A 142925-nucleotide genomic window follows, 5' to 3' on the forward strand; every position below is an offset into this window, starting at 1 on the left:
TCCTCATGTATGATTTAAGGCTTCTTCAGTATGAGTTAAGCATCTCCCCCCTCTCTCCTCCCTGGTTTCCAATCAGACTTGAAAAGCTTCTTTCAAATTCCCAAGCTGCAATTGCAGCCATTGAGCTGCAGTCTGTCCCAGAGCTGTATGTGCTTCAGACCACCCAGAATATTGTTCACACAATGTTCACAAACAGCTACTAAGACCTGGAAGAGTGGTAGCTAGTGAGAGTTAGATCTGCTGCTTTGTTGAAATCTACCAATGTTCACAGAATAGCCTGAATATGGGGAGGGGGGTGGAAATAATATAAATAAAGGCTCTGTCATCAAATCAGGAGGGAAACTGCTATTATAAGTATGTCAACTGGGCTAAGACAAGTGAAGGATAACAAGAAGGGCTCTCTTGAATTATTATTATTGTTATTATTTTAAAAAGAATTTAATAAATAAACTGCATTGGTTGCTTCCAAAGTTTCTACTTTTCTGTCGGTTTCTTAAGTTTGGTCTTCCTAAGCTTCTGGAGTGCTATGATTTTTCTAATATCCACAAAGGTCCTATTCTTGGTTTCTGGGAAATTCTTGAAGATATAAATAAACAGGCCTCCACAGAAAGGCAAGAACATAAGGAAGCTGTAGGTCCCGATTTTTGTCTAGAGATGAAAAGGACAGACTTGAGCATAATAGAGAATTGTATTCACCCATATTTTGCACATATATCATTCTGGGATCCTCCCCACCCCCACCATCCAGAGCTCAAAGTGCTTCTAGACTCATGGTTCCAAACGTGGAATTTTATTTTTAAGGGGGGCAATTCAAGAATGAGTTATTAACAGTGCATAGTTATTAACTATTTTAACTCGTGAATAGGATTCACTTTTTGAATAATAAGAATTATATATCACAGGGGCAGGGGAGCATCAGGATTTTAGAGATACTTGGGTGGGGCATGGTAAAAATAAAAAGGTTGGGAACCACATGTTCTAGACCATGTTCCTTCTGATTCTCTATCCTCAGTCTGAGTTTCTGGCATAGGATAAGCTGGAGGATATTGCAGTGAGAACCACGAGCCTCTGCCCATGCCACCGTCCAAAATGCTGCTCCTGTTTTGCTTGGAAGAGCTATCAGAGACACTGTTAAATGTGATCATCTCACCTATACCTGAGATTGAGCACCTCCTCGGGGATGTTCTTCTCCACTACTTTTAGCCATCCCCAAAGCGTGTTCTCCTTCATGGAGAGCACATGTTGCGGTGGGGTCTGCTGAGCCACCCCTCTGTTACCAGGCAGGGTCTCTAAAGATGGCCTGGGGCAGTGATTGGTTCACTGGGTTGCTGGGGTAAAAGTTATGTTGCAATTTTGGTGGGAGGGGTAAAATATTTAAATACTCTGCACGCAGCCTGGAGCTTTCTCTTTGCTGTGTGCAACGGATCACCCGCCAACCCACCCTTGAGTAAAGGGTTGTTGCATTGACCTTGCTATGCCTGGCATGGGGTCGTCTGCCGTTGGGGCAGGGGCTTGGTAGGAATTTTGTCCATCTGGCTGATTGGCTGGGCCATTTGGTTTTTGCCTACTGTGTAGCAAATCGTCACAACTTGTAAGCTTGCAGTTAGGCATTGGTTATAAATTGGTGGAGGAGGGGTTAGGATAGGCTGGGCCTGCCCCTCCATGGTTGCTGCGGAAAGGGAATTCCGTTAAAAGAATCCTGGGGCTTGCCATCTTTTCGTCCAATCCCTGGAATGGGACTAGGGCCGGCAAGCCTTCGGGGAGCATGCGGATGAGAATTGAGGGTCTGTGACTCAGCTCCATTTCTCCCCGACTTGCTTTCCCCCACACTGTCTTTCGGTGGTGCCCAGAAGTAAGTTCTGTCCCCAGGCAGGGGGACAGATAGTCTTAACCAATGCCTAAACAACCACTTATGGTTTTGTATTTAAATAAAGTTGTGGCCAAAATTATGCCAAAAACCTTAAACAAAAATTAAGTGTGTGTTGTGAGTTATTTGGGGGGTGGCTTGGGGACCTCAACACGCAAACCATTTAGCTTTGACCAGAGGAGTTTTCAGTGGTGAACTGCTGGCTACTTCTTCATGCTCGACAAAAAGAGCCCTTCTACAGGTAAGATGGGTCGCAGCAGCAGGGGTCAGCTTGCTTGTCTCACTACTGCTAGAGCTGGACTGCTCAGAGAGTGGGGAAGCCAAGTGATGTCTGTACACTGCTACTTCCTCCAACGGCAGCTGTTCTAACAGATTGAGGTTGAATCCTGACAAGACAGAAGTACTGTTTTGGGGGGACAAGAGGCGGGCAGGTGTGGATAACTCCTTGGTCCTGAATGGGTTAACTGTGCCCCTGAAGGACCAGATGAGCAGCTTGGGAGTCATTTTGGACTCGCAGCTGTCCATGGAGGCGCAGGTCAATTCTGTGTCCAGGGCAGCTGTTTACCAGCTCCATCTGGTACCCAGGCTGAGCCCCTATCTGCCCGCAGACTGTCTCACCAGAGTGGTGCATGCTCTGGTTATCTCCCACTTGGACTACTGCAATGCGCTTAGGTGGGGCTACCTTTGAAGGTGACCCGGAAACTACCTGTAATCCAGAATGCGGCAGCTATACTGGTGACTGGGTGTGGCCACCAAGACCACATAACACCGGTCTTGAAAGACCTACATTGGCTCCCAGTACGTTTCTGAGCACAATTCAAAGTTTGGTGCTGACATTTAAAGCCCTAAATGGTCTCAGTCCAGTATTCCTGAAGGAGTGTCTCCACCTCCATCATTCTGCCTGGACACTGAGGTCCGGCACTGAGGTCCTTCTGGCGGTTCCCTCACTGCGAGAGGTGAAGTTACAGGGAACCAGGCAGAGAGCCTTCTTGGTAGTGGCACCCGCCCTGTGGAACACCCTCCCACTAGATGTCAAAGGAAAAAACAACCACCAGACTTTTAGGAGACATCTAAAGGCAGCCCTGTTTAGGGAAGCTTTTAATATCTGAAGGATATTAAATATTTGTTGGAAGCCACCCAGAGTGGCTGTGGAAACCCAGCCAGATAGGTGGGGTATAAATTTACTACTACTACTACTACTACTATTGTTATTATTTTGAGCTTAGGGTACATGAGCACAAGGTTTGATGCTATAAGAAGTGAGTATCCTTAAACCCATTCATCCACTGGAAGTAGAAGATTGAGATGTGTGCAGTAACCTAGAAGCTTTCTTATGCAGAGTAATAAACTCAAAGGCTTCACACATTCTATCAATCACAGCAGCTGGTGGCATAGTGTGGGGGGCATGGGGTTATGGGCCTGGGCATAAATTTATGAGGGAGAGCAAGCAGGCACTGCCACAACAGGCTCCCTCATCGAGGCTGCAGCTGCGGGGGGGGGGGGCAAGCCGCACTCAGGCTGGGGTTTCTGGGGGGACAGCAGCAGCGCCTCCTTCTCCTCATGGCTGTTGAAGGGATGTCTCCACATGCCCCACCCCTAGGCTGACCAAGAAGGAGGAAGGAAGTGCGGTTTTGGTGCACCCACCAAGGAGTGAAGGATTAACACCTGAAACTGCTTTGTACAGAGTCAGACAAATCCACCCATCTGAGGTTATGGCTTCATATCTTGGGTTTTACCTGAGGGCTGGGTGGGTGGATAATGGTGAGGTACAGAGATGGATGAAACTCATTGATGCAAACTTTGCAGCTTGCATAAAGCTGACTATCAATATCACTCACCACAATCTGAAGGAACACCATCATCATAAGAAAGTGTGTGAACCACTGCACAAATCCCGCAATCACAAAGGCTGAGGCCCGTGACGACTGAAGGAACATTGACACCACAATTACATTTGGAAGTGGACCTTGGTGGAAAGAAAGGGTTCGTGACATGGATCACCGTTTCACCATAGAACTCAAATATTCCTCTATCCAATTAATTTCTTGCAGATCATTTAAGGAGATCAGAACATAATGTGAGCAATTACCTGGCCCAACGGAGTGTGCTATGACAAATACTTGGACTAAAAGTATGTTGACATATGCCATCTCGTTGATGGTGACCTGTTAGTGAAAGCAGGTTGCATTTCAGTTATGTACATGTGATATTGACAGGTGCCCCTTATCTAGTGCCGGGGTTGTCAATATTGCTAGACTACAGTTCACATCATCCCTCACCACTTTCCATGTTAGTTGGGCCTGATGGGAGTTGGACTCTAACATCAATGGGACGGCAACCATTCTGGCTAGAATTGCTGGCCAGTTGAAAACAGCAGGTGAGACAGAACACCAAGATCTCCATCTCTCTGAGTTCTCTTGCAACATCCATATGACTTTCACAGATGGAAGACTATGTCCATTCTCAGCCATTCCCTTCAAGCCTTTGCACAAAATCCAAATGAGTTGTATAAACTGAAGTAACTTTTCTCTCAAGTCTCCTTCTACAGATGTACCCATCAGCATATACAGCCAACTTCCACATTAACTTTGTTGCTATTACATAGCATGGAGTATAGGGGGAGGGAGAATGGGGCTAAATGACAGCCCATTTGGTGATTCTCAACTCTCAGTTACAAACCTGCATTTCCAGGGCCATGGTTAACAGAACACAGACGATACTGCACATCAAAAAGCCAGTCAGAAGCAGATACCTATGTCCCTTAGAATCTGCGAGATACATCTAGAGAATATCAAGAGGAGGAAAGGAGATCCAGGAAAATACAATGCAACATAAGTTAGCTTATATTGGTTCCTGTAAAACTGGTGGAAAGCATTATTAAACCTAATATAAGGAAGCAAGTCCTGACTTACCTTTTAAGAGTTCATTGATAGTGTCAGTGTAAGCAAGCTAACGCAGTATAACCAAATTATGCATTTGGGGGATATTTTTCAACATCACACCCTGTGAGAACAGGATTCTGGACTAGATGTGCCTTTGGCTCATCTAGAGTCTCCAACAAGACTCTTTCAATGTTCATATGAAGTGTGAGAGAGACCATTATGAGAGCAAATGAGGTGTGTAGTAAGTAGTGTTAGACGCAATTCTTTGGAGTATAAAATGAGAATGCCCCATGCTCCTTGGAAGAAGGGTGGGATAAAAGTGCTAATAAAATTTTAAAAGCCAGTGGTGTTATGTGGTGTGGGTTGGACCATGGTAGAAACTGACCACAAAACCAGGACCGAGGGGCAAAACTATAGTAGAGAAAAGGAACAGAGGAAAACCCCAAGTACATAAAAGGACCAATTGTAATTTATGCCTACATTTCTCAGGACAATCCTCCCTTGGGAAATGTTTTTATGAGCAATTCTCATAAAGTGCACAAGTGAAATCACTGTAGAATTGAACTGAATTGAATTTACATTATTTTCTATAACATATAAGCTTCTTAATCAAAAATAAAATGACTAAATGGTGTGCATTAAAAATACAGTGGACGCTCGGATTGCAAACGTGATCCGTGCGTGATGCACGTTCACAGCACGCAGTGTCCGCAACCCACAGAGGCACATCTGCGCATGCGCGGGTTGCAATTCGGCGCTTTTGCACGTGCACGGCTCCTGAAACCCGTTCCGATACTTCCGAGTTTTGGCGGCCCGCAACCCGGAAAAATGCAACGTGAAGTGTCTGTAACCCAAGGTATAAAATATTGATCAATAGAGCACAGATAAAGTCAGGAAAATTTTCAAAGCAAGTAGACTTTCTGAAATAATAATAAAAAGTTTTCTGTAGCCATCTAACACAGGATAGCTGTATTTTCTGCTAAAGTAATGCTGTATAATGTTGTTTATAGTTTGTAGTGGTAGTAAATGATTTCAAACTGTGCTACTGCCATGTGTGATGTTGACTGATGATACCAGCATTCTGCTAAAAATATGTGTCCCTAAAGGAATGATAGTTCTTGGTCATATCTGAATGAAGATACCCTTCACTATGGAGGAATCCACATATAAGCAACAGCTATTGAAGCATGGTGTGCCTTTGAGTTTGCACATTTAGCCAACATGGTACTCTCTAAATCTTCAGGACTCCCATCAGCTCCAGCCAGCAGGATGAGGAAAAGGTGTAGAGAAAGTTCAGTAAGTCAGTAATAAATAAATTAAGTAATAAGGTTCAGTTGTTCAAAAAGTCGCAGTATCTGAAGAACAACAGATTGGTTTCCCCTGTTGTATAGAATTGCAGCTTATAGGGTATTTCTTTACCACAGACAATTTAAATTTAATTGGGCTTTCTTAAGGGAATTTTGAGAACTTTGGTACTTCTGCAGTAGGGGCTTCTCCCTACAGTTAGTCTAGATTTGAAATTCAATTGTCTGGATACTTTTTATCTTATAATTATTTTTGATGCAAAAACAAACAAACAAACAAACAAATGTTCAATCTGATTTTTTTACCCCTTTAGATGCCTTCCAATACAAACTAGAATACAGGTACTGTGTGTAAATAACTATGGTTCTCTTACAAAGAATGGTCAGAGAACTCTCATAATGCTATCATTAAAAAAATGTTTATTTTTCATGGGGCTGTGTTGTGGGGGTGGGGAGACTGTGACACTTAAATTTCTTTCCTTTGAAGAACAGTGAGTTTCAAGATTCAGAAGGAAAGAGACAAAGAAGTGGAAAAGGCTTACCGCGATCAAGAGTGAAATTAAGCCAATAATAATTGTGACCATACGAAGCCACCGCAACATCTTCTCATCTGCCCCTGCAGCCATGCAGATTATATCTACATAATAGTGCACCTGAAATCAGAAAAGAATAATCAATATTCTAATCTTGGTCCAGCCCACACCTGGGCTGGATCCAGACACATCAAAGAAGCGTTTCAGGAAAACGCGTGGTGAACATTATATGAGAAATCACGTTGGCAAAAACGGAACTCCACAGTGCCATCTGGTCTCACCGTGTTATAATGCATATGCAATGCATACAAAATGATATTTCTTTACCAATCTAGCTGAGTTTCTGGAGTAATTTGTCTGGGAATCACAATTTACCGTATTTTTCACTCTATAAGACACACCAGACCACAAGACGCACCTAGTTTTTGGAGGAGGAAAACAAGAAAAAAAATATTCTGAATCTCAGAAGCCAGAACAGCAATAGGGATCGCTGCGCAGTGAAAGCAGAAATCCCTCTTGCTGTTCTGGCTTCTGGGATAGCTGTGCAGCCTGCATTCGCTCCATAAGACGCACACACACATTTCCCCTTACTTTTTAGGAGGGAAAAAGTGAGTCTTATAGAGCAAAAAATACGGTAATAAGGATATTACAAGCTGGAACATGTGCAGAGGAGGGCGACCAAGATGACCAAGGGTCTGGAAACCAAGCCTTATTGTGAATGGTTGAAGGGGTTGGATATGTTTAGCCAGAATAAGATTAGACTGAGAGAAGATATGATAGCTATCTTCAAATATCTCAAGGGCTGTCACGTGGAACAAGCTTCTTTTCTCCTTCTCTGGGGGGGTAGGACTCGAACCAATGGCTTCTAGTTACAAGAAAGGAGATTCCGACCACTGTAGATATCAGGAAGAACTTTCTGACAACAACAACAATAATTTATTATTTATATCCTGCTCATCCGGCTGGGTTTCCCCAGCCACTCTGGGCAGCTCCCTACAGATTAAAAACAGAATAAAACATCAAACGTCCTCCTAAACAGGAGTGCCATCAGATGTCTTCTAAAAGTCAGATAGTTGTTTATTTCCTTGACATCTAATGGGAGAGCGTTCTACAGGGCGGGCACCAGTAACTGAGTAAGAGCTGTTTGACAATGTAATGTAATGTAATAAATCCTTGGAGGTTTTTAAGCAGAGGTTGGATGGCCAGCCCTATAAAAGAGGCTCCTTATGAGACCGGAGGAACATCGCCTGACTGTGAGGTGTGGAGGCCGCTCCCTGCAAGGCCCTTTCCACCTGGCCTAGGGGGCAAGGCCCACACTCACCCAGCCCTATAAAAGAGGCTCCTCATGAGGCCTGAAGAACATCGCCCAGCTATTGTTTTATTGATTTAATATGCTGTACACCGCTTTGAGGTTTTTATTAAAAATATAAAGTGGTATAGAAATTTAATAAATAAGTAAATAGAATTTGCATGATGCCCAATTATAGAAAATTGTCATATACAGCTCTCGGTCTATTTAGCACACAGCTGGACCATAAAGAAGGCTGATCGCCAAAGAATAGATGCTTTTGAATTATGGTGCTAGAGGAGACTCTTGAGAGTCCCATGGACTGCAAGAAGATCAAGCACATCAATTCTTAAGGAAATCAGCCCTGATTGCTCACAGATCCTGAAGCTGAGGCTCCTTTGGCGACCTCATGAGAAGAAAAGACTCCCTGAAAAAGACCCTGATGTTCGGAAAGATTGAGGGCACAGGGAGAAGGGGACAACAGAGGATGAGATGGTTGGACAGTGTTCTCAAAGCTACCAACATGAGTTTGGGAGGCAGTGGAAGACAGGAGTGCCTGGCGTGCTCTGGTCCATGGGATCACGAAGAGTCGGACACGACTAAACGACTAAACAACAACAGCAACTGCTTACACTGAATGGTAGATACCTTTAAGGGTTTAACCGTTTCTCAGCCCCAATTGTAAATGGTACTGAGACCTTTGGGTAAACCTAGGTCTTTGCTGGAGGGGAAGTTGTAGCCTCTGCCTGCCCTTCGTTGGTTAAAGGCATCCTGTTAAAGGGATCCAAGGGGAGTGTTTACTGTTTGAAGCCCAGACAGGGAATAGGGTCATACCACTCCTCAAATGGGGAACCCTTGGGGGGGTACCCCCATTTGATGTAGGTCATAGGTGGTTTCTCCTTAGGTGCACTCCCAGCAGGCAGGCTGGCGTGATATAATCTGATACAGTTTGGCTTTACTCAATGCCTATGCCAAACCACTCACATATGTAACTGATAAAAGTTGTGGCCTATTTGATCCCATAAAACCATAAGCTTTTGTCTTGTCTGATTAAGGTCATGGGGTCTTGGCACACAAATAATGTAGTGCATTCAACATTTCAGAAGAAGGTAAAGGTAAAGGACCTCTAACAGTTAAGTCCAGTCGCAGACAACTCTGGGGTTCCGGCGCTCTTCTCACTTTACAGGGGAGCCAGTGTTTGTCCGCAAACAGTTTTTCTGGGTCATGTGGTCAGCATCACTAAGCCGCTACTGGCGCAGTGGAAACACCAACGTCAGAGCAGCGCACGGAAATGCCGTTCACCTTCCCGCCGGAGCGGTACCTATTAATCTACTTGCACTTTGGGGCATGCTCTGGAACTGCTAAGTTTACAGGAGCTGGGACCGAGCAATGGGAGCTCACCCCGTTGTGTGGATTCGAACCGCCAACCTTCTGATTGGCAAGTCCAAGCCCAGTATCAATCTTTTCCACTGCATGATTCAAATTAAGCCCAACTGATCTTAGTGTTCTGTAGCTGTCAGACAATGCCATATTTCCCGTAGTGTCTGACTATAACTTGTGCATGGATGGAGAACTTGTGGTTCTCCAGGTGCTATTGGACAGCAGCTCCTAGCTATGACTGATGGGCACTGAACTCCTAACAAAACCCATAGAGTAGTTCCCTGAGTAGAAATACTTTGGCTGTGTCTAAAGACAAGCAGTGATAATTGATGCCACAGCCTTTAAACCCAACAAGCCCTCAATTATCTGGCTCCACCTCCAAACTTTTTTTTAAGGGGGGCAATGCTTTGCTTACCGCACCAATGCCATCAAGCTGTGCACCACCTGTCAAGACAACTATGGTGATGACCTGCGTTCTCAGGTTTGGGAATGATAGCAGTTTAGCAGCAGTCATGTTCTTTTCTGCTTTCTCAAAGAGGTCCTCCTGACGGAGTTCGTCTATTTCATTCTCCACATCATCCTTGCCTCTCAGCACCTTCAGTTCTGCATGGGAAAAGAGGCAGAAAGTATTTGAATTCAGTAGAATAAGAGTCTCAGAAGAATGAGGATATTGTTAAGAAGGAAGCGAGAAAGGGGAAGTCCAGAGGGTCAATTCTCTTTAGAATGTGTGGAAGTTATTTAAAATGGTCAGCATAAATGTTCAGCTAGAATATGCAACTCTGATTGGTAATAATATCTAACAGGGCCAAGGGGATACCGCTGTGGTGAATGAACGGAGTTAAGGAAGCTATTCAAAGCAAAATAAAAGGGACCTTTTTCAGAAAATGGAAGCCACATACAAATGAAACTAAAACTTGGAGAGTGGGGGAACCCAATAGGCAGTAGTGGGTAGGAGTCAGCAATCATTGTGCATGTTCGGCTGCATTCAGACAGTACTTTATTCCACTTCCTGGCATTTATTTACCTGATAATTTCCACAATTTATGTTACCCTTCCCATAACTTAAAGGTCTCTTCTGGATATCTAGCAGAAGGTTAGCATTCATTTCCATGTCAATTGCTTCCTGGAAAAAAAATCTGCTTGCAACTCCATTAGCTTTAAAAAAATGCAGGAGGTTTGCACTATAATTCTTGCACCGTGAAAAAAATTGGGGTACTATTCTGTCATTGCAGGTGGTTGGACTAGATGATTCTCATGCTCACTTCCAATTTTACAATTCTATGAAACTGCATTACAGGAAAATTGCCTATAAAGTTATCTACCACTTCCACTGGAGGACAGTGTATGAGTTCCTCAGAAAATATCACATGAAACTGTTTTACGCTGGCATCTTTGCATGTTTTCAGGCTAATTGTTCAGTATATACCAAGCCTGCCCATCATGCAGACACCATTTCCTTGTCCAGACTTTTTTTGCAGTGGGGCTGGGGGGGGGCAGTGACATTGCTGATTGAAGCAGTATTTTACTCAGTTCCTACTTAAATATTTTTATTGGTGTTTTAGATACATTTTATGAATTAGTTGTCTCATTGCAGCTTTATTGTATATTTTCCAAACTTCAACCACCTACTGAACGGCAGGACTATAAAAACTAAAACAAAACAACAGCCTCTAGTAGAGGTAATGTATCACCATCATTACTAGGAGCCATTGGAAGCCCAGTGGCCATAAACATGTGTGGTGTAGTGGTTAAGAGCGGTAGTCTCATAATCTGGGGAACCGGGTTCGCGTCTCCGCTCCTCCACATGCAGCTGCTGGGTGACCTTGGGCCAGTCACACTTCTCTGAAGTCTCTCAGCCCCACTCACCTCACAGAGTGTTTGTTGTGGGGGAGGAAGGGAAAGGAGAATGTTAGCCGCTTTGAGACTCCTTAAAGGGAGTGAAAGGCGGGATATCAAATCCAAACTCTTCTTCTTCTTCTTCTATAACCATTTACACTAATATTTCATATGCGTGCACATTGTAATGAAATGGATGTGGTTGGTTCTATATTAATAACACAGGAATACAAGCAATTATTTCAAAATGCTAGAATGGGGAGATTTGATTATACTGGCGAATGGTGGGTGATGTCTCTTCAGCCAGATGGGTTCTCATGGCTATGTATGATGCTCACAACTAGAAATCTCAATAAAGTTCAGAGAATCGTACCTTCCCTTGCACTCTCTGCATTCTTCCTCTGAATGAGCAGATACCTCGGACTTTCAGGAAAGAAGGGTAGTAATATGATCTGAAAAATTGGCATGACCCCGGAAATGCCCATCACAATCACATAACCTGTGCAAGAAGATAGAATGACGACAATGTGGAGAAACTGTGGCCATGCGTCTGATCTCGTATAAGCAAAAGGATTAATTTATCTTAATTACCTCCTCGTATTTTAAAATTGTCTTTAGCAACAATTAGCTGACCCATAAAGAGGCCTAAAGAATAAAATAGCTGGGACATCATGACGATAGCTCCCCTCACGCTTCCAGGGGCGATCTCTCCAAGATACAGAGGAACAACAACGGAGATTAGTCCTATTTAGTTGATAAATAAACAGATAAATCACATTGAGCATGCGACATGTACAAAAATGTATGAACAGTCCTGAGGCTCCAGTAGGATGTGCAAGTAATGTCTCATGTCTCTAAGGTGTTCATTTGTAGAATTCTGCAAAACGTCACCGACCGCTGAGTGGAACTATATGGAGGCATGACATCACACACTATAGATATGGTAACACCACCCAGTTGTAGCTCTGAACCAAACCAGCCCACCACAAGGAAGTACGGACAGGTGTTCTCAGTAGCTGCCTTTCAACTTGGGAATGTTCTTTTGTTGGAACCTGCCCAGAGCCCGTATATCTCTGAGAAATGACATTAAATCATTTAATTCAAACTACAGTAATACTGTTGGTAATACTAGCCAAACTGATGGTTTGTTGTAGTTTAGTCGTTTAGTCGTGTCCGACTCTTCGTGACCCCATGGACCAGAGCACGCCAGGCACTCCTGTCTTCCACTGCCTCCTGCAGTTTGGTCAAACTCATGCTGGTAGCTTCAAGAACACTGTCCAACCATCTCATCCTCTGCCGTCCCCTTCTCCTTGTGCCCTCCATCTTTCCCAACATCAGGGTCCTTTCCAGGGAGTCTTCTCTGCTCATGAGGTGGCCAAAGTATTGGAGTCTCAGCTTCAGGATCTGATGGTAGTGGACTACAATTCATGTAATCTCTAACTATTAGTCATGAAATAGCTATTGGCTGGGACAGATGGAAACTATGGTCAAACAACACCAATGATGGTATGTACTTTGGTACAATAATTAGTATGCTAATTAACCCAAGGCCTTGGGATAAAACATACTTTATATTTAAATAATAATAATTCTGCACAGCGATTCCTCTTTTCGTATTTTACAAAAATCCATTTTCCAACTCACAGTCCTATAAAATTTCAATGCCACCTCTACCAGTTACTCCATCCTTGGTGACCTATCTGAGCCACAACACTGGTTTCCAAAGTGAATTAGGGAGATGTGTGTGGAAATGAGGCACACTGATACTGCTTTACTTGGTTCTTTGGCAGCCCACCCTCCCTCTGTTGTGAAAACAAACTATTGCTTAGTGTCTCTGCTCAGCACAGACTAACAAGATGAATTCTATGCCAAACTACTAAACCTGGGACCTTGACTCACCTGTGCATAACCCAGTGTAGAAACGTACAGCAATTGTGAATTCATAGACATTTACTTTATTACCAACAGCCAATAGGACAGGAGGGATCAGACTCAAAAAGGTAGTTATCTTCACAGCACCTCTCCTGAAAAGACAGTGAAAGGGGTCAGTGAGGTGGGAAGATGTCAATATATGATACCATCAAAGGAGCAAAGGGGGGAGAGGAGCTATAGAAATACAGGAATCTCCTAATCCCTTTATAGATAATTTGTTCTGGGTTTGCTAGTGTTGTTTAGTCGTGTCCCACTCTTTGTGACCCCATGGACCAAAGCATGCCAGGCACTCCTGTCTTCCACTGCCTCCCACAGTTTGGTCAAACTCATGTTGAAAGCTTCGAGAACACTGTCCAAACATCTCGCCCTCTGTCATCCCCTTCTCCTTGTGCCCTCCATCTTTCCCAACATCAGGGTCTTTTCCAAGGAGTCTTCTCTTCTCATGAGGTGGCCAAAGTATTGGAGCCTCAGCTTCAGGATCTATCCTTCTAGTGAGCACTCAGGGCTGATTTCCTTAAGAATGGATAGGTTTCATCTTCTTGCAGTCCATGGGACTCTCAAGAGTCTCCCTCAACATCATAATTCAATAGCATCAATTCTTCGGCGATCAGCCTTCTTTATGGTCCAGCTCTCACTTCCATACATCACTACTGAGAAAACCATAGCTTTAACTAAACGGACATTTGTCGGCAAGGTGATGTCTCTGCTTTTTAAGATGCTGTCTAGGTTTATCATTGCTTTTCTCCCCAAAAGCAGGTGTCTTTTAATTTCGTGACTGCTGTTACCATCTGCAGTGATCATGGACCCCATGAAAGTAAAATCTCTCACTGTCTCCATTTCTTCCCCTTCTATTTGCCAGAAGGTGATGGGACCAAATTATCTTAGTTTTTTTAATGTTGAGCTTCAGACCATATTTTGCGCTCTACTCTTTCAACCTCATTAGGAGGTTCTTTAATTCCTCCTCACTTTCTGCCATCAAAGTTGTGTCATCTGCATATTTGTGGTTGTTGATATTTCTCCCAACAATCTTAATTCCGGCTTGGGATTCATCCAGCCCAGCCTTCCACATGATGAATTCTGCATATAAGTTAAATAAACAGGGAGACAATATACAGCCGTGTCTTACTCCTTTCCCAATTTTAAACCAACCAGTTTTTTCATATCCAGTTCTAACTGTAGCTTCTTGTCCCACACAGAGATTTCTCAGGAGACAGATGAGGTGATCAGGCACTCCCATTTCTTTAAGAACTTGCCATAGTTTGCTGTGGTCGACACAGTCAAAGGCTTTTGCATAGTCAATGAAGTAGAAGTAGATGTTTTTCTGGAACTCTCTAGCTTTCTCCATAATCCAGCACATGTTTGCAGTTTGGTCTCTGGTTCCTCTACCCCTGTGAAATCCAGCTTGCACTTCTGGGAGTTCTCGGTCCACATACTGCTTAAGCCTGCCTTGTAGAATTTTAAGCATAACCTTGCTAGCATGTGAAATGAGCGCAATTGTGTGATTGTGCGGTAGTTGGAGCTTGGGTTTGCTAGAAATGTGCGGAAACAAAGACCTACAGAAGGCCTTGAAACCTCTACTTCCAAGCACTGTGAAATTACTCACACACTTTCTTTATCTTAATAAATTTCAGGAGGCATTGCTCACACATTTCCAACAGAGCTAGCAACCTGCTGCCATGCTATGTAAGATCTCTTAATCGAGGGGTGCTGATGACAGAAGATAGGATCTTCTGGATGTAAACATGTGTTCTACCACTAACTTCTGGCTTTTTCCACATCTGTATATTAGAAAATCTGTTGGTGTGTGTTAGATGATGTCTTAAGAACCAAATTGATCAAAACCGCATTGGTGGGATTATCTTGCAATTGGTAGGCATGTTCTGACTACCTTCAAACAAAGCTTTATCAGCTGACAAAGGTTTTCAGGTATGATTCCATGGACCTAAATGGATCTCACTGTGTCTCTCCCTCCCACACACCCCTTCTTGATGTGTCCTTTGTCCTTTCCTAACATCCCATCCAGCTAAAGTGATGATATTGCATATTTGATTAGCTGTTACTGGGGGCATGCAGATCAGCAGCACCTATCTGTTCCCCTTCCCCACCATCCTAGGGCATGTCATTCACCAGTTACAAATTTATCCCGATACCTGCCAAATCTATTGGCCAGATAACCAACAGGAATGGACCCAAAAATGGCTCCAAGTGGAAATAAAGCAAGGGTGATAGCCACAATGTACATCTGAGAACCTGGATCTTCCATCTCTTCATAGGTTGTTATGTTGAACAAGTCATGCAGGAGCTAAGGGAGAAGCACAATAAATGCTTGAGATTAAGACTGTTCATGTGGCATGAGATCATGTGGCAACAGAACGTGAAAGCCTGGGACCAACTGAGTGATGGCCAAGGATCTGTAGGTAATTCTGGGATGCCCAGAGAAAGCGTGTGCATGTCTCTCCCGCTCACATTGAGAGCTAGGAGGCATAGGGGTCAACTGCTTGGGGCTGAGGTCCCTTTCCCTCCTCCCATAGACTATTTGAGGGGGCCAGCACCCCCTCCCCAAGTTAATAGGCATTGCCATTCAAACAGTGTGTGTGCACTGCATCTTGTGATCAATTATGTGGGGGTGGGAATTACCTGCCACACCATATTGTATGTCATAAAAGTTTTGTCCACACTTTCACCAGTGAAAATAGGCAAATATTTGCCTTTTTAAGTATCTAGACTCAAAGAGCAAGGAGCACTCTACATTTGTTTACTCAGCAGTAACTTGTCATATACTGGCTTCTAAAGCAGGATGCATTAGGAAATTGACTATAACTATCCTCTCTCCTTTCTTCTTGATAAACTTAAGAAGGAAATTGCTATGAGTCTCTCTCTCTCTCTCTCTCTCTCTCTCTCTCTCTCTCTCTCTCTCTTTGTGTGTGTGTGTGTGTGAGAGAGAGAGAGAGAGAGAGAGAAAGGGAGAGAGAGAGAGATTTGCAGCAGTGTCCTACCTAGTTTGGGATCTGGCTACACCAGTGCCAGCCTATGATCCCCATCAATTTATCCCAGAAGTAATGTGATGCTCAACAGAGAAAAGGTCTCCCAGGCCAACAATAACCCCTCCTTTAAGAAGCCATGTGAAACACAGGGCTATCTTACCACAAAAGGGGTGTAGAGTAACCACATATTGTATCCATATTGTACAGTAATTAAGCAGGCAGCCATTGAAATCCAAATAAGCCTCATTGGGACATCCTGCAGGAGGAGGAGGGGGAGGAGGAGGCGGAGGAGGAAGAAGAAGAAGAAGAAGAAGAAGAAGAAGAGGAAGAAGAAGAAGAAGAAGAGGAAGAAGGAGAAGAAGAAGAAGAAGGAGGAGGAGGAGGAGAAGAAGAAGAAGAAGAAGAAGAAGAAGAAGAAGAAGAAGAAGAAGAAGAAGAAGAAGAAGAAGAAGAAGAAGAAGAAGAAGAAGAAGAAACATAATGAGAATGTACAGAGCAGAATACTTACGGTATATTAAATAACTCTTGATTAACTACAGTTATCACTAAAACGTTTTTAGACTGAAAGATAGAGTGAAACATTAAGACATTATTTTATAATGGCAACATTTGCATACTTTGGCTACTCCAGCTGAACATGATCATCATTGCCACACCATCTCCTGCTAGTCGTGATGGTTATTATGTACTATTTTATTTTATTTATTTATTTGTGTTAAGTACATTTATAGGCCACCTTTATCTCCCAAGGATCTTAAAGTGGTGCTGCATGGTTCTCCTCTTCATTAAATCCTCACGACAACCCTGTGAGGTAGGTTGGCCTAAGAGACGGTGGCTGGCCCCAGGTCAAGGCTGAGTGAGGATTTGAACCCTCCTCTCCTAGGGTGCTTCCCCAACACTCTAACCATTACGCCACAATGGCTCTACACTTTTAGAGTCAGAGAATACCAGTTTCTGGAAACCATAGGAGGGGAGAGTGTTGCACTCAGGTCTTGCTTGGGGGCCTCTCATCGGAATCTGGTTAGTTCGGTGAGAATGGGATGCTGGCCCTACTCCTGTCGCTTGATGGCATCTGGCCTGATCTATGCCCAAATGCCAGGTTATCTCCAGGCTGGGGTAACGTAGAGCAGGCTTTTTCCTTCCCCCAGCCTTCTGATTCAGCCAGCAATGATGGAGGAACTAGGCAGCTTCATCTTGCCCTACTGCTACTCTGCTTGGGTTTGGATTGCTCCGGAAGTCTGAATGCCACCTAAAGTACTGCGTGCTATATCGTATAATTGGTTTACCTCCCTGTCTGAACCTTGGGAAACAATTACATAACAACGTGGGTTTTCGGTTTTTATAAACTCAGTGGATTCCACAGATTCTTCAAGCTCACCTCATGACTGGTTGCTGCAATGGGTGCAATGGGTGTACTGAGTTCACTGGGTTCAGTGGGTTCAGTGGGTTCATTGGGTGCACTTGGTTTACTTGGTTTACTGGGTTTACTGGGTGCACTGGGTTTCCTGGGTGAACTGGGTGCAGTGGGTGCAGCGGGTGCTTTGGGTGTTCTGGGTGCTTTGGATGCCTCCTGCGTTTTCTTCATGGTTTCTTTTTGAGAGTCGGGGGAAATGGCTGACCTGTTAGAGAATAAGAGAGTGCTGTTGACAGAACATAAGTACAGAAGAGGATCAGACCAGCAGGTTACAATTAAGTCATGAAAGTGTGATTGGCTGTGTTTTTGTTTTATTTTGTGTCTTGCAACATGTCCCTGCTCTACAGCCTCTGAAGGGCTAGCGGTCACTGAAAGACCTGGCCTCCTCCATGAGCTCCTTAATCCCCACCTCCTCTCTCAAAAGGTCCTCTAATCTAAGGGTCACCACCAATCGTACAGGAAATGTAGGACAATGAAGAAGCCCACATTTTTGGACATGCCTCAAGGGTGGTTATCGGGGTCTCCTACACTGATTTGCCACTACCCCAGTGGCCATCACCACATCTTTTGTTAGTTGAAATATTGTGGGAAGAAATTGCTTTGGTCCTTGAACACTGCTTATTTGAACATTTCAACAAAGCCCGAAGCTGTAGAGAGTTCATGTGCTGCTTTTGCCAGTATTCTTGATTACGTCTGTGGATTGTTTAATTAGCCAAAGGCCTGGGTGAAGAAAGGCCTTTATGCATTCTCCCCTCTACATCATTTTCTTCTTAGCTTGGATGTGTATTCTCAAAGAAGTGAACATCTCACCATATGAGATGATACCCTCCTTAATAGCTGCTGAAGGATCAAGGTCAGATGAATTGTCTCCTACCTCAGTTGACGTGGCAGCCAGACCTGTGTCATTCCTCCAAACCTACTTATAAGTAGCCTCTAAAGGGAGTAATATTGTTTATTTCCCACTCATCACCTGGAAAATCCTTGTGGTGTTGCATAAGACCTATACTGACTGTTCCCCACTTCTGGGCAGGGTGATGGAGGTCAACCAGGCCACTGCTGTTTAGTTGTTTAGGTTGTGTACTCACCTGGACCAGAGTACACAGCCACAGTGAGGTCCTGTTGGGTCTCCAGTGCCGTATCCACCAGTATCACATCAGAAACAGGTGCATCTACGGCAACCTTCTTGGTTGAGGCATAAGCTGCAGCTGAATGAACTGAAACATCAAGTCAAGATTCAACCTGTAGCTGGTGCTCTGCACTCTTAATCCCAGACCTCTTAGCTTGAGGTTTTTCCACTAGCTGTCTTTTTCATTAGTGAGGCTATGCAAAGACTCCGAACATTCTGTGGTCCTTCTTCATCTCTCTCTGTGTGTCAGCTGCTTTTCATGTTTCCCTCATGGCTTCTGGGACTACACTAGTCTTTCCACACTTGTCCCACCAGCACATCCCATTTTTTTCATGCAAGAGCATGGCAGCCATTTTTGGCACTGGGATCTCACCCCCCCCCCAAAAAAAATGGGGCCATGATCTCGTGCAGTGCCCCAAAACACGAGTTTCTGGGTGTCATGTTGTGCTGCAAGAGAACAGCCCTGAAAAAAGCCTGTCTTTGGGGTTCCATGATCTCAAACTAGTCACGTGACTCATGTAGAAGCATGGTCAGGAAAATGCACACCCAAGTTTTGGGACCCAGCATGTTGGAGGGTATGCCATCCTAGAAATTTTAAATATCATAGAAAACCCCAAATTAACAAATGGCAAGTCCAAAATACCAAGCGGAAATGAAAGGGGCGAAAACATAGAAACCATGCTGAATCCATGGCAGACACACTCCTCTGCCTGCTGGGGGGAGGGGGACAAAAACAGGAAACACCAATAAATGCTCCAGAATGCAAAGTGTTAAGAAAGTGGGCAGGGTAGGTTTAAATAGCTTCCACCCAAAGTCCCCCATAAATAATGAAGCTACACTGTCAGGATGCTGCAGCTCCCGGCTGGTAGTCCAGGAAAGTATAAAGACAAGGAAACATTTCTTACCGTCCTTTTTTATTTCAATCTTCACAGAGAGAGGCTATAGAACCCAGCCTCTTGGATAATAGGGTTGTCCTGAATGGATCTCCACCACCCTACCACTTCCTCATTTGTCATTCTCATCATAAAGGTGCTGCTACGTGCCCTCTGTCCTTGAGCTCTTTGCTCCCCTACTTTTAAGACTCGCCAGGTTCTGGGAGATGGAGGGTCTGGGATGCTTTCTAAAGACAATGTGTCAGCTGGGTGGTGTTCCAGCTCTCCTATGATTTCACAGCTTTCCCCCTCATCTGCCTCTGAGCTGCGACCTCCCCCAAACCCCTGTTGTAAATCTATACTGTCTTCCTCTTCTTCCTCCCTGGAAGGGTCAGGATGAGGAGGTGGCCAGGGGAGTTTTGATAGAAATCTTTGAGGGTGAGCAGGCGAAAAGCACTCAAACTTACAGTCGTTTTCTATTACTGGCAAGTTGAAGGATAATTGAGCCACACCCTAAATTCTTTTGAAATAAGCCAAATGGAACTCTTAGCAGTGTTGCAGGAGCCAATTGGGGGAGGATGTTGGAAGGTTCTAGAAGAAACAGTTGACAGTTGAGAACCAAGACGATGCATAATCACTGTGTACAAAGGAGACTGGTTTAGAATCGTACTCTCATAATCATTTAATGTGGATTAATTACTGGTATGAGAAGGCAAGAATAGCATAGTGGCAAAATGACTGTTTCTGTTTCAATGCAAGAGTAAAGGGCAGGCTTTTCAGCAATGACAGCAGGCAGGACTGTCTCAAAATATTTTGCTGCCAAAGGTGAAACAACAATTGCTTCTAACTGCTCTTCAGGGGACGCAGGTGGCGCTGTGGGTTAAAGCCTCAGCGCCTAGGACTTGCCGATCGAAAGGTCGGCGGTTCGAATCCCTGCGGCGGGGTGCGCTCCCGCTGCTCGGTCCCAGCGCCTGCCAACCTAGCAGTTCGAAAGCACCTCCGGGTGCAAGTAGATAAATAGGGACCGCTTACCAGCGGGAAGGTAAACGGCGTTTCTGTGTGCGGCTCTGGCTCGCCAGAGCAGCGATGTCACGCTGGCCACATGACCCGGAAGTGTCTCCGGACAGCGCTGGCCCCTGGCCTCTTAAGTGAGATGGGCGCACAACCCCAGAGTCTGTCAAGACTGGCCCGTACGGGCAGGGGTACCTTTACCTTTACCTTTACCTTGCTCTTCAGAGCTCTGAAGCAGGATGAAAGCTTAGAAATCAGGCTGATTTGCTTCAGAATGCTTACGAAGAGAGCGGCTTCACTTTAGAAGCAGTCTGAATATGTCCAGCCTGAGTTAAGCCAAGATTGGTGAGCCTCTTGGACCTCAACTCCCATCATACATGACCACTGGCCTTACTGTCTTGGGATGATGGACCTTCAGTCTAATAACATCTAGAAGTTCCAGTTACAGATAGGTAGCCGTGTTGGTCTGCCATAGTCAAAACAAAAAATTCTGAAGAAGTGTGTATGCACACGAAAGCTCATACCTAGAACTAACTTAGTTGGTCTTTAAGGTGCTACTGGAAGGAACATCTAGAAGGTCACTTGTTTCCTCATCTCTGATTTAAGGCTTCTTCAGTATGAGTTAAGCATCTCCCTCTCTCTCCTCACAGGTTTCCAATCAGACTTGAAAAGCCTATTTCAAATTCCCAAGCTGCAATTGCAGCCATTGAGCTGCAGTCTGTCCCAGAGCTGTATGTGCTTCAGACCACCCAGAATATTGTTCACACAATGTTCACAAACAGCTACTAAGACCTGGAAGGGTGGTAGCTAGTGAGGTTTAGATCTTCTGCTTTGTTGAAATCTACCTACGTTCACAGAATAGCCTGGATATGGAGAGAGGGGGGAGATAAACATTAAAATAAAGGCAGTGCCTTCACACCAGGAGGGAAACTGCTATTATAAGTATGTCAACTGGGCTAAAACAAGTAAAGGATAACAAGAAGTGCTCTCTTGAATCATTATTAAACACAATTTAATAAATAAACTGCATGGGTTGCGTCCCAAGTTTCTACTTTTCTGTCAGTTTCATAAGGTTGGACTTCCTGAGCCTCTGGATTGCTATGATTCTTCTAATATCCACAAAGGTCCTATTCTTGGTTTCTGGGAAATGCTTGAAGAGGAAAAAAAATAGGCCTCCACAGAAAGGCAAGAACATAAGGAAGCTGTAGGTCCCGACTTTTACCTGGAGATGAAAAGGACAGACTTGAGCATAATAGAGAATTGTATTCATCCATATTTCGCACACATATCATTCTGGGACCCTCCCCCCACCCAGGAGCTCAAAGTGCTTCTAGACTCGTAGTTCCCATCATGGGGCACACACCCGACAGGGAGGCAATTTGAATGGGGGGGCAATTTTAGAATGAATTATTAACAGTGAATAGATATTAACTATTTTAACATGTGAATATGAGTTCACTTTTAGAATAATAAGAGTAATATGTCAAGGGGGGAGCATCAGGATTTTAGAGATGCTTAGGTGGGGCATGGCCAAAAAAAGGTTGGGAACCACGTGTTCTACATGATGCTCTGCTGACACTTCATTGAGGCTGCTTCTGATTCTCTATCCTCAGTCTGAGTTTCTGGCATAGGATAAACTGGAGGATATTGCAGTGAGAACCACGAGCCCCTGCCCATGCCACCGTCCAAAATGCTGCTCCAGTCTTGCTTGGAGGAGCTATCAGAGCCACTTTTAAATGTGATCATCTCACCTATACCTGAGATTGAGTACCTCCTCAAGGAGGGTCTTCTCCACTACATTCAACAAACAGCCATCCCCAAACCCTTTAGCTTTGACCAGAGGAGTTTTCTTTATGCTCTACAAAAAGAGCCCTTCTACAGGTAAGATGGATCATAGCAGCAGTGGTCAGCTTGCTTGCCTCACTACTGATAGAGAGTGGGGAAACCAAGTGATGACTGTATATTGCTACTTCCTCCAACAGCAGCTGTTCTTTTGAGCTTAGGGTACACAAGCACAAGGTTTGATGATATAAGAAGTGTGTATCCTGCAACCCACTCAACCACTCGAAGCAGAGGATTGAGATGTATGCAGTAGGCTGGAAGATTTCTTATGTAGAGCAGTAAACTCAGAGGCTTCACACATGGCATAGTGTGGAGGGCAGGGGGGCATGGTCCTGGGCACAAATTTCTGAAGGAGAGCAACCAGGTGCTGCCACAAAAGGCTCCCACCTCGAGGCTGGAGCTGCGGGGAGGCAAGCCACACCCAGGCTGGGGTTATGGGGCGCGGCGACAACAGCGTCTTCTTCTCCTCACGGCTGGTGAAGGGATACCCCCACATGCCCCACCCCTGGGCTAACCGAGAAGGAGAGGGGAAGGGTGGTTTTAGTGAGCCCACCAAGGAGGGAGGGAGGAAGAGGAAGGGGGGAAAGCAATTATGGAGCCACGTTTGTTGCCCAGAACACCTTTTTCCAAGGACAGGAGGGCAAGGCAACACAGCGGTGCTCTTGGCTTTGCATTTCTCTGCCTTATCTCTACTCCCAAGTTGGGACTACTTTGCAAGGAGAGATTGATTAGATCCCTTGATTAGATACTGGCCAGCAAAGAGACTGACCAATGCCCAGTTCAGGGAGTTGCAACACTTGCCCCGTCCTGGGCACCAGCAACCCACGCTATGCCACTGACAGAAGCTGAAGTGACATACTCCTTATTCCCTTCCATATCTGTAGTGGGCTTGAGCACATAGTCTACAGTAGCTCTGACCCTTTGGCTATAGCAGTTCCTGGTTAAGGCCCAGACCACCTGGCAGCAGACAAAGATGAACACATGAAACTGCTTTGTACAGAGTCAGACAACTTGTCCAACCAGTCCAGTACACTGCCTGGCAGCAGGTCCTTAGACAGAGGTCTTTTCCAGGAGATACTAGAGATCAGGTCTGGGACTTTCTGCATACAAAACTATGGCTCCTTTCCTGAAAGCAAGAGCAATTTGCTCAAGGCTAAGCAGTGGTTTTCATGGCCAACTGGGTATTTGAATATTGTTCAGATTGTTTGAACCTTATTAGAAAATATGCACATCTTCAAGATGCCTTAACGTTCACATTGAACAAAGCACAAGACAAGAATGCTGACAAATCCATCCATCTGAGGTTATGGCTTCATATCTTGGGTTTTATCCGAGGGCTGGCTGGGTGGATAATGGTGAGGAACAGAGATGGATGAAGCTCACTGACGCAAACCTTGCTCCCTGCATCAAGCTGACTATCAATATCACTCACCACAATCTGAAGGAACACCATCATCATAAGAAAGTGTGAGAACCACTGCACAAATCCCGCAATCACAAAGGCTGAGGCCCGTGACGACTGAAGGAACATTGACATCACAATTACATTTGGAATTGGACCTTGGTGGAAAGAAAGGGTTCATGACATGGATCAACGTTTCACCATAGAACTCAAATATTCCTCTATCCAATTAATATCTTGCATATCACTTAAGGAGATGAGTACACAATATGAGCAATTACCTGGCCCAATGGAGTGTGCTATGACAAATACTTGGACTAAAAATAGGCCGACATATGCCATCTCGTCGATGGTGTCCTGTTAGAGAAAGTAGGTTGCATTTCAGTTATGTACATGTGATATTAACAGGTGCCCCTTATCTAGTGCTGGGGTAGTCAATGTTGCTAGACTACAGTTCACATCATCCCTCACCACTTTCCATGTTAGTTAGGCCTGATGGGAGTTGGACTCTAACATCAATGGGACAGCAACCACTCTGGCTAGAATTGCTGGCCAACTGAAAACAGCAGGTGAGACAGAACACCAAGATCTCCGTCTCTCTGAGTTCTCTTGCAACATCCATAGGACTTTCACAGATGGGAGACTATGTCCATTCTCGGCCATTCCCTACAAGCCTTTGCACAAAATCCAAATGAATTGTATAAACCAAAGGAACTTTTCTCTCAAGTCTCCTTCTACAGATGTACCCATCAGCATATACAGCCAACTTCCACATTAACTTTATTGCTATTACATAGCGTGGCAGTTGAAGAAGAGACAAAAATTAAACACTGTTACTAACCTTGAAGTTGATGGAAAGAGCATTCAGAATCCACAGGAGATAAGAAATTGTTTTCAGAGATACTTTAAACAACTCTACACACAAGGGCCACAGAATGAGACTGAAATTGACCATTTTTTGAAAGTTAATGGACTGCAAAAAATCTCTCAAGAAAATAAACTGCTTCTGAATTACAAAATAACAGAACAAGAAATTGAAGGTGCCATTCAGAATATGCAAATGGGCAAGTCTCCAGGGCCTGATGGACTAACCTCCAAATATTACAGAACTTTGAAAGACTATTTAATCCAACCACTAAGGGAGGTCTGCAACGGAATTATGGAGGGGGGGAAAGCGCCAGAGTCGTGGCAAGAAGCATACATCACACTTATACCAAAAGATGAGACTGAGAAGACGCAACTTAAGAACTACCGTCCCATATCCCTTTTAAATGTGGATTACAAAATCTTTGCAGATATTTTGGCCAAGAGATTGAAAAAGGTTTTAGCTGAAACGATACATAAAGACCAGGCTGGCTTTCTCCCTGGTAGACATCTATCTGACAACATGAGGAATATAATTAACATTCTAGAAAAGCTACAAGTGAACATCAATACAGAAGCAGTTTTGATATTTGTAGATGCGGAGAAAGCCTTTGACAATATCTCTTGGAGTTTTATGAAGAAAAATCTTCAGGGGATGGGGGTAGGAGAAAACTCTGAAAATGGTATAGGTGTGATTTATTCTGAACAAAAGGCTAAACTGATAGTTAATAATGTGGTGACAGAATAGTTTAGAATTGAGAAAGGGACACGACAAGGCTGCCCAATTTCCCCATTACTTTTTATTTCAGTCCTGGAAGTCTTGCTTAACATGATAAGAAGGGACCGTTTGATACAGGACATTCAGGTCGGAGTCAAACATTACAAACTTAAAGCTTTTGCAGATGACCTTGTTTTGACATTACAAGAGCCAATAGCTAGCACTAAGAGGGCATTAGAACTAATCCAGGAACTTTGGTCAATTGGCAGGATTTAAGTTAAATAAGACAAAAACTAAGGTTTTGGAATTTTTTTTGACTCCGATTGAAAGAGAAAGGTTTCAGGAGACAGATTTAACATTGGTAAAGAAGGTAAAATACCTGGGGGTAAACATGACCTCTAAGAATGTGAACTTATTTAAAGACAATTATGAAAAATGTTGGTCAGAAGTGAAAAAAGATTTGGAAATTTGGACAAATTTGAAGCTTTCCTTGCTAGGCCGAATTTCTGTTATTAAGATGAATGTATTGCCGAGAATGTTGTTTTTGTTTCAATCGTTACAAATTATTGACAAGATGGATTGTTTCAAGAGGTGGCAAAGAGATATCTCTAGATTTGTCTGGCCAGGCAAAAAGCCCAGAATAAAATTTAAGATACTTACGGATTCTAAAGATAGAGGGGGATTTGCCCTGCCAGACTTGAAACTTTATTATGAATCAGCAGCTTTTTGCTGGTTGAAGGAATGGCTACTTCTTGAAAACACAGACATCTTAGATCTTGAAGGTTATGATAATGCATTTGGATGGCATGCATATTTGTGGTATGGCAAGGTTAAAGTACATAAGGCTTTTAAAAACCATATTGTCAGGAAAGCATTGTTTAATGTATGGTCGAGATATAAAGATCTTTTGGAAAGTAAAACCCCAAGGTGGCTCTCACCTATGGAAGCGAAAGCGTTGAAAAAACTTAATATGGAGACTAAATGGCCAAAGTATTGGGAAATTTTGGAAGAGGAAGGTGACAAATTGAAACTGCAGAGTTACGAGAAACTTAAAGATAAGGTGCGAGACTGGCTACATTATTTTCAAATAAGAGAGGTTTATAACCAAGATAAGAAAGTGGGCTTCCAGGTGGAAAAATCAAAGTTAGAGACAGAATTGTTAGAACCCAATGCTAAGATATTGTCAAGAATGTATAATTTGCTGTTGAAATGGAACACTGAGGAAGAAACGGTAAAATCTGCTATGATAAAATGGGCACAAGATATAGGATATAACATTATGTTTGCAGACTGGGAGAAGTTATGGACCACCGGGATTAAATTCACGGCATGTAATGCCTTAAGAGAGAATATCATGAAAATGATGTATAGGTGGTACATGACCCCAGTCAAGCTTGCAAAAATCTATCATTTGCCCGATAACAAATGTTGGAAATGTAAAGAAACTGAAGGCACATTCTTTCACCTTTGGTGGACGTGCCCAAGGATTAAGGCCTTCTGGGAGATGATATACAATGAACTAAAAAAGGTACTCAGGTACACTTTTCCTAAAAAACCAGAAGCTTTTCTCCTGGGCATAGTCGGCCAATTGGTGTTAAAGAAGGACAGAACTTTTTTTATGTATGCAACAGCAGCAGCAAGAATCCTTATTGCAAAGCATTGGAAGACACAGGATGTACGCACTCTGGAAGATTGGCAGATGCAAGTAATGGAGTACATGGAGATGGCGGAAATGACTGGCAGAATCCGAGACCAGGGAGAAGAGTCGGTGGAAGAAGATTGGAAGAAATTTAAAATGTATTTACAGAAACACTGCAAAAATTTTGAATGCGAATGATGTTGGAATGAAACGAAGTGGTTCTAGCAATATGATTAGAAGTTATAACACGTGAGGATAAATAATTAAGGGTAAAATAAGAGGGTATGAATTTGCTGAATGAATTTGTGAATGGAATACAAAAAAAGGGAGATGTGAGGAAGTCATGAAAATAAGTTAATGTATGGTATGATATTTGAAAAAGTGATTTTTAATTTTTCTTTTTAAATTTTGTTTTTTGTTTTCTTTGTCTGTTTGTGTGTGTGTGTGTGTGTGTGTGTGTTTTTTTGCTTTGTAAATCTCTTTTTGTAAAACTCAATAAATATTATTATATATATAAAAAAATACATAGCACGGAGTATAGGGGGACCAAGAATGGGGCTAAATGACAGCCCATTTGGTGATTCTCAACTCTCAATTACAAACCTCTATTTCCAGGGCCATGGTTAACAGAACACAGACGATGCTGCACATCGCAAAGCCAATCAGAAGCAGATACCTATGTCCCTTAGAATCAGCAATACACATCTAGAGAATATAAAGAGGAGGAAAGGTGATACAGAAAAGTACAATGCAACATAAGTTAGCTTATATTGGTTCCTGTAAAACTGGTACAAAACATTATTAAAGCTAATATTAGGAAGCATATGGATGAATATATCAGTGTAGCTTCTTAAAAGGCAAGTCCTGACTAACTAACCTTTTAAGAGTTCATTGATAGTGTCAGTGTAAGCAAGCTAATGCTGTACAGTGGTACCTCTGGTTAAGAACTTAATTCATTCTGGAGGTCCGTTCTTAACCTGAGGTACCGCTTTAGCTAATGGGGCCTCCCACTGCCGCCACACAATTTCTGTTCTCATCCTGAAGCAAAGTTCTTAACCAGAGGTACTATTTCTGTTGTACCGGAGTCTGTAACCTGACACGTCTGTAACCGGAGGGTACCACTGTGTAACCTAATTATACATTTGGGGGATATTTTTTCAACATAACTTCACACCCTCTGAGAACAGGATTCTGGACTAGATGCGCCTTTTTCTCATCTAGAGTCTCCAACAAGAATCTTTCAATGTTCCTATTATGAGAGCAGATAAGGTGTGTAGTAAGTAGTGATTGACTTGATTCTTTGGAGTATAAAAAGAGAATGCCCCATGCTCCTTGGTAGAAGGGTGGGATAAAAATGCTAATGAAATTTTAAAAGCCAGTGGTGTTATGTGGTGTGGGTTGGACCATGGTAGAAACTGACCACAAAACCAGGACCGAGGGGCAAAACTATAGTAGACAAAAGGAACAGAGGAAAACTCCAAGTATATAAAAGGACCAGTTGTATTTTATTCCTACACTTCTCAGGACAATCCTGCCTTGGAGAAAGTTTTTTATGAGCAATTCTCATCAAGTGCACAAGTGAAATCACTGTAGTATTTAATTTAATTTAATTTACATTATTATTCTTAATCAAAATTAACATATCTAAATGGTGTACATTTAAAATATAAAATAATGATCAACAGAGCACAGATAAAATCAGCAAAATTTTCAAATAAAGCAGACTTTCTGAAATAATAATAAAAAAGTTTTCTGTAGGCATCTAAGACAGGATAGTTGTGTTTTCGTGTTGAAGTAATGCTGTATAATGTTGTTTGTAGTTTGTAGTGGTAGTAAATGATTTCAAACTGTGTTCCTGCCATGTGTGAGGTTGACTGATGAGACCAGCAACTACTAAAAATATGTGTCCCTAAAGGAATTATAGTTCTCGGTCATATCTGAATGAAGATACCCTTCACTATGGAGGAATCCACATATAAACAACAGCTACTGAAGCATGGTGTGCCTTTGAGTTTGCACATTTAGCCAACATGGTACTCTCTAAATCTTAAGGACTCCCATCAGCTCAGCTGGATGAGGAAAAGGTGTAGAGCTGGATGAGGAAAAGGTGTAGAGAAAGTTCAGTAAGTCAGTAATAAATAAATTAAGTAATAAGGTTCAGTTTTTCAAAAAATTGCAGTATCTGAAGAACAACAGACTGGTTTCCCCTGTTGTATAGAATTGCAGCTTATAGGGTGTATCTTTACCACAGACAGTTTAAATTTAATTGGACTTTCTTAAGGGAATTTTGAGAACTTTGGTTCTTCTGCGGTAGGGGCTTCTCCTTACACTTAGTCTAGATTTGAAATTCAATTGTCTGGATACTTTTTATCTTATTACCCCTCCACATAAATTCACTAACGGAATGAAAACAAGTGTTTCACTTAGTGAATAGGAATGTATCCTCCAAAATGAAAGAAACAAATAAGCAAAATTATTTTTGATGCAAACACAGACAAACAAGCAAACAAAAAATGTTCAAGCTGATTTTTCACCCCTTTGGATGACTTCCAATGCATACTAGAATACAGGTACTGTGTGTAAATAACTATGGTTCTCTGACAAAGAATGCTTAGAGAACGCTCATAATAATATAATTTAAAAAATGATTATTTTTCATGAGGCTGTTGTGGACGGGGGGAGACTGTGAAACTTAAATTTATTTCCTTTGAAGAACAGTGAGTTTTAAGATTCAAAAGGAAAGAGACAAAGAAGTGGAAAAGGCTTACCGTGATCAAGATTGTGATTGAGCCAGCAGCAGTAAATACTATACGAAGGTACCGGACCATTTTTTCTTGCCCCCCTGCAGACATCCAGATTATATCTACATAATAGTGCACCTGAAATCAGAAAAAAATAATAATAGTCTAGTCTTGGTCAACCTTTCCCTACTCCTTTCCCTTCCTTTCCCTTCCTCCCCCACAACAAACACTCTGTGAGGTGAGTGGGGCTGAGAGACTTCAAGAAGTGTGACTGGCCCAAGGTCACCCAGCAGCTGCATGTGGAGGAGCGGAGACGCGAACCCGGTTCCCCAGATTACGAGTCTATCGCTCTTAACCACTACACCACACTGGCTCTCTGGTAGGCCACCAGCCTGATCCAGCATATTATTAAATTATCAGTACACCAACCATTAACTTGGGTCTTTGAACGGCTTACCACCATATTAAAATCCATAATACAACCAAGTTAAAACCAAAGAAATATACCAGTGGTATATATATGGTAAGGGACGCGGGTGGCGCTGTGGTCTAAACCACAGAGCCACAGGGCTTGCCAATCAGAAGGTTGGTGGCTCGAATCCCCGCAACGGGGTGAGCTTCCGTTGTTCAGTCCCAGCTCCTGCCAACCTAGCAGTTCGAAAGCATGTCAAAGTGCAAGTAGATAAATAGGTACCGCTTCGGTGGGCAGGTAAACAATGTTTTTGAGCGCTGCTCTGGTTTCACCATAAGTGGCTTAGTCATGCTGCTCACATGACCTGACAGCTTTATGAGGACAAACGCCGGCTCCCTTGGCCAGTAAAGTGAGATGAGCACCACAACCCTATAGTTGTTCACGACTGGACTTAACTGTCAACTGTCAGACATCCAAATTATATCTAAATAATAGTCTAATATGAAACGAAGGAGCAACTGGTGGTGACTCAAGATATTGAGGAACCGAAGAATCCTGTTTAGGGTTTCCTTAGGCATCTGGTTGGCCAATGTGGGGAACAAGATGCTGGACTTTGTTGTTGTTTAGTCATTTAGGCGTGTCTGACTCTTCGTGACCTCATGGACCAGAGCACGCCATGCACTCCTGTCTTCCACTGACTCCCGCAGTTTGGTCAAACTCATACTGGTAGCTTCGAGAACACTGTCCAACCATCTCGTCCTCTGTCGTCCCCTTCTCCTTGTGCCCTCCATCTTTCCCAATATCAGGGTCTTTTCCAGGGAGTCTTCTCTTCTCCTGAGGTGGGCAAAGTATTGTAGCCTCAGCTTCAGGATCTGTCCTTCCAGTGAGCACTCAGGACTGATTTCCTTCAGAATGGATAGATTTGATCTTCTTGCAGTCCATGGGACTCTCAAGAGTCTCCTCCAGCACCATAATTCAAAAGCATCCATTCTTCGGCGACCAGCCTTCTTTATGGTCCAGCTCTCACTTCCTTACACCACTACTGGGAAAACCATAGCTTTAACTATACGGACCTTTGTTGGCAAGGTGATGTCTCTGCTTTTTAAGCTGCTGTCTAGGTTTGCCATTGCTTATAATGCATATACAACGCATATAAAAAGCTTTCTCTGTACCAATCTATCTGAGTCTCTGGAGTAATTTGTCTGCGAATCACAATTTAATAAGGATATTACAAGCTGGAACGTGTGGAGAGGAGGACGACTAAGATGATCAAGCGTCTGTAAAGCAAGCCTTATGATGACTGGTTGAAGGAGTTGGATATGTTTAGGCAGGATAAGATGAGACTGAGAGAAGATATGGTAGCCATCTTCAATTATCTCAACGGCTGTCACATGGAAGGGGGAACAAGCTTCTTTTCTCCTGCTCTGGGGGGTAGGACTCAAACCAATGGCTTCAAGTTAGAAGAAAGAAGATTCCAACTAAATATCAGGAAGAACTTTCTGACGACAACAACAAATACTACTACAACAACAACAACTACTACTACAACAACTACTACAACTTATTATTTATACCCCACCCATCTGGCTGGGTTTCCCCGGTCACTCTGGGCTGCTCCCAACAGATTAGAAACAGAATAAAATATCAAACATTAAAAACTTCCCTAAAGGGGACTGCATCCAGATGTCTTCTAAAAGTTGTATAGTTGTTTATTTCCTTGACATCTGATGGGAGGGCATTCCACAGGGTGGGCACCACTACTGAGAAGGCCTTCTGCCTGGTTCCCTGTAACCTCACTTCTTGCAGGGAGGGAACCGCCAGAAGTTGCTTGGCTCTGCACCTCAGTGTTCAGGCTGAACGATGGGGGGTGGAGACGCTCCTTCAGGTATACTGGGCCAAGGCCGTTTAGGGCTTTAAAAGTCAGCACCAACACTTTGAATTGTGCTTGGAAACGTACTGGGAGCCAATGTAGGTCTTTAAGGACGGGTGTAATATGGTCTCGGGGGCCACTCCCAGTCACCAGTCTGGCTGCCACATTCATAGATCTCCTGATTGGCTTTCACAATGCTATTAGGGTTCCAAATAGGGCTTGTCTTAGTTCCCACTTCTTCACCAGCCAGAGAAAGCTACAGTACGTTTGTGCGATCTTTGCCCGTTCAACAATGGAATGGTCTCCCTTTGGGAGCTTGTGGGCTTTCCTTCCTTGGTTGTTTTTAAGCAGAGGTTGGATGCCCATCAACCATGGATGCTTTAGTTGAGATTCCTGCATTGCAGGGGGCTGGACCGGATGCCTTCGGGTTCATCCCGAACTCTACAATTATTTGATCTTATTATTCCATTATTCCACTGGTCTGCTTCTTGGGCTCTTATGACCTGCATCTAACCTTGTGTTTCAGCTGCCCTTAATCTAGATGTTCACTTCCTCAGTGAATGTGGAACACACACAGTGAATGTGTTTACTTTAGCATTGTCTCCCAGATTGCCAGGATTCCTTAACAACTCCTGTGACTCAGAGCCACCATTTTCTTTGCCTACACCAGATTTAATATTATTGAGTCACAAGGAAGGGGTATGTAAGATATGGAGCACACATCAGCTTGCCTTCCACCTCTACTTCCAGAATCTTTCTCAGAGTTTGAAGGACAATTCACAAGTCATGGGATGAATTTGTGTCTACTGCCAGTTTGTTTACATGTTAGAGGAGTGAAAAAAATAATTAAAAAAACCCTACAAAAATAGAAATTGTAATAGTTGGGAAATTAAACAGCACCTGCTAGCAGTAGAAACTCTTGGTTTTCTTCCTTTGCAAAAAGGGCTTAATGGGATGTTCTTGGAATGTTCCCCCTTCACCAAGGAATGTTAATTAAGAGAAATATGTTACATGACATCATCATGTTGAGTTTCCTTCAATCAAACAGACTGAACTGAATTTGCATGATTCCCATGTTGGAATATGAGTACTACGCAGCTGCAAACAAGCAGCTCGATGTTTACATCACATGATGTGCCTGACCGTGGGACAGGATGTACACGGCAGTTCACAGGATTCACAGGGATTTATTCTCAGTGTAATATGAGACCTTCCTGTTGCTTGTGTAAATGAAGTCTCAGTCTGTTGCTTGGTGGAGTCTGAGAGAACGGACATGTTTTTTGGTTCCTTTGTACAGTCAGAAATAAACGAGATGTAATAGACTTTCTGACTATCTTCTTTCTCCTGCTGGTATGGAAGGAAGAAGGGGGTGTGCATCTTCTACGCAGGGAGATGTCGCCTATCAAGATCTCCCTGGACTGCGGGGATGTCAGTCAGGGTAGATCACCAGCAAACAAACCCCAGGAGCCTGGGAGAGGGGCCAGCCTCTCCCGAGGGGGCAAGTTTTCCAACATCCCAATGATAGAAAGTTGGTATATACAGCTCTTGGTCTACTTAGAGCTCAGTTACTGCTTACAGTGAATGATTGATGCTTGTAAGGGTTGAAGCTTGTCTCAGCCCCAACTGTAAATACTAAGGAGAACTCTGGGTAAGCCGAGGTGGAGTGGCTTCTGTCTGAAGCCCAGATGAGCTCTAGGGCCATACCACTCCTACTCCTCCACACTTGGGGGGGGATACCAAACTCGGGGGGGATACCCCTGTTTGATGTAGGTCATAGGTCTTCCCCTAATGGTGGTTTCTCCTTAGATGCACTCCCAGCAGTTGGGCTGGCATGATATAATATGATATAGTTTGGTTTCACCCAATGCCTATGTCAAACCACATCTGTAACCAGTAAAAGTTGTGGCCTATTTGATCCCATAAAACCATATGCTGTTGTCTTGTCTGATTAATCACCCTTCAGGAACTGCAAGGTCATGGAGTCTTGGCACACAAATAATGTAGTACACTCAAAATTTCAGAAAGGCCAGTGATAATCTTTTCCACTGCATGATTCCAGTTTAAACCAAACTGATCTTAGTGCTCTGCAGCAGTCAAACCTTTACTCCCAGGCAATACCATATTTCCCCTAGAGCCTGACTATAACTTGCGCATGGACGGAGAACTTGTGGTTCTCCAGGTGCTATTGGACAGCAACTCCTAGCTATGACTGATGGACTTTGAAGTCCCAACAAAACCCACAGAGTAGTTCACTGAGTAGAAATAATCTGCTGTGCCTAGAGACAAGCAGTGATAATTGGTGCCACAGCCATTAAACATTATGAGCCCTCATTTATCTGGCTCCACCTCCAAACATTTTTTTTTGGGGGGGGGGGCATTGCCTTACTTACCGCACCAATGCCATTAAGCTGTGCACCACTCGTCAAGAGAACTGTGGCGATGACCTGAAATCTCAGGTTTGGGGATGATAGCAGTTTAATAGCAGTCATGTTCTTTTCTGCTTTCTCAAAGAGGTCCTCCTGACGGAGTTCGTCTATTTCATTCTCCACATCATCCTTGCCTCTCAGCACCTTCAGTTCTGCATGGGAAAAGAGGCAGAAAGTATTTGAATTCAGTAGAATAAGAGTTTCAGAAGAATGAGGATATTGTTAAGAAGGAAGCGGGAAAGGGGAAGTCCAGAGGGTCAATTCTCTTTAGAATGTCTGGAAGTTATTTAAAATGGTCAGCATAAATGTTCAGCTAGAATATACAACTCTGATTGGTAATAATATCTAACAGGGCCAAGGGGATACCGCTGTAGTGAATGAACAGAGTTAAGGAAGCTATTCAAAGCAAAATAAAAGGGACCTTTTTCAGAAAATGGAAGTCACATACAAATGAAACTAAAACTTGGAGAGTGGGGGAACCCAGTAGGCAGTAATGGGGAGGAGTCAGCAATCATTTTGCACATTCGGCTGCATTCAGACAGTACTTTGTTCCACTTCCAGGCATTTATTTAACTGATAATTTCCACAATTTATGTGACCCTTCCCACAACTTAAAGGTCTCTTCTGGATATCTAGCAGAAGGTTAGCATTCATTCCATGTCAACTATTTCCAGAAAGAAAATCTGTTTGCAACTCCATCAACTTGGAAAAATACAACTCTTCAGCCTGATGGGTTCTCATGGCTATGTATGATGCTCACACCCAGAAATCTCAATACAATTCAAGGTATTGTACCTTCCCTTGCACTCTCTGCATTCTTCCTCTGAATGAACAGATACCTCGGACTTTCAGGAAAGAAGGGTAGTAGTATGATCTGAAAAATTGGCATGACCCCAGAAATGCCCATCACAATCAGGTAACCTGTGCAAGAAGATAGAGTGACAACAATGTGAAGAAACTGTGGCCATGCATCTGATCTCGTATAAGCCAAAGGATTAATTTCTCTTAATTACCTTCTCGCATCTTAAATAATTCTTCAAAAACAATTAGCTGACCCGCAAGGACGCCCAAAGCATAAAATAGCTGGGGCATCATGACGAAAGCTCCCCTCACGCTTGCAGGGGCGATCTCTCCAAGATACAGAGGAACAACAACGGAGATTAGTCCTATTTAGTTGATAAATAAGCAGACAAATCACAATGAACATGTGATATGTGCAAAATGTATGAACAACCCTGAGGCTCCAGTAGGCCATGCAAGTCATATCTCATGTTGCCAAGCTGTTCTTTTGTAGAATTTTGCAAAATGTCACCAACATTTCACATCTCACACCATAGATATGGCAACACCATCCACTTGTAGCTCTGAACCAAACCGGCCCCCACAAGGGCATACAGACTGGTCTTCTCAGTAGCTGCCTCTCAACTTGGGAATGTTCTTTTGTTGGAACTTGCCCAGAGCCTGTATATCTCCGAGAAATGGCATTAAATCATTTAATTCAAACTAATAGTGTTGGCCACTATTAAGGTAGCAGGACAAGCCAAACTGATAGTAGTGGACTACAATTCATGTACAATTCTCTGTCTAGTTGCCATGGAATAGCTATTGGCTGCGATGGATGGAAACTATGGTCAAACAACCTCCATGGTGGTGTGTTTGTTGGTACAATAATTAGTATACCAATTAACCCAAGGCCTTGGGACATCACATACTTATATTTAAATAATAATAATTCTGCACAGCGATTCCTCTTTTCGTATTTTACAAAAATCCATTTTCCAACTCACAGTCCTATAGAATTTCAATTCCACCTCTACCAGTTACTCCATCCTTGGTGACCTATCTGAGCCACAACACTGGTTTCCAAAGTCAATTAGGGAGATGTGTGTGAAAATGAGACACACTGATACTGCTTTACTTGGTTCTTTGGCAGCCCACCCTCCCTCTGTTGTGGAAACAAACTATTGCTCAGTGTCTCTGCTCGGCTCAAACTAACAACATGAATTCTATGCCAAACTCCTAATCCTGGGACCTCGACTCACCTGTGCATATCCCAGTGTAGAAACGTACAGCAATTGTGAATTCATGGATATCTAGGGTATCACCAATAGCCAAGAGGACAGGAGGGATCAGACTCAAAAAGGTAGTTATCTTCACAGCACCTCTCCTGAAAAGACAGTGAAAGGGGTCAGTGAGGTGGGAAGATGTCAATATATGATACCATCAAAGCAGCAAAGGGGGGAGAGGAGCTATAGAAATACAGGAATCTCCTAATCCCTTTATAGATAATTTGTTCTGGGTTTGATAGTAATGGGAGGAAACAAGGACCCATGGAAGGCCCTGAAACTTCTGCACCCAAGCACTGTAAAATTACTCACACACTTTCTTTATCTTAATAAATATCAGGAGGGATTGCTCATACGTTTCCACCAGAGCTAGAAACCTTCTGCTGTGCTAGATAAAATCTCTTAATTGAGGGATGATGATGAGAGAAAATGGGATCTTCTGAATGTAAACATGTGTTCTACCACTAACTTCTGGGTTCTTTCTCAGCTGTATATTAGAAAATCTGCTGGTGTATGTTAGATGATGTCTTAAGAACCAAATTGATCAAAACCGCATTGGTGGGATTATCTTGCAATTGGTAGGCATGTTCTGACTACCTTCAAACAAAGCTTTATCAGCTGACAAAAGGTTTTCAGGTATGATTCCATGGACCTAAATGGATCTCACTGTGTCTCTCCCTGCCACTCCCTCTCCTTGTCGTTCAGCAGTCACATCTCGATACCTGCCAAATCTATTGGCCAGAAAACCAATAGGAATGCTCCCAAAAATGGCTCCAAGTGGAAATAAAGCAATGGTGATAGCCACAATATACATCTGAGAACCTGGATCTTCCATCTCTTCAAAGGTTGTTATGTTGAACAAGTCATGTAGGAGCTGAGGGAGAAGCACAATAAATGCTTGAGATTAGGACTGCTCATGTGGCATTATATCATGTGGCAGCAGAATGCGAGAGCCTGGGACCAACTGAATGATGGCCAATGATCTACAGGCAATTCTGGGATGCCCAGAGAAAATGTGTGCATGTCTCCCCCACTCACATTGAGAACTAGGAGGCATGGGGCCAACTCCTCGGGGCTGAGGTCACTTTCCCTCCTCCCATAGACTATTTAAGGGGGTCAGAACCCCCTCCCCAAGTTAATAGGTATTGCCATTCAAACAGTGTGTGTGCACTGTATCTTGTGATCAATTATGTGGGGTGGGACTTACCTGCCACACCATATTGTATTCAAGTTGACACCCCTGCTAGGAGATATCACAAAAGTTTTGTCCACACTTTCACAAGTGAAAATAGGAAAATATGTCCCTTTTTTAAATATCTAGACTCAAAGAGCAAGGAGCACTCTCCTTTTTGCCTTCTATATTCTACTTTTATTTACTGAGCAGTAGCTTGTCATATACTGGCTTTTAAAACAGGATGCATTGGGAAATTGACTATGACTATGACTATCCCCTCTCTTTTCTTTTTGGAAAACTTAAGAAGGAAGTTCTCTGTGTGTGAGACAGAGAGGGAGGGGGAGGGAGGGAGAGAGATTTGCCGCAGTGTCCTACCTACTTTGGGGTCTGGCTACACCAGTGCCAGCCTATGTTCCCTGTCAATGTATCCCAGAAGTAATGTGATGCTCAACAGAGAAAAGGTCTCCCAGGCCAACAATAACCCCTCCTTTAAGAAGCCATGTGAAACACAGGGCTATCTTACCACAAAAGGGGTGTAGAGTAACCACATATTGTATCCATATTGTACACTAATTAAGCAGGCAGCCATTGAAATCCAAATAAACCTCATTGGAACATCCTGCAGGAGGAGGAGGGGGAGGAGGAGGCGGAGGAAGAAGAAGAAGAAGAAGAAGAAGAAGAAGAAGAAGAAGAAGAAGAAGAAGAAGAAGAAGAAGAAGATACATAATGAGAATGCACAGAGCAGAATACTTACATTAAATAACTCTTGATTAACTACAGTTATCACTAAAACGTTTGTAGACTGAAAGATAGAGTGAAACATTAAGACATTATTTTATAATGGCAACATTTGCATACTTTGGCTACTCCAGCTGAACATAATCATCATTGCCACACCATCTCCTGCTAGTCGTGATGGTTATTATCTACTATTTTATTTTATTTATTTATTTGTGTTAAGTACATTTATAGGCCACCTTTATCTCCCAAAGATCTTAAAGTAGTGCTGCATGGTTCTCCTCTTCATTAAATCCTCACGACAACCCTGTGAGGTAGGTTGGCCTAAGAGATGGTGGCTGGCCCCAGGTCAAGGCTGAGTGAGGATTTGAACCCTCCTCTCCTAGGGTGCTTCCCCAACACTCTAACCATTACGCCACAATGGCTCTACACTTTTGGAATCAGAGAATACCAGTTTCTGGAAACCATAGGAGGGGATTGTGTTGCACTCAGGTCTTGGTTGGGGGCTTCTCATCAGAATCTGGTTGGTTCAGTGAGAATGGGATGCTGGCCCAGGTAGGCCACTGGCCTGATCCAGCAGGTTCTTATTATCAGCATACCAGCTATTAACTGGGGCCTTTGAACAGCTTACCACCATATTAAAATCCATAATGCAACCAAGTTAAAAACAAAGGAATATACCAGTGATATATATATATATGGTAAGGGAAATGGGTGGCGCTGTGGTCTAAACCACAGAGCCTAGGGCTTGCCAATCAGAAGGTCAGCGGTTCGAATCCCAGCAATGAGCTGAGCTCCCCTTGTTCGGTCCCAGCTCCTGCCAACCTAGCAGTTCAAAGGCATGTCAAAGTGCAAGTAGATAAATTGGCAGGAGGGTAAATGGCATTTCCATGCACTGCTCTGGTTTTGCCAGAAGCAGCTTAGTCATGCTGGCCACATGACCCGGAAAAACTGTCTGTGGACAAATGCCAGCTCCCTCAGCCAGTAAACCACACTGAGTGCCGCAGCCCCAGAGTCGTCTTTGACTGGACTTAATGGTCAGGGATACCTTTACCTTTAAGGTAAAAAGTGCTTACTTAATACCAGTGGTAAACAGAACAAATGGAAAGTAAAGGCATCCAAAAGTCAATGCAAACCAACAACATAAAGTCAACTTAACTGCATCCTAAAATGAGTACAGTGGAACCTTGGGTTGCAGACGCTTCAGGTTACAAACTCTGCTAACCAGGAAGTGGTTGCTCCAGGTTAAGAACTTTGCCTCAGGATAAGAACGAAAATCGTGTGCCAGTGGTGCAGCGGCAGCAGGAGGCCCCATTAGCCAAAGCATGTCTCAGGTTAAGAACCTTTTCAGGTTAAGAACGGATCTCTGGAACAAATTAAGTTCTTAACCTGAGGTACCACTGTATAGGGAAATGACTATAGTTCAAATAGACAGGCTTGTTTGATTTTAAATTTAAGTACCCGGAAGAATACAGTGATAGTCACTTGTTGCCTAAAAGGGGATACTCTGTGGGAAGGGCATTCCCCTGACAAGGTCCTTATTAAACAAAACAATCAAAGAAAGCCTTTTCGTGTATACGGTACTCCACCGGACCTTTATAGGAAAGAGCGGCTAATTAGGGGTGTTAATGATATAGCATCAATTATGTTTTATTGAGGCATATGATGTGGGTCTCTGCTGTCTATCCTTGATATCTGTAGATGGTCACAAACTTTTAAAATATAGTAAACTGAATCAAAGTTTGGTTATACTTGCATGAGTAAGGCTACAACCCAACCTTGCAAGGTCCTTCATGGTGGAGAAACAGATGGAGCTCACATCTCCCTCCACCCCCACACCCCAGATTGACTCTCTGCAAGTCTCGCCCTGCCTTTGCAGAACTTTCCGTTCCATTCACTGTGGCCAGGTGGAAGCAAAATTGGTGGGATCCTTGCTGAGTGTAGGTGAGAAGGGGGATGAGATGGTTCGGCATCCACTGAATCCCATGCTGGCCCTACTGTTGTCGCTTGATGGCATCTGGCCTCATCTATGCCCAAATGCCAAGTTATCTCCAGGGTGGGCAGTGCCAGATTTATGTATAAGCTAAACAAGCTATAGCTTAGGGCCCCACTCTCTTGCCCCCCCAAAAAAAAATGTAAAGGGAAAAACAACTGGATGTACATTTCCAAAATATAAGAAGAAAAAACAAATAAAACAAAACCTACATACAGCAACAGTGTTTTGTGTTGTATAGGCTCCTATGATGTAAGTAATGAGCCCTGCCTGCTAGCCTGCTCCCTAAAATATCACTAGTTTGCTCATGTCTATATATAGGGTGCCTACATTCTGCAGGGACTGGCCGCATGGCAACAGGTAGTATGCAACTGCAGACTGCAGTGCCCCACAGTTGAATGTAGGTCAAGCTGTTGTACCTGTTATCTAATACGGTGGTACCTCAGGTTAAGTACTTAATTCATTCTGGAGGGCCGTTCTTAACCTGAAACTGTTCTTAACCTGAAGCACCACTTTAGCTAATGGGGCCTCCTGCTGCTGCCACGCCGCCTGAGCACGATTTCTGTTTTCATCCTGAAGCAAAGTTCTTAACCCGAGGTTATATTTCTGGGTTAGTGGAGTCTGTAACCTGAAGTGTTTGTAACCTGAAGCGTATGTAACCTGAGGGACCACAGTATTAAAGAGTGCTTGTAGACTGATGATCAGGCAGCATAGACTAAGGATATGAGTCTTATGCCTACTGTTTGATTTCATGTAATACATAATTTATTTATTTTGATACCATTATACAATTAATTTAGAAAAATATTCATCTTTGTTATTTGGTAGACCTATATTATTATTTACTAGTACAGTTCCCTATTACCCTCACTTACTACTATAATACTATATATAAATATTATAATGATATTTCTGCTTAATTGTATTTCAGTTCAACAATTACTTGGATAAGATACATATTTTGTTATGTGCAAATGGCTTTAGATACCTATTAAAGGTAAAGGTAAAGGTACCCCTGCCCGTACGGGCCAGTCTTGACAGACTCTGGGGTTGGTGCGCCCATCTCACTCAAGAGGCCGGGAGCCAGCGCTGTCCGGAGACACTTCCGGGTCATGTGGCCAGCATGACAAAGCTGCATCTGGCGAGCCAGCGCAGCACACAGAAACACCGTTTACCTTCCCGCCAGTAAGCGGTCCCTATTTATCTACTTGCACCCAGGGGTGCTTTCGAACTGCTAGGTTGGCAGGCGCTGGGACCAAGCAGCGGGAGCGCACCCTGCCGCGGGGATTCGAACCGCCGACCTTTCGATCGGCAAGCCCTAGGCGCTGAGGCTTTTACCCACAGCGCCACCCGCGTCCCCTAGATACCTATTAGGGTCCATAAATTACCACATAGCATATATTCAACACAAAAAACAGCAGCAGTTTGTTGTTGACAAAGGACAGCTGGACATATAAAGGGCCCCATTACCTTCAGTAGCTTAGGGCCTCACTGAATCTAAATCCGGCCCTGAGGGTGGGGTAACGTAGAGCAGGCTTTTTCCTCCCCCCAGCCTTCTGATCCAGCCAGCATTGATGGAGGAACTAGGCAGCTTCATCTTGCCCTACTGCTACTCTGCTTGGGTTTGGATTGCTCCAGAAGTCTGAATGCCACCCAAAGTACTGTATGCTATATCATACAATTGGTTTACATCCCTGTCTGAACCTTGGGAAACAATTACATAACAACATGGGTTTTCAGTTTTTATAAACTCAGCGGATTCCACAGATTCTTCAAGCTCACCTCACGACTGGTTGGTGCAATGGGTGCAATGGGTGCGCTGAGTTCACTGAGTTCACTGGGTTCTTTGGATTCATTGGGTTCACTAGGTTCACTGGGTTCATTGGGTGCTTTGTGTGTTTTGTGTGCTTTGTGTGTTCTGGGTGTTTTGGGCTTTCTTGATGCTTTGGATGCCTCCTGCTTTTTCTTCATGGTTTCTTTTTTAGAGTCGGGGGAAATGGCTGACCTGTCAGAGAATAAGAGAGTGCTGTTGACAGAACATAATTAACTACTTCAACTTACTTAAGAAGTAGAAAAGAGGATCAGACCAGCATTGCAATTCCAGCAGTAGCCTGCCAGATATCTGCACGCAGGTTAGAATCAAGGCATAGAAGTGTAAGACCAGCTCTGTTTTTGTTTGTGTCTTTCAACATGTCCCTGCTCTACAGCTTCTGAAGTTGTTCCATTTATGTATTAAGGCTAGAAGTCACTGATAGACTTGGCCTCCTCCATAAGTTTCCTAATCCCCAGACCCCCTCTCTCAATGGTATAGTGGAAGGGAAGTGGAGAAGCCTACATTTATGGACATGCCTAGGAGGGTGGTTATTGAGGTCTCCCACACTGATTTGCCACTACTCCAGTGGCCACCACCACATCTTTTGTTAGTTGAAATATTGTGGGAATGAATTGCTTTGGTGCTTGAACACTGCTTATTTGAACATTTCAACAAAGCCCGAAGCTGTAGAGAGTTCATGTTCTGCTATTGGCAGTGTTCTTGATTACGTCCGTAGATTGTTTAATTAGCCAAAGGCCTGGTTGAAGAAAGGCCTTTATGCATTCTTCCCTCTACATCATTTTCTTCTTAGCTTGGATATGTATTCTCAAAGAAGTGAACATCTCACCAAATGGGATGGCACCCTCCTTAACAGCTGGAATCTATTTTGGGACCTAAGATGTTGGAGGGTACGCCATCCTAGAAATCTTAAATATCCTAGAAAACCCCAAATTAACAAATGGCAAATCCAAAATACCAAGCAGAAATGAAAAGGGGGGAAACATAGAAACCATGCCCAATTCATGGCAGACACATTCCTCTGCCTACTGGGGGTGGAGGGAGGGGAATAACAATAAATGCTCCAGAATGCAAAGTGTTCAGAAAGTGGGAAGGGTGGGTTTAAATAGCTTCCACCCAAAGCCTCTCCCCCATATATAATGAAGCTACACTGTCAGGATGCTGTCCGCAGCTCCCGGCTGGTGGCCCAGGAAAGCATAAAGACAAGAAAAAGTTTCTTACCATCCTTTTTTATTTCAATATTTACAGAGAGAGGCTGTAAAACCCAGCATCTTGGATAATGGCGTTGACCCCATCTATCCCACTTCCTCCTTCGTTACTTCTACAGGTGCTGCTACATGATCTCTGTCTTTGAGCTCTGTGCTCTCCTACTTTTAAGGCTCGCCAGGTTCTGGGAGATGGAGGGTCTGGAATGCTTCCTAATGACAATGTGCCAGTTGGGTGTTTTTCCAGCTCTCTTACAATTTCACAGCTTTCACCCTCATCTGCCTCTGAGCTGCGACCTACCCCAAATCCCTGTTGTAAATCTATACTGTCTTCATGTTCCTCCTCCCTGAAAGGGTCAGGACGAGGAGGCGGTCTCCACCATTCCTCCTCTGCCCAGTCCCTGACATACACACAGTCTGGTCATATCCTATATCCAGACCTCTTTGGGCAGGCTTCAAAATATAAAGACCCGCAGAAATGGGTAGAGTTGAAATCTGTCTAGTGGTAGTCACCCCAACCTCTGCAGGGGAGTTTTGATAGAAATCTTTGCAAGTGAGCAGGCAAAAAACACTCAAACTTACAGTCGTTTTCTATTACCAGCGAGTTGAAGAATAATTGAGCCACACCCTAAATTCTTTTGAAATAAGCCAAGTGGAACTCTTAGCAGTGCTGCGGGAGCCAATTGGGGGAGGATGTTGGAAGGTTCTAGAAGAAACTGTTGACAGTTGAGAACCAAGATGATGCATAATCACTGTGTACAAAGGAGACTGGTTTAGAATCGTACTCTCACAATTATGTAATGTGGATTAATTACTGGTGTGAGAAGGCAAGAATAGCATAGTGGCAAAATGAGTGAGTGATGCATAAGGAAGGCACCCATTCAGATCTCATCGAGCTATACCTGAATAACACTAGGTGGCCTTAATGTTCTCTCAGCCTGCCCACCCTGACCTCCTGCCTTAACTCCTTCATGGGGATAATAATGACTGATATTCCAGTGTCATCGTTAGAATCGCAGTGTAATCTCAGGAACACACCTGGAAGTGCTGTATTCAAATACTATATCTTATGGACCATTGAACATTTCACATTTAAAACCATGGAGCTCTTTTGAGAATAGTTCAGTTCTTATGCTGGGGTGGATTTCTTTGAAATACAGTGGTGCCTCGCAAGACGAAATTAATTTGTTCCGCAAGTCTTTTCGTCTTGCGAGTTTTTCGTCTTGCGAAGCACCGTTTCCCATAGGAATGCATTGAAAATCAATCAATGCGTTCCTATGGAAACCGCCTTCAGACCAGGTCCGGGGACAGTCTGTCCCCCGACCTCTTCTGAAGGCCGGCGGGGGGCGAAAGTCTTTGCTTCCCCCCCACCTGCCTTCCCGGGACAGCGGAGACTTCTCGTTGTCCCGGACGATCTTAAAATGCTGGCGGGCGGCAGTGAAGGCTTCGCTGCCGTCCCCCAGCATTTTAAAAGCCCCCGGGACAGCGGAGACTTATCTGCTGTCCCGGGGCGATTTTAAAATGCTGGCGGGCGGTAGCGCCCCCGGGACAGCGGAGACTTCTCCGCTGTCCCGGGGTGATTTAAAAGCCCTCTGGAAGGCAGGCAGGGAGGACAAAGACTTTTGCCCCCCGCCAGCCTTCAGAAGAGGTCCTGGACCTCTTCTGAAGGCCGGCAGGGGGCAAAAGTCTTTGCTCCCCCCTGCCTGCCTTCCCGGGAGAGCGGAGAAACGCAGCGCCTGCCTTCAAAAGCCGTCCGGGATAGCGGGAAGCGCTTCCCTGCTATCCCAGACTGCTTTTAAAATGCTGGCAGTGGGGAGCAAAGCCTTTCGGCCCCCGCCGGCCTTCCTGGACCTCTTCTGAAGGCCGGAGGGGGGGGGAAGGCTTTGCTCCCCACCGCCAGCATTTAAAAGAGGTCCCCGGAGATTTCCCTATGGGCTTTCTTCTTGCGAAGCAACCTCATAGGGAAATTCGTTTTGCAAAGCGCCTCCAAAACGGAAAACCCTTTCGTCTAGCGGGTTTTTCGTCTTGCGAGGCGTTCGTCTTGCGGGGCACCACTGTACTAATTGAAAATCTGTATTGATAGGATTGCATCTTCCAAAGCATTATTGCGTGGACAGGCGGAGTCCCCAGATCCCGCGCGGTCCCCCCATCATGTGGAATAATGACAACGTGCTATGGGATTAAATTGGCCACAACTTTATTAAATTTCAAATGTGGGTAGACCTTGGCTCAGGCATTGGGCGTTTTCCCTCCCCAGTCCTCAGCCGGGGACCTAGGGAGCATCAGGGTTATCTAGTGTTTGTGTGGGGGATGGGCCAGCTCTGGAGAACATATGTTCAAGCAGAGATAGCTGCCCCCGTTACGCCGCCACCGCAGGGGAGAGCAATGATGACCTTTCAGCGTACGGTCAAAGCCTCCCTTCAGAAACCCCTTTAACGGGGAACCCTGGTATCGCCGCCGCAAAGAGGAAGATGGACTAAAGGATTCCGCCCAAGGCCTGAAACCGCCAAATTTGTGACGTTTTGCTACGGAAAAGGTGAAACCTGCCAATGCAGGGAAATTCCTTTCTGGCCCTTTAACAGCGAACTTAACATAGCAGCGCCCGCATACCTGTGAAGAAAAGTTAACCTGCAAAACCTGTGAAGAAAAGTTAACCTGCAGAATAAGACATTAACTGAGGGTGGGAGAAGCTCTGGAGTCAAGTGAGGATTCCCAGGTAAGATCCTCCTCTATTGTGTGGGCAGGTAGTCCCTCCCCTTCCTGGCCTGGTCTCCTTGGCAACGCTTCCCCCAGGTGGGATTGGACAAGTGACTGAGGTAGGCAGAGACCTCCAGGTATCCCACCTGAGGGAAGGCAAAGCCAAGCCTATGCTGTTGGAGCCGCTCCAGATCTAGGGGCTGCACGCGTCCACGCAAAGGGCGCCCCTCGTTTTAAGCGGGGAGCGGTCATTCCTGCATTTTGATTGAGAAGAAGGGGATCTGGGCAGAGAAGTATCAGTATTTGCTTATTCAATAAATGGAAGCAATATTGGCACAAATACACCTGACTTTTCTAAGTCATCTTTTGTGTTTTGTTCTCTATGCTTGTGCCCAATTTACTCCACTAAAGAAAAGTTATTTGTCAAGCTCTTTCGATCCATCACTGGATCCCTCAATCTACCCTCTTTTGATTCATCCCCTTTTGTATCATCCCAGTATTTAGAAATACCCACTGTGATGGGATAGTGAGCTGCTTGTGCGTAAAAGCTTGATCCCTCTGGGGTTTGGCTGGTCATCCAAACCGAGGCACTAACAGAGCCCCCAAAGCATGACTCCGTCAGTCGCTGGTAGAATCTGACAGTGGGCGTCTACGGAATTTACGCCAACATAAAAGCTGTTTGACGGACATGCGCCTTCGTGACTCTCTGCGTGACAGTTTCCGGCGAAGGGTGGGAGTTCCTAATGGGGGTCTTGTTACCTCTTCGCTATTCTCACTAGAAGTATCCCAGAGCCTCCCCTCCGCTGTGACTCCTGCACTCCCCCTGCTGGTTCCTTCCTCTGCTGCAGATTCTCTCCTATTCTCCTGGAGCCTGTCCACCACCTGTCCCTCCGATGGCAGTTCCCTGACATCCACCTCCCCCCCAGGGCCCCCTTCACCCCCTCCCGCCTCCTCTCCCACTGGCGGTGAGGGCGGAAAGCCCCTGAAGGAACTCTCCTCGTCATCCGAGGATTCAAACACTTCTAGCCACGGCGTACCGTCTCTCTCCCCGTCTTCCTCTTCTTCGTCGGAGTCGGCTTCCTCACCCACCCCTGACTCTGGGAACCCTTCAAACTCTCCTTCCTCATCGGTGGTCCCAAAGTGTTCCCTTCTAAATCGTGCCACGGGTTGCGGTTTTCTTGGGAAACGCTGATGAAATGTTTCTATTAAGACCTCGTCATTGACTACCTCTGCTGGTACCCAAGTGTTTTCCGACTCTACTTCCCCCTCCCATTCTACCAGATATTCCACCTGATTCCCCTTCCACCTGGAATCAATGATTCCTGCCACGTTCATGTCGCGCTCTCTCTCTTCTATCACGGGCGTTTGGGTGGCCTCTCTCTCACGCTCCCCCCACTCACGTCCCTCTCGGTACGGCGACAGTAATGACCTGTGAAATACTGGGTGTAATTTCATGTGACTGGGCAGCCTGAGTTTGAATGCTACTGGGTTGACCTGCTGTATGACCTCAAAGGGTCCCAATCTTTTGGGTCTCAATTTCTTACTCCCGCCCTTGAACGGTAGTCCTTGGGTGGATAACCACACCCGGTCTCCCACCCTTATAGTTTCACCTTCCCTCCTATTTCTGTCTGCTTGCTTCTTATATTCTTCCTTGGCTTTCTCTAAGTTAAGTTGAAGCTGACGGTGGATCGCTTCCATCTCTTCAAAAAAATATTCCGCCGCCGGCACGCTCCACCTCTCCCCTCCCTCTCCTGGGAATGCCCGGGGGTGACACCCATAATTTGCCAGAAAGGGACTCATCCCTGTGGACACGTTCTCCGCGTTGTTGTAGGCAAATTCTGCTAGAGGTAACTTATCCACCCAATCATTTTCTCTGTCTTTTACATAACACCTCAGGTATTGTTGTAAAATCCCGTTTGCCCTTTCCGCTTGCCCATTTGTTTCTGGGTGCCGGGCAGTTGAGAAATTGAGTTCTACGTGCAGTAAGCTCATAAGTTTCCTCCAGAACCTGGAAGTAAATTGTTTCCCTCTGTCGCTCAAAACCCTCAAGAGGGCGCCATGCAACCTAAAAATATGTTCTACAAACAACTTGGCGGTTTCCTCCGCTGTGACCGCATGTGAACAAGCTATAAAATGACACATCTTGGTTAATAGATCTACCACCACCATGACAGCTGTTTTGCCTTTGGATTTTGGCAGGTCCGTCATAAAATCTATGGATACTGCCTCCCATGGCCTTTCTGGCGTGGGTAAGGGTTGTAATAGCCCCGCTGGCGCCACCCTCTCTCCTTTCGCTCGCTGGCACCTGTCGCAACCCCTGACATATTCCCGTACGTCCTCCCTCACCTTGGGCCACCAAAACTCCCTGGTAACCAACCACATGGTTTTGTGCTGTCCAAAATGTCCCGCTGTGGGGCTGTCATGCAACTGCTTGAGTACTCTGCCCCTCAGTTCCCCATCGGGTATGTACAGTGCCCCTTTGTAATACAATGCCCCGTTCTTTTCTTCATCGTTCTCAGTACCCTCTATCAGTTCCCTCTGCCCCACCAATGCCGCCCCACACACCCAGCGGTCTTCAGGGATTACATGCCTTGCCTCAGGCGCTCCCTCCCCCTCTAAGTACTCAGGTTTCCTGGAAAGAGCGTCCGCCCTCACGTTCTCGGAGCCGGGCACGTAACGAATCTCAAAGTGGAATTTGGAGAACTCCTGGGCCCATCGCACTTGCCTCTGGTTCAGCACTCGGGCTGTTCTCCAGTATTCCAGATTTTTGTGGTCAGTTCGGACTTGAACCTTGTGCTGCGCCCCAATCAGCAAGTGCCGCCATTTCCGGAATGCTTCATGAATGGCGAGCAGTTCTCGGTCGTATACTGTGTAGTTCCTCTCGGATTTGTTCAACTTCCGCGAGAAGAATGCACACGGTCTCCATTCAGACGTATCTTTTCCCGGCTGGAGAAGAACGGCCCCCACCGCTCGGTCTGACGCGTCAGTCTCCACTCTCATTGGTTGTTGTAGATCCACGTGCAAAAGTTGCTCTTCCGACGCAAACGCCTGCTTTAAACGTTCGAACGCCCGCTGCGCTTCTTCCGTCCAAACAAATTTCTTTTTGCTACTAAGACAATCCGTGATGGGCGCTGTTAAATGGGCAAAGTTTTTGATGAACTTCCTATAGAAGTTTCCGAAGCCCAGGAACCTTTGCACGTCCTTCTTGGTCTTTGGTGTTTTCCATTCCAGTACCGCTTGAACCTTGCTGGGATCCATGGCCAATCCCTTGTCAGACAACAGGTACCCCAGGAATTCCACCTCCCTGGTATGAAACTGACACTTCTCCAGTTTCACCCACAGCCGGTTTTCTCGCAGCTTGCTCAGTACCTCTCTTACATCTCGCACATGCTGCTCCTCATTCTCTGAGTACACCAGGACGTCATCTAAGAACGCTACGCAGTTCTTGTAGAGCAGTGGCCCCAGGACGTGATTCATGAATGATTGAAAGCAGGCGGAGCCCGCTTGTAATCCGAAAGGCATAACCCGGTACTCAAAAGCCCCCAAGGGGGTGAACATAGTGGTCTTCCACTCATCCCCCTTTCTCACACGTATCAAGTTATATGCCCCCCTAAGGTCCAGCTTGGTAAAAATTTTCCCTTTTCTCACCCGTGTTAGAATGTCATCAATTCTAGGCATAGGGAAAGTCACTGGTTCTGACACTGCATTTAGGGCCCTGAAATCACATACAAGCCTGGGCCTGCCCGTGTTTTTTTTGTCCACAAAGAACACTGGGCTGCCCCCCACCGCTCGTGACTCTCTGATGAAACCTCGCTTGAGGTTCTTGTCAATGAACTCCCTTAACTCCTGCATCTCACTGTCTGACATTGCATACAGCTTGCCCACTGGCAATTGTGCTCCTGGGAGTAAGTTAATTTGACAGTCAAAGGGTCTGTGCGGGGGCAGTTTATCTGCTTCTTTTTCGCTGAATACGTCAATCAAGTCAGCGTATTGTGGTGGCACCCTCCCCTTGTCTATCACTTCCATCCCTGCTAGAGTGGCCCTGGCCCCTGCCTGAGCCTCTCCCTCCTTGCAGTGTTCTAGGCAATGTGCTGATCCAAAGGAAACCACTCTCTGATGCCAGCCTACTAGCGGATCGTGTAGTGCCAGCCAGCTCATTCCCAAGATAATAGGAGCTCCTCCCAAGGTGGCTACGTTAAACGCTATCAGTTCTGTGTGTCTTGCCACCCTCATTATCATTGGTACAGTTTGTTGGTTCACTTCTCCTCCCAACAGTTCCCTCCCATCAATCGTGGTAACCTGCAAAGGCTTACTCAATGGGATAGTCTGTATCTGGTGTTCAGCTGCAAACTCCTTACTCATGAAATTACATGAGCTACCTGAATCCAATAGCGCTTTTATCTTCAGTGGGTGTCCGTTTGCCAGTTCCAGCAACACCTCTATCACAAGCGCTGGTCTTGGAGGTTCCGGCGTGGGCACATTCACTACTCCCTGGCCTGGCTGCTGTGCCCTGATGTTGGCAACCAGGCGTTGGCTTTTACTTGCTCCGTGATTTCTTCTTCCTCCTTCCCCCCAACAGTTCCCGCCATCCCTTGCCATTCCTTCCTTTGCGGACAGACTCTGGCAAAGTGACCTGGCTGTTGGCAGAGATAGCATCTCTTGCCGCTCTTTCCCTCCTTCTTCCGCCCTTCACTGGTGTTTGAAACTGCGCGCGCGCGCGCTGTTCCAAGTTCCATCGGCTCTGCTGGCGGGAAAGGCTGCTCCGGAATCTCTGGAATGCGGAAGTCCTTCCAACGTTCCCCCTTTCCTTCCCGCTTTTCCATAGCTCTAGCCTCCTGGCGTGCTCCTATGGACAGCGCTGATTTAGTCAGCTGATCCATAGACTCCGCCCTAGGCGCCCGGGAAAGTTCATCTTTCACTGCCGGAGAGAGACCTTCTTCAAACAGCATTTGAATAGGTTCACTAGCAAGGTCCCACCCTAGTCTATGAATCAGCATGGTGAACTCAGTCCAGTACTCACGTACAGATCGGCTCCCCTGTTTACACGCCATTAACTGTCTGCGCACCACCCCCTGCTCGATCTCGCTGGAAAACATCAAGTCCATGGCGCGAAAAAACTTCATAGTGTCCTTTAAGATTTCATTATTGGCTGCCATCAGGGGCCGAACCCAGTCCTTCGCCCCTCCCTCTAGATGGCCAATCACGTACGCCACTCTAGAGTTCTCATCGGGGAAGTCATCAAACAGTAGATTGAGAGCATATTGCATCTCTGTCCTAAAGGCTTGATAGTTCCTGGGATCCCCCCCAAATTTCTGCACCAATCCAGGCACCCGTCTGGCAAGTGGGGTGGTTTTCCCTTTATCCGCATCTTGAGCCCTCCTCTCCTCGAGCCTCGCCGTTTGCAGCGCCAGCTGGACCTCCAACGCCCTGTACCTTTCTTCCAGGCTTGGACCTGCTCCAGCTCCTCCGGTTCCGGCTGGTTCGCTCATGATGCCCTCTGCTTGCACAAGCTGCTTTCAAAGACTGTCAGATTGCTGTGATGGGATAGTGAGCTGCTTGTGCGTAAAAGCTTGATCCCTCTGGGGTTTGGCTGGTCATCCAAACCGAGGCACTAACGGAGCCCCCAAAGCATGACTCCGTCAGTCGCTGGTAGAATCTGACAGTGGGCGTCTACGGAATTTACGCCAACATAAAAGCTGTTTGACGGACATGCGCCTTCGTGACTCTCTGCGTGACAGTTTCCGGCGAAGGGTGGGAGTTCCTAATGGGGGTCTTGTTACCTCTTCGCTATTCTCACTAGAAGTATCCCAGAGCCTCCCCTCCGCTGTGACTCCTGCACTCCCCCTGCTGGTTCCTTCCTCTGCTGCAGATTCTCTCCTATTCTCCTGGAGCCTGTCCACCACCTGTCCCTCCGATGGCAGTTCCCTGACACCCACCTTAATTCTTCTTATAATATTTTGATCAAGTCCATATGCTTCAAATTCTCATTAAGAACAGAGGACAAAGAGAACAACACCAGTTCCTGTATGCATATTATGTCCTGAGCTGTGATTTGCCCCTCATTTTGCATTCCTTTCAGTATTTAGAGGGCAATATATGGTTTAGCTTGGGGGACGCAGGTTTAGTTAGGGGGACGCGGGTGGCGCTGTGGGTTAAACCACAGAGCCTAGGGCTTGCCATTCAGAAGGTCAGCGGTTTGAATCTCCGCAACGGGCTGAGCTCCCGTTGCTCAGTCCCTGCTCCTGCCACTCTAGCAGTTCGAAAGCACGTCAAAGTGCAAGTAGACAAATTACCGGCGGGAAGGTAAACGGCATTTCCGTGCACTGCTCTGGTTCGCCAAAAGCAGCTTAGTCATGCTGACCACATGACCCAGAAGCTGTACGCTGGCTCCTCGGCCAATAAAGTGAGATGAGCGCCGCCACCCCAGAGTCGGTCACGACTCGACCTAATGGTCAGGGGTCCCTTTACCTTTAGCTAGAGTCCATCAATGGTTTTAAAACCATTTCAGCAGTTGTGATATGTGGGAATGGCTGCATGTGCATGACACAATGTTTCAGTGTTCATGTGTATCTCTGTACAGCCATGCTCACGGGGGACTTCCATGTCTGACTTCTAGATGCCCTTTGGAAGCAGTTAAACCTGAAAGAATGATGACACCAACACACATTTAAGAAATAATTTCCAACAGGGAGAATGATGTACCAGGGATAAGTAACAAAATAATAGATCTGGTAGATTGGGAGAGCTGGGGATTTATGGGGCCAAAAACTAGACACTTATAAATTCAAAGAGGAAAGAACTTCCTGTTCATTCTATGTTCTGAACTTCCAGTTATTTATTGCACCAAGAATCTCAAGTAGTCAGCACTAATAAGCTTTGGGACTTAGGTAGCATGGAACAGATCCATACCCTCCATGTCCCAATTTTACAGGGACAGTCCCAGAATTACAGAAGTCATCCCAGTTTTTGGTTCGATCCTGGAATGTCCTAGTTTTCTTCTTTCTTTTCCTCCATGTCTCGTAGAACAATTAAAAGTGGTGTGTGTGTGTGTGTGTGTGTAGGTGCGAAAAGGAAGTCCTGTTTATACTGAAACTAAAATACCTGCACCAGATGAAGGAAATGGTGAAGCTCCCTATAATTTTGAAGGAAAAGGTCACCCGTCCACTTTAAATTCTTTAATTGCAATGCTTCAACAGCCAGCCATTTCTTAGGAACTGTTGGTGGGTGTTATGAGAGGAAAGGAAGGTGTTGCAGTGCAAATCTGCTGTCTCACTAGTACCATTAACTACTCATGCGTCAGGCTGAAGAAAGAATCCAGAAAGTTTATTTACTGCAGTAAAGTGTTTCAGTGGGATCACTCCACAAAGGCTGGAATGCCCACACAGAGGTCAGGGATTGGGGGTTATTTATAAGCTTTTGCCACAAAGCATCACAAATTCCTCCAATCATCTGCTTTCTCTCTTTTTTTATAAATATTTATTAAGATTTTTTTTTTTAAAAAAGAAATACATAGATAATAAACAACATTGCTTATGTCATAACAAAATTTCATAACTTATTTGGACTTCCTCACGTCTCCTGCTCCCACTTACATCGTTAAAGAGTTTTTTTCCAAGCAAATTATCATCTTGTTTACAATCTTATATCCACTCATTTAAATATGGTCTAGCAATTCTCCAAAAGGTTTATGTTTTCCTTAGTCTCACTTATCATCAAATTCCAGTCTAGTTTAGTGGTGGCCAATTATTTATGATCGAGCATCCTTCTTAACATTCAACCAAATTACAATATTTTTGTAAATAAATCTTAAATTTCTTCCAATCTTCTTCAATCCTTTCTTCTCCCAGGTCTCGGATTCTGCCAGTCATCTCCGCCAATTGCATATAGTCCATCAGCTGCATCTGCCACTCTTCCAGTGTGGGTAGATCTTGTGTTTTCCAATTCTTAGCGATGAGTATCCTTGCTGCCGTTGTTGCATACATAAAAAATGTTCGGTCCTTCTTTAACACCTTCTGGTCGACAATACCCAGGAGGAAAGCCTCTGGTTTCTTAGTGAAGGTATACTTAAATACCTTTTTCAACTCATTATATATCATTTCCCAGAAGGCCTTCACTTTAGGGCAAGTCCACCAGAGGTGAAAGAATGTTCCTTCATTTCCTTTACATTTCCAACATTTGTTATCAGACAAATGGTATATTTTGGCAAGTTTAACTGGGGTCATGTACCATCTGTATATCATTTTCATTACATTTTCCTTCAACGCATTACATGCAGTGAAGTTCAGCCCAGTGGTCCACAACCTTTCCCAGTCCTCAAACATAATGTTATGCCCAATATCCTGTGCCCACTTTATCATAGCAGATTTAACCATTTCGTCTTGTGTGTTCCATTTTAACAGCAAGTTATACATTCTTGATAGTACCTTAGTCTTTGGTTCTAACAATTCTGTTTCCAACTTTGATTTCTCCACCTGGAACCCTAACTTTTTGTCATTTTTGAAAACTTCTTTAATCTGAGCGTAATGTAACCAGTCTCGCACTTTATCCTTCATTTTCTCCAAACTCTGCAATTTCCAATTGTCTCCATCTTTTTCTAATATTTCCCAATATTTTGGCCATTTGACCTCCATATTGGGTCTTTTTCGGGCCTTAGCTTCCAGAGGGGAAAGCCACCTCGGAGTTTTATTTTCCAATAAGTCTTTGTATTTTGTCCAGACATTAAATACTGCTTTCCTGACAATATGGTTCTTAAAGGCCTTATTGATCTTAACTTTATCATACCATAAGTATGCATGCCAGCCAAAAGCATTGTTAAAACCTTCCAGATCCAGTACATCAGTGTCTTCGAGAAGTAGCCAGTCTTTTAGCCAGCAGAAAGCTGCGGCTTCATAGTACAGCTTTAAGTCTGGCAGGGCAAAGCCCCCTCTTTCTTTCGCATCAGTTAATATCTTAAACTTAATTCTGGGCTTTTTGCCCTGCCAGACAAATTTAGAAATATCTCTCTGCCACTTCCGGAAACACTCCGTCTTGTCCACAATTTGCAATGTTTGAAACAAAAACAACATCTTTGGCAATACATTCATCTTAATAGCAGCAATTCGGCCTAGCAAAGAAAGCTTCAATTTTGTCCAACTGTCCAAGTCTCTTAATTTCAGACCAACATTTTTCATAGTTATCCTTAAATAGGCTCAGATTTTTTGCTGTTATATTTACCCCTAGGTACTTTACTTTTTTAACCACAGTTAGTTCTGTTTCTCTCTGAAACCGTTCTGACTCTGTATCTGTCAAGTTTTTCCCCAACACTTTAGTTTTCTGTTTATTTAGTTTAAATCCCGCCACCCGACCAAAGTCTTGAATCAGTTGTAATACTCTTTTTGTACTAGATTCTGGCTCCTGCAGAGTCAAAACTAGGTCATCTGCAAAAGCTTTAAGTTTATATTGTTTCGCTCCGACCTGAATCCCTTGCACCAACCGGTCCCCTCTAATCCTATTCAAGAGCACCTCCAGAACCGAGATAAATAACAGAGGGGAAATCGGGCAGCCTTGTCGTGTACCTTTTTCAATTTTAAACTCTTCTGTAACCACATTGTTAACTATCAGTTTTGCCTTCTGTTCTGAATATATTGCATCAATCCCATTCTCAAAACCCCGTCCCACTCCCATTTCTTTTAAGTTTCCCTTCATAAATTTCCAAGAGATATTATCAAAGGCCTTCTCTGCATCTATAAAAATTAACACTGCTTTTGTATTTATGTTTGTTTGCAAAAGTTCCAAAATGTCAATGATGTTCCTTGTGTTAGCAAACATGTGTCTACCTGGGAGAAAGCCTGCCTGGTCTTTATGAATTACTTCATTTAAAACTCTTTTAAGTCTGCTTGCCAAGATATCTGCAAATATTTTGTAATCCACATTTAAAAGGGAGATGGGACGATAGTTCTTGAGTTGTGTCTTCTCAATTTCCGATTTTGGTATCAATGTGATGAAAGCTTCCTTCCACGATTCCGGCGCCTTCTTTCCCCCCATAATTTCATTACTGACCTCCATCAATGGTTGTATCAAGTAATCTCTTAATGTCTTATAATACTTGGAGGTCAGGCCGTCTGGCCCTGGAGATTTGCCCAATTTCATGTTCTGAATGGCTTGTTCGATCTCTTGTCGTGTTATTTTGCTGTTCAGGAGTGATCTATTTTCTTGTGACAGTTTTTTAAGTCCATTTTTTTCCAAAAATTGTTTAATCTCAACCTCATCCTGCGGCCCTTGAGTGTATAATTTTTTGAAATATTTCTGAAAACACTTTCTAATCTCCACGGGGTTCTGAATGTTTCTTCCTTCAATTTCCAGGTTTGTGACTATATTTAACTTTTGTCTCTTCTTCAACTGCCAAGCCAGCAGTTTCCCACATTTGTTTGCCGATTCAAAGGTTTTTTGTTTCATTAATTTGATCTTCCACTCTATTTCCTGGTTCATCAGTTTAGAATATTGTGCCTGATGGAGTTTAATTTCTCTCAGAATCGGCTGTGACTTCGGATTCGATCTTAACTTCTTCTCTAACTCTTTAATTTTCCCCAAGATCTTATCTTTCCTCTCATTTTGTATTCTTTTCTTTACAGCATTCTGTTGTATCAAAAACCCCCTCATCACGGCTTTGCTTGCGTCCCAAATAATTCTTTTTTCCACCATAGTGTTCATATTTATCTCGAAGTAGTCCTTCAAAACTTTTTGGGCCTTCTTAATGGTCTCCTGATCTCTAAGCAAATTGTCATTCATCTTCCATCTAAAGGAACCGGTTGGTAATAATGTCATGTCCATTTTCAGTGCATTATGGTCGGAGCAGGTCTTTGGGCAGATTTCCACTTTCCTGACCTTGGGTGCCAGACCTCTAGTTATCCAAATTTGGTTGATTCTTGTCCAAGTCAGCTGGGCTTCAGAGAAGAATGTTCCTTCTTTTCCCAAGGGGTTCTTCGTTCTCCAGATGTCAATCCAGTCCATATTGTCTGTCATTTCAAAAAAGGTCTTTGGTAGTCTGCCATCTTTCGTGACATTTTGACTTTGTGACTTATCCATATTAGTTGATACGACCCCATTCATATCTCCCATCATAATGATGTTGTCATAGTCCAGATATTCCAGCATAGTCTCGTGCAACTTCTTATAAAATTCCGATTTCCCTTCATTTGGTGCATAAATGCCTAATAACAAAATCTTCTCTCCTTGATGTTGTATTTCGATTGCCAAAGTTCTTCCATGTTCATCTTTGAATAAAAATTTAGGTGACAGGCTCTCTTTTGCATATATCACCACACCTCTCTTCTTTACTGTGTCTGAAGATATAAATTCCTGACCAAGTCTTTTGTTTATTAACACTTTTCTATGGAGCCTAGTCACATGTGTTTCTTGTAAGCAAATAATGTCCAATTGTTCCTTTTTTAATATATGAAAAATTTTCCTCCTTTTTTCCGGAATGTTACAGCCATTTATATTCCAGCTCAAAAGTTGCAGAGACATCCTGAATAAATCTGGTTATTTTTCTGGGGGTGGTACCTTATTCACTGGGTCTTCAGAATCCAAGGGTGCAGGTGCCTCTGGTGCTCCGGGCCCCGAGGGTAATCCGAGTCCTTTTTGAAGGTCCTCTTCGTAGGCGTTCAGAAATTTATCTCTGTCTTCCAATGTTCTAATTTTAATCTTCTTCCCTCTAAAAGTAAAGGATAGTCCTTGAGGAAAGTCCCACCTGAAGATAATTGAATTGCTCCTCAACAATTTTGCTAGTTCCAAGTACTCAGATCTAAGATCCAAAAGCTGTTTAGGAATGTCCTTGTAAATTTCAGTTCTTTTGTCCAAGATGTCCAGTGACTTTCCGTAGTGCAGGCCCAAAATCTTGTCCCTTTCCTCCTTTGATCTCAGTGTTATCAAACAGTCTCTGGGTTTGTCTTTCTTTATAAGTCTTCCAAGCCTGAAAGCTGATACAATTTTAAAGTCTCTTTCCTCTAAGTTCCAGGACTTGGAAAATTCTTTAGTCAAAAACTCAGCTAGGTCACCTTCTTCCACTTCTGGTACCGACCTTATCCTTAAGTTGGTCTCCCTGTTCCGCAGTTCTATCATAGAAAGATAGGTCTGATGTTCACCTACTTGTTTACTGAGTGGTCTTACCTCTTTTTCTAGATTTCCCAGTCTTTGGCTGGTATCCTCAGCCAATTTCCGATTTTCACCTGTAGCCTCCTTCAATTCTCCAATTGCTTGTGCATTCTGTGCCACTTGTCCAGTTAGTCTATTTGAACATTCTGTATTTTGGTCGATTTTAAATGTTTGCTCATCGGCTTTTTTATCCAAAGATTCCACTCTCTTGTCCAAAGATTCCATTTTTTCATAAATTTTCTCTAAAATAGAAACAGTTGTTCCTGAGGCCATATCTTCCAATTGTAGTTCCTCAGTTTCTCCTTCCCCTGCCCGTGGCAGAGAAACAGCTTCTTCCTCAGAAAGCAAAATAGGCACAGACGATCTACGTGACTGTAAGGCTGAGGCTAAGGTTGTTTGTCTAGTTCTTACTCTAGATTCCTTTTCTTTAGGCTCCTTTTTTCTTGCACCACTCATTCCAAAGTTATCTAAAAGTCAAGGTCAAGCTGAGTTATTCCCATGAGAAAGAGACGGCCCAGATGGTGACAGTCAGACAGGAGGCCGGGAAAGAGAAAGTAAGACAATGCCACTGCTGTAAATTCCAGAACCCCTAGGGGGAGCTTAAAATGTCTTTCGGGGAGAGATCAATTCCAGTAAAGTTCATAAAATCAGAATTAATGTCCAGGAGCCTTCAAATAATAAGTTTTAGCAGAGTTGGTATTAAAAGAACACAATGTCTCAAACAGTGCTTGCTGGTGTTTCAAATGGTGCCTCAAAGTAGCAAGTCCAAACCCCCTCAGATTGTTTCCAAATTTATATTCAAAATATCCAGATCTGCAGACTGACAGCTACAGTTACTCAGGCAGTTCCAGCACCTGGGTTTCTTACTTAAATTATAATTCCAATAGAAGAGGATATCACAGTCCAAGTCAAAAACATAAAATCCAATGCTTACAGTCCTTATTCTATTTCAAGAGAAGTTCAGTGGGTGCTCAGATCCATTAGGTTAAAAGTTCACTCTCTGCCTCCACTCCTCCTGCTCTTTGCTTTGAAGTTCAATAGCAGCGGAAGACGGACTTCCTTTTTTTCGTCGCTCCGCTTTCAGCCAAATTCAGTAACTTTAGAATCTTTAGATTTTTTAAAAGTCCTTATTACTCACGGGTTGTTGCATTTCCGAAACAGAATTTCCAGGAAGAAAGGTCAGCGCTCACCGGCAACAGCTACGCGGCTTCGCTCCGTTGATTGCGGAACGACCCTCAGCGCCGCTACCCCCTCCGCGATCCGGAGCCCCTTACGGGGTTCCCTCAACGTTTTGGGGGCAGCTCCTGGCGCCCGCCGGGTCCCAAGACCGCAGGCTTCTGCCGCCTGCAGTTTTCCGATATGGGTCTCCGCTTCGCCGTAGCGGACGACCCGTTTTCAGCGGAGCTTCCCTCTCCTAGTTAGAAGAGGGCAGCCATTACCGTTCGCGCCGCCTCCGGAAGTCCATCTGCTTTCTCATTACCTCATTCAAAAAAAAAAAAAAGCATACAAGCTGTTGTTAGCCGTAACTTATTTAGTTAAATTTCATTTTAGTGTGCCTGTGCTTCTAACATAAGCATATTCGTAGCTCAACATCTACTGTGCACAAGCATAACCTTCTCTTAGATACATTTTGTAGCAAAAGCTATTGTGCTTCTATTGTGCTTTGTATTGTGTATGCTGTGAACCTGCATACCGTATTTTTCGCCCTATAGGACGCACCGTCCCATAAGGCACACCTAGGTTTTTTGGGGGGAAATAAAGGGGAAAAAATTATTTCCCCCCCCCCAGGTACGGGGCTGGGGCGGGGGAGGCCCACCCGAGCTTCCCCCAACCCCAGCCCCCAAACAGGCAGCTCTCAGCATGCAGGCAACTCTCCACAAGCACCGAAAGCCTGCATTCGCCCCATAGGACGCACACACATTTCCCCTTCATTTTTGGAGGGGAAAAAGTGTGTCCTATAGGGCGAAAAATGCGGTATATTGCGATTTCCGATTCTCTCTCTTATGGGGGGAGGCTTGCAAAGTGAGAAGCTTTCTCAGCAGTTTCTTAGCAGTTTCTTAAAGCAATAGGCTACTATAAGGTAAAGGTAAAGGGACCCCTGACCATTAGGTCCAGTTGTGACCGACTCTGGGGTTGCAGCGCTCATCTTGCTTTATTGGCTGAGGGAGCCGGCGTACAGCTTCCGGGTCATGTGGCCAGCATGACTAAGCCACTTCTGGTGAACTAGAGCAGCACACAGAAATGCCATTTACCTTCCTGCTGGAGCGGTACCTATTTATCTACTTGCACTTTGATGTGCTTTCGAACTGCTAGGTTGGCAGGAGCAGGGACCGAGCAACTGGAGCTCACCCCATCACGGGGATTCGAACCGCCGACCTTCTGATCGGCAAGTCCTAGGCTCTGTGGTTTAACCCACAGTGCCACACGCATCCCAATAGGCTACTATAAGTTCCTTCTAATTGCACTATCACATTTTGGGGGCACTTGGGTCCCCTCCCACAAAAGGAACCCATGCCATGCCTTGTGTTTTGAAAGATGTCCTCCAATTTCTCCAGAGTTTTCTTCTTCTATGAAAAAGAATGCTATTTTTCTCTTCCATTCTCATGGCACTTAAGCATTTACCCAGAATTTCTGTGGGTGTTAGGTTTTCTTTTCTTTCTTTTTTAGCATACCTTATTGTTGCTGTTCAACCCAAGCTTTCTGATGTGAGAAGACAACGTGGCAGTTACCTCATGATGTCTTCCCCTGGGAGTTACAAGCAATTCAAGCATGGGCAAACTGGGAAGGCTACATAGTGCAAACCACTGGTGAGATATTTTGTAGAATGAAAGAGCACTCGCAAATGTATTTAGCCATTTCAAAGGCAAGGAAACTGTAGGAAAATCTCCACGAGAATTTCACCCAAATGTTCTCCTCCTGTTGACAATATCTGAGGGTGGATATGTGTGCCTATTTTGTGCTATGTGAAAGATAAATAAATGAATGTTTCTGCATCGGTAGATGATAAAGCAGAACACAGACGTGTAAAGTAAACCAGTAGCAGAATAACAGGAAATGTCAGGTGAAAGTGTGAAAGAATAGTGGTTCGGACTGAAGCATATGCATAAATTCCTAGTGAGAGCCAGTATGGTGTAGTGGTTAAGTGTGATAGACTCGTAATCTGGGGAACCGGGTTCGCTTCCTCGCTCCTCCACATGCAGCTGCTGGGTGACCTTGGGCTAGTCACACTTTTCTGAAGTCTCTCAGCCCCACTCACCTCACAGAGTGTTTGTTGTGGGGGAGGAAGGGAAAGGAGAATGTTAGCCGCTTTGAGACTCCTTCGGATAGTGATAAAGTGGGATATCAAATCCAAACTCTTCTTCTTCTTAGTGTGAGGAGAGAAAATGATCCATCACTTTAAAGACACCCCTCCAAAAGAGCCCAAAGAATCTGGGGAACTATGGTTTCTTAAGGGTACTGGAAATTAGACCTGTGGTGTAAACCACAGCTCCACAGCTTTTTTTTTGGGGGGGGGGGTGTGACTATGAATGTTCTTCCCTCCAGTCCAGATAATGATGGACTCAGCCTACCACTTAGAGAAGGCAGGGACATGTAAGTTGAATCACAACACTAATGGGGGGTCCTATAGGCCTGGGGAAGAGCTACGTTAATACAGAACAGCCCAAAATAAACCAGTAACACCAAAGGAGGAGAAGAAAGAGCTGGGAAACTCTTTTTCTTTCTTTCTTTCTTCATTTTATCTACAACCGTTGGAATCATAACACCAGAAGCCAGATGATCTGAACAGAACCATCCTACCAGTGCCTACAAAACAACAACAATTGACTTTTTTTCTGATTCAGCAGGAAACAGAATTCTAGTTCTATCGCCCCAGCAACTGTTCCAAGTTAAATTATTGTTAGAATACAACCATAGAGCAGTCTCCTTTGTCAGGAGAAAGCTTGGGTCATCTCAGCTCCCAACTGTCAACAGCTTATTGGAACCTTCTGACATCCATCCCCCGATTGGCTCTCGCAACACCAATAAAGTTCTGAGTGCTTAAAAAAAAATTTAAAATAGGAATTGACTCTGTTCCTCCCTCCTCACCAGTCTGGAACCACTGTGGTAAGAAGTACTTGTTTTGTCTGTTTCTTCTCTACATATTGGGCAGCAGGGGGTGGCAACTTTTGTGCACCTAATTCTACTTACCCAACCATTGGTATGGTGGCCTTGCGGGCCTGCAGAACCCTGCCTGGTGTGATCCAGCATGGAGTGTCTACATGTGGGCGTCTCATGGCCAGTGAGGAGCCAGTTGGTCTTCCATGCTAGCTAGGAGGTCAGATTCTAGGTCTGCCTGCTGAATTGGCCTATTGCAGGCAGGCCTGGAGGGTGGACTCTTCCTGGGACCAATTGAGGCCAGCAGGTTTCACTTGGGTTCACTTGTCCAGTATTTAAAATGGCCTACCCTTGCTCCTGCACACAGTTTCCTTGTCGGATCTCTCACTCACTCACTCACTCACTCATTCACTTTATGTTGTTGTCATTATTGTGGTGCATTTGACCTTGCTGTGGACATTGTTGGCCACCATATTTAGGGCCAGGCAGGAACTCCCCTTGGACCAATTAGCCTTGTCTAGTGGGTTTTGCCTACCTCATAGCAATCACCAAAACTTTAGTGGTTTAAGCATTGGGTAAGCCTTAGTCATGGTTAATGGGAGGCTGTATCTTCTGCCTGTCCCTGCAAAGGGTAAGGGGTATCCTGATAAATGGAACTAGGAAGAACTGCTTCTATACAGACAGCCAGGTGAAGGCTGTGGCAATTCTCAACATGGTGATCCAACAGGGATGTTCCTACTTGATATAAGTCATAGGACATCACCACTTTAGAGTTGACCCCAGTAATCAACACATCCAGCAGGCAGGCTGGATGGAAATGGTTATATCCAATTCCCATGCCAAACCTCTTACATCAATAATCAATAAAGCTGTGGCCTTATTTGACCCAAGGAAGTAGTTGTCTTGCCTTCTGCACATAGCAGGCAGTGTGGGTTGGTGATGCTTGTGCATACACATTTGTGGATTCTTGCCTATTTGTCCTTGAATCCTTCCATGGTGAATACTCTGCACTGGGTGGGGAGACTGCCCATAGAGAGATTCCATCTGTACCTTGTTGTTTATACAATCAATGACATGGGTAGCTCCTGTACTTTCTCCAGCTTCTGTCTGAGATCATGTCATACCTTGGTTTTCAAACAGCTTAGTTCTCAAACATTCCGGTTTGCGAACTAATTTTGGAAGCCGAGCATCTGACATGACTTCTGTGGCTTCTAATTGGCTGCAAGAGCTTCCTGCAGCTAATCAGAAGCCATGCTTTGGTTTTTGAATGTTTTGGAAGTTGAAATGACTTCTGTTCAACTTCCAAGTTACAACAGTATATGTTGTAGGAGCCAAATGTTCAAGGACTAAAGAAGTTCTCTCCCATGGTCAATACCAGTGATTTGGTGATGACCAGTATAGTGGTAAATTTTGAAGCGCAGATGCTCATCATGGCAGATCCATACTCATGTCCCCAAGAAGACTCCAAAAATGTAGGTAGCGGTACTCAATTTATTAAGAGCTGTGTGATAGCACTCCGATGGATATTCAGCTTCTACAACTTACTGACCTCATTCAAAATACATTCGACCACACAAAGTGCAAATTTTAGTTTTTCATTATAAATGTAAACAAGCTTGCAAAGAAGTGTTAAAATGTAGAGTGCTATCTTAAGACGAAACCTTATCAAAGTACTCTGCATCCACTTGATTATTTTCTATATACCGATTTTCTCTAAGATATCCATCACAAACTTCACCTCATTCACTTGACAAAGCAAGGAGGTTTCATCAGTTATCCTGGTGCATTTGCCAGATGACATAAACACTTCTGTTCTGAAGAAGTCCCAGAGCTGCAATCCCCTGTCCTCCTCCATTACACCACAGGTGATGAACCTTAGGCTAGGTTAGGTTGTTGTTGTTTTGTTGCTTTTAACGATTTGGGCTCAAAGGAAGAACTTCAAGTTATCAATCTGGAGCTAGGTGCTGGGAAATAGTGTAAGTCCAATAGGGTAACTTTCTTATTCCCCAACAGGTGAGTGTGTTTTCTGACTCTTACACAAGAAAGCACGAACCAAGGAGATGAGAAAGCTGGTGCAGAAATGGAGAGTGAGGTGAACTCCGAGGGTTTTGTCCAATCCACTTTTGAAGAAGCCAGGAATAGCAAGAAGAATGTAGGCAATGCAGCAATTAAGAAAGGGGTGAGTGAGAGTGGAGTGCTTCGTCCAATCCACTCCCTAAAAAACCATGAATAAAAAGAAGGATACAACTGATCCATCAGTCACTAAAGGAGCAATCCTATGCACAACGAGCAAGTTGATTTAAGTTAAGCCAGCATAAATTTACACCAGAACCGAACTCCATTAATCAGTGGGGCTAGTGCTGCTCTGCTTAAGCCTGGCAGAGGTAAAACAAAACTTTAAAATAGTGTTCTATGCTGTGTTCCCAGGTTACATGACCAAGCGTAACATGCTTAAGATTGAACCCAAATCCATTCTGATTCCTCCTCCCCCACACCCCCAGAATACCTTTTTTGAGGACTTACTCCAGCGTCAGTTCAGCCAGCTACAGTTCAACACACCTTCCTCATGCAGTCATATGCCTATGACAGTTGAACACTGACAGGGGGTTGGACAAGATTATCTTCAAGATCCCTTCCAATTCTATTCTTCTATGTATGTGGTTTTGATTACCAGTTGAGCATTTTTAATGTAGAATGGTAGCTTCAGCCCATGGACTCCATATATCTATTCCAAAGAGTAGGCACCACTGGGCATTAGGTTGACTCCTCTGTCATAGAAAGTCATAGATCTTCAAGATAGGGGTGTAGCTTGAATTAATCACAATAAAGGATACCATCTGATATCTGTATTGCATAGGTAACATATCTATCAATGGTGTGGTGCTTAGCAATAAAGGACTACTGATAATTGAAAATAAGCAGGACTCAGTTTAGCATTGTGGTGAAATAGCATTAATCCAAAGGAAAGGAAAAGGTTTGGTATATAATATTGCCTTCTCCCACTCCCGTAGGTACCCACCTGCTCCTTGCTATGCTAACTGGCCCTTCAGTGAGAAAGGGCTTTTTAAAAGGTGGAGCCCCCTTCATGAAAGTCTCCAGGCGGTGTCTACATTATGGCTATTTGTGTTGTTTAGATTTAATATTTTTCTTTGTTTCTAATTTTAATGAGGTTGGAAACCACCCAGAGAACTCAGCTAACAGTTGGTACAAAAAGAATGCATTTCTGAAGCAATGTCCAGGTGTCAGGCCTATATATTTATTCTGTCTTTCCATTTAGGATCTTATTAGTGGTAAGTGTACGTAATTAACAATGTGCAGACTCATCCCAGTATTTGCTGCTCCTTCTTGTAGGAGCTGTCCGTGGTGCTGATTCTGGTAACGGTTGCTTCCTGTCTCATACCTATGCAGCAGGGCTACAATCTGTGGGTACTCTACAACACTGTTGGGGTAAGATGGCACTACAGCAAAGATGGCTTCAAAAAGCAAAGGCTTTTGGCCCTTCAAAAACCAAGGGTCTCAGTCCAATATACTAGATGGAGCATCTCCACCCCCATTGTTCAGCCCAGACACTGAGGTCCAGTTCCAAGGTCCTTCTGGTGGTTCCCTCATTGCAAGAAGGGAAGCTGCAGGGAACCAGGCAAAGGGCCTCCTCGGCAGTGGCACCTTCCCTGTGGAACACCCTCCAGTCAGATGTCAAGGAAATAAAGAACTACACAACTTTTAGAATACATCTAAAGGCACCCTGTATCAGGAAGTTTTTAATTTTTAACTTTTATTATGTTTTTATATGTGCTGTACGCTGCTCAGAGTTGCTGGGGAAACCAGATAAATAATAAAACTATTATTGTTATTATTGTTGGAGATAGGCCATGTAACTCATTGTATGCACTGATTGGCTATGGCCCTCCTGGATTTCAGCTAAGTCCCAAGCTCTCCAGGTTTTTTGCCATGTGATCTGTGGTGAGGTTCTAATCATTATGTGCTTATGTCCTAGCTCCTGCCTAGCTTCTATAACATAACAAGACCTGAAGAAGCAGATTTTCAGATTACCCTTCTGTCTATCACCGTGACTATGTTTCCACTCGGAGCCTCCTTTGCAACCATTCCTGCTGGTTGGTTGTTAGATAGATTTGGCAGGTATAGAGAGAAACTTGAGACTTGTGATCTACATGTCCTACTATGGCAGGGTGTGGTGATGGGAGAATGTTGCTGACTACAGCCCCTCTAACCCCGGTTAACATCTTATAAAGCTACAATAACATTATCATTCCTCTTGTTCATTCAAGCAATAGGGTGGGGTTTCAGAGATAGAAAAATGCACACGTATTTGTCAGATGACATTTAACAATTGTTAGACATTTCATGGAGGGATATGTAGCAGTCAAAAACACAATAGGATCTAGTTAGGGCCCTGGAGACCTAATGGTAGCTAATGAAGCTTTGTTTTTAGGAGGTGGGTACATACCTTCTGAATTCAGGATCATCCTTTCAATGTGGTTTCGTTCAATTATGTACCTAGGGCAGGCACCTAAAGATTTTTTCAGGTCAGTAGTAGAGCACATGCCTCCATTAAAAAGATCCCAGACTCTCTCACCAGTTTCCCCAACTAACAAAACTTGCCTAGCATAGTGACAAATATTAGTTTTCTAGCCCTTGCGGAAATTCAGTATGTCCTGCAATCTTTGAGATATCTGATTTAGTAGTAGGAGTTTTGGTGCCCTGTGTAGTTCTTTCTCCCTTCTGCAAACTATGATAACCAAAAGCAATTGTCCCAAAAAAACTCCAAAACCAAAACAACAACAACAACCCTGAGGACTCCCTTGCAGTTCCATAGTACCTCCCCTCCTTTGCTCTTTAGATGGTATGATATATTCCCTACCTCATTGCTCCATTTCACTATCTTTTCAGGAAAGTTGCACTGTTCATAACTAACCTTTCAGCAATCATATTTGCTGTTGTGATGACATTCTCACTTTCAATACATAATCACGGATACATCATCTTTTCACGTCTCTGCTCTGGAATAAGCACAGGTGAGTCAGGGTCCTGGATTTAGTGCCTTATATTTTTAAAAAGTTAAGGACACCTGGTCAGAAGTCAGCTTGCAATTTGTGCCATTAAGCTGATTAGATCAGGAACACTGAAATTTGGCACCTGAAAAAGAGCAGGAGAATAGGTCCTTGCACCCTTTGTGCTGTTGTGGGTGAGAGAGATCTTTTCATGAAGCAGTTTTCCTGGGATCTATGACTGCCTGTATCACTGCTGCAGGATCCATTAGACAGCCCCCTACTTCCACATGCACAGTTTATTTCTGGCCATTGTGCCCCCCTCCTGGTTTGCTGCTTCAGTGCCCCAGTTGGTTTCTTCTCAGCAACAGTTCCTTTTACATCCCATTCATTTAGCCCACTATGATAATTTTTCTCCTTCTCAGCAAGTCCTTTTACAGCAATATGCTCTCAACTTGGCTACAGCAGGTTAAGGAGGCAACTTCACCAGATTTTGCCACAGAGTTTGACAAGGGTACTCAGGTGCCTATGCCTTCAATCGCTGAGCAACCCGTATCTGCCCTCTTCGATTCATTGCCCCACTTTCCAGATATGGGAATATACAATGAAAGATGCCAATCAGTGTCAATCTGACTCTGCTCTCAAATGTGTACATGAAGCTTCTAAAAGTAAAGGTAAAGGTACCCCTGCCCATGCGGGCCAGTCTTGCCAGACTCTAGGGTTGTGCGCTCATCTCACTCTATAGGCCGGGAGCCAGCGCTGTCCGTAGACACTTCCGGGTCACGTGGCCAGCGTGACAAGCTGCATCTGGTGAGCCAGCACAGCACACGGAACACCGTTTACCTTCCCGCTGGTAAGCGGTCCCTATTTATCTGCTTGCACCCGGAGGTGCTTTCGAACTGCTAGGTTGGCAGGCGCTGGGACCGAACGGCGGGAGCGCACCCCGCCGTGGGGATTCGAACCACCGACCGTATGATCGGCAACTCCTAGGCACTGAGGTTTTACCCACAGCGCCACCCACGTCCCATCTACATGAAGCTTCTACATTAGCTATTAGAGCCTCAGTCTCCACCTCTGTTTTTTCCAAGGCAGTACTATTTTCAATTGAAGATGTTCTAGGCTATCCAACTCAGGACCCAGACAGAATCCAGAAACCACTTCTAAAACCTTCCCATGTCCTTGCATTCATCTCTGAGTCACCTGTGGACTTTGCCCAGTCCTCCTCTCATGCAATAGGCTGCTGGAATGGTCACAAGGAGACACCTCTGGCTAACTGACAGGGAAGTGGATGCTTCCTTGTGTACAGGTTTAACCTCTATGACCTTTGTAGGCACTAAACCTTTCGGAGATGTTGCCCTGGAGCAAATCCTAGCTGAAACCAAAGATAAGAAGTTAATGCTTTCTCAATGAAGAGATGATTACCATTATTCCAAGTATCCCTTTTTGCCCTTTAATTCCTTCCAAGAGTCGCTCCCATGGGTGCAAAGGGACCTTCCCCAATTTCCTCCCACTATGTGCAACACACAGTATTCCCAAATCTATTCTGGAGGATTGAAAAAAACTATAGGAAAATATTTGCCGGGACATCTGTTGACATTTCTATTCCACCTTAAGGAGCAGACATGTGGAACTGTTGCATGCCACATGTCTGTTTACATTCCAGCACAGTATGCTGGGAACTTCCGTTGTGTATAGCTTTTGCTTTTCCCGTTCTCTCTGAGATGACATGAGAGAGAGAGATGACATGTTTCTTTGTCCTGATTTATGATTAATAAATCTGTAGTTGTAGTATGCTTCCACAAACCTCACGCCTGTTCTGTTTGCACAGTTCTCTCTGCTGATAGTGTGCCCTGGCTTTGAAGCCCAGGTTGCTGATTTACGTCGGAGCATGGGCCGATGTAAGGAGACTTCTGAGCTGCAGCTTGCCAGCTGGCCTCCCATTCCTCTGCATGTCGACAACCACATTGGGGGGTGAGAGTTGGGCAATGTTCAGTTGCGCACATTGTGCTGATAGGATGATTTGCATAGTAATTTGTTGAATACAAGCCTTAATAAATAAATCATGTCACATGCATGTTGTGTATTACCATTTGAATTTCTATCTAACCAGGAATATGCTTCTGTGTTGGCCCTCTCTATCTTGGCGAGATCTCCCCTAGAAGCCTGAGGGGAGGCATTATCATGATGTACCAACTGTTTTATTTGTTTGGTTTCCTCGTGGCTCAGATACTTTGTCTTCAAGAAGTCTTGGGGACGGGAAAAGGTAATTCAGTGATATTAATTCTTTGCCTTATAGTAAAGCGGAGGGGAGTGCTGCCCAGGATTTTGTGGAAACCAGTTTTGTAGATAACACTATCCATTTAAAAACCACAATGGTTTTTGGATGTGCTTGCTTTTAAAATAAGTAAGTGAGTAAGTAAGTAAGTTTCTGGTACTCACCAGGATGTTGTTAGAATAAGTGCCACGCTTTTAACATGTGGGAGGAAAAGGTGCCGGTACTGCAACATTAATTTCCCCAAAATTAGTAAAGACATTTTGGCCTGCCAACTTAGTTCAAAATGACATCTGGCATCCACATGTTGACTAAGGTCCCCCAACGTTGAAACCCTCATGCTGAGTTTGCTGATTATGTCTTGAAAGGCGTCCAAATGCATAGAGAACAGAATGACCAACCAACCAACAAGACCCTTTCTCAAACATATGGTAGATAGCATCAGATGGAGCACTGCTGTTTCTTCACCTTATCTTCGTACTATCTTCTTCCACAGGCTTCCCAATTTTGATAAAACTTTTTGGTGTTATGCCATTTCTTCAGTTGCCTCTATTGCCCTTCTTACCTGAAAGCCCTCGGTACCTACTCATTCAGAAGAGGGATGAAGAGAGCTCAAGGAAAGGTACGATATGTTGAATTGCACTGAGACCTCTAAGTGTGAGCACCCTACATAGCTGTGCAATGTCACCCACTATTGGCTTGTCACATAAGGTCTCGCCATTCTAGCATCCTTGTTATTCCTACGTGGTCAGTCATAAGAGCCCACTAGCATCCATTTCAGAAGAACTACATATGAGAAGTATGAAAAACATGTTATGTAAATGTTCATTTATTATATACATAAATTTATTTATTACATTTATATACTTAGTACCTTTCTGTCAGGGCACCCAAGGCAGTTTCCAGTGTTTAAACACTGAAGCAAATAAATGGTATAAAATGTAGAATTGGGCCAGGGTGGTGGAAAGAAGGGCAGTCTCTCTGGAGCCAGCCATGTAGTAGTAGTAGTAGTAGTAGTAGTAGTAGTAGTAGTAGTAGTAGTAGTATTTATACCCCACCCATTTGGCTGGGTTACCCAAGCTACTCTGGGCAACTTCCAACACAAATAAAAACACAATAAAACATCAAACATTAATAGTAACAATCTGATCCAATATTAAAAGTCATAATAACTTTAAAATAAACAACTTATATCAAACAAAGCAGCGTTCAACAATCCATCAGAATCTAATAGTAATCTGTAAAATTAAACATCAAGAAATAATAATTAAACCGTTTAGACCACAATGAAGAATTATCAATCAATAAATCAATAAAGAGCAAATCACAATGCATAAAATACCGCAGAACATACAAAACCATGTAAAAGGATCATATTGAGATCCCTTGCCTGCCCCCATTGCACTTTTCTTCCTTCTTCCTTCTCAGAGTGATATGTGTGGCCATCATATATTTAGGGCAGTACAACTGGTTCTGCTGCACTGGGTGCCGAGCCAGTGGGGGAACTTCACTTTCTACATCTCTCCATTGGGAGTCCATTGATCCCTACTTTCTGCTACTGTTTCTTAACCAGTTTCTGGTCCAGAAGAGGACCTATTCTCTTTATCTCACAGCTGTGATGCTTATTTAGGATTCTTAGGTGCAGTGCTTTGCCAAAAGCTTTTCAAAAGTTCACAGTGCCAACTGATCACCTCTGTAAGTTTGCTGACATTGTAAAACAACTCTAAAAGGTGAGACAGGACTTACCCCTTGCAGAAACCGTGTTGCTTCTGCTTCAGCAAAACTTGTTCTTCTACGTGCTTGATATAATTTTATATTTAATGTTTCTTTCCAGTCCTTCTATGAACAGGTGTTAAGAGAACCATAATGATAAGCATTTGTAGTGATCAACCATGGATTTACTTATGTTGTTATGTTAATATAAATGAATGTAGCACTTTTCAAATTTGGCTCCTTTTCACATTCCAACAACATGGAGAGCAAGATAAAATTTCTGCAAGAAATGGGGCCTTTAGAGTGATGGCCCGAATGCTTTGGAATTTGTAGGACTTTATAAAGGCACTTTATACCCACATAGTCATCAGGGCAGTATTAGCCTGGGTTTTAAGTTTTGTATGAGGATTTCCACTACTCAGACATGAAGGAATCCTCAGCTGACAAAACTTTTTGGCCACAATGACAAATCCTCAAGGTAACTAGAGATTTCATCATTTTTGTTGACCTAGCAAGAGGGCAAGGACTCCAGAGCAGTCAAGCCTCCCTCATGCTGATCCACAAATCCCATGTTTCCAAGTAAAGGAAATAATATATTTGATGATAACATGCACTATGACCAATGCCCCTCCTTAGCACTGTCTACCAAGCATTCCAGTTGCTGTCTTCTGCAGCCTTTGCACTGGTTGGGCAAATCATTAGCTATCTTTGTTGCCTAACAATTTAATTGTATTCGGATTATGAATGTGTTTATTCAGCAAAAAACATATCAGTTCATGAAGGAATGGACCACTTCTAAGGGATATATTTCCTGTCCTTTGGAGTGATGACCTCTTTTCCCCATAATTTTCTATCATTCTTAATTTTTTTAGTAATATGCTCCTCAGATTCTGTTTATGCCTCCCTGCCTTTCTTTTGCTAAAGCTTCTGCTCTGCTTTTGTTTTTCTTATTTGGACATGACTTCTATTTTCCAAAACAAACCTTTTTTTTTTCTTTTTCTTTTACCTTGAAATGCTTCCTTTATTGTATTCATTCACGACAGAGGCATCCACTTGACCTTGGTGGTATATTTACTGCTCTGCAGTGAGCATTCTGACTTCTGTATTTATGGCATTCAATGGCTCCCAAGCATTCTGGAAAGATTTCACCCTCTTGACTTCCTTCATCCAACTTTTCCTTTGTTACCAGCCTCTTCCTTTTTTCTTCTTCTTTTAGAAAGTACCTCTATTGAAGTCTGATCCTCTCTGCCTCTATTCTTAACATAGCACTGAAGAAACTAAGGAACAGAAATGATGTGGAGGATGAGATTGAAGAGCTCCATCAGGAGGACGTTGTTGAAAAGTCAGAAAAGAACATGAAACCTCTTAAACTGCTATATGCCAAAAAACTGCGAAGGCAAGTCATTGCCATAATTGTCTTGATGGTTGGACAACAGTTCGATGGCATCAGTGTGGTAAGGAAGGTTGAGCTAGGCAAAATGAAGGCCCCTGTTGTACATACAATTTAGAGGCTGTCATACGAGCTACCACTGTTTGTCTCTATGGATAGCTGCATTCTTTGCCCCTGTTCTGTTTTTCAGATGCTTCTCCAAGTGTTAGAAATATCAAACTCTGTAACACAAGGAGAGGGAAACTGTAGGCTTGTGGGTATTGTTGGGACTCCAGCTCTCATTGGCGAAGCCAATGTGGCCAGTGGTCAGGGATAATGGGAGTTCTTGTCCAAAAACACATGGTGGGCTGCAGATTTCCCACTGCTGCCCAAGTAAATGGTCTTGCTCTACAGGAAAGATGGCATTGCTAAGGGGTAAAGGTTCCAGAGGGACGCGGGTGGTGCTGTGGGTTAAACCACAGAGCCTAGGACTTGCTGATCAGAAGGTCGGTGGTTCGAATCCCCACGACGGGGTGAGCTCCCGTTGCTCGGTCCCTGCTCCTGCCAACCTACCAGTTCAAAAGCACGTCAAAGTGCAAGTAGATAAATAGGTACCACTCTGGCAGGAAGGTAAACGGCATTTCTGTGCACTGCTCTGGTTCTCCAGAAGCAGCTTAGTCATGCTGGCCACACCGTACACCGGCTCCCTTGGCCAATAAAGCAAGATGAGTGCCGCAACCCCAGAGTCGGCCACGACTGGACCTAATGGTCAGGGGTCCCTTTACCTTTACCTTTAAAGGTTCCAAAGTACAGAGCGCTGAAGTCATTGGGGTAATCCTGAATGGCGAGTCATGCAAGGTTATTGACTGACATTGTTTCTTAAATGTGAATTGTATTCTCGTTAACTTTTCAATAATTCAAAAATCCAAGCCAAGTGGTGGAGCTAATCTGTTGGATGGTGCAACAAATTTTTTGGTGGGGGTGTCCATTTATACCCTGCCTTTTTCCCTTATGAAACTCAAGGCAGCTTGCAGATACAAATAAGAGAAGGTTAAAAACGTTATATATAGCATAAGACCATTACATACTACAAGCTAACGTTACCAACCTATAATACTGATGCAGAGCTGAAATACCCTTATTAAAAAATAATTACCTGAATCAGCAAGGCTTGGACACATGCAAAAGGTTGCATGCATGCTCTCAAATGGAATTGGGACAGATGCTCTAAGAAAGGGATATTTATGCTATTCCATTGAAGGAGATGATTCCCCCCAAAAAACTTTCTCAATTATCAGAGAAAAGCAAGACTGCATTCCACAAAATAATCCAGCTACATGAAATTGTTTGATCAATCACATGCCAAAGTACATACCTTAGAACTTCTGCAGCAATTTTGATCAGACATATACCTGATGGCCAATCTCAGTAGGACCTGATTTTGCAAGGAAGAGATCCAAGTCAATCTCCCTTATCTTAGAAGGGCCTGTTTCTAGGGAATAGCTCTCTTCATTTCCAACTTGGATCCTCTAATGCAGAGCTTTCCAAAACTGTGTGTCACGACACATTAGTGTGTCGGCTGCAGTGTGTAGGTGCGTTGCGCCAATGTGCCCCACACTCCTCCTGGGGCTGGAAAGGGAACAGGCAACCCACCAGTTTGCTAGTGAAACAGAAATTGGTGTGTCACAAAAAGGCACATGGCTAAAAAGTGTGTTGCCAACATGGAAAGTTTGGAAAGCTCTGCTCTAATGTGTAGAAAAACTGTAGGGAGATGTGAATTTTCATGCCAAGATTATATGTCCAGCAGACAGAGGAAAATTTGGAAATGGAGGAGGATGCCAAGAAAATTGCAGTTCTGAAGCATAGGATATGTTACTTAAAGAGCTGAGACAATTATAGAGATCATGCTAGATTAGGGGTAGCTGATATCCAAGTCCTGCAGAATCGGCTTGGTTATGTATCTTTGTCAACATTCTTTTTCTTCCATTCAGATAAGACTTGTAATGGTATGCATCTTCTTTTCAGGCATACTCTTATGCAGATAGAAACCTCAGAAATATAAATATGGGGATATATTCATCTCGATTTGCGACAATAGCAGCCACCACTTTTTTATGTATCTCAATGGTATTTGGGGTAAGCAGCTTCTACCTCTTTCTCACTAACCTTCTAGATCTTGGAAAAGCATGCAACATTTTATAACTATTTTGTGCCAATTTAGGTGCCCCCCCTTTCATAAAAACCACAAGAATTATAGTTTTACATGAGTTGTCTGAGTATTATTTTGAAGAACAGTCCTACATATTAGCATATACTACCTGGCTTTTTGGAAGCTGTCCGAAGGGGTTTTTAAAAAATCAATTTGCAAATTAGTTTAGAATTTGAATTTTTTGTTTAAATAAAATTTGAGTTGGTGAGAGCAAGGATTCTTACCTTTGTGCCTTTTGTTTTCTAAGGAGAATGTGCCTTATCTCTGTCCTACTACCACAGAATTGATACTTTCCAAGTATGAAAAAGGAAATTAGTGCTACACCAGTTTAGGACTGTTGTATAGCTATGTCCAAAAGACTGCAATCTATACACCCAGGATAGTTAACATGGTGCTCTCCTGAATTTGTTAGACTATAACTCCCATCATTCCCAATAACTGAACATTCTGACTAAGGCTGATAAGAGTTGTAGTCCAACAACATCTGGAAGCTAAACCATCTCTGCACACTTACTTTACTGTTAAGTCCTGGTTTCTTTGAGTAGGTATTTACAGGCTGTCATTCAACTCCTTCTTATTTAAGATCCTTGACACTCATATACACACACAGTTGTGGCAAACACTGACTGCGCTGTTGTTTTTACATGGATTCTTGCTTAATGTAAGCTTGTATGTGAACCTAAAGAGTTGTCCTGATTTATTTATTTTTTAATCCCAATATGTTTCTGTGTTGCCACATGCTCTCTACACTTTGATCTGTAATTCTGATTCCGCTCCCCTTCCCCCATCATAGAACCATGGGTTTGGAATGAGCACAAGGTATCATCCAGACTGGCCCTTGCAATTCATAACTTTCTTGCACAAACATTCACTAATCACAAGTAAGTAGCCATGTTGGTCTGCTGTAGTCGAATCAGGAATCACAAGACAGAGAAACCAGTAGGAGAACATTTCAGTCTCCCAGGACATTCTATACAAGATCTCAAAGTAGCTGTTTTACTACAAAGGAATTTCAGAAATAGACTGGAAAGAGAAGGTGCTGAATTGTAACTTACTACCAAACTTCAAACCATGGAGAGACCTGGTCTGAATAGAGACATTGGATTCTTATCTCATTATACAAGATAAAGCTATTTTTAGCCATCTCACCCCCTGCTTTATCCTGTAAGACCAATTGCAGTCGTTAACAGTCTTCAACAGGTTTACCACACTTATCAGCCAATCACCCATTCCCACCACCCTTCTAAGTAATACCCCTCCCCAACCTCTCACTATATATAAGGGTCTGGTGACTTCTGTTTCAGTGTATCTGAAAAAGTGTGCATGCACACGAAAGCTCATACCAATAACAAATTTAGTTGGTCTCTAAGGTGCTACTGGAAGACATTCACTAAAAAAATAAGAAGAAACTCTAAAATGCTAGTATAGCAGGACGTACCTTTAGAGAAGCCAAATTGATACCTCTTCAGCATGTCTTATTCCTCTATATGCTTAGTAATTTTATCTTTGTCTTTATATTCTTTAGATTTTTATTACTGATTATAAGGGGCGCAGGTTTTCGCTTCTCATTGGCTTTGGGGTGAGCGGTTTCATCTGTGTCCTGTTAACTGTGGCCATGGAACTGCAGGTTTGTAACTGGTGGCATGTAGAGCTGAGAATCGCTAAATGGGCTTTCCTCTAGCCCACTTCCCCTATAATACGCACTATGTACCGTATTTTTCGCCCCATAGGACGCACTTTTCCCCCTCCAAAAATGAAGGGGAAATGTGTGTGCGTCCTATGGGGCGAATGCAGGCATTCGCTGAAGCCTGGAGAGCGAGAGGGGTCGGTGCGCACCGACCCCTCTCGCTCTCCAGACTTCGCGCGGCTCTCCACAAGGCGCGGGAGCCCTGCGCTGGGCTCCCATGGCTTGCGGAGAGTTGCCTGCATGCCGAAGGCTGGGCGCACTGAGCTCAGCGCGCCCAGGCTTCGCACAGCTCTGCGCAAGGCGCGGGAGCCCGGCGCCGGGCTCCCACGGCTTGCGGAGAGTTGCCTGTTCTGGGGGCTGGGGTTGGGAGAAGCTTGGGCTTCTCCCGCCCCAGCCCCATGCCTGGGGGGGGGGGGAATAATTTTTTCCCTTTATTTCCCCCCCAAAAAAACTAGGTGCGCCTTATGGGACGGTGCGTCCTATAGGGCGAAAAATACGGTAACAGCTCCAAAGCTAGTGGGGAAGCTGGCAGTAGACGCATCAGAACATTTCCTTTCCCCCAAATTATGTATACAAGCTGAGGTGATTTGAAATGGCTGTACTGTTGGTTGGTGCTTCCAACACCTCTGTTGTTTAGCAGTGAGCAAGGAGGTAAAATCATGGAATCATAGAACTATAGAGTCGGAAGGGACCCCGAGGGCCAGCTAGCCCAACTCTCTGCAATGCACGGATCTGAGCTAAAGCATCCATGACAATTCACGATCTCAACTTTGCTTAAAAACTTCCAGTCATGGGGGCTCAAGTTCAAATGTTGGCCGGTATAAGTCAGCCTTGTATGTTTATATGAATGGATAAGAATGAGTATAGTCTCTACCCTGTGAACATTACAGTAGTACCTCTGGTTGCGCACGCTCCGGGTCACGAGCTCCGCTAACCCGGAAGTAGCCGTTCCAGGTTGCAAACTTTGCCCCAGGATGCAAGCGGAAATTGCGCGCCGGAGGGACACATGTGGCGGGAGGCGCCATTAGTGAAAGTGCGCCTCATGTTACAGGTGGTTTCCGATTATGAACGGACCTCCGGAACGGATTCCGTTTGTAACCAGAGGTACCACTGTACATGGATGTTGCATTCCAAGATGACAGATTTCACAGGGGCTCGGTTCTTGCTGTATTGCACTCTTACTGCATTCTGTGGGCCAGAATTTTAAGGAATAAGGGATAGCAAATGGAAAGGTGAGTTTTGCTCTTGGACCCAACTCCAGGCAGCCCCAACCAATATGATCAATGGTTAGGGATTATGTGAATTACAGTCTCGCAGCATAATTCTATGTCATGCTGGCCACATGACCTGGAAAGCTGTCTGGATAAATACCAGCTCCCTCGGCCTGAAGCGAGGTGAGCGCTGCACTCCATAGTCGCCTTTGACAGGACTTAACTGTCCAGGAGTCCTTTACCTTTTTATGCACTTTGAGGTATATCAAAAAACAATCAAGCAGTATATAACTTTTCTGAAATAAAGGGCACCTGACAAGATCACAAGTACATAACTGAAATACAGTCTACTTTCTCCAACAGAGTGTCATCTCAGATATGGGGTATTTCAGCATAATCTTAATCTGCATATTCCTTTTTGCACATGGCATTGGGCCAGGTAAGTGCTTAGATGATGTGTTGAGCTCTTTAGATGATGGGGGAGAGATGAATAAGTGATCAATGTAAGTGATCATGGTAGAGTTGGTAATTCACCATAGAAGGCTAGGGAGTTACTATTAATGTTGCACTCCTCACATAGAGAGATTCATGGATGCCTGTCTGCTGTGTGTGATGTGGCAACCTGAGTTAGATCTAACTTGAACGTGGAGAAGGTTGTTCGTGTGAGATGTGTTGCTGAGACCTGGGTGGGTGAGCTAGGAGAACCTGATCACATCCACATGTGCCTGTCAAGATACACGATGTAGCATGAGCACAGGCTGCAGGTGTTGGGGGTGATGGAGAGGGAGGAGTTGCTGTGATTCATAGGACACCCATCCATCTTGGAGCTAGCCATGAGAGCCAGCACCCGGCATCAGGACGAGGAGATAGTACCCTCCACCCTGCCCTCTCCGGTGCAGAAGATGCCATTCTACACTTTGGTATACCAGAGAAGTAAAGCCAAGGCAGTGACACAGAGGAAAGTAAGAGCATGTGGTTATTTTCACTTGATATTTTGGTAGCATTTGATACCATTGACGGTGGTGTGACTTGGTGAGATGGGCATTGGAGACATTCTTTTACAGTGGTTCTACTCCTCCTATTTCAGAGCCCTGGGTGATTATCTCTTGGTCCCCTGCCAATTGTGCTCTGACATCCTGCAGGGTACTATATTTTCCTCCATGCTGTTTCCCTATGAAGCCATTGTGGGAATAGTCATTAGCAGATTTGGGAAGAGCTGTCATCAGCGCAGTAATGATACCCAATTTCCATTTCTCTGTAACATCTGTATCAGGAGAAGTCTGCAAAACCCTGCACTGGCACCTTGACTCAGTAGAGGTCTGGATAAGGATCAGCAAACTGAGTTTGAACCCTCCAAATATTGTGGGCCATGCCATCCATTTTCTGAAAACCTCTAGGATGGATTACTGCAATGCCTTCTTCCCCAGCATACCGATGAGGTTGGGCTGGAACCTACAACTAGCACAATAAGTAATGCCCCAACTGGTCACTGGTGCAGTCTTTCACTACCCTGTTACACTGCTACTAAAGGGATTCCACTGGCTGTTGTTTAGCTACAAAGCTAAGTTCAAGGTATTGGTCCTGGTGTGCAAAGTCCCCTACCAACTTGAGATAAGAATGCCTAAGAGATCATCTCACTCCTTATATACCCATTAACGATTGTGCTCTGAAGGTAAGGACTATGGCGATCACATAGGGTCGCCGGACATTTAATGGTCTATTGATTCCTGTGCCACCACTGTGCTCTCTTTACTGCTGCCACCAACTCTCTGGTAAAACACTGAGTCCAGTCAGTTGTTAAAAGTGAACAAAAAAACCCCCAAGTTTATTTTACAAACATTAACAAGTTTATGGTTTCTCAGATAATATACCTGTCAGTATCTTAACTTTAGTTTCTTCACTGGCCTATACCTTCCTAATAACTTTTGACTGATTATCTCAACTGTTTGACTGACTCCTCTGAACAAATTCTCTCCCTCTCTCACACCAGACTAGCCCAACCCAACCCACACTTATCTTCTCTGTTTCTCCTAACTCCAGACTGTCTTTTCAACAACTCTAATTCTAACTCACTCTCTAAAAAAACCCTCTGTGCTTAAACCTTATACGCAGCTAACTCTGCCCCCTGGGTTCCTATTGGTTAGTCATTTTACAATTAGTTAACTCTTTCCCTATGAACCCAGTATGTTGTCACACACATAGGAGGGCAAACGCCACAGGGACCTATTGCAAATACCATCTCATCAGGAGGTCTGTTCCATATGATGTCCGAATCTGACCTTGAGTGTGGTGCCACCTTGCCTTTGGCATCCTCTCCCATCACTCATCAGCAAGGCACCATATCTTGGTTGTGTTTTCGGCACCTTTTGAAGACCTTCCTTTTTCACCAAGCCTTTTAAGTGGAGATCTTCATCCTAATCTGCACCTGTATTGGTTTTGAAATTACGGGATTGTCTTTAGTTGGTTTTATTGTGGCTGTTTTTACTGTGAAATTGATCTGAGATGTCTCACTGGAAGCAGTAATAAACTGAATCAAGTAAAACAATAACTAGGAAAGATCAATTTTCAAGGGTGGGGGAGTATTAAATTCCTGGAATCCTTTCTATCCACCAAAGGTCCACTTCCATCTGTGCTAGTGGTGGAGCTCTTCCTTCAGTCATCACGATCTTCAGCCATTGTGATTGCACAATTTTTGCATTGGCTCCTAAGCTTCCTTGTAGGACTGATTTTCCTTTACATAGAGGTGAGTGATTTTGAAGTTACGGTAATTTTGATGAGGAGTGCAGACTTTGCTCCTTACAACCATTATTCCCCCCAAAATAATGAGGGGAGCTGGGTGGAGCCAAGAAGGATATATGGGTGTTATGGATGGATGGATGGATGGATGGATGGATGGATGGATGGATGAATAGATAGATGATAGATAGAACTCTACATTATACTATGTCTGCCTCTTTCTCTCCTTCCCTGCCCCCATTTTCCCCATCTCTAGATACATATTGGGCCCTACAGCTTAATCTTTTTCTGTCCATTTGGTTTCGCCATCTTTGTTTATATATTCAAGTTCATTCCAGAAACCAGAAACAGAACCTTTGTGGAAATCAGGGGGAAAGTGAACACCCGGAATCCCAGGAGGGTACATTTCAAGATGCCATCGCCTAAGTAGAAACTTGTTAAGCAGCATATGCAGTTTGTTCATTTATTAAATAGGGTTTTTAAAAAAAGAAATAAAAAAAATATTCCAAGAGATTTCTTGTGGTTACTCTTAAACTGAATAATGACAATGATGATGTTGCAGTTTTCCTTTTTGTCTGAACACTCCACACCATTTTCAGGCTTTTCCGTGCCATGAAAGTGTCCAAATTTCAGGAAGGCAACAGACAAATACCTCAACAGCTGCCCCCCTTCCAGGTCTTAGTATTTTTTATTTTATTTTTTTGTGATTGTCTTGTGAACAGTATTTTGGCTGGGCCAAATTAGATTCCACTCCAGAACAGGCTACATCTTTGTTGCCTTTACTTATTTACTACAGACATGTAGTTACTGTAAGGTAAAGGTAAAGGGACCCCTGACCATTAGGTCCAGTCGTGGCCGACTCTGGGGTTGCTGAAAACTCATCTCGCTTTATTAGCTGAGGGAGCCAGCGTACAGTTTCCAGGTCATTTGGCCAGCATGACTAAGACACTTCTGGTGAACCGGAGCAGCGCATGGAAATGCCATTTACCTTCCTGCCGGAGCGGTACCTATTTATCTACTTGCACTTTGATGTGCTTTCGAACTGCTAGGTTGGCAGGAGCAGGGACCGAGCAATGGGAGCTCCCCCCGTCGTGGGGATTCAAACCGCCTACCTTCTGATTGGCAAGTCCTAGGCTCTGTGGTTTAACCCACAGCGCCACCCTGAATTTACTGTAGAGGCCCGTAATTCATCCTGAATGACAGTCCATCACATAGGCTATGATCACCACTTCGTTCATCACCACAGCACCACCTTGGGATGAAAAATTGCCTGTTTCTCATCCCAGCACCTAGCTGCTACTTTTAACAGCACTGAAGTCTCCTCTAGGGTAGGACGTCCCCATTCCCATACTTCTCCAAGGGGTGATCACCTACAGTATGCCAAATGAAATAGTTCCAGAAGCGGTACATATATGACCCGATGCCCATATTAATCCCTTGGAAAGCTAATGCTGTCTTTAAGACCTGTCATTCCCAGAGGGACTTATTTCATTGATTTCCATGCATGCTGTGGCAGAGAGACCCACTTCTAGCTAGTTGCTCATAGGAACCTTCAATTACATTTGAAAACCAGTAAGAGACAGCTCCTTTTTCCTCCTTTTCAATTTAATTTGAATGCCATCATCATCGCAGAGGTGTCTATGAAAGGGACATATTGATTGAAAATGTCTAGTAAAGTGGATCAGTAGTTGGATTCCTACTGAGGGTATTTGGCAAGCCTACATGACAGTGATCAGGGATTGAGGGTTGGTTCTGTGGTATTACGGTAGTGGACAAAGTTTGGAGGAGGAGGAGGAGAAGAAAAAACAGCAACAGTTAGGGAGCCCTCAGACCTTCCCATACTCATGAGGATAGTCTACCCTTGAAGATCTAATGATCTTTCCAGTGGGTAGAACTTAGGCCCTCATCTCACTATAGGATGGTGACCATAAGGCCATAGATATGATAGCTTCTGAGTGTAATCCTTAAGGATGGTGGAGCACATTTGACTCCCTGGTATACTGGTATACCCTACATGGAATAGTCCAGAGAACAGCTGGGGTGGGTGCAGGAGGCATAACAATTGCTGCAAAGATGAAACAACACAAGTTTAGAGCCCATAATGGTGCCCATTGCATGGCGGTGAAAGCAGTGAAGAGGGGGCCTACATTGCTACTTCTATCATGTCTCCATGAAATCAGCTCGTGAAGGCAGTCCATTGGCTGTTAACACCTATCTTGACAGATGGAACCTGGGATACCTTAGAGACCTCCTAGGTACCTTAAGGACAAATCCATTTGTTTCTGTAATGACAGAGATGTCACAATAGATGCATCAAGAGTGAGACTTCCAATGCTACATCAAGCCATGCTTTGTGGAATCAGTTTAAGGTTTTGCAGTCTTATGGCTTTCATGGGATCCTAGAACTGGAAGCAACCCGAAGGGTCATCATGCCTTAGTCCCCTGCAATGCAGGAATCACAGTTATCTGACAGATGGGCATCTGAAATCTACTTGAAAACCTCCAATGAAGGAGAACCCACCACCTTCCAAATTAGTCCATTCCTCTGTCAAATATTTCTTACTGTCAGAAAGTTCTTCCTAAATGTTTAGTTGGAATCTTCTTTCTTGTTACTTGAATCCGTTGGATAAGGTTCTACCGTCCGAAACAGCTGAAAACAAGCTTAATCCATCTTCTGAGTGAAAGCCCTTTGAGAAGGTGCTTGTGAATAAGTGCTCAATACTGTGCTTTTACTAGGGATGCGGGTGGCGCTGTGGGTTAAACCACAGAGCCTAGGACTTGCTAGGTCGGCGGTTCGAATCCCCATGATGGGGTGAGCTCCCTTTGCTCGGTCCCTGCTCCTGCCAACCTAGCAGTTCGAAAGCACTTCAAAGTGCAAGTAGATAAATAGGTACCGCTCCGGCAGGAAGGTAAACAGCCTTTCTGTGCACTGCTCTGGTTCACCAGAAGTGGCTTAGTCATGCTGGCCACATGACCCGGAAGCTGTACGCCAGCTCCCTTGGCAAGAAAGTGAGATGAGCGCCGCAACCCCAGAGTTGGCCACGACTGGACCTAATGGTCAGGGGTCCCTTTACCTTTACTAATGTGCTTTTGGGATCCTTGTCCATCATTGCTGTGTAATGCTAGCAGGAGGAGGGGCATAAAATGGGTGGGTTCATGGTGTGGTGAACAGGTCTCTGCATGACGGGATGGCACCAGACACCTTGAAAAAGGAGATAACGCAGCCACTCCTCAAAAAGCCCACCTTGTACCTGATGGCACTTAATGACTACAGCCCTGTCTCAAGCATCCCATTTAAGGGCAAGTACTTGTGAGAGTACCAGAGGAGAAGTGACCACTGGGAGGAGCGCAGAAAGAAAAAACACCATGGTACACCCACATCAGCACAACCATACACCTTCATCTGCCCCAGGTTCAATAAAACGTGTCTCTCTGTATCAGTCTCTACATCCACAGCAGACGCTGTAACTCTCCAATGGTTGGATTTCACTCCAAAAGGCGCACTCTTCCATTGTCTCGTGAGACAGATGGATGTCAATGAAACTTATGAGGTCATGGTGACATAGCTGCAGACACTCCTGGAGGAAACTGGTTGATATTTTCATACATTTATTTCATATTTATTTCATGACATTTATATACTGCTTGACTGTAAATAAAGCCTCAAATCAGTTTACAAATAGAATAAAGCAAAACGGCATCAGTAAAAAGAGTTAAACTATTAATTTTTTAAAAGAAAACTCAGCAATAAACGAAAAAGAGATTAAAACACCCATTGGCATTTCACATTTTATATTTGTCCACATATTGAGTGGGCATATATGGGGTAAGGTGGTCTCACAAATAAACAGGTCCCAAGTTGTTACGGGCTTTATATGCTAATAGTAGCTCCCAGTAGCAAATCAGCAACCAATGCAGATCTCTGAGCACAAGGAAGAGCACGGCATACTAGGTCTAACTCCCAACAGCAAATGTTCGATGTGGTCAAACAAAGTCTCAAATAAATCCACATTGCAGTAATCCAGTCTGGAAGTAACCAACATATGAACTACTGTGGCCAACCTTTTCGGCTTCAGGAATGGTCATAGCTAGCTATAGGTGCCAACTCCTAGTGGCTGAGGTCCCTTTGGCTCCCCCAATAAAATATTTGAGGAGGCCAGCCCCCCCCAAAAAAACTGATGGGCATTCAAATGGTGTGTGCACACCACATCTTGTGATTGATTATGTGGGGTGGGTCTTACCTGGGTTTTCCCAATGACCGCTCCCCACATAAAAACGGGGGGCACCCTTTGCGAGGACGCGTGCAGCCCCTGGATCTGGAGTGGCTCCATCAGCATAGGCTTGGCTTCGCCTTCCCTCAGGTGGGATACCAGGAGGTCTCCGCCTACCTCAGTCAGCTGTCCAATCCCACCTGGGGGAAGTGTTGCCAAGGAGACCAGGCCAGGTAGGGGAGGGACTACCTGCCCACACAATAGAGGGAGGATCTTACCTGGGAATCCTCACTTGGCTCGAGAGCTTCTCCCACCCTACCCACCATCAGTTAATGTCTTGTTTTGCAGGTTAACTTTTCTTCACAGCTATGCAGGCGCTGCTACGTCAAGGTCACTGTTAAAGGGCTAGAAAGGAATTTCCCTGCATTGGCAGGTTTCGCCTTTCCCATAGCAAAACATCACAACTTTGGCGGTATCAAGCCTTGGGCGGAATCCTTTAGTCCATCTTCCTCTTTGCGGCAGCGATACCAGGGTTCCCTGTTAAAGGGGTTTCTGAAGGGAGGCTTTGACCGTACGCTGAAAGGTCGTCATTGCACTCCCCTGCGGCGGCGGCGTAACGGGGGCGGCTATCTCTGCTTGAACATATGTTCTCCAGAGCCGGCCCATCCCCCCCCCCCACACTGATGCTCCCTAGGTCCCCGGCTGGGGAGGGAGAACGCCCAATGCCTGAGCCAAGGTCTACCCACATTTGAAATTTAATAAATGGCCAATTTAATCCCATAGCACATTGTCTTGAGTCGTTATTCCACATGACAGGGGGGACCGCTCGGGATCTGAGGACTCCGCCTGTCCACACAATATTTTATTCAAGTTGGAACCCATGCAGCTGGCCTACCAACTGCACTTGATAAAAGGCCCTTCTAGCCTCAAATGCTATCTGAGCCTCCAGAGACACAGCTGGATCCAGAAGCACACTCAGACTGTCAAACTGCTCCTTCGGGGGGAGTCCAACCTCATCCAGGGTAGGCAACTGATCAATTTCTCAGACATGAGAACTACTCACCCACAATGCCTCTGCCTTGCCAGGATTCCAGTTCAATTTGTTTTTCTTCATCCATCCCATTGCTGCACTCAAGCACTTCCCGAGGTATTGCATGGCCTCTCCTCATTCCGTCATTGAGAAACAGAGCTGTGTGTCATCTGCATGCAGACAGCACCTTGCCTGCAAACTCCTAATGACTGCTCCCAGCGGCTTCATATATAAATTAAATAGCATTGGTGATAACCTTGCTATCAAAGGACTGAAAGGCAACTTCTCAATCCTACTGTCTGGACTTGGTCCCAAATGTAGGATTGGAACAGTGTCTCCAATTCTCATTCACCTGAGGTGAATGATATCCAAAGCCAACGAAAGATCTAGAAAGAGCAACATGTTTCACTCACCCATCTATCTCCTGATAGAGGCCATTTATCAGGGCAACCAAGGACTATTCAGTTCTGAACCCATGTCTGAACCTAAATGGAAATGGGCCTACATAATATTATTTAAACCCATTCCCATCTGGGCTCAGAGCTAGGAATGGGATTAAGTCTGCCTTGGTTGCCCTGGTGGATGATCTTTGCAGAGAGTGGGACAGGGGGAGTGTGTCCCTTGTTCTATTTCTTGATCTCTCACCAGTTTTTTACACCATTGACCATTATATATTCCTGGACTATGGGTGGGTATCAGGGTGGGTATCAGGGAGCAATGTTCTGCAGTGATTCTAGAAGGTAGTATTGCATGACTTCTCTGCCTGCTGGTTCTTGAACTATGGGGTGCTGTGGGGAACTATTTTGTCTCAGATGCTATCAAATATCTATATGAAGCCATTGTGAGTTTTGGAGTAAGGTGTCTTCAGCATACTGATGATGCCCAACTTTCCCAGTAACACCTGAATTGGGAATAACTGGGAAGACCCTGGTCTGTACTCTGGGTGCAGTGGTGGTCTGGATGAATGGATAAATAGGGTCTGGCAAGACAGAAGCTGTGTGGGTGAGTTGTTCCAGGATCTAGAAAGACAGTACGATGCCTGCCTTGGATGGGGTTGAGGTTTTCCTAGAGGAGCAGGTACTTAACTTTTGGGTGTTCTTGGGTCCAGCTCTGTCACTGGAGGTGAAGATGCCCTCAGTAGCCAGGAGTGCCTTTTACTAACTACAGGACATTTATTTATTTATTTTTAAACATTTTTTTATTGCTTTTTTAAAAATACAGAAATACAGAAAAAAGAATAAAGAGTGGTTATAAGAAAAAAAGATATAAATAACAAATTTCCATATTCTTTTTCCATCTAACCTATAGGACTTCCCCACATCCTCCGAACCCTGCGTTCTCTGTCTTATAAAGCATCAGCAATTTGTTAACTTATTTCAAAACTTATTGTAACTTCCATTTTATCATGTTCCCTATTTTCAATTTTACTGTCGCTCAATTCTTATATGTTTTATATTAAACACAATAAAGTTATTTCATTATTTTACCTCTGAATTCTTGTGTCTTAATTTTCATTTCATTAACTTACATTTGCTGAAGCTAGAATTTCCTGAAAGGTGCATTTTTTTTAACATTCATACAGCTTATAGTGTTTTTTCAAATAGTCCTTAAACTTTTCCCAGTCCTCCTCAGTTGTTTCTTCTCCCACGTCTCGGATTCTGCCAGTCATTTCAGCCAGTTCCATATAGTCCATCAACTGCGATTGCCATTCCTCCAGCGTGGGTAAATCTTGTGTCTTCCAGTATTTTGCAATCAGGATCCTTGCTGCTGTGGTAGCATACATGAAAAAGGTTCTGTCCTTCTTAAGCACTCTCTGGTCCACCATGCCCAGAAGGAAGGCCTCTGGTTTTTTAGGTAAGGTAAATCTCAATACCTTTTTTAGTTCATTATGAATCATTTCCCAGAAGGCCTTCACTTTCGGGCAGGTCCACCAGAGATGAAAGAATGTCCCTTCCGCCTCTCCACATTTCCAACATTTGTTGTCAGACAGATGATATATCTTGGCTAACTTGACTGGGGTCATGTACCACCGGTATACCATTTTCATAATATTTTCCTTCAAGGCAGTGCATGCCGTGAATTTCAAACCGGTGTTCCATAACCTTTCCCAGTCTGCAAACATAATGTTATGCCCCACATCCTGAGCCCATTTTATCATAGCGGATTTGACTGTCTCATCCTGTGTATTCCACTTAAGCAGCAAGTTATACATTCTCGAAAGTAGTTTACTTTTTGGTTCTAACAATTCAGTCTCTAGTTTCGATTTTTCCACCTGGAATCCAACTTTTTTATCTATTTTAAATACCTCTTGAATTTGCGCATAGTGCAGCCAATCTCGTACCTTAGTTTTCAATTTCTCCAAGCTTAGCAACCTCCAATTGTCTCCAGTTTTTTCAATTATTTCCCAATATTTAGGCCAATGGGCCTCCATGTTGGGTCTCTTACGTGCCTTGGCCTCCACCGGTGAGAGCCACCTCGGAGTTTTACTCTCCAATAAGTCTTTGTATTTTATCCAGACCCTCCAAATTGCTCTTCTGACAATATGGTTTTTAAACAATTTGTGCACTTTAGCCTTGTCATACCACAGATATGCATGCCACCCAAACGCATTGCCAAACCCTTCCAGATCCAGGACGTCAGTGTTCTCCAATAAAATCCAATCTTTCAACCAGCAGAAGGCTGCAGATTCATAATATAGCCTCAAGTCTGGCAGGGCAAATCCCCCTCTTTCTTTCGCATCAGTTAATATTTTAAACTTTATTCGGGGCTTTTTGCCCTGCCAAACAAACTTAGAAATATCCTTCTGCCACTTTCCAAAACATTCCACCTTGTCCACGATCTGTAGGGCCTGAAACAAAAATAACATTTTCGGCAATACATTCATCTTTACAGCAGCTATTCGGCCTAACAAGGAAAGTTTCAATCTTGACCATATATCCAAGTCTCTTTTAATTTCTGACCAGCATTTCTCATAATTATCTTTAAACAAATTCAAATTTTTGGAGGTCAAGTACACCCCTAGGTATTTTACTTTTTTAACCACATTCAGCTCCGTTTCTTTGGAGAACTCATCTGTTTCTGTAACTGTCAATTTTTTTGCTAAAACCTTGGTTTTTTGCTTATTTAACTTAAACCCCGCCACCCGACCAAAATCAGAAATTAATTCTAACACTCTTTTAGTGCTGGAGACTGGTTCCTGAAGTGTTAATACCAAGTCATCTGCAAATGCTTTCAATTTATATTGTTTCACTCCGACCTCAATTCCCTGGACCAACCGGTCCTTTCTAATCATATTTAGCAACACCTCCAGAACTGAAATGAACAATAGGGGGGATAGAGGGCACCCCTGGCGTGTCCCTTTTTCAATTTTAAACTCCTCTGTCACCACATTGTTTACTATCAATTTAGCTTTTTGTTCTGTGTAGATTGCTTCTATACCATTTTCGAACCCCCGCCCCACTCCCATCCCTTCCAAATTTTTCTTCATAAACATCCAAGAAATATTATCAAAGGCCTTCTCTGCATCAACAAAAATCAAAACCGCTCTGGTGTTCAGATTTGTTTGTAGACTACAGGACATTTAAAGCACATAACTTTTTTAAAAAATCTGGCCGGAAACTCTTGATATTGTTTTGTTTGTAAGGATATATTCATGTATTCAAAAATTAAAATATTAATTATTCTTTTTAAACGCACACAAACACACAAACCATATTGGCTTTTAAATCAGTGAAGGAGAAACTATTGTAGAGTAAACCATTGTAATATATGTGAGTGGTTCCAAGAGCCTTCAACAATTGGGGGCTGGAATATGAAACATGGAGCATGGAATATGGAACATTGTCTGGCATGACAACAGAAGCATTCTAAAAACAGTTATTTTGAAATGTGAAATGCTGGAAGCTAAATGAAACACAGCATTTGCCTAAAACATTTTCAAATGTTTCCTGGGAATTATATTGGAGTCCAAAGGATGACCCTGCAAGAAAGGTCAATGTTGTTATCCTCACGTTGCAGAAGGAAGAAGTAAGGCTGCGAAAGAATGTGGTCACACTATGGAAATTCTGTGCAGGGGACTTCCCTATTCAGTCAGCTCACCACAATGCTAGCTCCATCATGCCAGCAACCAACCCATATTAAATTGCTGTGACAATGCGATTCTAAACCAGACTTGTAAGCAGCGATGATCTCAGAACCCAATTGTCAACAGCTTCCTGGAACCTTCTGGCCTCCTTCCTCTGATTGGCTCTCACAACACAGAGTTCTGAGAGCTTTACTTCAGAATAAAAGAAGCCTTGACTCAATACTCCACTCCTCGCCAGTAAGAGAAAGCTACAGTAAGTCCATGTGTTCTTTGCCTGTTCATCCTCTTCATTCATGTCCTGCATAAGACGAGGAGGCTGCCTACAGTTACATTCCATATCTATCCAGTTCAGTGGCTATTTAAATGGTGTCACAATCTAGGAGTCCAAGGTGAAGATGGAATTCCATCAAAGAAAAGGAAGGAAGTATCCAGCTTCTGCTTGATCATTTTCCACATTTGGACTTTAGCTAACCTAATCTAGCACAAAAATTAGCTACCGCCTCACGCCAACAGATGACATAATCACTCCTGCTCTGAAAACAAATCCTTGAATTCCAATGCTTGTGCCTCCGGCCCCCCTACAATCCAGTTGATCTCTGAAGGATAAAATCCCAGGCATGACTGTTAGACATACTAACTAAATGGAAGAGCCTCAAAACTTATGGATCTGTATCTGTGAAAGAAATGGTAGGTCCAAATGAAAAGAACTCTCTTACTTCTTGACAGGTGAGCCTTCTTTCTGGGCTCCTACACAAGAAACTATGGATGAAATAGAGGAGGTAGACAATGAAACAATCAACACCCAGATGAGTTCGGAGAAAACAACCAACCTCCGGGTGAGTTCGGAGGAAACAACCAACACCCGGGTGAGTTCAGAGGAAACAGCCAACATCCGGGTGTGTTCAGAGGAAACAGCCAACACCTGGGTGAGTTCGAAGGAAACAACCAACACCTGGGTTAGTTTGGAGGGAACAACCAACACCCGGGTGAGATCGGAGGAAAAAACCAACACCCGGGTGAGATCGGAGGAAACAACCAATACCCGGATGAGTTCGGAGGGAACAACCAACACCTGGGTGAGTTTGGAGGGAACAACCAACACCCAGGTGAGTTTGGAGGAAACACCCAAGACACAGGTGAGTCCTATCGATCCAAACTGATGTGTAAATGTTTTCCAGATTCTTCTAGGTAGAACAACTCATAATACATTTGGTTTGAATTAGGCATTCTTAGGGTAGTCCCAATGTAGAAAGGAAAGATATTATGGGTTGTTCTAAATCTATATGATTAATATGTTAGTTTGGTATAATAAAAACAATTGATAAAATAATTTAGCATACCAGCTGGGTTTGAAGCCTGTTAAACTTAGTTACATGACCTGGTTCCCTAGCACAAAATACTGTTTTAAAGGCACATTCTCCATCTGCCAGATTTAGGCAGCTGCATGCTTCATCTGCATAAGATCATTCCCTAAATGTTGCCTGTTTTAGATCTGATTCTTGCCCTTATTCGCATTGTATTTATGAATATTTCCAGGAATGTGGTTGTGGGGATTTAGTAAAATCCTGTGATGGATAAATTTATTTCTTGGGAGGATTAAGTTCAAAACTGAACCTCTCCCCACCCCTTGAGTAGTTTCAGTGTGATGGGCCAAAACTGGTAAGATGGCAGCTGGGTTTGGGGGCAAGTTCCAGGGCCCCATGGAATTTACAACCCTCATTTCATGGCTGGTATTGAAGTTATTAACGACATCAGTGATATCTTGTAGCTGGGGCCTGTGACGGGTTTTCATCTCCTGATTGGACTGTAAGATTCCAGTTTCCCAACTCTTGGATTGGTTGTGGAATGAAATGGGTACTAGAAATTAACTGTTAATATGCTGAACATGACTTGGTTTATTTCCAACAAGGCACCAGAAACAATGTGCTCTCTGTATTAAGATGGAGAAGGAATATGTGGCAGGAGTAGTTAGAAGTACATCCATCACAGCTGCAGCAGGGAGTGCTAGTGTGCTCTGCCCACTAGCTGGATGAGGAAGTGGTGGGAGCCAACCACCCAAGATACCCTCCAGGGAGGGCACAGAAGAAGACAACTTAGATCCCAGATCCTGGTGGTGTGACACTGAAGAGCAGTCTGCAGAAGGGATGAGGTGGAAGGTGCTAGAAGAAGGAGGTTTGAGCGATCAAAGGGGGGTCAGGACAGGAGAAGAAGGCCCTTCCAGGACAGGGGGAGAGGCTGAGAGTCACAGTGTGTGAGCAGACTCAGAGAGGTGTCAGAGGTTGACCCTGCTACACAACAGCAGGACAGTCCCAGTCCTGCTGGCTCTCCTCCCACTCTGACACCCCTCTCAAGGAAAGTCCGACACATTGCTGAGTAACAGGTCAGACAGGCCCAGAGGAGGAGCTCAGCCTCTCTACATAGCCTCTGTCTGCTTGGAAGGGATCCAGACTGATAGGCTAGAGGGGGATAGGCAGAGCTAGTAGTCAGTTTCAGCTATGTCTTTGCTGGATTAAGGCAAATCAGAGGACTCTGCTGTGTGCCTTCTGTGTGTGTGCCTGCCCTGTGATTGACCTGGCTCCCTGACAGCTCCTTGACACCCTGTCACCCTGCTTTCCATGCACTGAGCGTGGACATCAGAAAAGAAGCACATACACTGTCAGGAAACTGAACTGCACAGATAGTTTACTCATGATCTCGTGGAACATCTACACATGAGCAGCTGTTCTCATGTATCTGACCTTGTGCAGTTTCATCACAGTACCTGCTTATCCTTCCTGCAGGAGTCGTCAAAGCTGCTTATTTGGGTCTCAGTTGCTTCCTGCCTCCTATCACAGTGTGATGGTTACAACATGTGGCTACTCTACTCTCCAACTGTGGTAAGATGGTGCTGCAGTGTAGCTGGGTTATTAAAGCAGCAGTTATTATAGGGCTTTTATACGGTTGAGGACCACATTCCACCTAGGGTAATTTGAGGGGGGCACATATTGTCAGTAGGGATGGAAGGATCTGCCTGTTTTGGTTCTCTTGGTTTCTCACACACCCCAGTCTTAAATTTGGTTCCCCACATTTCTGTAGCAAGATGCTTATTTTCTGTTTAAAAATCTTCATGAATTTCCAGGCTGGTCATTTGTGCCTTTTTAGGGTCAGATAAGCATGGAATGCAATGATTTGGTGTTTACACAGTGTAGCATGAGCGTTGCAAAACACAAGAAACACAAGAATCAAATTATTCATTGGCACATTGATATATAATCCTATATAGACTTCTGCAATTACTATTGGAAAAATACATGGAACATCTAAGGCAAGAATCTAATGTCAAAATTTCCATATCAGTCGTGACCCTCTTGGGCACGCATGTGGCATGTGAATATGCACACACATGGATGCACAGTGAGAACGCACAGCATCTCTTCCACTTCACCCCATTTCCTTTCTAACTGCTGCACAATAATGTAACAACAACAACAATTTTATCATTTATACCCCACCCATCTTGCTGGGTTGTAAACACCACTGAATTTGTTTGTGTTGCAGCTGATCCATAATTCATAAACTACACCCATTTTGAGTCTTAGCATTTTTAAAAAAAAAATCTTAAGTTTTGCAAAAGGGGTTTGTTATGTTACTAATGCAAGCTGCTTCACAAGCAGGTACCCCAAATATGCCTGAATTATTGAGAAGTTTGATAAATGACAGAATGACATAAAGGTGGGGACAGCGTTTGTGATTTCTGGGACATCGCAGATGCTCACCTTGTGCAAGAAACTAACTTTTTAACTGTGAATGAGGCAGAGTCATTCCTCATTCCGACACTCCCACTGTCCATCCAGCACTGGCTGCAGCTCCCTGCCAAAAAAACATAGGACAAAAGTCTTAAAGGATCTACACTGGCTCCCAGTACGTTTCCGAGCACAATTCAAAGTGTTGGTGCTGACCTTTAAAGCCTTCAGGGGCCTTGGCCGTGTATACCTGAAGGAGCATCTCCACCCCCATCACTCAGCTCTGAGGGCCTTCTGGCAGTTCCTCACTGCAAGAAGTGAAGCTGCAGGGAACCAGGCAGAGGGCCTTCTTGGCAGAGGCACCCTCCCTGTGGAATGCCCTCCCATCAGATGACAAGGAGATAAAGGACTATACAACTTTTAGAAGACATCTGAAGGCAGCCATGTATCAGGAAGTTTTTAGTGTTTGATGTCTTACGGTACTTTAGTTTGTTGGCTGCTGCCCAGAGTGGCTGAGGTAACCCATTCAGATGGGCAGCATATTGATGATGATGATGATGATGATGATGATGATGATGGAAGCTTCCTCATAGTGAGTCAGGCCATTGGTAAATCTAGCTCAACAGTGTTCACACTAACTAGTCATGACTCTTCAGGGTTTCAGCCAGGTCTCAGCCTCTCAGCTTTTGCTGCCATGCACTCTGCAGAAAGGTCCTAATGTTAAATGTTATGTGCTTCTCTCCTAGTTCCTGCATGACTTGTATAACACAACTCTGTTGGAAGAGCTTGGAACTAGAGTAGATTCTAAGCGGGTCCTGGCCACTATCCCTGTGGCTTTATTTCCATTCGGAGCTATCTGTGGGTCCTTTCCTGTCGCTTGGCTGATGGATAGATTTGGCAGGTATAGATATAACCCTTTAAGTGGTGAACTGCATTTCCTAGCATGCTGAGGGGATGAGGGGATGCGTGGTTGCTGCTGACCTACATCCCCCAGTAACATCTAATAAAAGATAAAATGCCATCAACTTTGTTAGTTTCATTCCACCTGCCCAAGGCATTCGACCAAATGGAATGGGATTTCAGAGAAAGGCAAAGGGGATGATGTCAGATAATTTTTATCTTTCACTAAACATTTCATGGACTGTTGTATGGCAGGGAGGGACAAAGTCCTGGAATCTTATCTGATCACTTTTAGCTAGCTAATTGAACTTTGGTTTAGGGTGGTGGGAACATGCTCTCCAAATGCATTATAATCCTACAGACACAAATTTAGTTGAAACCACATTGGTAGGTTTATCTTTCACTACACTAACACTACAGACAGAGCAATATTTAAGTATTCTTATTATTAAAAGGAAGTAGATTGCACACAAATTGGATAATTGAGATTTTGGAAAGGGTAAACATTTTATCCTGGATTTGCATATCTTAAGAGTCACCTTTAGGGTATTTACCCAATCTAAATTATTTAACCAGTTCCCCACTAAAAGAACAGCATCCATTGAATTCCCCATATTGTGCATTTGTTCATTTGTTTCTAGGCTTTTGCTGTATTACTTGATAATAGAGGTATAGCCTGCTTTTGTCTGGTTAGCTTCACAATATAGTTTAATTTATCCAAGCACTTTTTAAACTGTTCTGTATAGGTAAAATATCTTCACCCAAGCCTCTTTAGATTCATAAATAAATGTTTCAAAAAGCTTTTGCCAAGCAGCCAAAATTTAGGGTGATATATCCACAGGAAGAACTTGGAAAAGCTACAACTTAGGCAATGTAACAACTTAGGCAGACAATATATATATTTACAGAAACATTTTTCTCAGTATGGCAAGGTCAAAGGAAGTCAACCTTTCAAAATCGCTTTTCATTATTATTATTATTTTTAACCAGTGGGACAAAGCTGTCCAGAGATTATAGGAGCCCTGCTAGAAATAGTTTCTTTAGGCTCATGGTTCCCCAAACTTCCAAATATTGGAAGCTTTTATATCTACGTGGGACTCTTAAGTACCATTGGAACTAGAGTCTGAATCTTGGGTGGGATATTGAAAACCCTTAAAGTTGATTTTGATTAATTTATTTTAGCCCTGCTATGTCCATTCAGTTCCTGGTGTAAATAAGGTGGTGTATCTAAAGCATCTGCTAGCATCAGGACCATGTCGTAATCAGCATTTAAGTTAGCCAGATGTTCCTTACTTTTTATTATGATGCTTTTAATATTTGGTTAGTTTTTAAGAGCCTCCTCTAATGGTTCCAGGTCCAATACAAAAAGAAGGGAGACCCTGTTTAGACATGCTTGAGATGTTTTGTGTGTCCCAGTCATTTACTCTCAAAATATCAGTAGAGTTCTCCCGATTTGAGAGATGGAATGAGTGATGTGACCTCCCAAATTCAGTCCAAACAGTTGAAGTAGGAAGCACCATAACTCCTCCCCCCTCTTTTGATAGTACCTTATAGTCATTGGCATCTCCTCCCTCAACCCCGCCTGTTTTTTTCCAGGAAAGGTGCTTTGATGATAGCTGACATTTTGTACATTATTTGTTCTGTACTATTGGGTCTCTCACACTTGATAAGAACCTATGGATACAGCCTCTTTATCAATTTCTGCTTTGGATTATGTTCAGGTAAGTCAGAGTCCCGAATTTATTGGCTTGCCTTTTTGCAAAAAGAAATCATCCTGAAACGCACAAGATTCATCTGAGCTGATTTCAGGGACCGACTGGATGATGGGCGGGGGGCACCAGCCAGGGAACCCCCAAGGGAAACCTCAGAGGAGGAAGTCTCAGAACCTGGGGATTGGTGGTGGGACACTGAGGAGAGGTCAGAGGGAGAAGAGTGGGAGGAGTTGTTGGATGCGGTAGGGGCAACAGAATTTAGTGAGCAGGGAGAGCCTGTGACAAGGAGCAATTCAGACTCAGATGCTGAAGCAGAGTGCGGGCAAGAGGCTGCAGAAGAATCCTGGGAGCCTGTCTTACTGTGACAAACTCCCCTCTCCCTTAGTCTCCAAGGACATGAAGAACAATGTGTGGGGTGGATTAGATTAGAGATTAGATCCCAAAGATCTGGGATGTGGTAATTATACTAATCTACTCCAGTGGGAGGCAAATATTGCTGATTTATATTTTCCATCCACCCATGCCAACATATTCAACAGTAAACGATGTTGAGAATCGCAGTCAAAATATCATTTGTGGAGTGTCAGGTTGGCTACTTTTCTTCTAACTTTTCTCTACCATCGCAATTAGTTTAAATGAATATATTTAATTCCAGTTCTGGAAGATGAACAATCTCTGGCTTTGGCAAGCAGCTAGGGAAGAAATCTATTAAGTTAAGAGGCAGTGGCTGAGAAGACCTCTCTACAAGCCTTTGTGGGGCTCAGTTTGGTTTAAGTTACAACTGGGCAACATCTTGGTGTCTATGGCGTCAAACGCTCTGGCTTTTGGCAACCAGCCAGAGGGAGAAATCTCCAAAGTTAAGAAGTAGTCACTGAGAACACCTCTTTCTGTAACTTTGTGGGACCTGAAATGGTGGGGAGCTACAACTGGGCAACAGCTCTGTAACTATGATGTCAAATATCATCTCTCCATGTAACTTGATCCAGTAACCTCTCATGCAAATTGTGAAGGACAGCATGACATTTTGCAGAAGTCTGTGGGGGACCTCTTAAATTCATAAGGAGTTAAGTGCATGACTCATTGTGGCCTTCTGAACCACGCAGAGTTCTCTATATATGTTTCTGTACACCGTGTCACAAGCTCATTGTAAATTATATTTTGATTTATCACCTAACCAGGAATAACCTTCTGTGTTGTCTCCATATACCTTGGGGAAATCTCCCCTATTCACCTGAGGGGACGCATAATGATGATGCACAGTCTGTTTTCTTCTTTTGGTGTTCTGTTGGCTCAGATACTTTCTCTCCCAGAAATTATTGGGACCCGAAAAGGTAATTAAGAGAAATTCATCCTTTGACTTACAGCTTTTCAGAGGTTCCACCTCAGTGTTTTCACGTTATCAGTCACTCTTATTTTCTTTCACAGGTTTACCAATTCTGACAAGCATTTCTGTGGTCATGCCATTGCTTCAGGTCTTTCTACTGCCCTTACTTCCTGAAAGTCCTAGGTATCTCTTCATTCAGAAGGAGGATGAAAACAATGCAATAAAAGGTACTGGGACCTCTAGGTATGTGCACCATAAAGAGCTGTGATATCCCTTCAGGCTGAAAAGACCTCAGGCACCTTTGGCCTGTTGCATAATTCAATCTAGGATTATCAGATCATTTATGTTGATAATCCTCTCATTAATAGAGGGTCATTAACAGCCTTTCATAACAATGCACATAAAACTGATATATAAATGTACTTTCCTTTCACACAACCTATTTAGGGTATAATAATAATAATAATAATAATAATAATAATAATAATAATAATAATAATAATTTATTATGCATACCCCAACCACCTGTCTGTTAAACATTAAAAGCTTCCCTAAACAGGGCTGCCTTCAGTTGTCTTTTAAAAGTAAACTAGTTGTTTATTGCCTTGACATCTGATGGGAGGGCGTTCCACAGGGCAGGTGCCACTACCAAGAAGGCCCTCTGCTGGGTTCCCTGTAACTTGGCTTCTCACAGCGAGGCAACCACCAGAAGGCGCTCGGAGCTGGACCTCAGTGTCTGGGCAGAACGATAGGGGTGGAGATGCTTCTTCAGGTATACTGGACTGAGTCAATGGTCTTTCAAAGGCTACTTGCAATGATGGCAGTAGTGTCAGAGTCAGTATACCTCTGAATAAAAGTTGCTGAGTATCATGAGTGGAAGAATGTGGCTTCAAGCTACAAGAAATGAAATTCCGAATTAAACGTTTGGAAAAACTTTCTGACAGCAAGAGCTGTTCGGCAGTGGAACAGACTCCCACGAGAGGTTGTGGGCTCTCTTGCCTTGGAGGTTTTTAAGCAGAGGCTGGATGGCCATTGGTCATGGATGCTGTAAACATGATGATCCAGCTGGAGTGATTCAGTGCACTATGTTTAGGCTCTAGAATAGAAACATAGTCTGCTTGTTTTTTAAATCAAGTTTTCAAAATTGCATGGGGATGTGTTCTGGGGTAGGTGGAGTGGGGGCATCGTCTTTGTGTTGATTGTCTCCAGTAATGTAAAAGGAAGGAGCTAATATCCTTTGTGGCATGTATGGAAGTATTAAAAACAAGAGGAATTCTAGGAACAATGAAATTAACAAAAAATACTACACACATGATGTTGTGTAATAGTTGCAACAATTACAAATACAAAAAGTATCCCAATACAATTTCCTCAAATACCACAAATTTTTATTAAGAGATTCCCAAGATTGCTTCTTTATGGTTCTGAATTACTCCCAAGCGTTCCAGAGAGATTAAACCCTCCAGACTTCCCCTTTCCAACTTCCTTTCAATCAATCTGCTTATTTATTTATTTTAGAAGTCACCCCTTTCGAAGTCTAATCCTCTCTGCCTCTGTTCACACCCAGTACTGAAGAATCTGCGAGACACTAGCGACGTGGAAGATGAGATAGAAGAGCTCCAGCTGGAGGACATAATTGAGAAAGACGAAAAGAACATGGATTCACTTAAGCTAATGATGACCCCAAGCCTAAAATGGCATGTCATCCGCATCTTCGTCTTGATGGGTGGAGAGCAGCTTGATGGCCTCAATGCAGTAAGGAAAGCAATATCCCAAGTTGTTAGGAGGTTCAACCATGTAAAATGAGAATGTATTTCACAAAAAGGTTCAGAAGCACCAATTGTCACTGCTTGTCTCTGGGAATGGTCCATGTTGATGTACTCAGAGGCCTGCTCTGTTTTCTAGATTCTATTTCAGGGATCAAGACTATCTAACCACCCTTAAGGGGAGGCCTGTGGCACACCTGGTGTTGGTGAATCCCAGTTCCAATCAACTCTAGACAGCATGGCCAGTGATATATATTCTGACAACACCCAGGGTGCCTCAAGGTTTCCATCTTCACCCTAGTGGATGTCAGGGACTGACTGGATGAGGAGGAGTGGTGGAAACCACCTGACCAAGAGCCCCCCTCCCCCAGGGAAATGCAGAGGAAGAGAATTTAGATCTGGGATCCTGGTGGTGAACAAATGGACACACCTTAGAGGAGGGGAAGAGCTGGGGAGTACTGGAGACTGGGAGCTTGGAGGAGGAGGAAGAGGAAGAAACAGGCAAGTGCCGCAGCACAGAGCTAAGACAGGAATCAGACTTAGCAGTTTCATCACAGAGCCACCCTGACAGATTTTCTGCTGACAGCCTGTGTGTCCCTACTCCCAGAAAAATGCATCTATTGCATGTTACTGAACACAGAGCCAGGCGGAAATAGAGAGGGTCCCTTGGGGCTCACCGTAGACAGAGGGAGGGGCCTGACACAGAGGGATAGGGAGTGAAGTGGGAGATACAAGCCAGTCTGAGCAACTGCTTCAACTAGACAGTAGTAATCTCAGAAGTCTCCATGTGTTCTCTGTTCTGCTTCCTTAATTAAAAAAAAAAAAAACTAACTGTAAGTGAGCTGTGTGTCACTGTCTTTCTCTGCTCTGTGAATGACCTGACAGTGTATCAACTGGGAAGATGGCATTGCCTAGGATAGAGGCAGACTATGGTCTTTCAGATTTCAGTGGCACCCCGTGCAAGGTCAAAATTCACCACCACTACCCGCCTCTTGTTTTCCATTCTGTGAATGCACTACTTCATAGTAATGCCCTCCTCAGCTCAGTACCCGGTGAGGAGGAACTCTGCCTCTGCCTAAAACTGTATAGATTTCACAGGTACAGACCACTAAAGACGTCAGGATAATGTAGAATGAGGCATCACACAGTTAGACAGATTGGAATGATTCCTTTAAGTTTCTGAAATGTTAATGGTCTGGCATCTAATGTGAGATAATATGATTCCCACGTATCAGATTAACGTATGGATTGGAATGCAATGATCTTTCAGGTTCTGCACTTGTTGAAATTTTGCAATATGTTTCTCAGCTCAGAAAATGTACCAGGTGTTTAAATATGCATCAAAAAAGGAATATTTGTGCAGAAACGTCTGGTTTCCAAATTAATGCAGAAATAGTACAGAACAGATTTGTTAATGAACACACGTGAAGTTAAAATGGGTGGCAAATGAACTGATATGTCCATTATTTGACACAACACCACCATGTTCTGCATTTTCCTGTTTCAATTCATTTTCTCAGCTTGAAGGAAGAAAGGAAAATCAACATGATTATGTTATAGAATTATGGAATTGTGGAGTTGGATGAGGTTCCGAAGGTCATCATCCCCCTGCAATGCAAGAGTCATGGCTAAAGAATCCCTGAGAAACGACTACCCAATTCCTGCTTTGAAAGTTCCAATGAAGGGAACTACTACCTTCAGAAATACTGTTCCACAGTCAAACAGCACTTACCATCAGAAAGTTCTTCCTAAGAATAAAATAATAGAATTGTAGGGTTGTTAGGGTCCCAGAGAGTCATTTAGTCCAACACACTGCAATCTCAACGAAAGAATCCATGACGGATGGCATCCATGTTTAATCAAAACCCCCCTTTTGTCTTCAAATATCTAAAGAGCTGTCACATCTAAGGGGGAGCAAGCTTGTTTTCCACTACTCCAGAGGGTAATACAAATAACTCATGTTAATAGCTGCTTACCTCAGGGCTCCAAGGGGTAGGCCTTTGCTGTCTGGCATAGCCATGCCACCAACACCGGGGGCGGTGGGAGCGGTAGCATGGTTTGTGCTGCCAGAAGGGGGTCAATTAAGCTTCATGTCCAGTTGCATGAATATGAAGTGACAGGGCCCCAGGTCAAGGGCCAGTCGGGAGGGTCCAGAAGCCTTGGGCATGTGTGGAGTGATGCTTGGGCTCTGGTATTTTTACCCAAATACTCCCAACCTACCTTCCATGCTCCAAGTCATGGATTTCTTCACAAGTGTACATATCCTTTACATATAATGCTACTTCTCGTTCCTTCCTGTTCATTAGTTCATACCCCTCAATTACTATATTCCAACCATGAGTCTCATCCCATTAGGTTTCAGAAATGCCTATTATATGATATTTGCCTTCCTGTTTTAAGAGCTCAAGTTCATCTTGTTTCTTTCCCATGCTCTGTGAATTAGTATAAAGAAAACTGAATCAACAAATAATTCTTTCCAGCTGCTTCCGCACCCTGTGTATTAGGAGAGCCCAGTAATACTGTTCCAGTTCCCTGTACATCAATGTCATGTAACAATCTTTGAGAATTCTTGGGCAGCAGATTAGGTCCTTGCAAACTGCAGGTGGACAAACATTGTACCCGTCTTCAAAAAGGGAAAAAAATAAGGCACAGGTAACTACTGACTAGTCAGCTTGAGGTTGATACCAGGAAAGGCCCTAGAACATTTAATTAGATGGCCAGTGTGTGAATACTTAGAAATGGGTGCTGTGATGACTAAGATCTAGCATGGGTTTCTAAAAAAAAAAAGAAGGCATGCCGGACAATCTCAATACTTTATACAGAGAGAGTTGCAAATTGGTGGATCAGTGGAAAGCTGGGGACATAGTATATCTTGATTTCAGTATGGCTTTTGACAGAGTCCCCCGTGATATTCTTGTGGACAAGCTGGTAAAATGTGGGCTGGATGAGGCCACTTTTAGGTGGACTTGTAGCTGCTTACAGATAGGTAGCCGTGTTGGTCTGCCATAGTCAAAACAAAAAAAATTCCTTCCAGTAGCACCTTAAAGACCAACTAAGTCAGTTCTTGGTATGAGCTTTCGTGTGCATGCACACTTCTTCAGATACACAGTGTATCTGAAGAAGTGTGCATGCACACGAAAGCTCATACCAAGAACTGACTTAGTTGGTCTTTAAGGTGCTACTGGAAGGAATTTTTTTTGTTGTAGCTGCTTGACAGACTAATCCCAAAGAGTGCTCACCAATGGTTCCTCATCATCCTGGAAAATAGTGACAAGTAAGACTTGTTTCTGATGGTAAGAGCTGTTGACAGTGGAATGGGCTCTCTTGGGAGATGGTGGACTCTCCTTCCTTGGAGGTTTTTAAACAGAGGTTGGATGGCCACCTGTTAAGAATGCTTTATCTGAGACTCCTATATTGCAGGTCGTTGGGCTACATGACCCTGGAAGTCCTTTCTCAATCTGCAGTTCTATGATTCTATGTCATATATTTGTTTTACTCTGCTTTTTGGGCAATGATGCAGTTCAGGGGATACCTAGTTAACATCAACACTTTAGACTTAGATTTTGCAAAGGAGGAAAACCAAGTCAGGAGTCTCTTCTCTTTGGTCCCTTCCAACGCTACAGTTTTAGGATTTGATGTTGAATTATTTTCCATCTTTGTCAGTCACTAAAATTAAGTCAAGCATGGCAGGCATATGTCGAAAACGACAACTCTGAAGCACAGGACTTGCTACTTGTGTTGAGTCAATTATACAGAGGAACCTAAATTAAAGGACTTCTGGGTTAAGAGCAGCTGGCATCCAGAAAAGAACAACAGCAACCAAAATAACCAGAAAATGAACTCTAGGATTTCTCAGAATCCCAGGTCACCATCATGTGCTTCTTCCCCTCACCTAACACTTTTTATTGTGATGGTCTGATTTCAGGCATACTATTATAAAGAGAGAATCATCTCGCCTACAAAGTCAGATATTGCGGAAATACATCTACTTTTGATAATCGGAAGCACTGTTTATTCCTGTGCAATTGCGTTATCGGTAAGTCTCCTCTACCTTTCCTCTCACTTTCTAAGTCTTGAAAATCACTCTTCTTCAATAGACTGGTCCTCACTGCAACATTCTATATCTTTTCTGCCATATTATTTTCTGTGCAGCAGCTCTCCCACTCTCCCCAAAACCTGGGAATTGTAGTTTTATGGGGTTTTCTAACTATTCTTCCTAAGACAGGCATGTCCAAAGTCCGTTTCGGGGGTCTAATCTGGCCCGCCGGTCAGTTTAATCTGGCCCCTGTGAAAGGTTATTTCCTGAGATAAAATCCTAAAAAAAGCTCAACAGCTTCAATCCTAAAGAAAGGTCAACAACTTTGGTTGGCCCTTTGGTCATCCCTCACACATGTTCACTTCATCAAATCTGGCCCTCTTTGAAAAAAGTTTGGACACCCCAGTTCTAAGAGAAGCCCTTAGATTTAAACAGATTGCATGGCTCCATGCTTTACTTGGAACTGTCCCAAGGGTTTTTTTAAAAAAATACTTTGCATGTGCGTGTGTTAGAAGAAGCAAGAGCTCCTGTCTTTATGTACTTTGTTCTGCTGCATTAACTATTTCATCAATGTACTCTAAGGGGAATTGCCTTTTTTAGCCTAAATGGCCTACTGTATGGAGAAGATATAATAATAATAATAATAATAATAATAATAATAATAATAATAATAATAATAGTTTTTATTTATAACCCACCCTCCCCAGCCAAGGTGGAGCTCAGGGAGGCTAACAAGCAATAATAAAAACAAGTTGAATGAATACAACTTAAAAACAAGATTAAAATACAACATTAAAACATTAAAACATTAAAATACTAAAATGCAGCCTCATCACAGGAGGAGAAAGGAAAAAGAAAAAAGAAAGAGGGGGAGGGAATCAAATTGGCTCCAAGCCAAAGGCCAGGCAGAACCACTGTGTCCTACAGGCCCTGCGGAAAGAAATCAGATCCTGCAGGGCCCAGGTCTCATGAGGCAGAGCGTCCTACCAGGCCGGAGCCAGTGTTGAAAAGGCCCTGGCTCTGGTTGAAGCTAATCTAAATTCCTTAGGGCCTGGGACCACTAGGGTGTTGCTATTTGAGGCTCTCCATGGGGCATACCGGGAGAGGCGGTCCCATAGGTACAAGGGTCATAGGCTGTGAAGGGCTTTAAAGGTCAAAACCTTTTTTGGCTTTGATATATCACCCCTATCTTACTATCATAGAACTACAATTCCTAAAAGTCCTCTAGAAAAGGGAATTTATATTAGACCAGTTTAAGTCTGTGATACAGATGTATCCAAGTGGCTACAACTCTATACATCTGGAGTAGCCAACAAGCTGCTCTCTAGATGCTGTTGGAATACAACAAGTGCTTTATTTCTATGAAAAAGGTGTTGGTACACACCATGCCCCCTATCTCTCCCACCTCCACCCGGCCGCCATTTGCATGCTTTCCTGCTTGCTCCCTCCCCCTTTGCCTGAGACTACTTCTGCCACTGCCACTGCCACTGCCACCACTTCCTGCAGTGGCAGGCACAGACTCCCAGAGGCGCTTTGTCCTCCTACTTCACCGTTTCCCACAGTGGCACTTTGGCGCGACCACTTTTACGATCATCAAAGCGTACCTGGCAATCATAAAAATGTTGCGCCAAAGCACCTCTGCTATGGTGAGACCTTCTTACGATTGCCAGGCACCTTCCTGGAAGGCGTTTTGGCAACTTTTCAACTTTAGTCAGGCCACACCTGGAATACTGTGTCCAGTTCCGGGCATCACAATTTAAGAAAGATGTTGACGAGCTGGAACGTGTGCAGAGGATGGCAACTAGGATGGTCAAGGGTCTAGAAGCCAAGCCGTGTAAGGAACAGTTGAAGGAGCTGGGTATGTATAGCCTGGAAAAGAGGAGACTGAAGGGAGATATGATAGCCATCTTCAAGTATCAGAAGGTAGGAGCAAACTTGTTTCTACCTACTTTGGAAGGTAGGACTCAAACCAATGGCTTAAAGTTGCAGGAAAGGAGATTCCAACCAGACAAACAATTTTTTCTTCTTCTGACAGTAAGAGCTGTTTGATAGTGGAACAGTCTCCCTCAGGAGATTGTGGACTCTCCTTCCTTGGAGGTTTTTAAGCAGAGGTTGGCTGGTCACCTGCCAAGGAAGCTTTAGCTGAGATTCCTGCATTGCAGGGGGTTAGACTGGATGACCCTGGGGTCCCTTCCAACTCGTAGATTCTGTGATTCTATGATTATAACTGTAAAAGGGTCTCACGTCGGGAAGTGGTGGCAGCAGGATGGTGGGAGAAGAGGTGGTACATACAGCCTCAAAAAAAGCCCTGAAGACAACTTACACCATTCCTTACTATTGGCCCCGATAGCTAGGGTCGATAGGAGTTGTAATCTCACTACACATGAAAGGTATTTTGTTGGCCAAACATGCTACATATACTTACCTGGGATCAGAAGGGCTTATCTCTGAGTGGATATGTAAAGGATTGCATTTTAAGTCTTAGCTTCAGGTCCTTTTTCATTTAAGAGCCTTGACCCCCGACTGTGGTTGTCTAGACACAAATTCAGTATGCCACACTTCAAAAGCTGCTGTTCATGTATGCAATCATTCTCAGTGAAGGGTGTGAATAAGCCCCAAGTAACTCTGTCTTAAAAAAAAATTAGCAACTGTTTACTGTTTTGCCCTATGCTGCCTCTGCTTTGATTTGTAATTCAGGTTCTGGGCAAAACTGTCCAAAACAAAGCTCTCCCATTACCCATTTGCTATAACAGGGAACAAAAAAAAAATCAGATGCCAATTTTCCTCTTTTGACCAAAATTATGAAAATTTATGGAACAGGAGCCCCTCCAGAGTGAATGAAGCCTGTTTTTCGACTACAGCTCCCATCATCACTAGCTAGCAGGACCAGTGGTCCCAAACCAGCTGGAGGCCCTAGTTTTGGAAACACTGTTTTAATGTACTGTTGTAACGCCTAGGGTCTCTCTTTCTTGTCTCTATATTCTCTAGATGTATCTGGCTGATTCTAAGGGGCACAAGTTTCTGCTTCTCATTGGCTCTGGGATCTGCATCGTGACCTGTATCATGTTAACCATGTCACTGGATTTAATGGTTTGTAGTTGGTAGATTTCGAGCTGAGAATCATTAAATAGTTTGTTGTTTGGCCCTGTCCCCCCTCCATCTTTAATCTGTATCATGCAAAAGCTCCAAACCCAATGTTTAAGTTGGCTGTAGATGTGACAGGACAGTTCTTTAAGAATAATAAAAACAAGGCATATGAACGGAGGCATGGACATCCTTCTGATTGGTACATCTGTAGAAGGAGACTTGAGAGAAAAGTTGCATTGGACTTTTAACCTTCAGCTGAATTTTGTACAAAGTCTTTAAGTGAATGAATAAGAACATAGTTTCCCATTGACAGATGTTTCCTCTGAAAGTTACACAAATGTTAGATTCAGAGGCAAGAGAGGCCTCCTTCATTCTATGGGTCAACAGTCAGTGTGGTGTAGTGGTTATGAGCGATAGACTCGTAATCTGGGGAACCGGGTTTGCATCTCTGCTTCTCCACATGCAGCTGCTGGGTGACCTTGGGCCAGTCACACTTCTTTGAAGTCTCTCAGCCCCACTCACCTCACAGAGTGTTTGTTGTGGGGGAGGATGTTAGCCGCTTTGAGACTCCTTTGGGTAGTAATAAAGCGGGATATAAAATCCAACAGTTCTATGGAACAAACAGTGGTAACTGGAAATATGGGAGCTTACCTCACAAATGTCCCGTTTCGAACGAGACATCCCAGATTGACTCTAGTTTCACTAGAACGTGGGACCCAAAGACACAGGTTTTTTTGGTCCCACACTGTGGTGCGAGTCAGTTGACTCGCAGCAGAGTGTGGGACAAAAGAACAGAACGGCCGATGTACTTATGGAAGCTGGTGCCACACTTCTGGGATTTAACCCAACAGGGACCCAAAGAGTGCAAAACCAAAAGGGACATATCCTTTGGTTGCACATTCTTTTGTTTCCACACCTTCACTGGCTGTCCCCCACCCCACCCCCTGGCACTGCTGGTATGCAAGCGGGCAGCAGGTGGCAGGATGGTGGGGGTCTGTATGTGTCCCAAATTGCCCTCCCAAAATGTGGAGGGGGTGGAAAGTAGTATGTGTGACAGCCCTTCAGGTGTTGCTGCATTCCTATTCCCATTAGTCTCAATCAAGCATGGCCAATGGTTAGGAATGTTGTATGGCAAGGTCCTGAACCCTCCCTGATTGCAGAATAAAGACACTTGACACCAGAATTTAGGGTAATGGGCTGAAAAAGGCCACAACTTTATTGGTTACTGAATGTGAGTGGTTTTGGCTTAGGCATTGGAACCAATGACTATATCTGACTCCTGCCCACCTGCAGGGAGTCTAATAAGAGTTAACCACCGATAGGAGGAGCCCTGTTGATGCACATCAACTAGGAATTTCCCCAGGGTCACCGATAGGGGTCGTGCTATTGGACACGCCCCCCCCATATTCCTTTAATGGAATACCCTTGAAATACGAGGGGTAGGTGATAGCCGCCACCTCCCACCCAATACTCCAATGCCTTACCACCAAATCTTACAAAGTTGTGAGGATTTGCTACAAAGTAGGCGAAAAGCCAAGTGGCTGGTGCCAATTTGCCAAGTGGAAAAAATTCCTACCAGGCCCCTTCAACAGGCAACCAACTGAGGTCCATAGCAAGGTCAAAGGATAAGGACCTAACCTTAGGGAGGGAGGGAGAACTGCGCAAACAGGAGCGAGGTAAAATAGAGCGAGAGCCTGGCCGCGGCTTGTTTAAAGGGGTTAAGCCATGCCCCCCTTGGCCGAACAGACTGGCTGATATAAAATGATGCAGCCAGGAGCTCCCTGTGACTCAGAACTACCTAAGCCCCACCTGCATGGGTCGGGCTCATGATCTGCCCACAACGTCGACTCCCTGCAAGGGGAATCGGCTTTGCAAACTGTGGTCCAACAAAATATGGAGGGCACCACGAGGACTCCACCTGGAAATTTCACCAGCGGCTTGTTCACATTTAAGCTTGATCTCACCTACAATCCAAGAATTGCAGAGCTGGAGGGGCCACAAGGGTTATCTAGTCCAACCCCTTGGAATGAGGAATCTTTTGCCCATTGGGGAATCCATGTTACCTCCATTAGAATTTGGCCTCCTTACTATGCACACAGGCAGATTTTCAGTTGGAGCTGAAGACCAAATCTGACTGTTTTCATTTGTACCAGTAGGTGTTGCCTTTTGCCTTGTCCCCCATCTTCCAGTAGATTCAAATTTAATATTTCACAAAAAGTGAAACAACATGTGTTAAGGAATCAGTTGAGCAGTAGACATGCCTTTTTAAATAAACTGTGTCCAAAGCACACATCCAGGAATTCCCAAGTCAATATAACCTTTGCATGGTCACCTTTTATTTTATTTTCAATCTTAAAATAAAAAATAGGCAAAATAGGCATTTCCTGTTCTAACACAGGAAGATGGTTCTGGTGGAAATCAATAGAGTCATATAATTTGAAATCAGCAGGAAAGCATTAATCAGGAAAATCTGGAGAAATACAGTGGGACCTCTGGTTATGAACTTAATTCGTTCCGGAGGTCCGTTCTTAACCTTGAAACTGTTCTTAACCTGAAGTACCACTTTGGCTAATGGGGCCTCCCACTGTTGCCGCACCGCCACCGCGCGATTTCTGTTCTCATCCTGAGGTAAAGTTCTTAACCCGAGGTACTACTTCAGGGTTAGCAGAGTCTGTAACCCGAAGTGTTTGTAACCGGAGGTACCACTGTAATTGTTTTTCTGTATTTAATTCTTGTTGTTGTTTTAAAACATAAGAAGACAAAAATATACTGCTGCAGAGATTTTCAAAAATAGGCACTACCCAAAATAAAACTGGCACCATGATGGTGCAAGGTGCATGGGAAAGATAGTCAGAATGGATGCTTCATCTCATAGGTAAAAAGAGAGAGGAAATGTGCCCATTATCTTAAGTTTTTCAAAACTTATTCGATTCACCTTGAATTGGTGGGCGAGGGGGGAGGGAATCCAGATGTTCAGGGATGAAACTCATGGAAAATGAGCTGGTGGACAATCCTACCTTAATTGGAACACAAACATTTCAAATGCACATTAAACTCAGCTGTAGACAATAAACACAACCTGCTTTCTCCAACAGAAATATATCCCACACTTGGTGCTTGTAAGAAAAGTTTTGGAAAACATATTCATCTTTGGACATGGTATAGGGTCAGGTAAGTGCTTAGATGATATTATTATTATTATTTGTTGTTGTTGTTGTTTAGTCGTTTAGTCGTGTCCGACTCTTCGTGACCCCATGGACCAGAGCATGCCAGGCACTCCTGTCTTCCACTGCATCCTGCAGTTTAGTCAAACTCATGCTGGTAGCTTCAAGAACACTGTCCAGCCATCTCGTCCTCTGTCGTCCCCTTCTCCTTGTGCCCTCCATCTTTCCCAACATCAGGGTCTTTTCCAGGGAGTCTTCTCTTCTCATGAGGTGGCCGAATTATTATTATTATTATTATTATTATTATTATTATTATTATTATTATTATTATTACACCACCCTTCACCCATAGATCTCAAGGTGGTACACAAGAGAAAAATACAAGATAAAAACAACATAATATGCACAACATATGTTAAACACATTTAAAAGGCTATAGGATGTTAATCAGCCAAAGGCCTCATTGAAGAGGAATGTTTTTTTCCCTGGAAGCTAGAACTTGGGTGTCATTCTTCAAGAAACATTTCCACTTTCAGTGTTCCAACATAGGTTACTTATATTTTTAAGTTCAATGTTCAGGAATGCATGGAGGCTCTGAATACTGAATATTACTGCAAAAGCTGAAAAATGCAGGTTATACATAGTTCCATTAACAAGTTGTTTCAAAACCTGTGCAATCCAGGGAAAGCATTCGGTCAGGAGACAAAAGTGCTAAGTGACTAACAATGCTGTAAAGGCAGATATGGTGCTTGCTGTGCTAGAAGGACAGGTTTGCTTATTTATGGTCTTTGCGTTGTGTTCTTTAGATGATATGAAAGATATGAATACAGTAGATAATCTAGTGAGTCAAATAAAATAAAATAAAAGTGGTATTCAATGCCCTAAATCATTTCTGTCTACCAAGGTTCTATTTCATCTGTAATTGTGGTAGAGCTGTTCCTTCAGTCATCCCGGGCCTCAGCATTTGCGATTGCAGGATTTGTGCATTGGCTCAGTAGGTTTCTTATAGAATTCATATTCTTTTACATTGAGGTGAGTCGTTTTGAATTTCCGTTTGGTCGTAAGTGCGGTAAAAAAAAGCTCAGCCCCTTATCGCACCATTATTGTTTCCCCAAACCCACAAATGAAGCCATACCCTTGAACTTATTTATTTGCCATTATTTCTACCCTTCCCCCAATCCAGCCAGTGTGTTTTGTTAAAGTTGAATGTTAAATCATCTCAGGAATCTGCATATTTTCCAATCAGGTTCAGTGCAGTGATGGGGAAACTCTGCCCTTCCAGATGTTGCTGGACTGCACCTCCCAACATCCCTTGGTACACCATCCTGAGATCATCATTATCATCATCATCCCCTGCCCATCTGACTGGGCTGCCCCAGCCACTCTGGGTGGCTGGTATATTAATTGAATTAATAATAATATCCATACGAACACCAGCACCTTCCGCTCTGCCACAAATTGTTTAGTCATGGGAAAGAGATATATTCTGCTGGAAGTGGCACAGAGTGGCTGGGGAAACCCAGATGGGTGGTGTATAAATAATAAAATTATTTATTTAAGGAGTGCAACTCTGCAGATGCTTCTCCAGCGGAGGACCTGCCTGTAATCTCTGCCTGCATTATTGACCCACAGAGTCAAACTCTTTCATGCGCTCTTTCAGTGTCCCAGACAAAGCCCATGGTGCCTCCTAAGACAAGAAAGCCATAGCTGGCTTCTTTGGGTGGAATTGCCGATGGACTTATAGCAAGCAAGCAAGCAGGAAGGAGCCAACCCTGAATGCGCACAATAACGTAGAGCAAAACAGAGATAGGTCAACCTGGGTTAGGTGGGTGGGGAGCTGGTCCAAAATGCACCACTGATCTTAAACTGCCACTTGTGGCAAATTTCTGGAGGTCTGGTCTTGAGCTCCTTGAAGGGTAAACTCCAAAAGAATATGTGTGTGACAAATAAATAACCAAGATTCTGTTTCTTTCTTTCCTTCCTTCTGCCCCTTTTTTGTTCCATCTCTAGGCAAGTATGGGAGCCTATATCTTCCTTCTCTTCTGGCCTGTCTCTGTAGCTACCTTTTTCGTTATCTTCAGGATTATACCAGAAACAAAAATGAAGGCCTTTGTACAGATCAGGAGATCCATGCTGATCCTGAAGCCAAGGAAGAAAAATACCAAGAAGAGGAACATCAAGTAAAAACTCAGGAACCATCCTATGCAGTTTATTTCATTGTTTGTGTATATATTAAATAGCTTTTTTAAATAAATGAAATTATTCAAAGAGCTGTTACTGTTATTCTTCCACTGTCTGAAACTGTAATCATTTTGATAAATAATGATGATAGTAGTCTGTGCTTTATTTAAAGAAAAATTTAGTCAAGGTGGTGGGGGAAATGAAAAGACAAGACAGTTCTGAGATGAAGGACTCACTGCTTAAAGTGTTTAGACAATTATAGAGGTGAAACTAAAGGTAAATATTTTCTAGACTGAGAGCAGCTGACATCCAAGTTTAAGAGCAGAATTTAAAAGCAGAAAGAGAACTGACCAGATTCTTCAAGGGCTCAGAACTCTGCCAGTTCTTCAATTCATCTAATAATTTTCATTATGTTTGTCTGATTTCAGGCTGCTATTATATGGAGAGACTCTATTGGTTGACAGGGCCAAAACTGGAGATAGTTCAGCTGGGTTTGATAAGCTTTACCATTATTTATGGGACACTGGTGGCGCTGTGGGTTAAACCACAGAGCCTAGGACTTGCTGATCAGAAGGTCCGCAGTTTGAATCCCCATGACGGGGTGAGCTCCCGTTGCTCGGTCCCTGCTCCTGCCAACCTAGCAGTTCGAAAGCATGTCAAAGTGCAAGTAGATAAATAGGTACCGCTCCGGCGGGAAGGTAAACGGCGTTTCTATGCGCTGCTCTGGTTCGCCAGAAGTAGCTTAGTCATGCTGGCCACATGACCCGGAAGCTGTACACCGGCTCCCTCGGCCAATAAAGCGAGATGAGCGCCACAACCCCAGAGTCGGTCACGACTGGACCTAATGGCCAGGGGTTCCTTTACCTTTACTTTACCATTATTTATTGCTCTACAACTGCATTGGCAGTAAATCTCCTCCACCTTTTCCTCTTTCACCTCCTAAGTTTTGAAAAATCATTCTCCTTCAAAAGACCAGTCTTTTATAGACCAGTATGTAAACCCCCCCCCACACAGTGTACAATTTAAAACAACAAATAAACAGTGCAATAAAAATTGGTGGTTTCAAATGCACAACTCACAAGCCATTACGTTACATATAAGAAAAATAGACATCCAGAAGTAAAGGCCTTACAAAGTGAGGCTGCCTATAACACTGCCTGTTACCTTCTGAAGAACTTTGGAGCATCAGTGTAATGTGAACATTGGGTTAAATTGCACAGTCTTTGAGCTCATTTTTGAGTTAGCACATCTCTTCACACAGCTGGATGTTCTGAGATAAGAGGCCAGGTGCACTGGGTTACCATAGCAACAGAGCAGAGGTCAAGTGTATGACTTTGCCAAGTCAATTCACTCTCCCGTTGGTTGGTTCCTTACTTGCCTTTTCTCCAAATTAATCCCCTGCTCCAGTATTGAGCTGTTTTCTTTTGGAGCAGTTACTTTGGCAGCTGTTTCATTGTGGTTGGCGCTTTTCTGCACGATTTCTGACTCTACAATATTGTTTTCATGCTGTGGTGGCCTTGCTCCACAGGTTTGTCTAATGGCCTTATGATATTGGCAGTTTTAATGTCAATCCCTTCCTAGTAATCCCTAACAGAGTGAATTCACCTTTTCTACAACTGCCACATATTGGGACAACATTTTCATTGAGCTGTCCACCATGACCCCAAATGCTTTTCCATGGTCAGTCACAGACTCTGATGAGTTCGGCCCCTGTGTGTGTACATCAGTGTTTCCCAAACTTGCGTCTCTAGCTGTTTTTGGACTACAACTCCCAACATCCCTAGCTAGCAGGAGCAGTGGTCAGGGAAGATGGAAATTGTAGTCCCAAAACAGCTGGAGAACCATGTTTGGGAAATACTGGGGTATATATTAAATTAGATGGGGAAATTGCCCCAATATGCATCATTTATACAGTGGTGCCCCGCAAGACGAATGCCTCACAAAACGAAAAACGCGCAAGACGAAAGGGTTTTTCGGTTTTGCGTCGCTTCGCTAGACGAATTTCCTTATGGGCTTGCGAGTTTTTTTCCTTTTTCTTAAAGCCGCTAAGCCGCTAATAGCCGTGCTTCGCAAGACGAAAAAACCGCAAGACGAAGAGACTCGCGGAACGGATTAATTTTGTCTTGCGAGGCACCACTGTACTTGCTTTATACTGACAGATCATCATTGTCGTCGTCATCACCATCATCCAATCAGACTTTTGTGAAAGCAAGCTGATACCACTTCAGCAAAATTTGTTCATCTATATGCTTGGTAATATTAGATTTTTTATTTTTATTTTTTAAAAATGAATTTCATTAGCTGTCCTGGAAGAAACATAAGTCAACCAGTGAGTAATTCATCAGATCTCCCAGCCTTATCTTTGTTTTCTCTAGATGTTTATCGCTGATTCTAAAGGGCACAGGTTTCTTCTGCTCACTGACTTTGGGATCTGCAACATTTTCACTGTTCTGTTAACCATGACCCTGGAACTCCAGGTTTGTGATTGATGGCATTTAGAGTTGAGAATGACTTTGACCTTGTTCTCCCTCTCCCTGCCATCCTACCCATAATATGTACTACAGTAGGTAACAGCTCCAAAGTCCATGGAAAAGTTGGCTGTAGCTACCACACACCATTTATTTCTTTTCCTTTTCTGTTTCTAAATTATGCACATGAACTTAGGTTAATTTAAATGGATGTGCTTCCTAAGTGAGAAAAAAGTTAGTTTTGATTTTAACATTCAACTGAACTGAACCTTATTTTTTTGCCTCTCCTAGAGAACTAGTGCAATACTTGTTTCTGATATCAATGTAGTTTCTGAGTCTTGCTGTTGTTTTTCATTTTATTTTGCTTATGGCTGAAACTGTAACTTCATTATTTTATCAAACTATCAGGGATGTAGTTTGGGGTCTTTATTTTTTGTTGGAAATGTCTATATGATATCGCTAAGGTTTAGCTCCTTCGTGGATCACTGCATTGTCATGGCGAAGGGGCTTGGATAACTCAGTGAAGCTATGAGCTATGCCATGCAGGGCCACCCAAGATGGACAGGTCATAGTGGAGAGTTTTGACTAAACGTGATCCACCTGGAGCAGGAACCGGCAAGCCACTCCAGTATCCCTGCCAAGAAAACTCCATGGACAAAAACAACAGGCATATAAAAGATATGACGCTGGAAGATGAGCCCCTCAGGTCAGAAGGCGTCCAACATGCTACTGGGGAAGAGCGGAGGGCAAGTACAAGTAGATCCAGAGCTGATGAAGTGGCTGGGCCAAAGCCGAAAGGTTGCTCAGTTGCGGATATGCCTGGAAGTGAAAGGAAAGTCCAATGCTGTAAAGAAAAATATTGCATAGGAACCTGGAATGTAAGAACCATGAACCTTGGTAAGCTGGATGTGGTAAAAAATGAGATGGCAACTATAAATATTGACATCCTGGGCATCAGTGAACTAAAATGGATGGGAATGGGAGAATTCAGTTCAGATGACCATCACATCTACTACTGTGGGCAAGAATCCCATAAAAGAAATGGAGTGGCCCTCATCAACAAAAGAGTGGTGAAAGCTGTACTGGGATGCAGTCTTAAAAATGACAGAATGATCCTTTTAACATCACAGTAATTGAAATGATGAATAAAGTCGTAGTCATTCAAAATATCAGAAAATATCAAAAATCATTCATCAAAACGACTAATACATACAATTCACAGGGTCTCACAGGGAAGGACTTGTACAGTAGCAAACTACACTGAGAATTCTCAAACATCAAGAAATAACACTATTCTGTCCTAATGGTTTTTACAGATATATATGTATGTATGCATTTATATGGATTCTACCTCAATGATACAATTTACATAAATGACAAAAAAGGCCACCAAAGAAAAGTAGCCTGTGTTGATTTTGCCTCAGCTCCATGGCAACCATCTCAAAATGGCTTCCACAGCAAATCATTGAGGAAAATGAAATCCACAGGTCCACTATAACATAACATAACATAACATAACATAACATAACATAACATAACATAACATAACATAACATAACATAACATAACATAACATAACATAACATAACATAACATAACAATGAAGTTATAGTTTTCAGAAACACATTCTAATTTTTTAAGGGAAACATCAACTGTTCTCAAGGGTGTAAGGTAAAAAAAGGTAAAAGACCCCTGGATGGTGAAAGACGACTATGGGGTTGCGGCGTCCAGTCAAAGACGACTATGGGGTTGCGGCGCTCATCTCCCTTTCAGGCCGAGGGAGCCGGTGTTTGCCCACAGACAGTTTTCTGGGTCATGTGGCCAGCATGACTAAACCACTACTGGAGCATGGAGGACCATGACGAGTGCTAGAGCGCATGGAAATGCTGTTTACCTTCCCACCACAGCGGTACCTATTTATTGACTTGCCCTGCTGTGCTGTCAAACTGCTAGGTTGGCAGGAGCTGGGACCGAGCAACGGGAGCTCATCCCGTCATGGGGATTTGAACTGCTGTCCTTTCGATCAGCAAGCCCAAGAGGCTCAGTGGTTTAGACCACAGCGCCACCCGCATCCCTTCTCAAGGGTGTAGGGCCTTACAGAAAAGGAGGTATCCTAACTGTACTGAGGTAAATCATTTTTCTCTTTTTACAATGGACTAACTGCCCATCATTGTTGCTGCACACAAACACACACATATGGTACAATCTTTTATTCAATGGCAGCAGAATGAATGAATGAAACTTTATTTGCGTCAGCCATCAGCCATAGCAACAAAAGAACATTGCGGTATAAACAAGAAAACAAACAATGATCACACCCCATCATAACAAAGCAAAAGTTTATAGGCTTATAGGCAAAAGCTGAACAGAAAAGCAAATATCTCCATCTATGAAGGACCATACCCTGTCCAAATTTCAGCCACACAGGATTCACACTGGTTTGCACTGATTATTCAAGGAATGGTAGCAAGCAAAGGTTGTATAATTGGCTAATAACATTTCTTAACATGATAAAAGATTATAAAGCAGGTGTGGTTTTTTTACAAAAAGATCTTCAACACTTCATCCTGTTTTCCTTAATTTTATTCAATCAGGAAGCCTTGACACAGTACATTGCAACTTTCCTAACCATGAAATGTTCCATCAGGTATCTTCTGCCCCTCTTTTTAAGCACAAAATGTGCTATCAGCACATGGTATTGACTGTAATGTACTTTTTGTATTTCCGTGTTACAGGAAAATGGCATCTATATGAATGTATGAAATGTGAATAAAAATCTAATGCAGAGGCTTATAATTTCTTATTTTATGCTCGTAACTATTATGTACTTAACTAATACCTGGGGACAAACCATATCTACAATTTGTTTATTAAGGGTATTAAATTTTGCTTCTAAAAGCAAAATTTCAGAAAGATACTTGCATTAATTTTCCCACAAGGGTAACCAGTATGGTTTGGGGATCACTTGCATTTTCCGGTTTTTGTTTTTTTGTTTTTGTTTTGTTGTTGTTGTTGTTGTTTACTATTTGGAAATTCCTAAAAAATGGCTGTGGCATGCTATTTCTAAGAGAAGTGAACAAACTATTCAGACATGGTAACCATTTTATACTGGTTTTAAACCAGTAGGTCCAGTGACTCTTGTCTTGGACACCCTTACATTTAGATTTCAAGGTGGAAACATAAAAAAAAAAAACAGGTGAAGAAATTTGCAAACAAGTTTTTCCCTTTTGATGGCAATGAATCCTGCCAGAATTCCAGAGAATAACTGCAGGGGTGCAACCATTGGTGTTTTGAGGTCTGTAAATCAGCTGTTAAATCCATTTCATCCTCAAAGGTGTCTAGCACAACAAGCAAACAAAAACGCTGGGCCCATTTGTCCACAAATTGTCAGTGTTCTTACCTAAGGGTACCATGTCTATGTCTATATGTCTATGTCTATCTTTGTGGAGAGAGAGAGAGAGAGAGAGAGAGAGAGAGAGAGAGAGAGAGAGAGAGAGCCGTAAAGGAGATTAAGCAATTGCTTATTCCTAGGAAAGGAATATGTTCTAATTCAGGGATCAACTGATCAAACCCTTACTAGCAAATTTGTGGGGAAAATCTGAAGCCTCCCATATTATATACCTTCTGAAGGATAGGTCAAATGATATTGCACTGACCATGGCAAAGTCTCTTTCAGAGGTTGCAATAAACAAAGACCATCATGCTCTAGACATGATTGGGCCGACCCTATCAACGGAGGAGTGGCTAATATAGAGTTGTACCATATGCTAGCTGGTAAAAGAGGCTCCAGTTGAGAAGACCAGGATTGGCAGGGAAAGGCAGTGGTTAGAGCATGGATACCCAGCATGAGAACTGACATGTTCCCCCCCCCAAAAAAAACACCTCTCTATTTTGAAACGTGAAACGTTGGAAGCTACATGAGATGTAGCATTTGTATAAAGCAATTTACCATCACTTCCAGGACATCATATTGCGATCCTCAGAACCACACTGGAAGGTAGGTCACTATGATTAAACCCATCTTGCAGGTGGAGAGAGAATGTAGTCTGTCTAGGGCCACCTATGCAATCATGCCAGATGAGGACTTCCAGATTCATAGCTCAATCACTTCCCAGATTTGGAATTCTAGACCTATCGTCCCACCAAACAACCCACATTAATTTATCGTCAGAATGCAACCCTAAACCATTCTCCGCTGCAAGCCGAGATATTGCATCATCTCTGCTCCCAACTGTCAACAGCTTCCTGGAACCTTCAGACATCCATCCTCTGATTGGCTCTCACCACCCTGCCATAGTTCTGAATGCTTTGTTCCAATATAAAGGAGGACGTGGTTCAGTTCCTCTCTCTTCACAATTAAGAGAACGCTACCGTAAGTTTGTGAACTCTTGCCTACTCATCCTCAAATGCTAATCTGCTTAATACTCCTCACAGCCAGGTAGGGAGGCTGCCTATAGACAGATTCCATCTGTAGCCGGTTCTGTGGTTATTTATACAATCAATGACACTGAGCTCAATAGCTCCTGTACTAGATCCTTCAGGAATTTCAGCAAATATTAAAAGGGTCAGTGCAAGAGGACTAACATGGTTCCCTGCCATGATTATCTCACTGCCAATGATTTGGTGATGACCAGTTGTGCTCTAATAATCTGTGAAGTCATGAAATACAAATTTAATAAATAAATCATATTAATAATAATTCATCATGGCAGATCCTTTACTGTATCTCCAAGGAGAATTCAAAAAGTCAGGCAGCAATGCTCAATTTACTAGGATCTGCATGACTGTGCTCCTGTGAACCTTCAACTACTATACAACAATAAGCTTTATCAAAAGATCTTCAGCCAAAGGAAATGCGACTTTTAGCTTTTAATTGGAAGTGCAAACAATATTGCAAAGTAGTGTTAAAATTTAGGCAGCTAGTGTGAAGAAGAAGAAACCCCGTCAAAGATCAAGTAAAAACCAAGCATTTACTTGATTATTTTCCATATTCCAACTTCCTCTAAGCTAATGTGTCACAAACTTTACCAGCTCATTCACCAGGCAGAGCAAGGAAGGTCCATCAGTTATCCTAATGCATCCAACAAATGTCGTAATTACTCCTGCTGTATCAATCTAGTGCTTGGAGCAAATCGGAAACACTATCTTCTTCCTCAACAGGCGAGCCTTATTTTCTGACTGCTACAGAAGCAAACATGATTAAAAATAAGAAGCTCGTCAATGCAGCAATAAGAAGACGGGTGAGCTTGGAGGACTTTGTCCAAACAATGAGGTTTATGGGAAATCTAAGTTGATGCATAAATCTTTTCCAGGCTTCCAAAAGGTACCCCATAGTACTTTGGGTTTGATGCAGAATTTGTTGTTCTAAGGGTGCAAGCTTATGCACAAGAACTTGGTGTTAGCTGAATGGGCTTAAGATCTATACAAAGTCTCCCCATTCTGGTCCTGCCCTCACCATGCTCCCGAATGCATCCATCCATCCATCCATCCATCCATCCATCCATCCAATCACGCATTCATTCAATTTAAACCAACCTCAACTCATGCAGCTTCAGTTCATAATTTGTCGTTCTTAGAGTACTGTAGTACCAATGAACAGCTCTCATTGTGCTTTCTCTATGCATGGATCCAAGGCAATACATTATATTAATTATATATTAAATCTCTATGATTAATTAATATGTTGATATAGTATAATAAAGAACAGATAAGACAGTATATTAAGGTATAATAACATTAGAATATAATAGATTATTCATTATATTATTACAATATCCTCCCCTGCACTATTATGTATTCAATTCAAATAGTAATCAATTCATATCATCATTTTATTCATGCAATGTAATGCAATGTGTTATTTAATATGTTTCCATTTTAACCTCCATTATGTAAATTATAATTTACAAAATCAAAATCCTGAGCTAAGTGATTAAGTAGGAATGTCATAACCAAGAAACAATAGAGCAGCAGAATAGATGTACAGCTAACAGCTGTGGCAGGGTGTGTGGGTGGGATTTGCTGCATGCTGAGCAAACATCAGAGTGGGTCCTGGGATAGCTGGGGAGAGAATTTGATCAGCAAAGTGCCAACAAAGAGAAGCCTTTCCCCTTAATAAATATCTGCCTCATTCCAGTCTTTCACCTGTGCCTATCTTACCCCCAAGCAGGGGCTTGGACTGGATGATGATCACATTCAGCTCTATCTCTATGGATGGTTTTGGTTGGCAGTAGAGTTGTATTGGCAGCTTCTGTTGTATTGGCTCTGTTGTACAAAGTCACCCACCTCCAAGGTAGTGGTGAAGCTTGAACTAACCACAAGGTAGGATGCCATAACCTATCCATATTGCACAGACTACACATCTGCTCAGGGTGTGAACCTGAACAGTTTCAATTTCCCAGTATTTTGGAGCTTGAATGAACATGGGAAGCCCTTTAAAAATGTTTTTCGTTGTTTTTTTGTTAATTGAATATAAATAGATACCAGGTACCAAATTTTGCAGAGCGAGAAACAGAGAAGACAAATTGAGAAATTTGAAAATTTGAACAAGTGGGTAGGGTAACAAGTGGGATGGGGTGGTGACAAGGAACATGTGGATTCTCATTTCCAACTAAATGTGGTCCCGTTTGGTATCTGGATCTCATATTTCCAGTATTTACAGTGTATTTAGGAATATTTCCAGGAACATCCATGCTTCTTGGGGGCATGATGGGAGTTGCAATGGACCTTGATGTTCCAAATGGGGAGAAACATGAGAAATAAACTAGTAATATGCCAATTATGACTTGGGTGCTTCCAGCAAGATACCAGAAACAATGTGCTCTCAGTGTTAGGATGCAGAGGAACAGTGTGGTAGACACTAGTCCTATTCATGTGTCATTAAATAGGTGTAGGGCAATCCCGGGTGCATCAGGGAGTGGCACTGTGCCTCTTCCCCCAGTGCTACATCTATCCCTGTGCTCCTGCTGTCCACACCGAGTGGTGACATCTGAAACATGGGATCCACACAATCAGAGAACCCAATGGCACAGAAAGTACACCCACATGCTTGTGAAACTTCTATATCATGGGTAGGCAAACTAAGGCCCAGGGGCCGGATCTGGTCCAATCGCCTTCTAAATCTGGACTGCGAATGGTCCTGGAATCAGCATGTTTTTACACGAGTAGAATGTTTCCTTTTATTTAAAATGCATCTCTGGGTTATTTGTGGAGCCTGCCTGGTGTTTTTACATGAGTAGAATGTGTGTTTTTATTTAAAATGCACCTCTGGGTTATTTGTGGGGCATAGGAATTCATTCATTTCCCCAAAAAAATTATAGTCCAGCCCCCCACAAGGTCTGAGGGACAGTAGACCGGGACCCCTGCTGAAAAAGTTTGCTGACCCCTGTTCTATGTCAGAAGCTGTCCACATGTATTTGCCCTGTCCATTCTCATCACAGTATATGCTGCTCCTTTCTGTAGGACCTGTCAAAGATGCTTATTTGGGTTTCACTGGCTTCCTGCCTCCTATCACATCATGATGGTTTCAGTATGGGGGTACTCTTCTCTTCGTCTATGGTAAGATGGCACGCAGTAGAGATGGCTTTTTAATGCAGGGGTTACACAGTAGGGCTGGGGGTGTTTTGTTCTGTTGAGGGCCACATTTTGTTCAGGGTAATTTGATGGTAGGGGTGAAAGGATCTTCCAGTTTCAGTTTCAACAGTTTCTCTTTTTCCCAATCTTAGATTTGGTCTCCCACCTTTCTGCAGCGAGATGCTGATTTTTGTGTGAAAAGAAAACTCTTTAATATTTCTTCTAATAATCTTTCTCATTTTTTGTCTTACGTTTTGACTACTGTAGAGATTTGTGCAAGCAATTTCTCCTTAATATAATCCATTTTTTGACTGTTACATTTAATAGTGGATTCATTTTATGCACACTTTTACCCTGTTTTTGTTGTTGTTTAGTTGTCATAGTCGTTTGACTCTCCATGACCCCATGAAACAGAGCATGCCTTGGAAACTCTCACTTTCTTCTCAAAGCTTCTCCTTTTTTATGTCCATGGAGTTTTCTTGGCAAAATACTGGAGTGGGTTGCCAGTTCCTTCTCCAGGTGGATCACATGTAGTCTAAACTCTTGGCTATGACCTGTCCATCTTGGGTGACCCTGCACGGCATAGCTCATAGCTTCTCTGAGTTATTCAGGCCCCTTCATTATGACATGCCAGTGATTCATGAAGGGGTTTATGTTACGATATGAGAACAACGCATGATGTGGCTAGCTGTGGGAAATAATCTTCCCGAAAGTTCACAGGCTTCACAAAGCTTTGCTCAGGGTGTAATATGAGACCTTGCTGTTGCGTATGTAAAGGAAGTCTGTGTCACTTGCTCGATGGAGACTGAGCAGATCGGTCATGTTTTTGTACAGCTGTAAAGTCAGAAATAAACTGTAGAGATGTAGACTTCTGGCTATCTCCTTTCTCTTGCTGGTATGCAAGGAGGGAGGGGGTGTGCATTTTCCAAGCTGGGAAATGTCGCCTATCAAGATCTACCCTGGACTTGCGGGGATGCCAGCCAGGGAGATCACCGGTAAACAGCTCCGGGAACCTGGGAGAGTTGCCAGCCTCTCCCGAGGGGGTTAGTTTTCCAACAGTTTACTCTGTTACTTGACCATAAATTTGCTTTTGCAGAGAGAGGGTGGGGGTTCCTCTTTTCTAAAGTTTCATGGGTATATATGAGCTCAACAAGACGGGAACTTCATGCCACCTAAACCTCTTTCTCTCTGGCCCTTGGGAAGTCACTAGGTGAATCCTCTCATGAGTCCTGCCTCACATTTCCTTTTGCCAGGCTGGAACTGTTGCAATACTTCCTTGCTTGCTAGAATGGATAATCTCTTAGAGCAATCAAATGAAACTTTAACACAAAGCATGATAAAATCTGACTTTCAGAATGCGGCCCCTGAAAGGCTGCTTATTGCAGAATGCATCTTATGGGATGATAAAGGTCCCCACCCCTGCTCTAGAAGACCTCAATCTCTGACTAGGGTGGGGGTTTCATCTGGCCCCTGCTGTGCATGCATGCGAATCTTCACGTACATGGATGCACAGTGAAAACACACAACTTCCATTCCATTTCAACCCATATCCCTCTGCTCCACTGTTATTCAAACACTACCACTGGATTCGTCTGTGTTGTAGGTGGCCTATAATTTGTAAGCTACGTCGATTTTTAGTCTGAGCCTTTAAAAAAATATTCTGTAGAAAAAACTGAGGGACCATTATGGTCAAGTTATGAATGCAACCTGCATCAGAAGTAGGTGCATGACAGGCTGTTTCTGAATAAATGAACAAGCAAGGCCTGCAGAGCATCATCATAATAATAATAATAATAATAATAATAATAATAATAATAATAATAATTTATTTATACCCCGCCCATCTGGCTGAGTTTCCCCAGCCACTCTGGGCGGCTTCCAATCAAATGTTAAAAACAGTACAGCATTAAATATTAAAAACTTCCCTGAACAGGGCTGCCTTCAGATGTCTTTTAAAGATAGGATAGCTGCTTATTTCCTTCACCTCTGAAGGGAGGGTGTTCCACAGGGTGGGCACCACTACCAAGAAGGCCCTCTGTCTGGTTCCCTGTAACCTCACTTCTCGCAATGAGGGAACCGCCAGAAGGCCCTCGGCGCTGGATCTCAGTGTCCGGGCTGAACGCTGGGGGTGCAGATGCTCCTTCAGGTATACATAACCAAGGCCATTTAGGGCTTTAAAGGTCAGCACCAACACTTTGAATTGTGCTCAGAAACGTACTGGGAGCCAATGCAGATCTCTCAGGACCGGTGTTATGTGGTCCCGGCGGCCACTCCCAGTCACCAGTCTAGCTGCCGCATTCTGGATTAATTGCAGTTTCTGGGTCACCTTCAAAGGTAGCCCCACATAGAGTGCATTGCAGTAGTCCAAGCGGGAGATAACCAGAGCATGCACCAGTCTGGTGAGACAGTCTGCGGGCAGGTAGGGTCTTAGCCTGCATACCAGGTGGAGCTGGTAGACAGTCACCCTGGACACAGAATTAACCTGCACCTCCATGGACAGCTGTGAGTCCAAAATGACTCCCAGGCTATGCACCTGGTCCTTGAGGGGCACAGTTACCCTATTCAGGACCAGGGAATCCCCCACACCTGCCTGCCCCCATTATCATCATCATCATTATTATTAAATGTATACTGCCCTTCATTTGTAGATCTCAGGGCATTTCACAGCATACCTGTAAACATACAAGATAAAGCTACCCCCCCTTAGAGCATGTCCTTGGGGATTCTTCCATCTCCCATTCTGTGGACAGAACTAAGCCAGCATAGACGTTGCTGAGACAAGAGTGTGAACGTGCTGGGAATGTGGGCTTGGCTGACTGTCGTGATCTTGAGGGTTTCATACAGTTCTTGTGCTTTTAGCTTTTCCTGTCACGTCATCTGTAAGGTAAAGGTAAAAGCACCCCTGACCATTAGGTCCAGTCGTGACCGACTCTGAGGTTGTGGCGCTCATCTCGCTTTATTGGCCGAGGGAGCCGGCGTACAGCTTCCAGGTCATGTGGCCAGTATGACTAATCCGCTTCTGGTGAACCAGAGCAGCACACAGAAATGCCGTTTACCTTCCCGCCGGAGCGGTACCTATTTATCTACTTGCACTTGACGTGCTTTCAAACTGCTAGGAGGGCAGGAGCAGGGACCAAGCAATGGGAGCTCACCCCGTCGCAGGGGTTCAAACTGCCAACCTTTTGATCGCCAAGTCCTAGGCTCTGTGGTTTAACCCACAGTGCCACCCGCGTCCCCACGTCATCTGTAGAGAGGTCCTAATCCTGAACGTTATGTGTTTCTCTCACAGAACATCCGAGAGTTTTTCAACTTAACAGGATATACGGAGGTGCAGATCGAAATTTCTGAGATAAGCCTGGTCACAACTGAAATGACGTTCTTGTTCTTTGGAAACATTGCTGGGTCCCTTGTTGTTGGCTGGTTGGTGGAGAGATTTGGCAGGTATAAAGATAAACACTTGACAGGTAAACTACACAAGTCCTGCATTCCTGCATTGCAGGGGGTTGGACTAGATGACTCTGGGGTCCCTTCAAACTCTGCCATTCTATGATCCTAGGATTGTCATGGTGGTGGTGTTGCCGCTGACCTACATGCCCCCTCCCCTCAGTAACATCAGATAAAAGATACAATGTCATCACTATTGCTGGTTTCATTCCCCGTGCCCAGACATTCAACCACATGTAAAGGGAAACGCAGGAGGGAAAACAAAAAAAATTCCTTCCAGTAGCACCTTAAAGACCAACTAAGTTAGTTCTTGGTATGAGCTTTCGTGTGCATGCACACTTCTTCAGATACACTGAAACAGAAGTTTCCAGACCCTTCTATATAGTGAGAAGGTGAATTCTCACTATATAGAAGTTTCCAGACCCTTCTATATAGTGAGAAGGTGAATTCTCACTATATAGAAGTTTCCAGACCCTTCTATATAGTGAGAATTACCCTTCTGAGTAATACCCCTCCCCACCTTCTCACTGTATAGAAGGGTCTGGAAACTTCTGTTTCAGTGTATCTGAAGAAGTGTGCATGCACACGAAAGCTCATACCAAGAACTAACTTAGTTGGTCTTTAAGGTGCTACTGGAAGGAATTTTGTTTTGTTTTGACTATGGCAGACCAACACGGCTACCTATCTGTAACTGGAACTGCAGGAGGGAAATTCAGTGATGTCAGATCACCTTGACCTATTACTAGCCATTTCAGAGAGGGATGTGGCAGGGAAAGAAAGTGTATGATCTAATGAGGTCCCTCAAATCCTATTTGATGACCATTAGTCAGGCAATGAATCTCTGTTTTTAAGAAGGTCCGAAGACACCCTCCAGATACAAGTTAATCTTACCAATGTGGTTTTAAACAATGATGGCTATTTGCAGTTTAGTAGCACTGCAGAGAGCTTGCTGGGGAGACCATGCATTAAAACAAGGGACTCAAAAATAACTTAAACAAGGTTTTAATAACAAAAACAAAAACTCCTTATACACTAAATACATCAGCAACAAACCAGACCCAACCACCAACCCATCCCCCAGGGTAATGGGAGAGCTAAGTGCTGCTCCTTATATACTATGCCCAATTGCTGACACAGCTTGATTAACACAACTCAGCAGCACCTGCTGTGTTTCACAGCTGCAAGACTGGGTCTCATTATCTGCCTTGGCCCTGGCTCTTAAAGACATACACAACTTGTGAAATAATAATGAAACTTCACATTTTAAAGTGACCATTCAACAGTATCTGGCGTAAGACCTAATATGAGTGTGCAGACTTTCTAGTATGCCAATGGGGGAAGGGCCATGTCAGTTGTAGAGCACATATGTCTATGCAGAATATTTCATGCTATTTCATCACTGTCCTCCAAGTAAGAGAATTTACCTAGCATGGCAGCAAATATCAAGTTTCTAGCCCATATTAAAAAAAAAAGAAAAGACTTTGAGCACTGTCGCCTGAAATCTGTAGGTGGAGGGCGGGGGCGGTAAAGGGTTCCTGGGCGATTTTACCAGGCTTGGGAGTATGAACTTCGGTGCCTTGGGTACGTTCTGTCTCTTTTCAAAACTAGCAAAACCCAAAGAAATTATCCCCCAAACATTACTGACTGTCTTACAATTCCATAGTTTTTCTCAATTGTCTGATCTTTCGATTGTACCTTACATTCCTTGGTATCGCACCCCCTCCCCCAACCCCCTTTTACTGTCTTTACAGGAAAGGTGCATTAGTGATAACTAACATTTTATGCATTACCTCTTCTGTGATATTGCTTTTTTCGCGTAAGATAAGATTCTATGGATGCATCCTCTTCACCTTCTTCTATAGTGGAATATGTTCAGGTGAGTCAGGGTCCTGGATTTAGCATCTTGCCACCTATCCCCTGGTAATAATAATAATAATAATAATAATAATAATAATAATAATTCTACCCCACACACCTGTTGGCTTCCAACAGAAGGTTAAAAATACATTAAAACATCAGTCATTAAAAACTTCCCTAAACAGGGCTGCCTTCAGATGTCTTCTAAATGTCATATAGTTGTTTATTAAGGGGTGATAAGAAGAACTCAGACAACAATCTGGTTTAAAAATGGCCACAACTTTATTGGCTACAGATGTAGGTGGAACTTTGGCAAAGGCATTAGGTGTACTGTATATCCGTTCCAGCCTCCTGCAGGAAGGTTGAAACCATTTCAGAGTTTTGGCAACCAGTCCAATGAGACAGGACTCCATCCACGATCTGATATCCACAATCTTCTGTCTTTGATCTACTTCTTCCTTTGGCTCTTCTGCCAACTGTGTTGAGTGTGTTCAGTGGAGCTGGCTTAAATGCATCACCGGTGAGCCGGGCATGAAAGCAGACAATGCATGGCCAACCAGCAAGGCACTGACCAGCAATAAGGGCCTCTGATTGGTCCATTTGAACAGAAGGTTTTGGCCGGCAATCATGCCCAGATCAACTAGCCAAGGGAATTCCCAGATAGTTGGACTGTTTCTAACAACCCAGTACAACTGGTGTGCTAACCTGGAACAGAATCCAGACATGGCCCAAGCTGTTAGTGCAATTTCACCCAGTCTAGGTTTTCAACCTTGAGTTGAAAAAGATATTCACAGAAGACCAAGAAAGAAGAATAAATGAAATGAAGTGAATATCCTGCAAAGAAACTTTTGTGTGCAGAAATGAGTTTGATGTTTTGTTTTGTTTAACATAAAATATTTGCCATGTGGTAATTTGCGCGCAAATTATTCTACACTGTGGAAAGCAGTGTTGTTTGATTACATCATCACATTTATGGTGTCAAATGCTCTGGCTTTGGCAAGGAGCATGAGGAAGAAATTTTGAAAGTTGAGAGGCAGCAGCTGAGAACACCTTTCTGTGTTCATGCGGGGCTCAATTTTGCTTAGTGCTACATGTGGGCAAAATCTTCATATCTATGGTGTCAAATGCCATCTCACCTTGCAGTTTGACTCACTGGCCATACATACAAGTTGTGAAGGACAGAATGGCATTTTGCAGTAGCCAACAGGAGACATCATGACATCATAGGAATCTACCTATGTGACTCACTGTGCCATACAAACATGCCTATGCATTTCTGCACATCAGATCATGTGTATATTGTGAATTATCCCTTGAAATCATACACTTGTTTATACATTTCTGCACATTATGCCACACACTCATTGTGAATTGTGCTTTAATTTATCATCGAACCAGGAATAATCTTCGGTGTTGTCCCTCTGTATCTTCTTGAGATTTCCCCTAAAAGCCTGAGGGGAGGCATAACCATGATGCATCATCTGTTTTCTTCTCTCGGTTATCTGTTGTTTGAGATACTTGCTCTTAAGCAACTTCTTGGGGCCTCACAAGGTAATTCAAAAGAATTAATATTTCGGCTTAAAGCATATAAAATGTTCCAGCATAGTTTTTCCCCGCATTATCATCACACTATCTCCTTGCTTAGGTCTCTCAATTCTGGCAACCTTTCCTGTAATCATGCCAGTACTTCAGAGTTTCGTGCTGCCCTACCTTCCTGAAAGTCCTAGGTATCTTTTCATCCAGAGGAAGGATGTAGTGAGTGCAAGACAAGGTAAAATATTCTGAATTGTACAGTTTCTATTAATCTTCTTAATATAGAGTTATCAACATCCATTCTGTAGCAAAGCAGATACACGTGAGGTGGAATCCAATACTAGTCCTGCTCAGAACAGATCCAATGAAGTAAATAAACATGACTAACCTAGGTACATTGATTTCAATAGGTTTACTCTGAATAGGATTTAAACTACAACCCATTGCCATGAACCACATGGAGATGTTGTGGCAGGGCTGCTCACAGGGAGATGATTAATGGGATCTGCTCTCTGTGTCTGTTGCTGGGAAGCAGTCTGCTTGGAGACGTTTGTACTCCACTGGTGTTGGACATCCTAGCAGAGGAGGGACAGATTGCTCCAGCAACCAGAGATACACAAAACTTGAGTTGGACACTGAGCTGGCCATACAGATTCAGGTCCAGTGTCCAAGGACACACAGTCAGATGCACTGCAACAAACAGACTCAGCCTACTTGTTGAAGTGCCCTCTTGTTTGCCCATCACTTGGAACAAGAACTATTCAGATGACTGTGCCCACCCAGTTTTTCAAAATGAGAGCCAAGGGGCCCTGGCAGGCATTCAGACAATGTCTTAGCTTATGACTAGCCATGTACTTTAATTAATTTTTATTCAAGTTTTTTATATTACAAAACAGATAAAGAGGGAAAGGAACATCTACTGCCTCCAATTTCAATTCATAGTCTTTTTCACAGTTCATTTACATATAGTGAGAGACACTTTTGTCATAGAAATCTTGCATTTGGGAAAAAGCAAGGGGGGGAGAGATGTGTTACTGTTCTTTTGTTCTATTGCTCATTATTAGTTTAGTAGGTTTGTGTCAGCATCATGTGGGTAGGTCCTTTGTTTATGTATTTCATTTTATTGTTAACGTGAGAGATTAGGGGGTCCCGAGCTTGGTTGGCTGCATTCAGTTGACTGCAGTGTGGCTTGTTTGTTGAGGGAGGAGGGTTGGTTGTTGGGTCAGGTTAGCCATAGTGATTCGTATGCTATTGGGGAAGTTTCCTCCTTTGACATCTAATCCTTTCCAATCCAGCACTGAAGAAGCTAAGAGAAAGGGATGATGTGGAGGATGAGATTCAAGAGCTGAAGCTGGAGGACATCACTGAGAAGGAAGAAAAGAATATGAATCCTCTAAAGCTGCTGAGGACCCCAAGCCTACGACGAGAAGTGTTTCCCATAGTTGCCTTGATTGGTGGAGAACACCTCAATGCCCTCAATTCGGTAAGGAAAGCAGGATCCTAAGATGTTAGGAGGGTGAGCCTGGTAAAATGAGGGTCCATTTCAAACCATGTTCAGAGGCACCAGTTATCACTTTTTGTCTCGAGGAATGCCCTAGATCTTTTCTCCAAGGGAGCTGTTTTGTTCTCCGGATTCTATTCCAGGGGCTGGGACTATCTAACCCCCCTACTGTGAAATCTGTGGCCCAGCCAATGTTGTTGGACCCCAGTTCCCATCACCTCCAGTCAGCATGGCTAATGATTAGGAATCACTCACTCATTTTATTTGTTAAATCCATTGTGGTAAACTCGCTCCCAGCCGCTCGCCCCTCCCTCACCTGTCTTTGCTCTCCGGCCAGACCAGGTTTCTTGAGCAGGGTTGGCAGGCACGTTTACGTTTTACAGAAACAGAACAAACTAGAACCAGTAAAGCTGCCACCACTCCCTCTGTTCCAGGGGATCCAAAGCAACAACCTAGGGAGAAGGCTGTGCCCCGTTATTGCTGGTTATCCCCACTCCACAAGTTGTATCCACAGACTTGCAGACAGAAATTCTACAGTAGAGCGTAACCAAGCGTAAGGCTAGGAATTAGCTTTTCCCCCCGGAAAGGCACACAAACCAAAGAGTTTCTTCTTTAAAATTTATTTTAAAATAACATAAGAAAACATGCTAAAATAGCAGGCACTTATTTAGTATGTTACAAGCAAGAAAATAAGAACATTGTGAAATCTAACTGGCTTACATACTCCCGACTAAGTCACAGATAGAATAGTTAAAGTCCTTTCAATGTTCTGCATTCAGAGGCTTTCACAATTCTCCATCACAAAGGATGAAAGGACGGCTACTTAGTTGGAACATCAGCAGCCGGGCGATTTGCGGATTGCAGAGCATGCCTTTTCAGCCATTCCCAAGATCTTTTATCCCCAATTTGCACGTAGCGTAGGAACCCTCGAAACCAATCATAACTCCTGATTATTTTTAAATTCTCCAATGACCGGCTTGCGGGCTAATCAATCTAACTTCTGGCAGCTGGACTCATTAAGAACCCAGAGCCTAAATCAAAGGAGTTCTTTCCTTTCCGTGGAGCTTATGCAGATGCACATTCCCAGGCAATCAAGGCCAGATAACATGACTGAGGGAATGCACATAACTTTGGACCCAGGTGTCAAAGCTTTCATTAAATCAGGGGTTTCCTTTCCCATAATAAACCTCTCACACCCTGGAAGCCTGTTAGTCTGAGGTTAAAGGGACATAACTTATTTCCCATGGTCCTTGTGGCTTGTTGGTTACCCACAAGGCCTCACTCTTGTTGCTTGACCAAGGAACAGCTTCTAAACAAACACTAACTTTACTACATCCATGCTCAAGGCAGTTTACAACTTATAAAATAATACATAACAACAAATATAACCAAAGCAGTCATCAACAATAATGTGTGGAATAATGGGTGGATTTGTCCCAAAACATCTGGGTGTCTCTTCCATCATGAATGGTCATGTTCTCCTGGAAACATGGGTGTCAATAAAAAAAATTGGGAGGGGGGCAAGTAAATCCTGCCCCATATAAATGATAAATTGTGCTCAGTAATTCCCTGTATCTGTGTGAAGGCATTGACTGTCCCAAGATCACCCAGTGAGCTTCATGGGCAAGTGGGGATTTGAACCCTTGTCTCCCAGGTTCTAGTCTAACCACTCTAACCACTACACCACACTGGGTCACAAGGAACCTGGAAGTAGTTTATCTTCTAGACTAAGAGCAGCTGACATACAAGGTTCAGTCCAAAAAGAGAGAGAGAAAGAACATTGCAGAATCAGAACACTGAGTTCAACATCCTGTTTCCCACATTAGCCCAAAGTGGAGTCTTCAATTTCTAATAACCTTAGGTGACCACCAGTTGTTTCTTCCAGTCACTCAAGGCTTTCCATTGTGTTGGTCTGATTTCAGGCATACTATTACTCAGAAAGAATCTACCTGGCTATGGGAGTAGAAATAGATAACCTCCAGCTTACTGTTATAGGCGGAGCTGCTTTTTATTGCTGTGCAACTGCATTTACGGTAAGCCTCCCCAGATTTTTATTCTCTTGCTTTCTAATTCTTGAAAATCAGTCTTCTTAAAAGGACCGGTCTTTGCTGCGACCTTTTACATCCCTTCCATGGCTATTTATGGTGCAACAGCTCCCTCCACTCTCAATAAATCATGGGAATTGTAGGTCTATGAAGGTTTCCACATTCTTCTTTGTAAGAGAACTCCATAGATTTAAATGCGGTTCATGGAAACTGCAAATTGACTGAAGCAGGTTATTTTTTAAAAAGAAATCCCTTTTCAAATTTGTTTTAATATGTTTGATGTTATTATTTTTTCTTCACTTGAGATAGAAAAGAAAACTCACATCCGTCTATCATAGAACTGCAGTTCCCAGGATCCTTTGAGAAAGCAGAAGGGAGCAATCCTATACAGAAGCTCGCATAGAGAAAGTCAGTGTACATTTACATGGTGTCAAGGTACATGGCATCCAGTTATAGGATTGCTGCTGCTCTGCTTAATCATGGCAGAGGGGAAACTGCAACACACTCTACGTGGGGCTACCTTTGAAGGTGACTCAAAAACTACAACTAATCCAGAATGCAGCAGCTAGACTGGTTACTGAGAGTGGTCACCGGAGCACAATTTCTGAGCACTATTCAAAGTGTTGGCGCTGACCTTTAAAGCCCTAAATGGCCTCAGCCCAGTACAGTGGTACCTCGGGTTAAGTACTTAATTCGGTCCGGAGGTCCGTTCTTAACCTGAAACTGTTCTTAACCTGAAGCACCACTTTAGCTAATGGGGTCTCCTGCTGCTGCCATGCCGCCAGAGCACGATTTCTGTTCTCATCCTGAAGCAAAGTTTTTAATCCGAGGTACTATTTCTGGGTTAGCAGAGTCTGTAACCTGAAGCGTATGTAACCTGAAGTGTTGGTAGCCCGAGGTACCACTGTATACCTGAAGGAGCATCTCCTCCCCCATCATTCAGTCCGTACATTGAGATTCTCTTCCAAGGGTCTTCCCTCACTGTGAGAAGTGGGGTTACAGGGAACCAGGCAGAGGGCCTTCTCGGTAGAGTCACTCTCCCTGTGGAACACCCACCCTTCAGATGTCAAGGAAATAAACAACTATCTGACTTTTAGAAGACATCTGAAGGCAGCCTGCATTGGGAAGTTTTCAGTGTTTGATGTTTTAATATGTTCTGATATGTCCTGTGAGCCGCCCAGAGTGGCTGGGGAAACTCAGCCAGATGGGTGGGGTATAAATAATAAAATGTTGTTGTTGTACAAGCCTTTAAAATAGCACTCTATGCCACATTGCCAGGTCACGTGACTGGGTTGAATGTGCTTAAGTTACCACTCTCTGGTCCCATCCTTTCCACACACCCAGAATATCCCCTTTTTTGGAACTTATGCTGCTCCCAGTTCCACCAACCTGTATCTTTGGCTGAGCTGGGGTTGGGTAATTGAGGCCAGGTCATCCATTGCATCCTAAGCTGCTCATCCTGGCATACCTCATGAGTCTGGGATGCAGTTGTTACCTAAAGACTGCTAGCTAAAATATCTCTGTACACCTCTACCGTGTGACCCCTTGCTTTGCTTTGTTTTCTTCCCTAAACAAATCTCCTGCCCCAATGTTCAGCTCTTTCCAAACCAGGGAGTTACTTCATAGAATCATAGCATTGGAAGGGATCCTGAGTCTAATCCAACCTCCTGCAATGCAGAAATATGCAGTTGTCCCATATGGGGATCAAACCTGCAACCTTGCTGTTATCAGCACCATACTTTAAGCAACTGAACTATTTGACCTTATAATCATGGCTGGACTCTTCTGCACTTTTTCCAATGCTGTGATATTGTTGTTGTGAAAATTTTGTCTAATGGCATTATTACTTCAGGAGTTTTATCTTCAGTCTCCTCCCTGTTGATCCCTTACAGAGAATTCAGTTTTTCCCACAGTTGCCATGTGCTGGGGACAATATTTTCCATGAGCTGCCCACCGTGTAGTGGGGAGATTTTAGTGGGGAGAATTGCCCCAATATGCATCGTTTATGCTTTCTTATATTGACACACTCAAAGAAATCCAAAAGTGTCATTAGCAGGGAGAGAAACCAAGCTAGGATTTCTTCAGCATGACTTGTTCATATATATGCTTTTAATTTTATCTTTAATAGTGCTTTCTGCCAGCTGTACAGGTAAAGGCATAAGCTAACTAGCTTGTAGCTAAGAGGATCTTTTTCTTTCTCTTTATACTCTTTAGGTCTATCTCACTGATTCTAAGGGGCACAGGTTGATGCTTCTCATTGGCTTTGGAATGTGTATCATTTCCTGTGTTCTGTTAACCCTGAGCCTAGAACTACAGGTTTGTGATTGGTGACATTTGGAGCTGAGAATGACTAAGGGTTCTGCTCTTTGCCTCTGTTCCTTCCTCTGTAACAGCTACAAAGGACTGTGCAAGTAGGCAGTAGATGTGACAGAACATTTATTTTCTTGAAATATTTTCCATTTTCTGATCTTCCCTGTGAAAGTCAGATGGGCGTTCCACTCCAAGGCAAGTGATCTCAAAGAGATCTTCACTCTGTGGGCCAGCAGTTCTATGGAATAAGAGATGATAATTGCTTAAGAGAAAAAATTATGAAGATATAGTTGTATCTGACAAGCAACAGATTAGCAAAAATGTCAAAATCAATAAAAGGTAACTGTTGGAAGTGTAAAACAACAGAAGGAACCTTCTACCACATGTGGTGGTCATGCAGCATAATTTAAAATTATTGGGAAATGATTTAAAAAAACCTTTTGTTAAAAACCCAGAAGCACTACTGCTAGGGTTAATAACAACAGAAGTTTCCAATAAAGAAAGAAAGTTGTTTTTGTATGCCACAATGGCTGCCCACATATTATTAGCACAAAAATGGAAAAATGATAAAGTGCCAATGAAAGAAGTCTGGCATATTAAACTGTTAGAATATGTGGAGTTAGCAGGGATGAGCACTGGAATAAAACCAAAATGATGAAAGATGTAAAGAAGACCGGATACTATTTACAGAATATATGGGAAAGTATATGGCCACATGAACCAGAAAAACTGTCTGTGGACAAACATCAGCTCCCTCAGCCAGTAAAGCGAGATGAGCGCCGCAACCCCAGAGTCCTTCGCAGCTGGACTTAACTGTCAGGGGTCCTTTACCTTTTACATGTGGAAAATGCTGCCTAAATATGGACACATGAAATCCAGGTGTAAATGACCCCTGGTATGTAATGGAAATACTACCCTACTTTCTTCAACAGGCCACCTTCCCAGAAATGGTGTATTTCAGCTCAGTTGTTGACCACTTGTTCATCTTTGGAGAAGGCTTAGGAACAGGTAAGTGCTCAGATGATGTGCTGTGCTCTTTAGATGATGCAAAAGATATGAATACAATAGATATTCCCCCCAAAAGGTGAAAAGATGGTGTTCATTTCTCTGAATCATTTCTCTCTACTTAGGTCCTATTCCAACTGTAATTGTGATGGAGTTGTTTCTTCAGTCATCTCGGTCATCAGCCCTTGTGATTGCAGGAATAGTGCATTGGTTAACGAGCTATCTTGCAGACATGACAACCATTTATGTGGAGGTGAGTGATTTTGAATGTCAGTTTGATAAAGAGCGCATCGTTTCAGTCACGAAACTAAGCTCAACCCCTTCCCACACCATTATTGTCCCCCTCCAAACCCACAAGTGAAGCCATGTCCTTAGAGTGATTTTGATTTATCCGCCATTATTCCTTCCCCTTCCCCAACCGTCAGTGTGTTTTGTAAAGCTGAATGTTAGATTGTTTCAGAAATATACAGCATACGTTTGTCACCTGGGTTCAGTGTAGTGATGGGAAAACTTTGCCGTTCCAGATGTTGCTGGGTTGTAAATTCTAACATCTCTCCATAATGGACATCCTTGCTAGGGCTTATAGGAGTTGGAACCCTCTGGCTTCTAGGTGGCCACGGCTTCTACATTTAGTAGGTAGGCTTGGGGTTCAAATGCCCAATTGGTCATGAAGCCCATGAACAACCCATGTCTTTGGGCAAATCACTCGTGCTCTCAGGTGATAACTCACATCTCACTGACAGAACACATGGTTTGCATGCAGAAGGTCCCAGAATGAACGCCTGACACCTCCATGTAAGCCCTCAAAAGACCTTGAAAGACCTGCTGGGCAGCATAGACAACAGCAAGTTAGATGGACAAGTAGTCTGTCTCTGTAGAAGGCAGTGTTATGTGTTCATAACTGTGATTGGTTTTGTCTCGCCACAAGGAAGAGAGACACCAGTCATTATTCCTTACAACAGAGGAATGGTGGCAGCAACAGCTGTAACATGCACATCCTGGAGACCAGATCTGCACACACACACCCTGCACACCATTCCACCTCTACAATGACCTTTTGGTGAAAAGGAGGTGCTGCTGGTTTCCTGATGTAGATCTTTATTTCACCACCACCCTGTTCCTGATACAGATCTCACCCCTTCTTCCCCAGTGGGATGTGCATGCAGTTCTGTGGTTCGCCTCAGGTGCTGAAATGTCATGGGCCAGCCCTGGTAATAAGGGTAGCGGTCACTCAATAATTAGCAAGCAGCACAACAGTAGGGAAGACTCTGCATAGCCTCATCCCCTACCTCCAAGACCAATAGTTCCGTCCAAGGAAAGAAAGACTTAGCTAGGTTTTTGAGTGGACTGGCAAGGTTCTGGGACAAGTGGTAGCAGCAGGAAGGTCCCAACACTCAATGTGCAAGACAACATGAAGCAAAACTGAGGCGGGCCAATATGGGGCAGAAATGCCGGGAGCTGGTTCACAATCTACCCCTCATCCTGAACTGCCATCTGGCACAAATATGGCAGCAAGGGTAAGAGGATGACTGGTCTTGATCTCCTTGTGGGGAAAAGTCAAGGAGAATATTTGTACAACAGGCAAATAAAAATATTCTGATTCTTTTCCTCCCCTCTCCTTTTCTTTCATCTCTAGGCATATATTGGAGCCTTCATTTTCCTTCTTTTCTGGCCTATCTCTGTAGCCACAATGTTTTATATCTTCCGGTATGTCCCAGAAACGAAAAACAGGACCTTTGTGGGTATCAGGAGACGCACGGCATTGAAAAAGGCCGTGAAGATTCACATCCAGAAGCAGGAAGGAAAGTAGAAACTCAGGAAGCACCCCTTTCGGCAGATTGTTTGTCTATTAAATAGATTTTTAAGACTAATGGAAGGATTCCAAAAGAGTAGTTACTGTTATCCTTCAACTCTTTATGCCCAGTTGGCTAAATTTCAATAGTAGCAACTTCCTTCCTGGGCTGAAGACAAGACCTTCTTTTCTCATCCCACTCCACCCCAGTTTCCTGGCTTTTCTGTGAAAGCGGGAATATTTCAAGAAAGCAACAGACATACGCCTCATCGGTTGCTACCCTTCTAGACCTCTGCAGTTGTTTGTGAATATTGCGTGGCTGATATTTGGGCTGGGCTGAACTAGATGCACCCCTGGAATTGGCTGCAGCTCAGTTTTATTTATTTGTTACTGATATGCAGCAGTGGCAGCTTAGGAAACAGAGGCCTGTTAAGTCTGAGTCGATTCCTGTAAGGAGAGATGGAGAAGTGTGTAACTCATGCTGGGGATAACTTCTCAGGAATGACCCTCCTGAAATTATTGGACTAATACATATCTGCTGAACTCAGCATAGTCAAAATTCATGGGAGATGGGAGTTGGGGGTCCAACAGTATCTGAAGGACCAGTTCCCTCATGTCAGGCTTAACTCAGGCTTAACTCCCTATTTATGAAACCTCAGTACTAAGCTGACACTGCCTGCCTTTTGACCTAATTGGATTGCTGCTCATGTCCTAAGTAGTCTGAAGTAAATTCACAGTCTGAATGTAAACCACTTACAAGGACTATCAATCGTCTCATGAGTGTGGAGAACCAGCCCTTTGACTTCTGTCCTCAAGTGGTTTGCATTCAATCCACTTACACAGAGACTTCTGAAAGGATTGTTCTCTCCATCAATCGGCTGATGGGACCAGAAGCCATCTCCTGAGAGCCAGTGTGGTGTAGTGGTTAGAGTGTTGGACTACGACTTGGGAGACTGCAGGGTTCAAATCCCCACTCAGACGCCATCTCTCAACCTAACCAACCTCAAAGGGTTGTTGTAAGGATGACATGGTGAAGAACAGAACTATGCACACCACCTTTAGCTCCTTGGAAGAAAAGGGTTGTATATAAATGTAATAAACACAAATATAATGCTCAAAGTAGCAATTCATCCAGGAATACCAGGAAGGAAGGAAGGAAGGAAGGAAGGAAGGAAGGAAGGAAGGAAGGAAGGAAGCCCTCCCCTTTCAAAGCAAGCTGTTGGTGCCAATTTTCTGGTTGGTATTGGCAGCCCCACTGTCATAATGATGCCAGGTGAGCAACAGATAGGGCACCCATACACCTGTCACTCTGGGCCCAGGTCTAGTTCCCTATCCTTGAAGTACAGCTTCCAATCAGGAACTGATTTTACCAGGGCTATCCTTTTTCTCCAATCACAGTGCTGTGATTCCTATCTAATGCTTATACTAAAAGGGAGATATGGGCAGATGTCTTGGACCACAAGTGTCTGTGTCTATGTCAAGGCAACTGTAAACGGAAAGCTGTAGTTGTGTGTGTGTCAAACTCTCCATCTGCTTGGGACTGGAATGAGAACATTGCAGATCCAACAGATCCTTCCCTGAATTCAGAGCAGCACGTGGCACTCATCAGTGTGCTCCTCCTGGCAAAAATTCTTGGAAAGAGGTGCAAGTCTTGCAGATATATTTTCTGCCTGATCAAGGGTTCTTCAGAAACATTACATTTGCTGGTGCTTAATTGCTTCCACGGGATGGAATGGTGTACTCTCTGTATCTGAGGAAGAAAGGGCAGTTTATTTTTCAGTGCAAGAGATAGGGGCAGGTCATTCAACAATGAGAGAAGGTAGGGTGGACCCTGTTGGAAACACATGCAGGAAAGCCACCAACTTCCCAAGACTCTGGGGCATCTTCCCAGTGGTCCTCCCTGCCTATAAATTGACTTCAGTCCAGAGAGACCGGTAATAAGCGACCCCTCCCTCCTGAGAGGAGCATGCTCTTCTTCTGGCATATCATAGCAGAAGAAAAAGTCAATCAGTAGCCACCGGGGCCCATCACCTCCTGGGAAATAGAAGGGGAAGAAATGGAAGCAGTGAGAGGTTTTACTTTCTTGGGCTCCATGATCACTGCAGATGGTGACAGCAGCCACGAAATTAAGAGACGCCTGCTTCTTGGAAGGAAAGCAATGACAAACCTAGACAGCATCTTAAAAACCAGAGACATCACCTTGCCAACAAAGGTCCGTATAGTTAAAGCTATAGTTTTCCCAGTAGTGATGTATGGAAGTGAGAACTGGACCATAAACACCGAAGAACTGATGCCTTTGAATTATGGTGATGGAGGAGACTCTTGAGAGTCCCATGGACTGCAAGAAGATCAAACCTATCCATTCTTAAGGAAATCAGCCCTGAGTGCTCACTGGAAGGACAGATCCTGAAGCTGAGGTTCCAATACTTTGGCCACCTCATGAAAAGAGAAGACTCCCTGGAAAAGACCCTGATGTTGGGAAAGATGAAGGGCATAAGGAGAAGGGGACGACAGAGGACGAGATGGTTGGAGAGTGTTCTCGAAGCTACCAGCATGAGTTTGACCAAACTGTGGGAGGCAGTGGAAGACAGGAGTGCCTGGCGTGCTCTGGTCCATGGGGTCACAAAGAGTCAGACACAATTAAACGACTAAACAACAACAAAAGCTCTAAACTACTTTATTTTACATTCTATATACAGATAGTCCATCTGTATAGCCAGATGGAGAGCCAGTGTGGTGTAGTGGTTAAGAGCGGTAGTCTCGTAATCTGGGGAACCGGGTTCGTGTCTCTGCTCCTCCACATGCAGCTGCTGGGTGACCTTGGGGCAGTCACACCTCTTTGAAGTCTCTCAGCCCCACTCACCTCACAGAGTGTTTGTTGTGGGGGAGGAAGGGAAAGGAGAATGTTAGCCGCTTTGAGACTCCTTAAAGGGAGTGAAAGGCGGGATATCAAATCCAAACTCTTCTCTTCTTCATCACATCTGTGCACTTTGAGCACCAGCACAGAACAGCATCACAAACAGAAGTGAAACTAACTTCCAATAGCACTCCAGAAGTTCTGAGACTTCCTGTCTCATGCTCTCTCAGACACTCACATGATATACACAAAACATAGTGCTACTGCTGGAGCAGCATGAATGGATAAAAATCCTTGCAGACCCAAGATATTTTGAAATGGCAAAACAACAATTGTCACCACTCCTTCCCAAATCAAGGTACAGTACAGTACCTTGAGGTACCTTGAGGTACAGTACTCAAAGCTTGCCAAGTTGTTCGGTCCCTGGAGGCATAAAGCCCCCTGTTTACTACTCTCCAGAAATAAAAACACAATAATCATACATTAAACAACTAACAATGTTATGCCCTCTCAAGTCCTCAAATTCTTTCAATTTAAACTCTCCTCCCTCTTCTCTTAATAAATTTCTGTAAGTTGATGTCTAATGGTAGGGCCATTCCTCAAAAAGATCACTCTTCTTCATAGATACTGCATGTAATTAACTTTTGGATTTCTCTTACTGCAAAGTTTGGCTACTGACTGGAAGGTGTTTTAAAAGAATATAACACACAGGGGATTGCAGGATTGGTCTATAAATCGTGTGGATGTGAGAATGTCCCATAACCATTTTATTCCTTTGCTATTCCCTTAGATCAATCTAAGAACCCCACTTCTTGTGAATCTAGGATTCCTTAATAAAAAAGTTCACTGTTGAATTTGAGTATGCACACAGTTTGCCACACCTTTTTTTTATTTTGCTCTTTTTTCTGTTCCTAACTACATCAACAATCTGCACATGTGGACATAGATGTAGAGATGAAACACTGCAAAAAAAAAAGTAGTAGCAGGAACCTCGACATGGATTCTTAGATGGAATCTTTCTGTCTAAGACTGAACTTCTTGCAAAGACTGAACAAATACTTTTTAAAATTTCAGTGGGCATTTAAGGAATGGTGCCCCACCCCATGGTGGTTTTTATGATTAACTGGTTTTACCTACCATTCATTTTGCAACTTTATTTCACATGGCTTAGACGCTATGGTGTTCAGGAGCACATAAACGGGTGGAAATACTTCATCAGTTAATTATTTAATATATGTATCATTTCATCCTGATACTTTATCAATGCCCATGTTTCCTTCTACACATTGGCAAAACATGGCACAAAATAATATTGGTACAACTGAATGTACAATACCATCAAGTTTTCATACCATCAGTTTATACTTCTGCTTGTCTGCTGGGGCAGCACAGAGCTTCCCCAGCAGCTGGATCTAGTCTTCAGGCGGCTCCTTCATCTCCTCTGCTTTTTCATATTCGGTATGCATCATTTTATGACTTTGAACCACAGCTGTGGAGCTTTTTACCATCTTCCCATTGTCCAAGATTACTTCAGTCTCACGCAGGCTGTTATTTCTGCAACACTTGCAGTCGGTGACAGAGTTCAAGGACAGTCAATATCATGCCTGGCTTGTTCCATGCCGCTAATCTCAAATATAAACGGAAATGTCACCTCCTACTTTTCCAAGTAGAAATAGCACTGCCACTGGCCCAGGAAATCTGGTGAAAATCTGAATGGAGTCATCTGGCCAAGTCCTGTCCCCAAATGATTACATTCAGCTGTGAACAGAGAAAAGGCAGTTCACATAAAATAAAAAAAGGTTAAAGCATAGCACCCAAGGTGCTACAAACTGAGTTTCCCCCTCAGAGAAGCATTATTGCTTATCAAATATCTTTTTCTAGAGAGGAAAAAAAGCACTGCAAAGGCCCATTTATACAGCTGGGTAAACCTGCTGGAACAAAACTGCCTTCAGTTGTTTTCCGAAAATGCAGAGAGCAGGTGCTGTCGTATCTCAACATAGGGATGCTATTCCACAAAGTGGGGCTTTCATGCTTAAAGCCCTCCTCCAAGTAAATGCAGAGCAGTAGATGACAATCTGGGACATGGGTGGCGCTATTGGTTAAACCACAGAGCCTAGGACTTGCCAATCAGAAGGTCGGCGGTTTGAATCCCCACAACGGGGTGAGCTCCCACTGCTCCTATATAGGGAAGTTGTTTTTAAAAAGGTTTAATGTTTTATTATGTATTTACATATGTTGGAAGCTGCCCAAAGTACTTGGGGCAGCCCAGTAAGATGTGTGGGATATAAATAGTAAAATTATCATTATGGAATGGGGCGTCCCTATTTTCATCGGAGAAATGTTGGAGGATATGCTTTAAAGCCTAAATATGCATCCATTATGGGACGCGGGTGGCACTGTGGATTGAACCACAGAGTCTAGGACTTGCCGATCAGGAGGTCAGCAGTTCAAATCCCAGTGACAGGGTGAGTTCCTGTTGCTTGGTCTCTGCTTCTGCCAACCTAGCAGTTCAAAAACACGTAAAAGTGCAAGTAGATAAACCTTCCGGCGGGAAGGTAAACAGCATTTCCATGCGCTGCTCTGGTTCGCCAGAAGCGGCTTAGTCATGCTGGTCACATGACCCGGAAGCTGTACACCAGCTCCCTTGGCCAATAAAGTGAGATGAGTGCTGCAACCTCAGAGTCGGTAACGACTGGACCTAATGGTCAGGGGTCCCTTTACCTTTACCAGAATGGGCTAATATGCATCTCTGTACCCAGATCCAATGTGATTGTGGGTAGAATTGCTTGTGAACTGCCCAAATAATTATTATTTTCAGATACAGTGGTACTTTGGTTCTCAAACTTA

At 43.6% G+C, this 142925-nt stretch overlaps 5 protein-coding genes across 16 annotated transcripts; 3 read left to right on the forward strand and 2 right to left on the reverse strand.

The window, feature by feature from the left end:
- Positions 1–409: 409 nt before the first annotated feature.
- Positions 410–20011, reverse strand: LOC310849168 (solute carrier family 2, facilitated glucose transporter member 5-like). 2 transcript variants are annotated; one of them, XM_083749223.1, is made up of 14 exons: positions 19886–19996; positions 18506–18634; positions 17385–17625; positions 16167–16262; positions 15173–15324; positions 12990–13114; positions 11682–11834; positions 11464–11589; positions 9670–9857; positions 6596–6706; positions 4547–4648; positions 3957–4032; positions 3706–3833; positions 410–648 (listed from the first exon to the last, which is right to left on the reverse strand). In XM_083749223.1, the coding sequence occupies exons 3-14, from the start codon at positions 17589–17591 to the stop codon at positions 475–477; spliced, it is 1638 nt and encodes a 545-aa protein (XP_083605349.1). In that variant the 5' UTR covers positions 17592–17625; positions 18506–18634; positions 19886–19996; the 3' UTR covers positions 410–474. The 2 variants fall into 2 exon arrangements, with proteins under 2 accessions (XP_083605349.1, XP_083605350.1); XM_083749224.1 differs by lacking the exon at positions 18506–18634 and having other exon boundaries at positions 19886–20011.
- Positions 20012–21424: 1413 nt separating this feature from the next.
- LOC310849155 (solute carrier family 2, facilitated glucose transporter member 5-like) lies at positions 21425–62143 on the reverse strand. The gene is made up of 14 exons (XM_083749198.1): positions 62090–62143; positions 43933–44066; positions 42097–42319; positions 38107–38202; positions 37132–37283; positions 36386–36510; positions 35357–35509; positions 35139–35264; positions 34308–34495; positions 29663–29773; positions 27498–27599; positions 23955–24030; positions 23704–23831; positions 21425–21651 (listed from the first exon to the last, which is right to left on the reverse strand). The coding sequence occupies exons 1-14, from the start codon at positions 62090–62092 to the stop codon at positions 21478–21480; spliced, it is 1791 nt and encodes a 596-aa protein (XP_083605324.1). The 5' UTR covers positions 62093–62143; the 3' UTR covers positions 21425–21477.
- Positions 44055–80990, forward strand: LOC310849177 (solute carrier family 2, facilitated glucose transporter member 5-like). Of its 3 annotated transcripts, XM_083749239.1 has the most exons (14): positions 44055–44266; positions 60847–60986; positions 64288–64453; positions 65626–65721; positions 66269–66411; positions 67183–67307; positions 69391–69543; positions 70049–70174; positions 72532–72719; positions 74660–74770; positions 76369–76470; positions 78105–78180; positions 80357–80484; positions 80734–80990. In XM_083749239.1, the coding sequence occupies exons 3-14, from the start codon at positions 64355–64357 to the stop codon at positions 80905–80907; spliced, it is 1521 nt and encodes a 506-aa protein (XP_083605365.1). In that variant the 5' UTR covers positions 44055–44266; positions 60847–60986; positions 64288–64354; the 3' UTR covers positions 80908–80990. The 3 variants fall into 3 exon arrangements, with proteins under 3 accessions (XP_083605365.1, XP_083605364.1, XP_083605366.1); XM_083749238.1 differs by lacking the exons at positions 44055–44266; positions 60847–60986 and adding an exon at positions 62151–62283; XM_083749240.1 differs by lacking the exons at positions 44055–44266; positions 60847–60986 and adding an exon at positions 62151–62283 and having other exon boundaries at positions 76369–76422.
- Positions 80991–89610: 8620 nt separating this feature from the next.
- Positions 89611–111781, forward strand: LOC310849145 (solute carrier family 2, facilitated glucose transporter member 5-like). 3 transcript variants are annotated; one of them, XM_083749167.1, is made up of 13 exons: positions 89611–90055; positions 90529–90938; positions 92583–92678; positions 94271–94425; positions 96021–96145; positions 97315–97467; positions 97562–97687; positions 99028–99215; positions 103152–103262; positions 106251–106352; positions 109445–109520; positions 110418–110545; positions 111524–111781. In XM_083749167.1, exons 1-13 carry the CDS (start codon positions 89902–89904, stop codon positions 111695–111697), a joined length of 1998 nt encoding a protein of 665 aa, XP_083605293.1. In that variant the 5' UTR covers positions 89611–89901; the 3' UTR covers positions 111698–111781. The 3 variants fall into 3 exon arrangements, with proteins under 3 accessions (XP_083605293.1, XP_083605294.1, XP_083605295.1); XM_083749169.1 differs by having other exon boundaries at positions 89628–89744; XM_083749168.1 differs by lacking the exon at positions 106251–106352.
- Positions 111782–118035: 6254 nt separating this feature from the next.
- Positions 118036–137300, forward strand: LOC310849154 (solute carrier family 2, facilitated glucose transporter member 5-like). Of its 7 annotated transcripts, none has more exons than XM_083749191.1 (13): positions 118046–118534; positions 119323–119402; positions 121624–121719; positions 125024–125175; positions 126930–127054; positions 128434–128586; positions 128681–128806; positions 129864–130051; positions 131992–132102; positions 134329–134430; positions 135357–135432; positions 135555–135682; positions 137066–137300. In XM_083749191.1, exons 1-13 carry the CDS (start codon positions 118225–118227, stop codon positions 137237–137239), a joined length of 1821 nt encoding a protein of 606 aa, XP_083605317.1. In that variant the 5' UTR covers positions 118046–118224; the 3' UTR covers positions 137240–137300. The 7 variants fall into 7 exon arrangements, with proteins under 7 accessions (XP_083605323.1, XP_083605317.1, XP_083605318.1 ...); XM_083749192.1 differs by having other exon boundaries at positions 127005–127054; XM_083749193.1 differs by having other exon boundaries at positions 118518–118600.
- The last annotated feature ends 5625 nt before the right edge of the window (positions 137301–142925 follow it).

The sequence above is a fragment of the Podarcis gaigeae genome, assembly GCF_964106915.1.
Source record: "Podarcis gaigeae genome assembly, chromosome: 7".
In the NCBI taxonomy this organism is placed as follows: domain Eukaryota; kingdom Metazoa; phylum Chordata; class Lepidosauria; order Squamata; family Lacertidae; genus Podarcis; species Podarcis gaigeae.

Excerpts from the sequence above, each read along its gene's own strand:
- LOC310849168 (XM_083749224.1), bottom strand. The coding sequence starts at position 17,591 with ATGAAGAAAACGCAGGAGGCATCCAAAGCACCCAGAACACCCAAAGCA. Across the intron at positions 13,115-15,172 it reads CTGGCCAATAGATTTGGCAG|GAGAGGTGCTGTGAAGATAA; the intron begins GTATCGGGATAA and ends CTGTCTTTTCAG. Across the intron at positions 11,590-11,681 it reads CAATTTTAAAATACGAGGAG|GTTATGTGATTGTGATGGGC; the intron begins GTAATTAAGATA and ends CTTCTTGCACAG.
- LOC310849177 (XM_083749239.1), top strand. The coding sequence starts at position 64,355 with ATGGAGAGTGAGGTGAACTCCGAGGGTTTTGTCCAATCCACTTTTGAA. Across the intron at positions 65,722-66,268 it reads TACTCTACAACACTGTTGGG|CTCCTGCCTAGCTTCTATAA; the intron begins GTAAGATGGCAC and ends CTTATGTCCTAG. Across the intron at positions 66,412-67,182 it reads TTGTTAGATAGATTTGGCAG|GAAAGTTGCACTGTTCATAA; the intron begins GTATAGAGAGAA and ends CTATCTTTTCAG.
- LOC310849154 (XM_083749191.1), top strand. The coding sequence starts at position 118,225 with ATGCAATCATGCCAGATGAGGACTTCCAGATTCATAGCTCAATCACTT. Across the intron at positions 130,052-131,991 it reads ACCTCAATGCCCTCAATTCG|GCATACTATTACTCAGAAAG; the intron begins GTAAGGAAAGCA and ends GTCTGATTTCAG. Across the intron at positions 132,103-134,328 it reads GCTGTGCAACTGCATTTACG|GTCTATCTCACTGATTCTAA; the intron begins GTAAGCCTCCCC and ends TATACTCTTTAG.
- LOC310849155 (XM_083749198.1), bottom strand. Across the intron at positions 36,511-37,131 it reads CTGGCCAATAGATTTGGCAG|GAGAGGTGCTGTGAAGATAA; the intron begins GTATCGAGATGT and ends CTGTCTTTTCAG. Across the intron at positions 21,652-23,703 it reads TGGTGTTCCTTCAGATTGTG|GTAAAAGTCGGGACCTACAG; the intron begins GTGAGTGATATT and ends TTTCATCTCCAG.
- LOC310849145 (XM_083749167.1), top strand. The coding sequence starts at position 89,902 with ATGATCTCAGAACCCAATTGTCAACAGCTTCCTGGAACCTTCTGGCCT. Across the intron at positions 92,679-94,270 it reads TACTCTACTCTCCAACTGTG|TTCCTGCATGACTTGTATAA; the intron begins GTAAGATGGTGC and ends CTTCTCTCCTAG. Across the intron at positions 94,426-96,020 it reads CTGATGGATAGATTTGGCAG|GAAAGGTGCTTTGATGATAG; the intron begins GTATAGATATAA and ends GTTTTTTTCCAG.